Source organism: Mixophyes fleayi, chromosome 2, assembly GCF_038048845.1.
Source record: "Mixophyes fleayi isolate aMixFle1 chromosome 2, aMixFle1.hap1, whole genome shotgun sequence".
Lineage (NCBI taxonomy): Eukaryota > Metazoa > Chordata > Amphibia > Anura > Limnodynastidae > Mixophyes > Mixophyes fleayi.
The window spans coordinates 177,404,075-177,548,253 of NC_134403.1; the positions used below are offsets into that span (position 1 = coordinate 177,404,075).

Genomic DNA, 144,179 nt, shown 5'->3' on the forward strand with positions numbered 1-144,179 from the left:
TCCATACTACAGGCTGTGGAAACAATTTAGGCTAGTAATATAGAGTGATATACTGTATATAGGTGATTAACCTCCCTCCACTAACATATAGTAATATATGGAGTTGTGAAGCACTAGTTATAAAAGATATGCATTAGTATGTGTCAATATGGGAACGAAAAAGCACTGCATTTAGAATTCAGTAAAATATTCTGACACATGCTCAACTCAGTAGGTGACAGCAGTAATTGTACGTGCAGGCTGTAGAAGGATGACAATTAACATACTAAAAGAGAGCGATATAATAAAATGCAATCAAATCTAAAAAACAAAATTACACCATTCAGGTTTTATTAAGTTTTTATTAAGAAATTATATTTTGATCATTCTTGTTCCCTGTCAAGCATATAAAGTTATCTAGGAAAGTTGACATACAGTTCAAAAAGCATTTCATTTGAAAGTGCATTAAAACAACCAAAATACTCCTGCATCCATAAACATAGGGGCAGGGCTTGGGGCTGGTTTCCCCCAGCAAAGTACAGTGACTGTACATAATACATGTTGGACATTACATTTTGTCAATTCAAGGCACATTTCTCTTTTTTTTTTTTTTTTGGATATATAAAAAAAGTGCATTCAATTTTTGAACTGTATAGCCTGTAAACTTGCGAGAAAGGCCATTCTGCCTCCATCTGTTTGTCAACACTCAAGTCTTGTATTATTATGGTGTTTGTTCTCAATTGTAAAGTGCTGCAAAGTATATTGATGCTACGTAACTACAGGACCAGTATTACACTGTACTCTAGCTGAAGTAAGCTTATACTGTGTCTTCAGCCACAGAGCTTAGGCAGCCCACAATAAAGTCTTTGGCAGGCTCTGTGTAAAACACTTATTGTATGCACATTTTCAGAGGAACCAGTTTAATACCAAGTAGCAGGTTTGTACAAGTACCCTGTATCATTGGCCAGCTTCCAGTATCTGTCCCGTAGAAGGAAAGCCGCTGTCTTGGGCTGTCGCTGGCGGGTGAAGATTCCTTTCTTATTCCCCACAACTCTAGTAACCGCTGCATAAGAATAATACAATGAAGAATTAATACAGAGCAACAACAATAAAAATGTTAAATAGTAAAAAATAGTAAATTGTAAAGGACAAGCAAGCTGTCATATATTTCAGTAAAAAAAAAAAAAAAGTGACTCTCACTTAGGTTAACATTGAATTTGAAATGGTTCTATATATAAATTTCCAAAATGTTTCCCAGTCTTTTGTTTTAATCCATTCCAAATGCCCTTCACATACACAACAACGTAGAGTGAATTTACTCACTCTTTCTTGGGCAGCAGAGTAGTAAGTTCTTTAGTACCATCTACCTATACAGTAATAGGACTTACATTGTGCAGTCATAAAGTCTGCAAAATTCCAGATGAGCTCCCCAATGACAAATGTCTTTCTCTTCTCATCAAACACAGAATGGTAGTTTTTTAACACTACCCCTTGATATTCTTCTGTGAACATTAATGGTGGGTCCTGCAAGCACAAAATGGAAGAGGCTTCTGTATGAACGTAGATTGAAGTTTGTTAAAAGATCAGGTTCAATAGATCTGTGAGCAAGGAGAAGTGTCCTGGGTCTATATCTACCAGACTGTCCAGCAGTTCTGGCATTATAATGTGCTATCCCATAAAGCATATGTAATAACGGCACAAACAGTCATGCAACACCCTGAACATAGTATCCAGATCTGTAAATAGTTAAACAGTGCAGAATCAGGATTCCTGCATGCTCCAATGCTATAGTCTACTGCAGCACACATCAGATAATACAAATGGGCAAGTATGTGGACAGACTAAATATTAGATATCTATCTCTATAGGGTGGAAGGGAGAGAGAAAAACTATTTTAGAGGGTTCCAGAAAGGATTTAAAAAAAAAAAAAAAAAAAAAAAAAAAAGTCTGACAGTTGGGCATTGGTCCAGTCATTTGCACCAAAAGGCTGGCTTTACACATGCGTGGCCAGTATAATAACTGATCTACATCCCTTAATAACCAAGTCACTAATAAGCCCAGTTTCAAGTTCTTCCCAAAAGCCAGGAGAAAGTAGATACAAACTGGGTTTGTGGATATGAGGGGAGAACACACCTATGATGAAGACAACTCCGGGGAGAGGAGACCCAAAAGAAAAAAAAAAAAAGATACAGCAGAAAGACAGTCAGTGGAGATATCTGTATATGACAGAGTCTACAGTAACTGTCTGATTTTTGACAAGTACCAATTCAGTTGTTGCGTTTTGGATTACAGCCTTATATATTACCGGTTGTAATTTTTTTTTCTGCTTGTGCTGCTGTGTTTTAATGAAATTGTATGTGGGTTCAGCTAAGGCAGCGCTTCACAACCACTGTGTCAGGACACATTTATGTGCCACGATAATTTGGGGGTCATAAAAAAAAGAAATAAATTTTACAATATAATTATAATTTATAATGAATATATGCAATCTATATTATATAAAACTGTATTTCCATAATAAATGACAAATTAGCTCTGTTTTATTTATTTAAATATGTTACCACTGGTGCAAAATGAAAGAAAGATTCATGTGGCAACTGTGTTGGCAGATAGGTCACAACACTTTAAAGGTTGGAGGCCACTGAGTCAAACTCATTAGGGATTTGTTACAGAGGAAGTCCATGTTCTACTCACACTGTGGAAGCCAGGTATGGTATCCGCTCCATATTCACTCTGTATGATTGGCTTCTGATACTTCTCATGCCACTTGTCAAACTGGCTATTAAGCTGGAGCTGGATCAGCTCCAGGTGACCAGGATCGTGGTACCAGGAGAAGTAGCTATTGACACAGATCACATCCACATACGGAGCCTGTAAATAAAAATGAATTCACTGCTCTATCATTTTATAATACCTTCATACAGCATATAGGTACTTAATATCATAAAGGTTGGCTTCTTATGGGAAATGTGACCGACCAAATTTGTCCCTTTGATGCAGAGAGCATTAAAATTATATAGATTACAATGGAGAAAGTTATGAAAGGAAACACAGAATCACATGACTGCATGATGTGCATACCCAATAACCTGGCTCATCACATATAGAACGGCGTGAAGAACCGGTCTCTGACACTGGGATCCGATTGCAAAAAAATATAAAAATTACATAAAATTATTTACATCCAAATCAGGTGAATGGTGTAGGAATTACAATGGGTTCTATATGTGCCTCCCACTTTTTAAGGGACCCAAAGTAATGGGACAATCGACTCAAAAGCTATTTCATGGACATGTGTGGGCTATTGCCTCGATATTTCATCATCAATTAAGCAGGTAAAAGGTCTGGAGTTGATTCTAGGTGTGACATTTGCATTTGGAATCTGTTGCTGTCGACTCTCTCAATATGAGATCCAAAGAGCTGTCACTATCAGTGAAGCAAGCCATCATTAGGCTGAAAAATCAAAACAAACCCATCAGAGAGAGATAGCAAAAACATTAGGTGTGGCCAAATCAACTGTTTGAAACATTCTTAAAAAGAAAGAACGCACCGGAGAGCTCAGCAACACCAAAAGACCCGGAAGACCACGGAAAACAACTGTGGTGATGACAGAAGAATTTTTCCCCTGGTGAAAAAAACCCTTCACAACAGTTGGCCAAATCAAGAACACTCTCCAGGAGGTAGGTGTATATCTGTCAAAGTCATCAATCAAGAGAAGACTTCACAAGAGTGAATATAGAGGGTTCACCACAAGATGTAAACCATTTGTGAGCCACAAAAACAGGAAGACCAGATTAGAGTTTGGCAAACAACATCTAAAAAAGCCATTACAGTTCTGGAACAACATCCTATGGACAGATGAGACAAAGATCAACTTGTACCAGAGTGATGGTAAGAGAAGAGCATGAAGAAGGAAAGGCGTGGGCACGTATGGCTGCAAATGGAACTGGTTCCCTTGTATTTATTGATGATGTGACTGCTGACAAAAGCAGCAGGATGAATTCTGAAGTGTTTTTCGGGAAATATTATCTGCTCATATTCAGTCAAATGCTTCAAAACTCATTGGACGGCGCTTCACAGTGCAGATGGAAAATGCATACTGCAAAAGCAATCAAAGAGGGTTTTTTAAGGCTAATAAGTGGAATGTTATGCAATGGCCAAGTCAATCACCTGACCTGAATCCGATTGAACATGCATTTCACTTGATGAAGACAAAACTGAAGGGAAAATGCCCCAAGAACAAGCAGGAACTGAAGACATTTGCAGGGATGAAACCCATCGTCTGGTGATGTCTATGTGTTCCAGACATCAGGCTGTAATTGACTGCAAAGGATTTGCAACAAAGTATTAAAAAGTGAAAGTTTGATGTAGGATTGTTTAGTTTGTCCCATTACTTGTGGTCCCTTAAAAAGTGGGAGGCACATATAGAAACCGTTGTAATTCCTACACCGTTCACCTGATTTGGATGTAAATTCCCTCAAATTAAACCTGAAAGTCTGCAGTTAAAGAAAATCTTGTTTGTTTCATTTCAAATCCATTGTGGTGGTGTATAGAGCCCAAAATATGAGACTTGTGTCGATGTCCCAATATTTATGGACTTGACTGATATATATATATATATCCCAATTTCAAGCAGCTTTTTTATATAAGTAAAACTTACATTTTAGGTTTACTGGCCCTTAAAGCATGTTGCTCTGATTTAGTATGTTTTCTAGTAAGGTGTGACTCAAAACTACCCTCCCTTATTTTAATATGAGTCAGGCTAGATATTATTTTTCAGTAGCTTCCAGGTTACAAAGGTAAGGGTAGCAAGGGACAACCAGCATACTGCAATGTCCTCCTTAGCAATTAATAATGTGTAAAGAATGAAATGCATCGAGATTTTTTTAATTTTATTGAAGCAAGTTCAAATACATAAAACAAACGAGAAACAATGTGGAACAGACGTACAGTTTACAGCAAAACTGATATAATTTTACTTTACTGGCTCAATGTTACTACTGTTTGCTACATATAAGTGCCATGTCATATTTCAATGAAGAGGAAACACATGTAGAATGAAATATATAATATACATTGTACATGGAAGCCACCCCAGAGATTTGGAGCACAAGCAAAATTAAAAATCAGGAGAAGGTGATTGGTGGATAATTTATACACATTCTGGTCTGGAACCAAATAATATCCTTAAATCAATGTGTGATGCGGTGCTTGAGTGGGTCTAATAAAGTGTCAATAAATGTCTCTCACACCTACAAAAAGGCCTGAATACTCTTTTCCCTTGTCATAGAGGTCTCTACCCAATCCAAGCGGAAAATATGGTATAACTTTTCCCAAAATAATGCTGGAGCAGGAGGCGTACTAATGGCCCACTAAAAACAGATTGCAGCGCTAGAAACCTAACCGGCTATAAATTGAAATATGATATATTATATAAAACAAAACTGTGTGATCACGGATCATCATATAAAAATGGAAGATTTATTAAGGACATGTACAAAAATAAACACATCTAACCAGCTATATAATCAAATAGTAATTGCACAAATGAGTGTAAAATATATCTATCCGCATGTGACATAACATACATAAAAAACTATCGTTTGCAGACCAACTCTTAGCGCTACTTAATTCAATAGATAAATGACAGCTGTCCAATGTGTAGCAGAAGAGAATGGCCAATAAAAATGTATATAAAAACCTTAATGCCGCTATCAAACTCGATAGATAGGAGTCAGCTCCCTCCCTTATCAGTGCGAGATTCTTCTTATATTCCGGCCTCTTGATGTCTCGATCTCTCGCTAGTATGACACTCTTCAGCACACAAGCAGTGTAAGACACGTAATGGTATCACTAGTCGTAGCCCACAGCAGTGTGTGAATCCAGACTGGCATGCTGTCAATCAACTTCTGGGCCACATACTGACTGATAGCCGCCCATTCTTGCCTAATCAATGATTGGAGTTTGTCAGAATTTGTGAGTTCTTGTTGTTCACCCGCCTCTTGAGGATTGATCACATGTTCTCAATGGGATTAAGGTCTGGGGAGTTTCCTGGCCATGGACCCAAAATTTTTATGTTTTGATCTCAGAGACACTTAGTTATCGCTTTTGCCCTATGGCAAGGTGCTCCATCATGCTGGAAAAGGCATTGTTCGTCACCAAACTGTTCTTAGATGTTTGGGTAAAGTTGCTCTTGGAGGATGTTTTGGTACCATTCTTTATTCATGGCTGTGTTCTTAGGCAAAATTGTTAGTGAGCCCACTCCCTTGGCTGAGAAGCAACCCCACACATAAATGGTCTCAGGATGCTTTACTGTTGGCATGACACAGGACTGAAAGTAGAGCTCACCTTTCCTTCTCCATACAAGTGTTTTTCCAGATGCCCCAAACACTCTAAAAGGGGATCATCAGAGAAAATGACATTACCCCAATCCTCAGCAGTCCAACCCTGTACCTTCTGCAGATTATCAGTCTGTCTCTGATGTTTTTCCTGGAGAGAAGTGGCTTCTTTGTTGGCCTTCTTGACACCAGGCCATCCTCCAAAAGTCTTTGCCTCACGGTACATGCAGATGCACGCACACCTGCCTGCTGCAATTCCTGAGAAAGCTCTGCACTGGTGGTGCCCCGATCCCACAGCTGAATCAACTTTAGGAGACGGTCCTGGCACTTGCTGGACTTTCTTTGGCACCCTAAAGCCTTCTTCACAACTACTGAACTTCCCCTTTTTGAATTCTCGATGATCCGATAAATGGTTGATTTAGGTGCAATATTACTAGCAGCAATATCCTTGCATGTGAAGCTCTTTTTGTGCAAAGCAATCAATACTGCACGTGTTTCCTTGCAGATAACCATGGTTAACAAAGGAAGAACAATGATTTTAAGCACCACCCTCCTTTTAATGCTTCCAGTCTGTCATACTAACTCAAATCAGCATGAGAGTGATCTCCAGCCTTGTTCTCGGCAACACTCTCACCTGTGTTAATGAGAGAATCACTGACCTGATGTCAGCTGAGCCTCTTGTGGCAGGGTTGAATGCAGTGGAAATGTTGTTTTTGGGATAAAGTTCATTGTCATGGCAAAGAGGGACTTTGAAATGAATTGCAATTCATCTGATCACTCTTCATGACATTTTGGAGTATATACAAATTGCCATCATAAAAACTGAGGCAGCAGACTTTGTGAAAAATAATATTTGTGTCATTCTCAAAACTTTTGGCAATGACTGTAAGCAATTATCGGGACCATGGAAGCCGACTGCTGAGTCTGCCAGAGAAATCAAAAAGACATTTGTGTATAAAAGCAGTACAGCATATGGTACATATGTCTAAGCACTCAGTTAGTAGGCTGACCAGTACAATCTGGAATAGAGGGTAATGCGCAAGTGTAAGCGCTAGAGATACCATAGGTCCCAAAGAGACACCTCCAAGTAGTGGTCTTTCCAGTCATCTGTGACTGAGCTGTACAGCAATGACACTCAAGGACATGGATATTCACACTTAAGGTCCAACAGAAGTTCCTCAGCAAGATCCCCTAGGTTAGATGGCATCCAGTAGCACCTTGTCTCTCTACGGCGAGGGACAGTGCCAGCTGGTCTAGAGTCAGGCAGCGTGAGGGTTGGTGGTTGTTCAGATAGAACCTTTGGAGCACAATGCAGTCACTGCTCCCAATGTAGCGCTCAAAATACTGTGTTGCAGCAAACATGCATGGCCTGTATACCCACAGGGAAGTAGGAAAGATGTAGGGAGTCCCGACTTTATCTGTGAAGATAGGGTAAAAGCTGTGTCATATAATGTGGCACAGGAGAGTCTTTCAGTTGTCTGGCCGTAGTTTGCCTGCGCTTCGCAGATACATACAAACTGAGGTTACAAATAACGAGGCAGCAAGCAGTGGTAGTTTCACTACAGTGGTCTTTTCCTCATTATCAACGTCCGGCAAAGAGGCCAGCACGGGTCGCAGATGAAGTCTAAGGTTTGCATAAGGGAGAAATTGCTAGCAGAGTCCAGGCAGTACGGGTTCACAGCTGGGCTGTCAAGTGCAGTGAAAGCCTAGGTGGCCGAGTCTCTGCAGATATATTCAGGAAGACACAACTTCACACACTGGTATTTGGTTAAACACTGCAGCTGCAGCAGCCTCCAACGTGTAGTAGGTTCAGCGAGTAAGTTGTCTGGAGAGAGACGTGGAAGACCGCCCTGTTGCTGAAGTATGTACGTAGCCACACAGGGGTAATAGTCAGACCCGAGTTATAGCGGTCAGACCCGAGTTATAGCGGTCAGACCCGAGTTAAAGCGGTCAGACCCGAGTTAAAGCGGTCAGACCCGAGTTAAAGCGGTCAGACCAGAGTTATAGCGGTCAGACCAGAGTTATAGCGGTCAGACCAGAGTTATAGCGGTCAGACCAGAGTTATAGCGGTCAGACCAGAGTTATAGCGGTCAGACCAGAGTTATAGCGGTCAGACCAGAGTTATAGCGGTCAGACTAGTTCCGCTGGACAGTACATGTGCCGTGATGTATTATGCACAAATCCCAATCACCTCTAGGTACCTGGGACTCAATTGTGCGCTGTGTAAGCGCCTGCCCGGCATTGAAAAGTCAGGGTCTTCCCCTACAGTATCCGGCAGCTGGTCAGATGGGACCATGTAACAGTCCGACACGAAGGCAGTCACAGATTCAGGGTCTATGCATCTCTGCGTGGTGAGGGTCGTCCTAGTAGCAGCTACATGCCACGTCTCATAGCACCCAAGGATCCTAGTAGCCGTCTATTAGTAGCGTAAGCTGCTCATTCCACTTGAAAATAATCTGGGTGGGATAACAGAAAAAAAGTCTAGGCAGGCCACTATCAGAGTGGCCGGATTCCGGGGATAAGAATGCCCCGCCCACCAGAAGTTTTATATTCAAATATATTCACACATTTATATTCAAAATATAAACCAATACCTCATGTTTTCATTTTGCTTTATACACAAAGATACGCCTTGTTAAGGATAAGCGCTGACAATTATCTTTTTGTTTTGTATATAAACGGCGTTTATATTGCCACGCAGCTTGTACCATATAGAATATGGGATTAACCGAGCGCAAGAGCTTATTTCTTCTGTGAAATTTAGACGTGGCAGTACTGAACATGTAAGTGAATGGAATTTGATAGTTTAACAATGAAGGTGGTAGCCAACTTCAACCATTTACACCAACCCTAAGGTAAAACTGGTACAATCTGCAATAGATCTAGTGCTCAATAAACAGTTCGAAACCTGTATTTTCTTTGACACCTGAACATCTGCACTTTTTACAGTACTCACTCCATTCTCCTTTACTTACACACTTCATAAGAAACCCATAGACACGTGAGGCACAGTTCACTTACCCAATCTACCCAGAGAAGGAGACATGTCTTTGTGGCTGTGGCAATTTAAGTTTTAGTTACTTTAAAAGACTGTTTGTAAGGAAATAGAATAAAAAAAAGTAGAAACTCAACTCACACCTTGGTCTTTGTCATAGTTAGCGTTGCTAACGTAGGTGACTGGTCTAGTGTAGTCCAGTTGTTTAGTGTGAGCGATCACAGTCCTGTGGAAGGGAAACAGCTGTCACACACAAAATATGTATTTGCTAAATAGTATTGGATCAGTTGAGCTTACTGGCTTGAATGGAAATCCTGTAGTCAAAAAAGGAAATAGAAAAAAAATAAATCATAATATATAATACAGTAAAGTGAAAAAGAAAAGTACACAGTTTTTCAAATCTGTATTTTTACTAATTGGGACATAATCGACAATCATTTAGTCCTCACCAATTCATAAAATTTGCCATTATTAAACAAAATAAAAAAAAACAGTCAATGATATGTGTTATTACCTGCTGTTATAAATAAAAAGTTTAAAAACAAAAAGAAAAAAAAGAAAACAAAGTAAACATGAAGATTTCTCCCAGCATCATACAATGTGATCTCTGCATAAAGATGGTCATCTGCCTTCACTGTTCTCCTTTTGTAAATGATCTTTCTCACTGTAGAATTATGGACTGCAAATTGTTTGGAAATTGCCTTCTTATCCTTTCCATATTGATGAGCATAGCATGGTGATAACACAAACCTGAATGCTCCAGCCAAAACTTCCAAATGTTTTGCCTTTATGCATAGCTGGTAGTATGTCATGATGATTAAATAATGACGTGCACGTGATTAGCTCCACTGGTCTCAAATGACCGCCTTTACGGATATGGAAGCAGTGAGGGTAGACTTATTCTTATTTTATGTTGACTAAGTAAAGACAAACATCTGTTATTTGTCACATGGGATTAGAGTGATGACATTTTAGGACTACATGATTGTTAAGTATGCCCCGATATCTAACGGCACAGATTTGATAAAGGGTAAACTTTTTCACATGACTGTACTTAAATAACAAACATACACAGTAAAACTAGAATTAATTTACTTTACAAGGTGGAGTTAGGCAAGCTGTGCATCACATTTGGTTATAAAATGGCAACAAAATACAAATAATGCAAACCAAGACTATGAGGTATATTTAATAAACTGCAGGTTTGAAAATGTGGAGATGTTGGCTACAGCAACCAATAAATTCTAGATATCATTTTGTAGAATGTACTAAATAAATGATAACTAGAATCTGATTGGTTGCTACAACATCTCTACTTTTTAAAATCTGCAGTTTAGTAAATATACCCCTAGATATGCTAACCTATGGGATTTCAGCTCTTGAGGATCTCTCATTATTGAGCCACAGCTTCTCTATGCATTATTTGTTTCTACTGGAAAATGTGACCTTTGTGTTTCAGTTAGCAGACCAGGGACTTGCTAGGACTTTTTTGCTTTCTGAAACTGGGAACCTGTCCAGTGTTGATTTCACAGAAAAAAAAATCAAATAAATGCTATCAGGCTTGTATCACTTTCACTACACATCCCCTGTGCAGTATGTCAGAATATATAGGTGCCATCCAAATTAATTTATAATAAACAATCTTTGCTCTCCTCCTTCCTCATCAGACAGGGGCTAATACACTGAACAAGACTGTATGCATGACGCACAAGTGAGCATTGGCTTTTGAGCTCTGGCTGCTGAAATGGTAAGAACAATTATACAGAGATATTGAATCAATGCTGTCCACAGCTATATCGCTTGCATTCATTGTTCAGCTGCCGAAGTGTGCAGAAATGCAATCTGAAACTAAAAAAAAAAAGAAAAGAAAAGAAAAGAAAAGAAAAGGAGAAAAAAAAACAACAAACAAAAACAAACGCAAAGCTGTCTCTTAAGTAACTGATCTGCATCTCTGTCCTAAGCTCCTGCTGCTAGATGCTTAGGCTCCCTTTAAAATTCTTACAAACTAAAACAAAATTTCACAAGATTTATAACTACTTCTCTCATTCTCTCACGTAAGTTTGCAGGTAAAGAAGGATGTTTGAATTACTTCTACATCTGCAAAAGGAAAAAAAAAAAAAAAAATAAACTTAATATATCTTTTGCCTTGTAAAAATGAACAAAATTCAGAAGTAAATAGTATATCCATAAATGTAGTAAATATTCACAGTATTTTGCCACAATGACAACATATTTTTTTTAACTGCAATTCCATCAATTCAGCTATTTAAGACGTTTTCTCAAAATGCCAATTCATATCTGGTGAAGGTAATTTGTACATTTTTAATACCGATTGCTTTATTCAGGAACGGGCTGGGAGAGGGAAGCCCGGGGGGCACACAGGCACACATCATTGATGACGCGGCCGCATCGCCTGTCACGTGATGCGGCCGCCTGTGCGCTGACGCGGCCGCATCTCATGTCATTAGATGTGGCCGCCCGCGGGTAAAAATGTGGTATGTTGCATCCGGGGGGCGGCCGGCCGGCCTACCCCCCGGCCCTAATAGCGGTCTGACTGAGTGGCCCGGTGCCCCCCTGCCCCCATGCCCAGCCCGCCCCTGGCTTTATTCCACTGTTGAAGATATGGCTCTACATTTAAGTCAACCTCATAACATGCTGAAGACATATATGAAGATGTTCTTCTACTTACTTAAAATAGTACCCTGCAGGACTGAGCTGTGAGGCAGGTTCATTGGCCACTGACCACATCACCACCGAGGGCCTGTTTTTATCCCTGCGCACCAGCTCCTCCATCACAATTAAATGATGTTGCAGAGACTTGTTTCCAAAGCTCTCACTATCAGAGAACAGACAAGATACAAGAGCAGATTACAAAGCATATAAAGCATGTTAAAACAATTCTGCATTAAACAAGCTTGAATAAACAAATAAAAATCTGTTCAAATCATGGTGACAGTTGTAGGTTTTATTCTATATCGAACTTCATACATATCTGCACGATAGAAGTCATTTTTTCTGGCAAGTATAAAAAGTCTATAAGTATTACTATGTCACATATAGGCAGGAGTATGCTCACTGTACTAATAGGAAGTTTTATATGAAATCAGATGGTAAGAAGTGTTGAGACATAAACTCCCAAATCACACATGAATTTACACAGTCCACAGGACAGCCACCATCAGCAGCAGGTTTATATTTCACCAAAGGCTAATAACACTTGGGTGCTTTGATCGAGTGTTTTAGCCTCAGGAACCTAGCATTTACACTCCAAATTTGACTGCACATAGCAGGTAGCTTAAATACCCATATCTTGCCACACTATGGACATGATTCACAGAGAATATAATAACAATAATAATAAAAAAAAAACCTGCGCACAGCGATACCCTTATAACTTACAGGAGTGAACTAATAATGTGAATGTACCTGCTCACAATCTCTTGACAATTCTCATTTTTATTCATCCAAGGAGCAGAGTGCTACCCCAAGAGAAATGCATAAAACTGCGCTTATGGAAAAGTAAAAAAAAAAAAAGAAGAAAAAAAAAAGAAAAAAAAAAAAAAAAAAAGGTTCTCTTGTCTAAGGGGCACTGATTCCCAGAGAGTATCAGCACTCTATGGGGCATATTCAATTTGCTTTCCGGTTCGCGGGATCGCGCCGGAACGGGCCGCGAAGTCAATCCACGGTACCGCAATACCGTGGATTTTCGTTCGCAGCCCATAGGATTGCATACGAAAATCCGCATTATTACGGTACCGTATTACCGGCAATACTGCGCAGGTTTCGCGCGTTACCGCGAACCGGAAAGCTAATTGAATATGCCCCTATGAATGCTGGGACCAGCTGATCTGCTGACATCTTAAAGACTTGGCGCACTGTGGAAAGAAGAGTATCCAGATATACTGAAATGTATTGGGGCCTGATTTTGGCTTACATCGCTAGTTTAACTGCAAAGTTGTTTTTGCACATTAATACTGAACTATGAAAGGAATTATAATTTTTAGGAAATAAAAATGTTGATATTTTACATCCTGAGCGCTAGTTATTTACCTATAATCACAGTTTTGTCATTTAACACTGCTTGCACATGTGAAAATGGACATAACACACTTCTGCACTGGAACCGCTAATGAATCTGGGACTCTCCCGCTTTCCATCAAGGGCTGGAAAAAGAAATGGAGACACCCCCGGTGAGCCGCATACCCCCCTCACCCCTTGATCCGCAAGCCGCCCCCGCCCCAAGGCTTACCTCTTTCTGTCTCCTGTCACTGTTTTCCTTCCGCGACGCACTGTAAGCTCCTTACTGAGGAGATCTCGCGAGAGCGAGACTCACGAGATCTCGGTAAGGAGACTACTGAGCACCGCAGAAAGGCTACAGTGACGCCGCACTGATCAATAATGCCGCTGAGCACTGTCAAGGGCCGCCTGGATGCCTGAGGCCCCTGGTCTGTAGCCCAGTTAGACCTCAGGTTAATTCGGCCCTGTTCCCATCAGACAGATTTATTTTCTTTTTGGTGATTAATAGTCGCTTTTATTTTTTACTGGTGTTAAACTCAGCTACTTTAAATGTCCACAAACTTTGGATCAACTTATGCATTTAAATGGCTTGTTATAAACATCTACGATACCCTATCACATTCATAACACTGTTGTTCACAAATAGTTTTAGGAACTATTTTGGGTTTATATATTTAGCGCAGGTCTTAGTTCATTTTGTGGAAAAACTAAATATCAGTAAGACCAGAATAGAACATTTTAACCCAGTGACAAACTATGTAGAAACTATTAGTAATACAATTTGAATCTAGAATCTCAGAGTATTTTTTGTTTTATAGAGAAAGAAAAAAAATAAAATAAAAAATAAAATCACAAAACAGTGGATATTAAAATAAAAATAGTAAAATAGTATAATTGCATTTTAACAGACAAATTCTGTCAATAATAATAATAATAAGGGTTCCTTACAGATCTCTTATGCCCACTCCAGGACATTCATCAATGACCACAATGCCATATTTATCACACAGGTCCATGATTTCTTCAGCATAAGGGTAGTGGCTAGTGCGAAAGGAGTTTGCACCCAGCCACTTTAGCAGGTTAAAATCCTTCACGATTATAGACCAGTCCAATCCTTTGCCTCTGATCTGTGGCGAATGATAAGTATAACAGAATTTTAATTCTACACATAAATTAAAGTAATGTATTGTCCTATAATTAAAATAACTATATAGGGTTCATAGAAATTATTTTCATGTTTTTAACAGATTTTGCATGCTACGATAATAGTAATTCTATATAGTCTATAAAAGAGGATTTATGTACTTACGTTAAATCCGTTTCTCTGATTCCGTCTGGGGGACACTGCTTACCATAGGGTTGTGGAGGGGAGCACGGGAGTTGGCACCTAGCTAGTTAAGTTTAGCACTGCTGACAGACCCCCAAATATATTTAGATACGCCGACGTTACCCCCTTGATTTGAAAGTAAGGAAATCATATATTATTAATTATTGGAATTCAAAATTTCTTTGAAAGCTTCAACTTCAAAACTTCAGGTTTTGGAGAAATGATGTTGCTTCATTTTTGATACGAGAGCATCAATATTGTGGCATTTTGATGTCAGAGCAATTTGGATACAGTCTTCAGCGTCCAATCGATTTCTCTGCTTTGTTTTTATGTTCGTTAGAGTGGAAAATCCTTGTTCGCAAAGATAGGTTGTTGCAAAAGGCAGCAACTTTTTGACTGCCTCCTTATGTGCAATTTTGATGCCTTTGCAGCTGTTGACATCCAATAATATGACAGATCGGCTTTGTTTTCAAATGCAATACGTGCTTCATTATTGCATCAAAGCTCAAGAAGTGCCTCTGCCAACCCTTGAGGCTCTTCTGATACAACAGCAATTTCACATTTAAAGGGGTCTACAATCCAACTGACAGCATGTGAATCGGCAGCATTACCCCCAGGAATTTCATTTTTACCCCATTTGGGGTAATTTACCCCTGTTCCCTGACCACTGTTCTAATATATGCTCGCCAAATACGATGATAGATGCGAGCCGAAACCGGTTTTCGAGCCTGCAGCATAGTGTTCACTACACTGGGGGAAAAACCCCTAGCTCTTCAGAGGCTGGCTGCAACAGCCATGCCGTTAAACTGAGCGGAGGTAAATTCTGGTGACGAAAGGGGCCTTGTAGAAGAAGGTCGTCTCGAGATGGAAGACGATATCCTTGTCCTACCGCCATGGAGATTATGTCCGCGTACCACACTCGATGCGGCCATGAGGGAGCTATTAGAATCACCGGCCGACCGCCTTGTCTCACTCGTCTGAGTACTCGAGGAAGCATGGGAATCGGGGGAAACAGATATCCCAACCTGAATTCCCATGACAAGGACATCACGTCCACCGCTACCGCTAAGGGGTCTCTTGCCTTTGCGTAATACCTGTGAACTTTTTTGTTGTGTCTGGAGGCCATGAGATCTATATCCGGAAGACCCCACCTCTGAACTAGAGACTGAAATACTTCCGGGTGGAGGGACCACTCCCCAGGCATCATCGCATTGCGACTGAGGTAATCGACCTCCCAATTTTTTATTCCTGGAATGAACACCGCCGAGATTGCTGGAACGTACTGTTCTGCCCAAAGGAATATCTGAGCTGCCACTCGCATAGCAGTTGCACTCCTGGTTCCTCCCTGTCTGTTGACATATGCCACAGCCGTGGCATTGTCGGACTGAACTCTAACTGGGTGACCCTGAAGAAAAGTCTGGGCCCCCCGGAGAGCTAAAAGGATTGCTTTCAATTCTAACGTGTTAATTGATAAGGCTGATTCCTGGACTGACCAGAGGCCCTGGAGCCTGAGGTGCAGGACTACCGCCCCCCAACCTCTTAGGCTGGTGTCTGTTGTGGCTATGATCCATGACCATGGAGCAAAGGACCTGCCCACCGCCATGTGATCCTGATTTAGCCACCACTGAAGTGATTCTCTCGCCCTCAGAGACAGCGAGATCCTCTGGAGATCCAAGCGTAGGTGGGATCCTGACCATTTTGTCAACAGATCCCACTGGAAGCACCGAGAATGAGCCCGACCGAAGGGGATGGTCTCGAAGGAGGCCACCAGCTTTCCCAGCAGCCACATGCACAAGTGAATTGAGGGGCTGGGAGAAGACAAGACCTGAGATGTTATACTCCGAATTGAAATGATCTTCTCGGCAGCCAGGAACACCTTTTGCTGACTGGTGTCCATGATGAGCCCTAGGAAAACCATGCGTTGACACGGAACCACCTGGGATTTCTTTAGGTTTATCAGCCACCCATGGTTCTCAAGAACCGCCAAGGTGAGGGATAAGTGCTGACGTAAGCAAATCTCTGAGGAGGATTTGATTAGCAGATCGTCCAAATAAGGCACTACCTGAACTCCCCTTAAGTGAAGACACGCTGCCATTACTGACATGATCTTCGTGAAGACCCTCGGAGCTGTGGAGAGGCCGAAGGGAAGGGCCTGAAACTGATAGTGTGAGGACCCCACTGTGAATCTTAAGAGAGACTGATGGTCGCTCCAAATGGGAACGTGGAGGTATGCGTCTTTTATGTCTATGGAAGCCATAAACTGATCCTTCTCTAAGCCGTTTATTACCGACCTCCGAAATCTGTCCACCCGTAAGTGCACATTGAGGTTCTTTAGGTTTAAGATGGGCCGAAAGGACCCGTCCGGCTTCCTGACCAGAAACAGATTTGAATAAAATCCCTGTCCCTTCTGGTCGTCTGGGACCCTGCAGATGACTCTTTGCAAGAGAAGAGAGGCGACACAGGCCTGTATTGCCTGTCTTCTTGTTGGATCTCGGGGTAGCGGGGTTATGAAGAAACGATGCGTTACTGGACCCAGCAGATCTATCATGTACCTCCTTGATATAATGCCCCGAATCCAAGGGTCTTGGGAGGACACTGCCCACTGTTCCTGAAACAAAGACAGACAGGACGCAGGCTTCTCCTGGGTCTTGGAGGCCTGGCGCCTAGCTGCAAACGAGGATCTACCCCTGGTAGAGGAGCCTCGCGCATTTGGTTGTCTGTAAATGACTGTCCCCTAGGCAAGGAGTTCCCCCTAAAGGGCCGACGAAATGAGCTAACCCGAGGGGTCCGGCCCCTATTAGAGAATACCGGCAAGGAAGTGTTTTTGCCCCCTGTTGCCTGGGAGATCATAGTATCCAATTCTGGGCCGAACAAACCTGCTGCTGAAAAAGGAATGGTTTCAACTGACTTTTTTGATTCCGAATCTCCTTCCCAGGATTTTGGCCATAACGTTCTTCTTGCTGAAATAGATGCAGCCTGAATGGAGGAGGACACAGACGCTGAGTTCTGGGCCGCCTGATAAAGGTACCCCGATGCCTCTTTCAAATGTAAAGCCAGGGGAAGTAAATCAGACTCCTGTAAGGCCTCTGCCAGTTGGTCTGCCCATGCTTCCATGGCTCTAGCAACCCAAGCTGAAGCAAATGTGGGCCTAAAGGAAGAACCCGCTGCCACAAATATAGATTTCAGCTGTGATTCCACTCTGCAATCAGTGGCATCTTGCAGCGTTGCTGAACCTGGGACTGGTAGTAAAGTGTGTCTGGCCAAACGGGCTACTGGAATATCTACCTTAGGAATACTCTCCCAGCGAGCCACGTCTTCCTCCTGCAATGGATACAGGGAAGAGAATCTCCTGGGAACAGAGAACCTTTTATCAGGCTGTTTCCAGGCTCCCTCTGCAATATCTCTGAGTTCTACAGAAGGGGGAAAACGGATAGCCTTCCTCAAGAGACTTCTGTCTCTAGGAATAGGATCCTCCGGTTCTGGGAGGTCCAACACCTGTCTCACCGCTAAAACCAAATCATTTATAAAATTGTTTTTTAGTGTTTTCTTCCTGTTCCAAAGGTTGAACCTGGTCAGGATCAGAATTTATTTCCCCCTCCTCCTCTGAAAACCCCTCAGAGTCTGAAAGGACCATAAGGGGATTAGTGGATCTAGGCCGCTTCCTTTTAGCAGGCAGGGTGTTTGGGGATTCAAGTAACTGGTTTAGTTTGTCCAAACCCTTTATAAATACTGCGGACCATGCCGGTACTGTGGGAACAGGGGCCTGGTCCGTAAGCAATGAGGAAGGTCCTGGTATAGACGTTCCAATAGAACCTGTGGTAGCAGGGAGGTCCAATGAACTAGCATTATTAGCCGCCGAGGCTGCCACACTACATAGCAACTGAGTAGATTGTGATATCATCTGTGCTAAAGAGGAAACCCACTGTGTCAGGAAGGCCACCCAGGCCGGTTCCTTCGTCAGTGGGGCTGGAATATGCTGGGTTTGCGCAGGGGGGACCCCTGCTTCGCAGACAGAGCAGAGCGCCAACGGGTCTCTCTGCCCACATGGTAATTTTACATTACATCTTGAACATGTAAAATACTTTGCCATAGGGCCCTTTCCTTTATCTGTCATTTTATATAAAGGAAGGCACACCAAACACACAGCCTTAAATAGTTAATTTAGCTGAGAGAGACAGAGAGCAGCTGAGAGAACAGTGGAGAAAAACAAGTAATCAACTAATCTAACATAAAAGTTGTACTTGTAATTTGTTAAACCAGAAAATAATATATTGGCAAGTAGAAGAACTACAATATAACCCCTACTAGCCCACTTTGCAATCAGCAATTACAATAATATGAGATTAAATAAATCAGATACTCAGCCCACAGGGGAGAAGTCCAACAGCAGTGTCCTGGTGCCTGCTCCCTCTGATCGGTGTCCTTTCCTGGGCTTCTCTTTGGCACCAGAAGGCCGGGCTAGTCCAATATTTCTTGGAGAGTAGGGGAGCTCTATGTTCTAGCTCCCCCCCCTCCTCTGATAATGCGGTCTTTCTGAATTTTTTTAGAAGCCACCTTTGGAAAAAACGGGTGGTGTACGGCAGAGTAGTGGAGACCTCAATTGCACCCCGATTTGCACCCCGATGCCCCCTCCTATGTATGAGGGGGGATCTTGGTATGGCCCCCTTCTGCTGTCTCTTTTCCTCTCCTCCGCGGAATCCAAGATGGTCGCCGGCATTTATATTCTTCCGATAACCGGCACTCGATGCCCGCAGTGGCAGCGCCGGTTATCGGGGAGGCTCCAAGAGTGACAGGCACCCTATTTACTCTGCAAGTGAGAGCCTCTGGCTCTCATCTTACAGAGCTGTGCCTGCGCTGCTGTTCTGGGAGTGTGTTCTCTTTAGTAGAACACACTCCCAGGTCTGCCACCAAAAGAAGAGCTTCCTATTAAAAAGGAATCTAATAAAATAAATTTAAGTGAAAATAAAATAAAATAAAAAAAAACACTAGCAGTACGCAGTACTAAAACACAGCCCAACTCCATGGGCACCTAAAAAAAACTGGAAGGAAGGGGCAGGGGGATTGTAGAGGGGAGGGGTCTGTCAGCAGTGCTAAACTTAACTAGCTAAGTGCCAACTCCCGTGCTTTTTCTGGAATGGAATATTTCAAGTGTTCTATTCCAGAGAAAGCTTAGTTGCTATTGTTTGGCTTTTACATTTCATACAATATTTTAAAAAGGTACTAGAGAAAAGAGAAAAAAAGCAGCAGATCCTTCTAATAATAATAATAAGAATAATAATAAGAATGAACAATTAAAATGTGGACTACTCCTCTCACTGATCAGCTCTTTCACTTACATCATAGTCTTCATGCTTGTTGACTCCATGGAAGTAGAACGGTTTTCCATTGATGAGGAACTGTAGTCCTGTTACTTGAACTGTCCTTATTCCAACAGGTAAAGTGTAAACATCCTCCAATGAGCCACTCTCTGCGTTAGCGCTCACCTTCACCTGGAAATCACAAGGATTCCTATAAGCTCACATTGTGTGGTTTGGTAGAAAGAAAGAAATAAGAGACCCTTAAAGTGGACCAGTCACCTACAGATTACAAGTCTGTATGAATTTCAGAGAAAAGTGCAGCTTCTAGACAGTTATTAACAGCCATGAGATGTATGGGGAGTGAGAACATCTCAGGTACTGGCTGAAGCAGGCATCTCCGGAGCAAACTATAGAGTTAAGTTCTTAACCTTTCTAGTGGCCGGCATCCCTTTCATTATCAAAATATGTTCTCGTACCCCATATGTTCAGAATTTTAGATGATGAAAGCTTTAAAAAAAAAATTATTGCAAAATACTTCTGTTCTTTGATTTTATATGCAAAAATGATGGACTATCCCATCTCACATCTAACTGAGCAAACCAGAATTGTTCCGGTTCAAGTCCAATTTTTCAAACTCGAATGTGCACATTAAAAATTATTTTCTATTAAAAATCTAGAGTGCAAACTCGCACCCCCCCCTGATATGTTGTCTTACACCCCTATTTAAGAATAATATCTCCTGAATGATCACATGAGATTACATCAGTCCACAAGACTGACAGTTTGCCTTATGTCTAGGACAGCGTTTCCCAACCCTAGTCCTCAAGTACCCCTAACAGTGCAGGTTTTCCAGGTGACCAGTGATATAAATTATACCACCTGAGGATCTTTCAAAATGTGTCAGTCAGTGATTATTACACCTGTGCTCCAGCAAAGACATATGGAAAACCTGCACTGTTAGGGGTACTTGAGGACTAGGGTTGGGAAACACTGGTCTAGGACAAAGTAAGATGGAAGTAGGATAAATGTGACTTATTAAATTTAATTTTATATTCCATTACTACTACCGACTGACAGTTTTGTAAGAGTCAATAGCAGAGCTCTTGCCAGCTTACCTCAAAGGAGTACAGATATCCGGGGTTTACATTCATCAGATAAGGCCACCACAGATTTGCATTGGGAACTTTGAGCTGTCCTATACCTCCTTTACCTGTAGCTACCTCTTGTCCGTCTTGGTCACGCAAGGTTACAGTTACCGAATAGTATTCTGAACCAACCACTGCCACTTCATAGTTCACTAACCCTAGTCACAGAAAATAAAGACACATCAAGGTCACCTTCACCAGTCGACCATGCATTGGTCAGTTAACCAAAACTTCTCAAGATTGTACAAACTGCCATCTTTTTGTACAGTACAATTCTGTGGCAGGGTGTAAACTTATATAAATAACCAACGGGTATGTGCCCATTAACCACACATCAGGCAGAACTATGGTTTAAATATGTAGATATTTACAACATTTTAGCAGCACAAAATAAATACATTTTTACCTGAACTAAAGACATGTTTACACATAAACGTTAAACAGTTTTATAGGAGATCTTCAGGTCCCTCTTCCTCCAATACATAAATAGCACAGGGTTCCCATGTATGGGACTTCCACAGTTTGGGAAAAACACGCACCAGCACCTCAGCTCCTGAGAGCCTACAAGCTTACAGCTGGAAGAATTCAAACACCTCCGTGTAGGGTTGTCTTTTTTGTTAAAAGATTAAAGTTGTATGTGCTTAAAAGTTGTAACTTAATCAGTAATAGTAGTAGAAAGTCACACAATCTAGTTATATTTTTAATATTTTAATGATCTGTGTATGAACTTTGCTACATATAGAAGTGCATTTGAAAGCATAGGGGGGAATTTAATTCCCCCCCCGAAGTAGCGCGGGGTTAAAACTATTACCGTTATTACGGTAGTTTTAACCCGGCTTTATGCTCGCAGCACAGGGAGCTGCGAGCAAAAAGCCGGCATTAGAACTACCGTAATAATGGTAATTACGCGCACTATTACCATAATAACGGTAATGCACATGCCGCATTATTTTTAACAGTGACGCGACCAATTGAATATGCCCCATAGTCTTCCTGCATCAGTGTGACAGGAGCCGCACATCACTACGGTGTGGGATTGGGGACCCTGCTCCAACTACTATCTAACACTCAGTTTGTGGCTTCCTGCTTGCCTCTGTTCCCTTCCTCACATCATGATACTCTCACATGCAGCTTTGTTCTCATTAACAGTCTCAAGTCTCAAGGCCACTGCCTCTCACAAGATCTGCACACTCATCTCCAGATATTCTCTGTGCTATCGTGAGCATTCTGATAAGATGACTTGCTACTGGGAACATACTAAAAGATCAGGGGGTAAATGTATGATCCTCCAGTTTCTGCAAGTTGCCAGAAATCGGCGACTTTGCAGTGAAAATTTAAAGGCAAGTTTGCCTTTACAAGCCATTGCCGCTTTAAATTTTCACTACAAAGTCGTCGATTTCCGGTGACTTGCAGAAACTGGAGGATTATACATTTACCCCCTGGAGATGAAGACTGAATACAATATAGTGTGCCAAGTCAAGCACACCTTAAAAAGAAAGCACTTCAACAAGAGACCATGATAAGGTCCTTGTTAAGGTTCAAGAAAATTGTGCATTTAAACCACTGGTGCTATAACCCATCAGTCTGGCTACATGAGGCTACAAATTTATGTTTGCTAATTAGGCCAAGTACACACTTCAGTGTTTTCATCCGATTATCGGGTCAATCGGACGATAAACGGACGATTGGCCAGATATCACAGTAGTGTGTACCCTGGAATGATAAATGATTATCGTTCCAAAGCACATGAAATCATTGATCGAGATTTTCAACCCGACTTGAAAATCTCATTCAGCTATGGAAGGACATCTTTCCAATCCTGCACGATCAGGATCTCCATAGAGGTTACAGAATCATGATCTTTTCAGCCAATAGTTGTGACAGATGAAGTGCACAGATCTGAAGGTAAATCTTGTAAAACGTGTATAGTGCGTACACATGAATCGGCACTTTTTTTTTTATTAGTTTGCTGTTAAAATTGTTATAGATACCATATCGGTGAGAACATTTCTGTAGTGTGTACCTATCCTTACTCTAAAAGGTAGCAGATAATTCAACAATAATGGATTATAAAATACTTGCATCATTATAATAAATGTTTTAGATCAAACTTATGTAACAGTGTTCATACGGGTGTAGTACCTATTAACGGTACTGACAACCCCTACACAGAACAGAACGACATGAGGATTCCGAATGAAGACTACACCGACCTTTGAAAAAAACCTACTTACCGGAATGCTGATGAATTCACATCACAACTGCCTGTCTTGCGGGCTACAGAAAATGACATAATGAGCAAAGGCGACTTGGCTTAAAGCGATGATGGACAGACCCGCCTGTCATTTAGGTTTTTTTACAGGTCGGTGTAGTCTTCATTCGGAATCCTCATGTCGTTCTGTTCTGTGTCGGGGTAGTCAGTATCGTGAAACGGACTACCACCGGTTCATACTTATGTGGCTATTTCAGACAATGAGTTTGACCTACCGGTGTTTTCACTGATGTCTGTAATTATGGTGAGGTCATCAATGTACACCGATGGCGTTGTATAAAGAACCACAGGACGATGAATGCCAGCATAGTTAAAGAAGTCAAAGTTTATATTTTGGACAAAATAGCCTTTGGGGTATCTAGATTTTGAAACAAGATCAGTCATTATAAATATTCACTCTTTAAGAAAAAAAAAAAAAAAGGAGCAGGTAAATAAAAACATAAATTCACAAGGCTTTCCACCAATCGTTCTGGAAAAAGCAATTATTCGCTATGCAAATGAATGGATAGGTCTACAAACCTAAGATCTGGTACAGTGTGTGTCACTGGAAGAGAATATTAGATTCTATAAAAGGTCTTTTTGAGATATAAAGCATAAGTCGCGAGTAGTCCACAAATACCACTCAGTTTAATGAATGGAGTCACTTATTTTATAGCAAGAACATCCAAAATATATGCAAATAATATACCTATAATTATGCATTTAAGGATGGTACATTTATTTAATGACAACTTTGTACTCATTTTCAAAAGCAGCTCGGGCAGCACGGTGGCTTAGTGGTTAGCACTTCTGCCTCACAACACTGGGGTCATGAGTTCAATTCCCGACCATGGCTTTATCTGTGAGGAGTTTGTATGTTCTCCCCGTGTTTGCGTGGGTTTCCTCTGGGTGCTCCGGTTTCCTCCCACACTCCAAAAACATACTGGTAGGTTAATTGGCTGCTATCAAATTGTCCCTAGTGTGTGTGTGTGTGTGTGTGTGTGTGTGTGTGTGTGTGTGTGTGTGTGAATGTTAGGGAATTTAGACTAAGCCCCAATGGGGCAGGGACTGATGTGAGTGAGTTCTCTGTACAGCGCTGCGGAATCAGTGGTGATTATGATAAATATTTTTGTCATCTAGTAAAACAAATTGTATTGGCAGACAGGGGCAGACTTTCATCCGTTTATCCATTTGGCAAAGACATCTGTGCTTAATTCATGGCTCAACAAATAAATTAGAATCTACGAGACAGCTTTAAAATGTTGGACGCAGGCAAATTTGAAAACATTTTTACATGGTATCTGCTAATAAATAGCGGGTCACAAAACCCCCAGCCCCTTACACACTTTTCCCATCATAATCCTTCTCTATCCTCTTCATGTCACTCTTGTATCCGCCTCTCAAGTCTATTCTCTACTTACTCTCTCGCTCTTAAAACCACTCTTCTTGGCATCCCCACTGACCTCTTCATCTACTTCTCTATCCCATTAGCCCTCTCAACATCATGTCCTTATCAACCTGTCTCCTTTATCACTATTAGCATCTCATCATAATAACCAACACCCTAATCCACAAACCTCATCCTCATTATTCCACCCAATCCTCGTTAATTATTAAACCCTCCTTCCTGCATTATCATTAACCCTAATCCTCCATTATTAAACTTGGGGGTAAATGTATAAAGCTGAGAGTTTTTCGGCGGGTTTGAAAAACCAATCAGATTCTAGCTGTCATTTATTTAGTACATTCTACAAAATGACAGCTAGAATAGGATTGGTTGCTATAGGCAACCTCTCCACTCTTGAAACCCGCCGGAAAACTCTCAGCTTGATACATTTACCCCTTGGTGTCAATTAATTAACCCCTCCATATTTCATCATTATTAACCCTCCCTTATTAACCCTCCATCCGATCATAACCCTTCCATCAATAATCAGTGAACAATTACCCTCTGAGCAAGTTGAAATTTGTGTTTGTTTGCTGGGCCATGCACACAGCATTCTGGGGATTCAATTAGATGCCGGCAGCTGGAGCAGAGGGCTCATTACAGAGATCTCTGCTACCTGGTACACTAAGCCTTTTCGGCCAAGTGCCACGTCACACAGAGAGGATTTACAGAGTGCATGGCTCCACTGGCATCCAGGTTTTCTAGAGTCCTGGCTTCATTCATAACGTAGTTGTTTGTGCACGATTGTGCTGGAGCCCATTGCAAGCAGATGTAGGCTTACATTATCTAAATTGCTCTACAAAAATGACAATTACTATCGGACTGTCAACTATGGGTTATAGCCTATTTGTGCATGCCCCACCATATGACCGAAACAAAACTGACTGACCTCTTCCAATAACTCAGTCTCAACTCCAGTCCTCAGGACCCACTAACAGTGCAGGATTGCCATGTGACCAGTGAAATAATTATACCACCTGTTACACTGTGTCAGTCAGTAATGAATACACCTGTGCTCCAGCAAGGAGATATGGAAAACATGTACTGCTAGGGGGTCTTGAGGACTGGATTTGAGAAATACTGTTATAACTCATTTGGGTAATTACGATATAGGATAATGCACTACCTACTCAGGGGCGCACGCAGGGGGGGTTTCTGGGTCTTCGCTAAAGAAGTGCCCCACATAGCGGCACTGTACTATATAGCAGCCGCTGTGCTGTCAAAGAAGCGTATACAGCACTGCCGCGGACACTTCTTTGCCGTGGCTGCTGTATAGTACAGTGCCGCCGAAACCGAGCTGCTGAGCATGCACAGCAGCGATCACTTTTTTTTTTTTCCGGGTGGGGGGGGGGGGCTTGGGGGGTGGCGGGGAAAACCCCCCCTTAAGCTTTGTTATTAAACAAAACAGCAAGGCTCTGGGCCGAATGCACAGAAATCCAAGGAGATGTCTAATATCTGTAATTTGCAAAGGTGGTAATACACTTATTTTCCTAATGAACACTGAAGTGGTGACACTCATAAGCAATGACATCAGCACTAACCATTTATACAGATGTTCATTTCAGTTATGTATTTTATATACAAAGAAACAATATACGATTACGCACAATATACTTACAGTGTGTTGTCATACATGAACTGGATGGACCCTGGAGGCAAGGTGTTTAGGGTCAGAGTGTTATTTACGGCAATAGTGATGCGACAGGAATTTACCACATTACCCTTTAGAACACTAGTTATGTTGGCTTCAAATGGCAGATGCCCTCCTTCATGTTGGGTCACTTGAACACCATTAATCCACTGCAATTAAATCACATTAACACTTAAGGAGCAATAGAACCAATAATTCTGCTTACTCCATACACAACAATAACGACAAAGCCTTCTAAGCAAGGTCTACAAAATACACTTACTCAGAGGTGTTCAAGCCCAGTCCTCAAGAGCTACCAACAGGTCGGGAATTCTGTCTGTAGAAACAAGTGGGATATTAAAGAAATCCTGAGAACATGAACTGTTGGCAGCTCTTGAGTATGGAGTTTGGGCACCTCTGACCTAAAAGATTATATGGGAGTGAAACATGACTGGTGTCAACCAAACAAGACACATTACTCAGGTGGCACATGAAGGAATAGAGTCCCTCTTTTTATCAGTGTGATGTATGGGATAGACTAATGTTGTAAATACAAAATCAGGCTCTCAATATAAAAAATATTAATAGTAATAGATGTCTCTATGTACTAATAACAGCGATAATAAGCAATCTTTGAAAGAACACATCTAAGTATTAAAATAAAACATTATTAATAATTTGAATATATTCATAATAAGGCTATTTCTTATGAATTAAGTGTGAGTTTGAAATAAAATTATACTAATTGTAGAATTGCTATGATCCCTTTGTCTTTAATAGATGAACATAATCTGTAAATGGATTGTTTTGTGTGCACAGAAACCCCCGAATCAATAAATAATAAATATGAAGACATTTTATTAATACATTTCTTCTTTCTACTAACACAATCTAGATTTAGAACTTATTTTGTTTTTTTTGTTTTTCCAGATAAGTAACTTGTAGCAATATATATATTATTCATTTTTTTAATAAATAATAAAGATAATGCATTTTAATATGATTATATCTGTATGTGCACCACAACAAGACAACTGCTCTCTTCCTTATTTGGCGAGTTCCTGTAAGAAGTTGCTTGCTGGAACGGAGTTCATTTAATAACAGCACTCTTTCATTTAGTAATTAAATGATATAGTATCATTTTGTAGAAGGTACTAAATAAATGAAAGCTAGAATCTGATTGGTTGCTATAGGCAACATCCCTACTTTTTCAAACCCGCAGCTTAGTAAATCTAGCCCTCGCTCTTTCAGTAATAATTCTTAAGTTCCAGAAATTTGCAACATAAAATGCTAAATCTATACTAGAAAACAGGTTTATTCTGCAAAAGGTTTATTTAGTCAGATATTCACCATGGATTACGTTACTTATTTTTATGTTAATTGAATCTTTGCCAGCATATAAATGTTTACATTTTTTCCCCCCACACATTTCTTGTTATCATAATTCTAATATTAGACTTTATGCAAGAGATCCAACCACTAGAGGTCACATCTATCCAGATTCCAACAACTGCTACAAAAATATTGATTCACTATTGGTGAACACATCCAACATAAAAAGTACAATATTAAAAATAGTGCTAAAATGAGTAAAATCCTTGTTTATCTCTTATTCTGTTATCTTTATTCATGTTTACTATTACATATACCCAGGGCCGGTTCTAGGGTCCATGGTGCCCTAGGCACTTTGTCAAAAATCCGCCCCCCCCCACAAAAATCGTCGCCCCCGCAAAAATTGGCTCCCTCCTCTCCCTCCCCACGTCTTTCCTTACCTTGCCTCAACACCGCCGCCTCTCTGCTCCGTCTGCTCCCCTCACTGACACTGTCGGGCCGTGATGATGATGTCACGGCCCGACAGTCAGTGAGTGGAGGGGAGGAGACGGAGCAGAGAGACGGCGGTGGTGAGCAATAGCCTCTTCCCCCCCTCCCCGTGAATGTATCTGAATGCTGTGCGGCGGGCGTGAAACGTATGGTCAGCGGTCGCCGCACAGTTTTAAAGTAATTTTCATTCTGTGGCGCCCTCCAGTGCCTAACCTTGCCTAATGGGAGCGCCGGGCCTGCATATACCCATGACATCTCTATGATCTCCATTCTCGTCACCTTTCTATACATTTATCTCTCACACATACCTCCCAATGGTGCAGATTTGGAGGGACACCCCAATTCGTGGCCTTTAAAAGGGGTGGGGCTTAACAGGCAAGTGGGTGGTGTTGTGCCCAAATTTGTGGGCAGAACAGGAACTGGGCTTGTTTTGCCCCACTTTCTGTATTCTATATGTTGGTAGGTATCCTCACATAAGCAGTGTTTATATGAATACACCAGCGCCCAGTGATCACAATCCCATACATGCTTACTGCAATTCCTTATGACCCAATTTTTACATTGTGACAGTTACTTTTACAGTCAGCTTCTATGCAAGTGCACTCACTAGGCGCTAGCTGCAGTGATCTAATTCTGCTGTAGCATTTCTTCACGCTTTTACTCCTCTGGGACTTCACATAATTGAGATAGTATAGAGACAAGCTCACTACTCTGCAGTCTTATATAGGCTGGTGTGATGACAGAGATTACAATAAAGGATTGATAACATGATTAAAGAAAATGCATTTTGAAGTAAACTTTTTTTAAACAATTACTTTTCCAATTAGTAAAACAAAAACCATTATGAAAATGGAAAATACATTCATTTAAAATCTGTTTTTCACAGACCAAGGCCTTATGAGATGTTTAGCTGTCTTGTACTCACAACAATGGAGAAATAGTGGGCACTGCCAACACGCAGAACAATTCTGGAAGAGGCCTGGTCTTCCATCCACCGGCTGGGCAGCCAGATTTCCTTCTCATACCAGACCCATCCAATGTAATCTCTCAAAGTGATGTCCTGAGTGATATCATTATAGCTGGCGGGTACTGGCATGTCTATAACAGGACCTGTCTGCAGGATGAAACACACATTGGTTGGGCTACTTTCAATACACAGAAACACAATACTTATTGAGAGAATATAGAAGTAGGTCATCAGCTGTGTAACCCAACTACATCCAGTGACTTAAGTGTTTTAGAAGTATCTAGAGACATTGAGTTAGATCTGAACAGCAAAACTGCAACAATCAGGGTCTGGCATTCATAACAAATTATTAAACATAGCAATTGCAGTGTTTGGTCTCTCATGCTAAATATCACCAAGGACTCACACAGTAGACATCTAAAATACACCACACATTGGACATCTAACACCTCTTAGCGATTTGTGCTTTTCATGAAATTCATTGATCCCAGAACATCTGTATTTGTCTGTATCGTCCCCCCCCTAACAACCCCACCAACATATTTGGCTTTTGTTTATGATGTATGCCCTTTCTGGTGGTGTAATCGAATTGTTGTACATACTGTAATCACTTAATCATTTACTGCAACAAGCCCTCACTACCTAGATGGACAGGAGAATGTTTGCGTTTTGGGGATAAATTATGGATCATGATCAGATAACAATTATGACCGGATCCCAGGAAAATATCAGTGTGATAAAACAGCAAGGCAAATCCCAAAATGAAAATTTGTGATGTGGGTAGATACATTAAGAGTTCTTGCAAATGAGCAATATATCTAAATATGATATAACATCTTAACTGTCATCTGCCAGAAGAAGGGATTTGTGTCTAAGAAGCCTGTAATGATTTCTTACAGAGTTAGCTATTACAATTAGAGATGCCCAAACTCAAAGGATCAGAGTAGGCTTGCGAGCCGGGTTGGCACTTTTGCGGGTCCTCGGAACTGAAACGAGGCAAAACGTCATTGTTGCGTTGCGGATCTTGCAGGTTTTGGGTTCCATAAGTACCTCCCTCCCCAGGAGATCCAGCACCATTGCTCACACAGAAACAAGGGTAGCAGTGTGGTTGTCACTTGACAAAAATTGACTGGAAATTAATGTTATGGAGGTTAATAATAATAATGTAGGAACATAAAAAAGAGCCAAATTGTGATTTTAGAAAAAAAATAGGGATCCAAAAACAAAACACAAACTTAATCCAGATCCAAAACCAAAACACAGGGGTTAGTAAACATCTCTAATTACAATCTTTAGCATTTTATCCCCCTTTCACCTATGCACACATAAAAGACCGATATATCAGATGTCTTTGAAAATACCGTGGTGGCATTTAGCTGTGAAACCTGTTTGACAGTGTCACTATTATGTTCTTAGGTGCAGGGAAACTCAGCTGTCATGCAAGAAGCATCAGATGTTTTTCTGCAAATACTACTGGAGACCAGTTTCCTCTGCACTTATGTGTCATGGAACATCCAACCCTCATACCCAGTCTAGCTGGGAAAATAGTGTTCTAAAACATCCACATGACACCAACCTGTTTAACAACTTCTCAATTTACTGATCTCAATAGCCAATTTACACTTTATTAAGAGATACAAAACAGTGTCACATGGCATTAAATACCACTTTTGTCAAGCAGCAGCTAATAGGCAATCATAGGTAGTGTTTTTAGAAATATTTTTTTCTACAGCTCTTCTCACTGATTAGTCTTAAGATAGGGCAGCGTTTCCCAGCTCCAAAATCCAGTGTGCCCAGGGAGCATTTATATGAAATCTGGAAAATAATACACAATCTCAAGGCAATATTTTGGGCAGACAAGCATTGGACCAGTGCTAGCTCTTACCTCCCTCAGTGGGCTTTTGTACCACTGCTTCTGAAAACCTTCGTCCCTCCCAGGGGATTTATCAGCCCGGAAACTCCAGATACCATTCAGCTCCTTCAGTTCCCTGGTGGGGGTCTCTCTGGGATATAACATCCCCCCACTCAGAGCATGTGCGAGACCATTGCTGAGAACTATTAATGTCCAATAGCTCCATGGTATAGACATCGGCTCAGAGGACGACAACAACTGTGATGTCTCTTACACAGGGAACTTTGGTATCTCTCACACAGCTTATGTGAGTCTGTGCCAGGCTAGTCCGGGAGTCACATGACCTGCACTATCACATGACCCGCGCCGTCACATGACGTGCTGGAAATGTCTGCACCACTTCTACATGTGTCAGTGTTGTGTGGATTACTGTAAAATAGGACTTACAATATCTGAAACATAATTCCATAGCTGTTAAAGGCTTTGTCACTCACACCTTAATGGACTGCTAAACTTAATATACCAATATCAAGTACTACTTTTAACATTTAGAAATATATAAAAGCACCCAAAGACTAAGTTGAGGGCAAGCAATCGTTCTCTGTTGTCAGACATTTTCTGCTAAAGGTGTCCATACAATTTAAAAATTGGTCATACAATTTTCAATATGCGCCCAGTGTTCTCGGAAATTAGGACAGTCCCCCCCAAAAGGGCTATGGGGAGTATGTGTGCCAATTAAATATATATGATCAGATCAGACATAATTCAAATTGAAAGAGTTGAAAAATGTTTGACCCCTTCCACCCAGTACAATCTGATCTGTTTCTGAACTACAGATTTTACTATTACAGTTTCCTGGACTGAAGTAATTAACTGATGAGATGGGTGCTTTTAAAACATCAATTAATTCAGCCAAGGTAACTGCAAAATTGGGAAATTTGTGTGCAGAGCATTTTGTATCTGGTTGAAAGGGTCATGTGGGAGAGTGTATAATCAAATTGTGTACGTACTATGTAATTGCACCGTTCTTCACTGTAGTAAGCAGGTACTGCCAAGGTGAACAGCAGGGGAGGACTTACAAACTTTAGCCCAGGGGGCAAGACTTGACTCAGCAGCCTATTTTATACGAACAAAAATGCATTTGGCCCAGTGACACAGCCAAAGGTAGCCCACTATAGGACCGGCCCGGGGAGCAGATGCGCCCTGCCCCCTAACCGAACCTGCCCCTGGTGAACAGGAAAATTTTGTATTTGTGGATAAACTTTGGTTTAAGTTGGATAAATAAAATGTATTTAAGACCAGATCTAAAAAAAAGTCAATGTACAGTGTGTGGCAAAACAGGAAGGCAATTGAGAAAATCTAAGCTAAGTGGTTAGCACTTCTGCCTCACAGCGCTGGGGTCATGAGTTCAATTACCGACCATGGCCTTATCTGTGTGGAGTTTGTATCTTCTCCTCGTGTTTGCGTGGGTTTCCTCCGGGTGCTCCGGTTTCCTCCCACACTCCAAAAACATACTAGCAGGCTAATTGGCTGCTATCAAAATTGACCCTAGTCTCTCTCTCTGTCTGTCTGTGTGTGTGTGTGTGTGTGTTAGGGAATTTAGACTGTAAGCTCCAATTGGGCAGTGACTGTTGTGAATGAGTTCTCTGTACAGCGCTGCGGAATCAGTGGCGCTACATAAATAAATGATGATGATGATGATAATTAAATATTCAGAAAGGTGTGTGAGTATTTTACAGGTTCCTGCAAATTAACACAATTTTAATCCATTATTGATCACATGCTTTAAATCTATTTTGCAACATGTAATGGATAATGAACGCAAGTTGCTTGAAGGAAAACTGCACAGACATGTCCATTTTAATGCAATTTAACTCAGCAATTCATTAATGTAGAAAAATTCTGCTAACGTGCATGAGCCTAAAATAGGCTGGAGGCTATTTACAAAGCTCAAAGCAGCAGCTCCACAAAGCTCCACAAAGCAAATGGAGCTTTGGATGTACCGTGCATCACAGTTTGCGCACAAATGTCTAGATTTCCTCTGGGTGCATAGGTTTGCAAAGCAAGATACATTTGAGAAGGAGCAGCAACTTGCACAGGCAGAAATCAGTAGTTGGGCAGGATTCAGGCATTTATTGCAAAGTATGGAGTAGGTGCACTGCAGTTCTTCCATTTGTGAAGCACTGCAGAAATAAGATTCCAGTTTATGGAACAAGGTTGTTGAAATTAGATAAAAGATTGGAGAAGCAACACTTTTGGTTATACATGGCCATTCCCACTTTGCAAAAAGACGAGTTCTGTACTAGCACAAAACTGATTGAGGTTGGGTCTTGTATACTTTTAATGGAAGCCATTTTGTCCTAGTACTTTGGCCAGTGGTGTATTTTCACTCCACTCCAAGTGCTGTTTTAAGACACATCACACACAAAATTGCCACCTGTAATAAAGCTCACAAAAAATGAAAGAGGCAGCATACCTTTCTCCCCACATTTTAAACATTCTAGACATTCTCAGTTACAGGGAGACCACAAGCATGAGGTGATATCCATCGCAGGGCTGCTGGTTCTATGAGGGGAGGTGCAAAAAAGCATTGTGCTCCCTTTTCAGGGGTTACCAATCTTCCTGACTCCCCTGGTTAGCACTTCTGCCTCACAGCGCTGGGGTCATGAGTTCAATTCCTGACCATGGCCTTATCTGTGAGGAGTTTGTATGTTCTCCCTGTGTATGCGTGAGTTTCCTCCCACACTCCAAGAAAAACATACTAGTAGGTTAATTGGCTGCTATTAAAATTGACCCTAGTCTCTCTCTCTCTCTCTCTCTTTCTCTCTCTCTCTCTTTCTCTCTCTGTCTGTGTGTATATGTTAGGAAATTTAGACTGTAAGCTCCAATGGGGCAGGGACTAATGTGAATGAGTTCTCTGTACCACGCTGCGGAATCAGTGGCGCTATATAAATAGATGATGATGAGGCACGCACGTATCCAAGACTTCTCCCGCGCCGCTCCCCTCCATTGGAACAAGCTCCCCCGCTCCATCAGAACTTCCCCTAATCTGTCCTCTTTCAAACGAACATTAAAAACCCACCTTTTCCTTAAAGCCTTCTCATGCCTAAACTCCCACTGGTCGGCTACCTCTCTTTCTCATCCCTTCTTCCCTTCTCCCCCTTCCTCGACCCCGTCTCCGTTTCTCCCGTCTCTCCGTCTCATCCATGTGTCTGTCTGTCTTCCCCTCCCTTTAGATTGTTCGCTCCTTTGAGCAGGGCTCTCCTACCTCCTGTTTCCATCACTTTTAACTGCGCTCTCCATCTACTCTGCTCACCTCCTCTCGGTCCCTCTGCCCTCTGTCTCCTCTCGCTTCTCTCCGCTCCCCTCAGTGACTCTCAACCTGTCATCTGTGCCCACCCTCTTGGGCCATAGTTACCTGCCTATACACACTTTTCCCCTCCCTCCCTTTTTTTCATGCTGTGCCTGAGCCCCTAGAGTTATAGTGCTTACTGTTACTTGTACTGTGCTGTTTCACCTTGTACTGTGCCATTGTTTGTCCCTGTACGGCGCTACGGATACTTTGTGGCGCCCTATAAATAAAAATTAATAATAATAATAATAATAATGATGATGAGGTACAAGCAAAACTGAGCTAATGCCATTGAATTAGAAGACTTGTAATTAAATTACTCTTGGCACATTCCACAATGAAAAATAAAGTGTGAGGCAACTCCCATCTAACTGAATCGCCCCCTGTTTGTTGTTAAAATGTGTTCATACTGCAGAAGACAGTCTTTGGGCGGTGCTTGCTCCATTTCTCTGTGTTCAAAGCATGTAATCACACTTTAATTTGGATTGTGTACTAAACTACTAAGGGTTAACATGAGCAGTTTAATCAGCGTTGTGCTGCATTTTTACCCATTAATGCCAATGGACCATTTATTTCAATGGCAGTTTAATTTCAATGGAGTTGTGTGCTAAATTTCGAAACTCCACTGAACTGAAAAGGACACTGGAATGAATGGGCCATTTCCATGTATGTTCCCCAGCATTGTTAGTTTGTTTTTCCCCCCACAATTCAATGTATCTATAGTTAGTTACATGGCTAAGGCTGGGTACACACTACAGAAAATTTATCCAGATGCAATATCATTAACGGTTTTACAGATGACAAAGTCCAAATCAGCATGCCGATTCATGTGTACACACTAATGTGATATTGGGACGAATGGTCGTTTATCGTGTTATTGGCCTGATAATTGGGTGAAAAACCTGTAGTATGTAAACAGCCTAATAGCAGCTCCTTTTCCAGCAGTATGGTTCAGTGCAGGACAAGAAACTGATTGCTATCAGCCGACTCCACTATTGTCTGAAATCAGTTCTAAAACTCAGTGGAAGCAGGGAGGTGATTACAGACTAGATGCCAGGGCATGGGATCTATATTGTACAATTGACTCCAGGGAATCAGCTCTATACTGCTCACCAGGGATTCGTACAATGTCCACCAGGGACTGCACTCTGTAGTGTACATTGGCCACCATGAGATAGGCTCTGTATTGTATGCTGGACACCAGGTAATAGACTCTGCAGTATATATTAGCCACCAGCAAATGGGATCCATATTGTATATTAGTCAGCAGAGGATAGGATCTATATTGTACACCGATCACAAGAATGGGCTCTACACAGGGTCATTGTGCTTGTATTTGTGTTGGGCAATATACTGATCTGGTATATTATTTAGGGGTCACTGTTCAGGTATAAAATGTGGAGTTATTGCTATCAGAATAGTGAATAAGGTTTGCTTGCACTTGGGGGTCAGGGCCGTAACTAGGGCTGTGCGACATGGGCGACCGCCCAGGGCGCAACACTGAAGGTGGGCGCAATTTAGTAATATTTTAGGTTAATTTGGTTAAAATTGAGGGCTGGGGGGGGCGGCATTTGTCTTTCTCACCCCAGGCGCTAGAATTCTAAGTTACGGCTCTATTGGGGGTGCACTGTCTCAATGTTGCTTGGGTGCTATTGCACCACTGCATCACATGATCTCCATGACATGGTCTCCAATACATTCTCCTTCCCAAAAAGCCATTTTCCATTTCAATGTATACTAGTGACATGGAGGCAGTACCACTTTGCATTTGCCTAATTTAGTACCGTTGTCATTGCTGTTGTCATCTCAGTTCCTCCTCTGGTGATCCCCGCTGCTTCTTTGGTGGCAGCAGTGGCTGATGAACATGGGAAACAACTGACCTGACTCTGCTTCCAGCAGCTAGCCTGACACTAAAGCACTAAGGAAATAAAGCGGGCACACGTCTATTCTACAAGAGTGTCCACGCAGCACAAAAGCAAATGAGAAGAGAAAGGAGGTAGAGTTAAGATTGATAGTAAGAACAGTTATGGTGGACAGCAGATGACTGCTTTAATGTTTCTACAGTTACTTGTACATGTTTCATGTCTCCACCTTCCACTGTCTCTCTGTCACCTCATATTATTGTATGGAATTTGTTTCTGTCATGTTCCCCTCACTGTAAAGTATTGAGTAATATGTCAGCGCTTTATAAATAAAAGATAACCACAGCAATAGACTACAGGGACACTGCTGGCAGTTCCTTACATGTCACTGTGTGATATTTTACCAAATGTAATAACAGAGAACACAGGAACTGAAACAAAATTATAATCAATGTCACTCAGTGAGCAAAGTGTTGTGAATACTAACACATTAATAACATTGTATCAATAATGCCACACTAGTTCAACTACAATCAGTATAAATATAATGTAGACACTTGATGTGCTGTCCATATGTACAGTCCATTTAGAAAATAATTCCTACGTAATTTAAATCAAACATTAACCCTCAGGGTTGTGTCCCATTAGAGGGTATTTTCTGCTGCATTTTTTTCTTCAGGAAAAAAAGTTGCCCATATTTTTTTTAAAACTGAATTCCTATTGAAATGAATGTGTTTTCCTTAGTTGGTATTGCGAAAACAGATTTCCTCTCTGGCTGCTTTTAAAATTCTAGATAAAGCATAAATGGACAACAATAAAAAGCTGAAGCAAACAAGTATATGAAGACAATGTTATTTTTTCCTGTATCTTCACATGCCATCAAACTGCTCCTTGGAGATTAAACGGATATAGAGGTAGATTCATTTAGTCGCGTTGTTCTTTAGAACAATGTGACATGCGCATTATTATCGTTACTATGGTAATGGCTGAGCATTCTTACCGTTACTATAGCAATGGCTGGGCATTCATACCGTTACTACGGTAATGACTGTGCATTATTACTGTTACTACGGTAATTTCACCACTGATTTTTGCTCGCAGCTCTATGAGCCGCAAGCAAAAATCTGCAGCAAAATTACCATAGTAATGGTAATAATGCGTGGTCCGCGTTATTCTAAAGAACAATGCGGCTAACTGAATCTACCCCATAATGTAGTGTTTTTCAGGCAGAATTTTTCTTCAGCAGGATTTTTTTTTTATAAAATATTAATGTTTGACTGTTTTCCTGCTGTGTGAAAACAGATGTGACATCTGTCATAGTAACAATAACAAAATTGGTTTACTAGAAATATTTTATCTTCACAACTCCCATTCTATTTATTTTTGAGCATCAGTTTGTTCTCAAGATCCAGCCTGTGAATGTAATTTATGAGGTATAATCATTGAACTGCATAAATTGCCTTTGTTTAGTTCCTAAATGCTCCCCAGTGTACATCAACGTACACACCACTTTTGCTAATGGAAGACGCCTCTGCATATGAGAAATAAGCCTATGGGCATAAGTCGCTTGACAAATGTTCATTTTAATATACCTACTAAGTCTTTATATTTTCTAATTTATATATCTACTATATAAATGCCTAGTGGCATGTGTGGAAAAAAACAAAAACCAAGCTGCAGCGCCACCTGCTGGGCAGAGTTATACACTGACCTATATATTTCTTGAAGAAGAAGTGACAGTTGGGAGTGTTTGGTGGTTGCCGGGGGTGACAGTGGGGAGTTTTTAACACCTTAAGTAGCTTGATGAAGGATGTGGCGATGAAGATGAAGGATGAGGTGATGGAGAAAAATGATGAGGTGGTGACATGTGGACAAAACCACGTTAAAAAAGGGCACTTGCGTCGGGAAGTAACGCTCTTCCCCTGAGGAGGTCTGGGCTAGGCCCAAATGCATGACAAGAACCTTTTTAACACCTTAACTAGCTTGATTTGACTAGAATGCGTGAGTATCATGCACGGGTTAACTTATATATATATATATATATATATATATATATAGTTATGTGCAATGCAAGTATTTCTATCTCTAGCAGACAGTTGACCAAAAACTCTTTAAATAAGAGAAAAATTTACAGTAATTCTTAGAGAATGTTCAATAATTAAGTTTTCCTCATTTCATTTTGAGTCGAAACTTAAAAGAATGTTCAGCTCACCCTGCGGTGAACTGGTATGAACACTGGTTCTCGTCGGCCATAATCACAAGTAACTTGTGATTCACAAGCAATAGGCGGTAACTGCATGCACTTGCGGCGACTGCCTGCTATGGATTATCGCGCTGACCACTCGGGATGCAGCTACAGTCGACCGTCTCCACAATGATACCCGATTGGAAGGGATGCGTCCTCTTCAGGGCTGCGATTCCTTTCTCCGCAGTCCAACAGGAGATTTCGGTGACAGGCTTATCATTCCCTACCAGACATCAGGCTAGTGAGCTGGCTCCGGTTTCATACAGAACTTCGGCAAAAGGCTTTCTCACCTCCCCAGGCCCAGCTGCCGTCATGTCTGGCTGTCTATTATTTAGCCGACTTCTGCAAAATGTTTTAGGGCTCATCAAGAAATTAAATTTTTAAAAATATAAATTTCCTTGTTGTTTTGAGGGCTTTTTTGGCTTTTACTCTTTCTTCTTGAGGCCCCCCAACTGGCCGAAGCCCTGGGCTGCAGGCACCAAAGACAATGCCTTAATCCCACCCTGACTGTAGACCTTGAGAAATTAATTTTGCTAAGCTGACGCTATCTTGTTGCCTTATAGCCATTTTGTTCTGTTATAGCTTAAAGACAGATTAGATGCAGCTAGTTTGTAGGAGTAATTCATTGTTTGCAGGAGACTGTGCTTATAACCTTGGACATAGCAGACAGGAGATAAGCCAACCCCCCCATGGGGAATATTCCTGTGTGATGAGAGAATATAGTAACATATGTGTAAAGGGAGCATGAGTGGTTAAAACCTTTTGGGGCGTAGTTTTCTGTAATACGTGATTTTTGCTATATAAATATGGACTTGTAACTAATAAAGCAGAGCAAATTGTACCATAAAACCATGCAGTGTGTTTAATTCTCTCCAGCTGATGAGCTCATAACTGACACTTACAGGTGAACAATCTTAATTAGATTTGACACCCTGCTAGTTACTTTGCAAGGAACACTTTCACACTAACTCCTCCCATTGGCTGCTGCACACTTCTGCGAACACCACCATCTTGCCCGTAAACACATGTTTTTAGGAGGAAATCTGGACACAAATCAAGGAGCACAGCAACACCAAAGAGTATCTCACTGTGCATCTCATCTGTTTTTTTTGCTTTGTAGAATACCTCCTCTGTAGGAGTCTCACTTTATTGATGGTCTGCTAGCAAAACTAGGTTATTAAAGGTGTTAGATTGACTAAAGCATTTATCCAAGTATATTACAATGTCTGCTAACTTCACAATGTTTTTTGCTATCACTGTACCAATTTTTGTTCAAATTTCTTATCATATCACAATGACAGTTTCAGCAGGTTTAACAAGATAAGTGAAGTAAAGGAAACACAATTACATAATGGACCTAACAACATCTTAAAAAGAAAAGAAGTTAAGCGCCCCATTTGCATACATTATTAGGTCGAGACTGGGGTCACGGAGCAGACTTCCTCTCTTTCTTGGGTCACGGAACAGACTTCCTCTTTATGGTCAGAACAGTGGCTAACTGCCATACAGGCTGCTTCAAAGAGTTTTCATACTTATGGTTCTCCTACCCAAGATACCTATGATAATTATTAGTGTTTTAAAATGGTGTGCCTGAATCGTCCACCCAACACACATCCACTCAGTGCTCTGGAGAGTCACTCTCTGGAAAAATATGTTTGCTATTCCTCCAATGCCTTACATTGGGTACATCTATCTTGCTCCAAAAACATCATTAACAAAAAGGGAGTTCTAGACTTCCTTGGACCCCTTTATGCCATGTATTCAATGGTAAGTATTAAGGAATCTAGACAAGAGTTCCAGAGCTAAATTAAAATGTAAGATACAGTAACCAGCTGCCAGGTACGTTTCTTCAGGCTGTTGATGAAGAAGGCCATGTGTACACTCCCAAGCTGCTGGGGAGGTATATATAGGGTTTAATTGTCTCATAAGGGATCCACCCAAAGCCAGATCCAGCCACGACCACCTTACATGGCGAAAGCCCTTCTCCATATTAATTGTGAGAACTGATGCTGCCTTTATTATTTACCTGGAAGCTTGTACCTTCTTCAAGGCAGTTACTACATTACGGACATTCCCCGTCACAGTGCATTACCACCTTTTAAAAAGGACGTTATCCCAACCAATTCCTCTTTCATATCTGGTGCAGTCATGATATTGGTGTATTAGTTGAGTCCAATGGCTGGTCAAACCAAACAGTCACTATACCGAAAAAACTTAGTGTCCCAAATATAAAACTAGTTCTTATGTAGGAGTGCCAGATATTGACATATAAGCCTGGTTAGCACACAAAAAGTTTAGTCAATATTAAGCTGGGTCAGTACACCTGGCTACCTGCAATGTACGTAACAACTATCTGCAGGTAGTCATTACGTAAGCAGAGTCATTACGTAAGCCATTAGTAATCCAACTGAAAAAGGTCTAGGGAACAGAAGAGAAGCAAACAAAATACTCAAGAAAAGGCTACACAACAAGGGAGTGCCTAACCAGGAAACTGTTCATCTTGGAAAAGGGCAAATTTAAGGGAAAAGTTAGCAAAATTAGTAAATGTAGGTACAATAGTGACCTCTGGTGGCTGGAAGTGGAATTGGTGCATTTAGCCTCTAGTTGTGCATCATTTGGCGAGGGCAGATCTATATAGTGTAGGAAGCTTTTACACTCTACTACACGAATGGGCAAACCTTCAACTCTGCATCAGGCCCAGAGTCCCAGTTTTTGTTTCTTTGAATGCCATATGCACTCTCCATTGGGGTCAACCCCTATTTCAAATGGTTCCGATGCTGCATTCAATATGTGGCTAAACGTGTCACTTGCAACATTAAAGTTGAGTGATCTGTTTTTTAATGAATTGTCATTATTTATGGCCATTCTGTCTAGTAACATCTTGGATGGTGTGTTTCTGTTGGTAGCCATTGTTTTTTTAATTGCTAAAAATTCTGTCAATGTGATGCAGTATTTCCTTGGCAGGTGTAATATCTAGTTATTAATACAGATAATATTGTTATACTTTGTTCATATTTAACTCATCTGATTACTTAAATGAAATTGATAAGGGTGTTAATTTGAGTGTAAAAGCAGTAGGTTATATTTACATGCAGCACATATTGGGCCTGATTCATTAAGGAAAGTAAAAAAAACTAATTAGTAACTTTGCACCTTGGCAAAACCATATTGCAATGCAAGTGGTGCAAATTAGTTTATTATTTTGCACTATTTAAATACTGGCTGTTTGTTCATGTAGCACAAATACTTGATCGTTTTATTTTTACACTGAAATGTAAAGTTGATCTAGGACATGCCTTACCCTAACTTTAAACTTATCCCCTCACTTTAAATGTACCTTCCCATCGAATGCAACATGGTTTTGCCTAGGTGCAAAGTTACTCATTTTTTTCCTTAATGAATCAGGCCCATTATCTTTGTGTAGTTGTATGTTAGCTTTGCTTTGTTTTCTTGCTTCATTTAGAAAATCTGATTTTAGAGGCATCACCCTCCAGGCACAAATCCAATGTCTTGCAGGGAATATTGAGGGTTATTCTATAAAAGTGGAGTAGGGACAACATGATAAACTGTTTTTAAAATGGTGTTAAATTAACTTAATCCTATAAAACCAAGCTCACATAATTGCTCAAGTAAGGAACAAATATCTCATTTGGATTTGTTTACAACAATACTTTATAGCAGCCACATCTGAATACCCTCTACTGCCGGAAGTCTTTTCAGCATTTTATTTGTAATGAAGTTATTTGAAAGGTTTCCCCCACTTCAACTAACTTTAATAGTTTCTCAATTTCATATGATTTGGAGGATTTACACTGCACTGATAACATTGTTTCATGGAACAACTTAGGGTCCACATACTGAAACAAAGTCACAGCTAAGTTTACAGTACATAATGTTGGGATTAAAAGGTTAAAGTTTGAATATTATTGTGCTTTCTATGCCCATTTCACAAAAGAACAAGTTCCTAACCTTTAGACCAGGTATTAAAAAAGACTAACTGGAAGATATAAATCTCCTTTAACCAAACCAAATAGTGTATGTTTATGGACTCTTAAACCCAGGCTAGCATGTATAAATGCATGCTAAATACATATGATGTAATGTACAACTAAAACATAATTTTAAAGTGCTAAATTCCACATTAAAAAAAGCTTTCATCTTTTAAATCGCAACTGGTCACAAAGTAACCGATCAAAGGAAATGTAAAATGTTACTATGTTTTAAGGATGTAACAGTCAGCATTAAATCACACATGAAATCAATGATGAACGCTATTCAGCATTAATGAGATAAATGTATTTTTTTTATTCACAATTATTTCCATATATTTCTCCAATTACCATAATCACAGATTACAATCTATATTTTCAGAGGAGATTGATACCATCATGTCTGATGACCATATCCATTGTGATTGGCCTTGAGCAGCGGGGTGTACCTGTCAGAAGATATCATGAGTGTATGTAAGCCAATCACGTGATGCTCACATCCAATCATGTGACACAGGCCAGGCACGCCAAACAGCTGTCAAATCTCCTGATCAATATTGGGGGGGGAACAAAAAAACAGCTGGGGTTATCCATATCCCTTTTAAATACATGAATTACAAGAGATCTTAGGTTACAAAGCAGCTTCTTTTCCCATCTACAGATTCAGTTTAGGTATTTCAGGATGTCACTGGTCCTTGTGATTTTTCATCCAGGCTCTCAGTTGTTCGACCTGTGCGACCACACAGCTCTTTGCTGTCCCCCCTGCTGCAGTGTACTGCTCCACACTGTTGGTGTAGTTCCACACTTTGGACACATCGTTGCTGAAAAGGGGACTGCAACAGTACAGAGGGAAGAGTCAACTAGTCATTTACTAACAATTGGGACAATGTCATGTAGACTGATACCACAGTAGGAAACGCCTGTACTTTTTATTCAGTTACATTTTGCAACAATATATTGCAGCCTCGCTAAAATCCCCTGCACACTCATGTATACAAGTCACAACATTGTTATCATCTTCAGCAGCTTCCAGCAATACACAGTTCTTCTCCATGTCTACTCCCTGTCTAAGTGTGTGAAGCAGATGTTTAATTCCCATAGGGACAAGCATTTTTTTTTTAATCCTCAGTGCTGCCCAATTGGAATTGATGGGGAGCGGCTACTACTGTAACTGGCCAGAAAGATTCCAACATACTGCTGGAATTCAATCGCGCTGCTCCTGAAAACCTGAGGCCCCATGCGTCACGACCATCTTGTCATGTGACCAGCAGGCCATGCAGCGTTGCCATTTCTCAAGTGAAATCACTGCACCACCCAACCACATATATACTGTTCTATATAATATAGTTCCTATAAGTGTTTTTTGCAGTACAGTAAAAGTTACAGTACCATCTAAAGTCTATAGCTGATCTTCTGACCCGCAGTAACAAGGAATACCCAGTTCAATGCTGACCACCCACCTGTTAGACCACCACCATAGTAAAACAGGTGTAGTGATTAACTATAAAAGTTCTCTCTCTGCCCACAGTAATTTTAAAGTGACCGGGATGGGAGGAGGAAGAGCCAGGGGAGCACATTTAATCTACAATCAGAGAGTCTGGTGAACAGAGAGAAGAGGACTCTGAATCCTTCATATGAATAATCTATGATCCAATTCTACTAATGACACATTGGTTGAAGTTTTGGAAGTAAACTAACTAATCTCTCAAGTAGAGGTAGGTTCAAGATCAAAATTTGTCTGGCCTGGTGAGGGAATCAAGTGCTTCCTGTGAGCATGAGGAGCACCACATGTTCTCCATCCCCACAGGACGTTTGTCTACATAAAAAAGGCTACACTGCAGACACGTGTATGGTAGTTGGGATCTAGTTAAGAACAAATTGTTATGTTGTGAGGTCTGAAGATTAAAACAGGTTGAAAGCCCTACAGAAAAACGGTGTTGGTGTTCATCTCTATAAAAGCAGGGGCAAGGAACCATATAAGCTACATCATTTCTTACATATGACCCCAATCACACACCTGATGCTCTTTAAGTCCTCCAAGGAGAGTTTACTGACAGAGACGCCCTTGGTCTCTGCTAGCTGAACGGCTTTACCAGAGAGTCCGTGTGCTTGTCTGAAAGGCATCTGACACAAGAGAAATGTTCAGTTATAAACGTTAGCATTTCAGTTTAGTTGTTTATACACTGGCTGTATCTTGTTATTTTCTTAAAAATAAATGCATAACTGTGGCTTTAAATATAACTAACTACATAACGAAAAAAAAGTAGGCCATTTGGGAAGTGCAAAAATTCTACTATTTGCGCAAGTTCACCTAAATTAGCACCAGTGCACATAGGTTTGAGAAGCAAAAGGGGAGTATTTGCGGAGAAACAGCAATTTGCACAAGCAAAGGGGAGGTGGTGGGCAGAGCAAGATGTTCCTAACGTAGTACAAAGTAGGCCAGCTTTGTGTTGCTTTGCAGAGCAGTACAGAAAATGACATTTCAGTTTATTAAGCAAAATTATTGAAATGAAAAGAAAAGAAAAAAAAAAAAAAAAAAAAAGGAAAAAAGAAAGGGTGCTATTTCAGGTTTGTTCTTTGCATAAAATATGCTTAAACTTAAATACACAAATTGATGACAGTGACCGTGTGCCTCTAAAATGTGGCTGTGAATACATAATGTACACATCTCATTAAGCACAATCACTATATACTAGGTACCACATACCCCTTTCCGGACCAAGTAATACGCAATGTCTGTTGCCAACATATCTGGGCTCAATGCTTTCTCCATAGCTTCCTTGTTTATCTAGAAAACAGAATGAAAAAAAAATATCAAACATTGTATATCTTTCCAATCATAATGCATTTCCTGTAGAGAGCTATACATATAGAACTATAATAATAGTCAATTATTTATAAAGCATCAATATACAGAAAAGTGATATACAAGTACACTCACACACAAATAGTGGTGAGGCCTTAGAACCTCTATACAATAAAATTTTTTTTTACATTTTGCAGTCCCAAATAAGGACAGGGCAACTAACCAATAGAGATCGACTTCTCCAAGATTAGTAAGAGAGCAGCTCTGATTAATTTGTTGCAGCCAGATCTCATATTTACAGAATATGCGGATGCATAAAAGGTTATCAAAACACACTTCTTCAAATTGCTCAAGCATCGATTTTTAAATAGAAGGTATTTAAAAATCTGACTCCATATGAGAGACTACCAGTCATATATGTGAATGTGAAAAAATGCGTTCGTTCACCCTCAGCAGCTTACTTGGAATGTTGAAAGAGTTAGTTGTTAGCACTGTCCTATACACACCCACTTTATATAGAGGCTTACTGAGAGCACAGCATGCAACAATAAATCCATAATAACCACCAGATCATGGATTTAACAATAGAGCACAATAGAAAATTACATATAGTCACATTTATCATTAGCAATGGTATGAATATGGGAAATGTACCTGTAATGTGGATATCACTCCAGAGGCTACCTGAAGCACAGCACATACAGTATCATAAACGTCAAACATGGCCTCCTTGTCCTCCTGTATGCAAACATATACATGTGTATTTAATAATCTGCAGCACCTGTGGTTACCTATTATGATTACTTGAATATAAGTTTTCATTCTTCCCACTTGCACTGCTCCTTGACAGCATTTTGAGACTCGCTACCTTGTCTGTGATCACACTTTCTAAAGCCAGGCCTTACTTCAAGTGATTTCCTGTACTTCATATATTGATGTTGTCTTTACTGGGCGATCTGCATGCTGCCCCTTTAAGGTAACACATCACATCCTAGGGATCCTCATCCATTATACTGGGATCTATATCTGGGTTCCAATCTTATTAATTACCCATGCCCCCGCAGCCCAGGGGATTCAGGAAGAGTCAGTGTGCTTTCACTATAGTAATGGGACATCACAGGTCTCCCTGTTGTAGTGAAAACCAACCCAGAGTATATATTTTTTCTAAATTACGGACTGCAGCATCTGTGGTCTGAGCAGAAGTAACCGTCTATCACTTACAGTCCTCCAGTATACAACCGCATGTGTTTTTGCGGCAAGTTATAGTTGAATCCGCTCAGACCACAGATGCTGCAGGTTAATTAATTCAAAAGTAAATAAAAGTTCTTAAAAAGATCGCTTATGGCTCATTCAGTGTAAACTGATAGTCTCACTGTGACCTCAGTGATCCAACAGCAAACAATGATGTTAGCCATTGGTTTTTGCAACAGTACGCATGGAGAAATTGCACTTTATGGCTTTATGGGCTACATGATGGTAGCAGGCTCGCCAACATACGACAACTGTAGGCATGTTACATCTGTATATGGCTTATTTGTAAATTGTCCATGGAACATTGGTGATGATCACAACAAGAGAAATTAGAGAATAATCCTTTCCAGCTGGGAAAAGGTGATATTTGTATGATAATAGATAGAAAGAAAACTGAATACAAAATATTAAGTATACTTGAATATAAGAATACACATATAACATACAATAATACATATACAGAAATATGGGAGATGATGTGTTGAAAAGGATTGAAGACCTACAGAAGACAATTGAGAGGTGGATAGAAAGTAAGAGAACTATATGTTAAACTACAGCTGTGAGGAAGGAAATGATGAACAAAAGAAGGAAATGGACCAGCATAAATGAAACGACAGCTTCCTTCTACTGAAAACTCTGGACATTTGTATTAATTGATTTATTGACAGTTATTTATATTACACAGCACTTTACAGAGAACATGTAATCATTTACATCAGTTCCTTCCCCTGTGGAAATTAAGATATCTAAAATGGCAAATATGTTCCTGTTTAATGTTCTAACTAAACCTATTCCCCAGCATCTCAAACATAAAACATCACATGAATTAAGAAGCTGCTATAGGGGTGAAGCTGATCAACTGCTTTGTTTCATGGATTTAGATTAATAGCGAGCAAAAAAACAACTCTGCTTGGGTTTAAGTCTTATATAGGTATATTATAGGCCAGGCTTAGTTAACAAGTGACCCTCAGACGAACGAAAAGTCCTAGCTTTTGTGTGCACAAGTTTGCATATATCAGTATAACTTGAGCCATTGGTGTTCAGACGAACAAGCAGCAGATAATCCTTACCTGTAGGTCCTTGTTGTACGTGCTAGGAAGTCCTTTCAATGTCATAAGAAAACCAGAGCACTGCAAAATTAAATTATTGTGACATACTTGAAACAATTCAAAATGGAGTGTCAAGAAATTATAAAGTGCATCTGGAAACAATCTTTATATCTATATCTCTCTATAATAAAAGGTTGCTCTTCTTTATGGGGTTTTTAAAAAGCGCCATATGCAAAAGTTGCTATAGGCCTTTTTATAGAGCACATTGGAAAAGTGATCTATATCCCACAGGTACAAACAGATAAGAGCTTTGTTAGCCCAATGAGATCCAATGTACTATTTGTTTCTGTGTAGTTCAGTACATCTGTGCTATTTACACCATGTTATTGAATAAGACAGTTGTGTTTTTTATTTACTGGTTGTACCGTATGGCACTAAACTTTAGGTTAGAAAAGGTCACTGTATACTTGATACTTTCATAATAATTTCAAAAAGTGACACAGCTTTGATGTGGAACAGTCAATCTTCTAAGGGAGCATTTGGAGCCCAGTTATGGAGGGTATATTTACTAAACTGCAGGTTTGAAAAAGTGGAGATGTTGCCTATAGCAACCAATCAGATTCTAGCTGTCATTTTGTAGAATGTACTAAATAAATGACAGCGAGAATCTGATTGGTTGTTATAGGCAACATCTCCACTTTTTCAAGCCCGCAGTTTAGTAAATATACCCCATGGGATCTTTTACCATGAAACCGTTAATCAGAGATTTTCGAAAACCAGAAAGGAAAAAAAGTAAATTGCTGCTGTTTGGTGGTTTTGTCATGCACATATATTGGTGATGTATTATTTCCCTGCACTTACACCACTGCCTTATTATTGTAAGTGCCCAATCATGATGCGGTTTCTGTGCTGTGGGCATTCCATCTTCCATTAATTACACTGTGTTAAGTTTCTCCCTTTGTATATGATTATTTGTGTTACCATATAGTATTTACTACTGTTTATAAAAGTATTTATTTCACAAAAGTAATCACCACAGATATGTGCAGTATTCAGAAAATTTTTCATACAACATACAAATAGAACTCTTTGTAAAAAGTGCAAGCCCATAGATCACAAAACATTGAGAAAAATGAACTTACATACATGTTATACATTTCTACTGTAAGTTCAAACAGAAATATCATACTACTTTAATTTCACATACTCGGCCAAAGACACGTCCAGCTTTGCTGCGGATAAGCTCTAAGCTGTCAGGATTCTTCTTCTGAGGCATCAAACTGCTCCCGGTACTGAGGAAAAAAAATTAAAGATTCCTCAAAAATTATTTACCGTGTCAGTATTTACAGTAAAATTTCCCTTCTTGGTTGCTCTCAATGGCAACAGAATTCCCACTTCCACACCACCCATCCTCAGGTAATTCCGGATCTCTAAGAACAAAGAAAAAGGAGGCAGGGACGTTGGTGTCTGATAATGGCAGAGGTGGAATACCCAGATATATTCTGTCATGAAGGGGCACCAGGGAATGAAAAATAATAGTAAGCATTGATAACAATGTCCCATTTTTGCTGGTATAACTAACTGTTCCACCTACACTTGTGAGGAGAAAGAATAAAGCGTGAACGGGGCACAGGGGATCTGATTAAACAAAGGAGTCATGGAAGTTCTTCAAATGGCTGAGAAGCTACCTCATATCACTAATAATGTTAAAAGTATAAAGCTTGTAATACAATATTATGTATCTATTGCTAAATAACTTCTCTTGGAAAAATATAAAAAACTGGGTTAAAAAGAGCATCTAGCAGGTGGGGAGTTTGACTGGGGCGGTACACCTGTCAAACCGTAACGCAGGTGTCCTAAGGCGAGCTCAGGGAGGACAGAAACCTCCCGTGGAGCAGAAGGGCAGAGCAAATAATGTCATATCATACTCCTATTAATAAATTGAAGTTTGCAACTACATTGGAGATTTAAAACACTTCTGAAATAACGTATAACCTAAAAATAGCAAAATATAAAAGGCATATATAATTGAATATTTTAAGTGTTTAATGTAGTACAATATTGTAGAATTACTAACCTGTAGGAGTCAGACAGGGTAACAAAGCTGAACTCCTTGGTACTGTAAATAATAAGATCTTCAGACACCTTACTAAGGTGGGTCATGCACAAAGAAGCCCAAAACAGAAACTCGGCTGAAACCAAATTAAACGTTTTTCATAAATAGCAACACAGTATTAACAAAATACAATCCAAATACACTATAAGTAACGGCAGATAGAGCATATTTTCATACCTGTTTTAACAATGGTTTGTATCTGCAGGCTGAAAGTCTGCAATTAGGAGTCTGGGAGGAGTAACGTGATTATAAAAGAGCCTTTTATTGTGTATAAGCACTAATGTGTAAGTTTTGAAATTGAACGAGTGTTATTTATCTTCAGTGCTGTAATGAAATCCAGAAGAAAATCCAGGGGAGTATATTTGCTAAACTGCAGGTTTGAAAAAGTGAAGATGTTGCCTATAGCAGTTTAGTGCATATACCCCCTTAGAATTGAAGAGTCGAGAGGGGACCCTGCATTTGGCCGCTTCAGTGTTTTTTGGCCAACAAGGCTAAACTTACCAGGAGCCAAGTGCAGTCAGCGGAGTCTGTACAGGAGTCCGCTGTCCAGAGAGGTAAAAAGATGTGAATATAAAGTTTTAAACCAACCAAGTTGGTTTGGAAATTCTAGTCTATTGAGATGGTAAACCAACAGTTCAATACAGGAAACAGAGATCCTACAAAGTCTTCTGGCTACATAACATTAAGTCAAGATAGTATGTACACCAAGTTATGTTATGCATCTGTAATTGGGAATTTTAATCAGTCTGTTACATAGGTAAATATGAAAAAGCTTAAACTAAATTTTGGTAGTGGCTACATGTCAGATAAAAAAAGCCATGTGCCATACAGTCAGCTCATTTAAACATCTTGCCCTGTTAGCAAAATCTTATTTTTGCAGCTCTCCCATATTTTTTGCATAGCCTGTACTATTAAAAAGTGACACCTATCCTCCACATTGTTCTATCCATTAACAGCTGCAAGAGTAAAGCTGGGTACACACTAATGTGGAAGTGTGTCTGCACTCATGACCAGCAGTGTAGGCAAATCTCTAGAGAGTGTGCAGAGTGACGGTCTTTTCAGCAGATGGTTATGAGAGATGAAGAGCACAGATCTGCAGGTAAATAGCGTAGGTGTGTACACATAAATCTTCATGATCATCGGGATTTTCAGTCATTGGTACAATCGTTACAGAAATCACATCTGCAGTAATTGTCTGTAGTGTGTACCCAGCTTTACTCATTCCGTAACTGGAGCAATTTTCTTCTGTAAATAGATGTACTGGTCCATATTTTGAAGTGCACAGCTTGTAAAAGACGGAGTCACATTGATATGTGTGTGTCCAATGAGCTGCGGGTCTGCTTTGAAAGTCACCTTTACTGTGAGATTCAAAGAAACAAACAAAAGGCTAGGAATAGAAAGGTGGAGCAGTTCATTGTACTTTATGACTGACTCTAGATCTTGCCAACCAGAATAATATTATACAACTATATAAATTATCCTTTGTTAGGATGAAGAAATGTAAGTTTTCACTGTGCATTCTCTTGTAAGTAAAATATTTTTACAGATGTCATTTTATATTTAGAAAAGGGGGTATCATACAAATAAAGATTTATCCAAGACTGGCAAAATATAAATCTAAATTGTTTGGCAAATCAGATATATTTTTAGAGAAATGCAGAAAGCGTTTAGTTTACCTATAAAGTCTCGCTCACTGGTTGCATCCATACTGTTGAGGCTGACAGAGTCAAAGCTGAGTTCTAAAGAAAAATAAAAGGGTGAACGTTATATTAGCATGGTAGAGGTCCCTTGTAATATGCTGTTAGGCAAAATATCATCATACCATTTTTACTTAGCATAGGTATCACTTTAGTTTCTATAGTGAAGCAAGATGCACATTTTTCTGCTTGGAAGCTATTTTTGAATTTGTGAAAGTAGATTCCACAGACTGTACCTAGAGGGCACTATTGAGAAAGTTGCTCTACTAGTATCTAAAATTCAACACACACAGACACACTAGTAAGACTACAGAAGGCATTACACAACTTGTTGCTCAAGCAGGTATGTTATTATGTTCAGTAAAGTAGTGTTAGAAGCAGCAAAAATCTAGACCATTTATAAGACATTTTATAGGTGTCATATTTTGGTATTCTGCAGCAACCTACTATGAAAGCGAGCAAAGAAACCTAATCTAGAAGTGGACATATACAGATAAAATAGATAAGACATTTTGGGCCTGATTTGGAGTACATTTGTGTGATGAACAGATGTATCTTGGTGCACTGTGCAGGTGCAGAACTTGCGGTCATATGTATAGTTGCACATATCTTGCAGCGATGACCGATCCTTTGTGAAGCAGATCAAATGTGTTGAAGTGCAGAACAGTAAGGGCGTGCAGTGCAGATGCAAGCTAAACAAGCCCCTTTGAGAGGCATTTTACATAAACCAGGTGCAAGTTTTGGATCTAATGATGATTGCTGCAACTTTGCTCTGTACCCATCTGGAAACGCAAGTGTGCAGATACATCTCTTTACATTCAGCTTCAAAATCAGGCCTTGCTTTTATATTAAGGTGTCAAATAAGGCAATACATTTTACATCTAAACAAAAGGGCAACTTCAATAAATGTAAAAGGCTTTGCACCACTGTTCTTGCTAGCTTAGTTGCTTCAAAATGTGAGAACATGCATTGATTAGTTACTGACAAGATGCCTTTACCTTTAAAAATAATAGTTGAATTCAACAATGGGATGCACGTTTCCTGCTGCCAGGCAGTTTCAGCTGACTGAGTGACACAGCGTCTTGTCTTGCTTAGTACTCACTTTTTTTTGGTGGAGCCACAAATCAGTCTCTCTGCTTTTCAGGAGACCCTGCTACTTCCTTTATCTATTTCTAATTCTCTGGTTTACCCAATTGTCTCCATTCCCATCATCACATCATAATACTGACCCCATCGTGGCCAGCCCTTCCCTCACTAACAATCACAAGAGTGGACAGGTCACTGCATTATAAGAGATCTTAATATATAATCTGCGCACCACCTACATGTTGTTATAACCCCGTCCACTTCAAATCTGGACAACAACGAGATGAATATTGATAACAAAAAAGTGCTGAGATTCTACTTGAACATAAAGGGCCTGCTTCATCTGTAGACACAAGTCCCTTTACGTAGCGGTACCTTGCGTGAAATGGCTCTGTGTATGCTCAGAAATGGGCAATTCATGTCCGAATGCAAAAACATTTACTACCTTCTACGACTTGAAGGGTTGAATGGAGGGGGGGGGGGGGGGGGGGGGAGGAAGAGGCAGATGAATGTAGGCAAAGTACAGAAAGTGCATTCAAGGGCATGCCAATGCAGATGCAGCAGATACGTGAAGTTTAGCTGCATCATTTGCTCCAGGGTAAGTGCCGACTGATAGTGATGCAAGTAAGAGAAACTATAAAAAATATGGATTGTATGTCTAGTACGCATTAAGAACATTCTGATTTATGTATGAAAAAAAATAAAAAAAATATAAATTTTCAAGTTGGTCATTTATTTTATAATTTCTTTTTGCATGTGTTCCGATAGGGCTTGATATTGCACATACACATGTGCGTAACCTGCAGTCTGTTTCATCTGTTAACATATGGCAAACAACATTTAGGCAGAGCGTACTGATATACCCAGACTCAAATGGAAACGTATCTCGAGATCAGCAGGCGCACGTACACTCAAGTTCCACGCTCGTTTTAAAAACGCGACCTGCATGCAGGCTGCATTGGAAGATGAATCAGACCCAAAGAGTAAATACAAAAGAAAAAAAATCTATTTGGATATTTTTTTAACTCTTACCTTCCCGCAGGAGTTCTCTGTCAACACCTAAAGGGTTTCCAGCTATTGCACCACTATTAAAAACAAAGAAACAAACAGATTGGGTTAATATGCTTCTTGGCATGCAATTCCAGATTTCAAGCAAGGCATGTGTCAATATAGTGCTTTGGTAACATTCACTGTACAAAATGCAATATATTCCAGATCATTTATTTGGATTGGGAGCTTGCATTAGGGAAACAGTTGTTACATGCCATCACACTCCCTTTTCTCGTTTCCTTCTCCCATGCTGCCTAGATTTCAACTATGTGATCTTTAGGCACTTTTGTATTTCCCCTTTTTCTTTTTGGAAACTGAACATCAGTCTGTGATTTTATGTTTTGGTGAAAATTGATATATGGAATACTGATGGGATAATGTTTAATTAGTCCACTTCTCTATTTATTTATTTTTTGCCTATTACATGTTAGAAAAAAAAAAAAAAAAAAAAGTGTATAAAAAAAAAAAAAAAAACCAAACAAAAATACAAAACAAAAACACAGAGCAGCAAAATGTATTGTTACATAGATAGATTCCTTACCTTCCCAGAGGCAAAACATTGACCCTCTTCTTTATTTGTTCCAGTCTCTCAGCATCCCTGCACAGTGCAACTGCATGGCTGTGACACAGAAACATGAACAGTTCTAAATGGTCAATTATACTTAGTTGTGTATATGCAGAGGGTGAGATGCGCTGCCTAAATTAATGAGGTCAATACTGCAGTGAGATTTTTTTTTCCCAGCATGCTATTCAAAGCTTGTGCTTAACAGAGGTGACAGGTTCTCTTTAAAGGGAACATTTTAAAATGTGCAAAATTACTTTATTCATTTTTTTTTGTAACAGAGTACATGAAGGATTTATATATACTGCATAGTAAATATACTTGTCACATTGAGATCTGTACATTCCATTCAAAAAATATATAAAAGAGTTGGACTGGATTACATGTGAACCAACGAGTAACATTGTGCATATATGCAGTTTAACCAACAGTAAAAATAACATGCAGGTCCTCCAATTTTCTTTTCAGCTTGCAGTTACATTATATTTGCAGACTGAATGCAAAAACTAGTACTTTGTTAGTAGGTAAGCACTGTAAAAGTGTAAACATGACATCAAAGTCCATCCACCTACCCCTGTACCACTCCTTTCAATTGAGTTTTTTTTTTTTCAGAAGAGTGGGGGTCCGAGAACTGCAGGGATTTGGACGGCCAGGATAGTTAACAAGCTTCGGACTCCATGGGGAAGATTCAATTGTCCGCAATGTTCCCAAGAACATTGCGGATGTACTTTTTTTACCGTTACTACGGCAAAAAGTAACGCCGAGTTTTGCTAGCACGAAAAAACCCCCCAAAAAAAAAACAGCGTTTGTTCTGTCAAAAAATACCCAGGGGCACCTCTCGCAGATATTTAGGGAATTGAATATGCCCCCAGGAGTGGAAAAATCGCTATCCCAGTATAAAATTGACAGTGGGTCTGAAGAACCCTGTTAATTTTTCCAAAAAGGAACACAATTTTCTATTAAAAAAAATTACTTCAAATACTCATTATCAGAGTATAATAATAATCTCTGTTAAAAAACAAAAAAAAAACAAAACTGGTTTCTGCACTAAGGAGCACTGGTGCACTTACATCATACTTTGCTAAGAACACCTTCATTGTACCTGACTTCTCCCCTCCTTCTGTGCAAACGTATGATCCTCCACAAATGTGGCCATCTTGCGCTGAAAACCTACGAGCTTCAACGTAAATCTAGGTGCACTTGTGCAAATCAAGGAGCACAGTAAGGCCAAAAGAGATGTTTTTACTTCCTCCATTATCACTAGTATGTTTAAATAATAAAATGAAACCACAGCTGGATTTTAGGACATTTTCCTCAGTGAAGAGTTGATTACCTCAGTATCCAGTGACTCCAGCGAATAGGCTGAGCTCTCTGCATGTGAGTATATCCTGGAAATAGTATATCAACCTCTCTGCATAACATAAAAAAAAAAAAGTCAGATGTGTGCAGTGAAAATTACCCAGCAATTGCTGTTAGGGTTGTCATTTCCCACGGGCATTTATAAAAGGGTCACATTCCCAATTCTATTAAATGGAGCAGAAATAAAAAAGCCTGTATGTTGCTCTAGAGATGGCGATAACATTATATTTGTTTAAGAATATTCTCAGTATAAAATGTATCTGTCTCTGCAGTGGGATTACTGTATGTCCTTCATCTCAAAAGAAAAAATGTTCCAATATCAAAAGTTAAATATGATGGGTTACTGGTGAACAATAATTAATCATTTTTCTTATAACAATTACTCTTAACATTTTGACATAAAGGCATATTCAATTAGCTGCAAATTTCTTGCGGTAATACAATACTGCAACATCACAGATTTATCTTCACAAACCTATGGACACTGTCCAAATTCAGGTTCTTTACGCTTTATTCTGCAAAAACTTGAAATATTTGATGCAATCTTTAGTTACTTTCTCTTTTGGAAATGTAGGTATAGGGAGATTTGGTAATTTACCAACTCACAATTGACATCAATACCAATTGTGCAGGTTTTAATAAAGTACTACACTTCAAATGCAACATAGAAATCTGAACACATTTCATTTGGATGTTAACACAGTGGCAGATTCGCACAAATGTGCATCTAAACATCAAGTCCCACTTGTATAACTACTTGTGTTCTGGGTTGGGGGAAGGAAGGGGTTTACAATTAAATAAAAGTCTTCAAGCTGTTTTTAGTTTTTCTTTGAAAAAAACCCAAAAAAAACCTATTACAGCCATTAGACAATTCACACTTTGGCACACCAGGACTGAATACAATCAGTTTGCGTTGTCCAATTATACATTTGACATTGAAAGAACATTAGTCTGATAAAGGATTAATATTTTACAATACTGTCAATATCCAGCTATGCATTATGTTGAAAGCAGCAGGTCATTACCCTAGGAACGGAGGCAGTGTTCTTCATTTCACAATCTTGCCAGGTGTTGGCTGGGATTTTGTTCAGCATGGGATGTTACTGCAATATCTTATTTGCCCACGTTAAAGGGGAGATTGATTTTTTCTTATTAAATGTTGCACTCCCAGTTTATTGTTATTATAATATGTTCAAGGTTGTGCACAAATCTACATTCAGCTTTTTGGAATGGGATATGCTAAATGGTCTTTCTAATCCCTAGCAGCTGTGATACTTAAAAAAAAAAAAAAAAAAAAAAAAAGTGAATTATCTGCCTCTCCGATTCCAAGTAAGGGCTAAGGTCGTCCTCTATACCACTATGAATAATTATAAATTAGTAGGTCAGTGCAGTAAAGCTCTGATAATTGGCCTATTTCCCGCACTTCTGGCTAAAATGGCAGCAAAAACAGAGAAAAGTGAAAATAAAATGAACAAACCACTTATAATGCGCTCTCAGTGCAGCCCTGCAGAAAATATAACTATTTACTTTTTTTGTAAACACTGTTGTAGATCAAGGAAAGCTTGTTCCTGGCGCAGGGTGTAATATAAATGTGGTGGGACAGAAGGGGTGTACAGATAACAGAGTCTGGTGCGGGTGATGCTTTTATGTGGTTTTTGAGACAATTTCAAATCGTTTACAGCACAAAATACACAGTGACAATCAAAGAAGAATGAAGAAACAGTATACAAAGCTGTGTTAATGCGTTCCTTGTGACATATATAATGGATGATAAGAGGATCATATGAGTACAAATAGTATCATGCTCGCTAAAAAAAGTGTTACAATGCAATGGAAAAGAGAACTGGCAGATGTAATACAATTATCCAGTTTCCAATAAAATATATTGAATTAGAGGATATTTTCTCCTAAAAGTAAACCTACCAAAACACAGTGTTAGGTCTGTAATAAGGCAACAAAATGAAGGGAATTCATGTAGAAATGGATACTCTTCTTAATGAGACGCATGAATTAGTGGATTACCATTTTTTGTAGAATAATCTAATACCACCTAAATTCCAATCATTGTATTTTATTTTTGTTTAAAAGAACACAACACAGAATATATAGGCACACCCCGGGTAAAACGCATTCTAAAATGAGACATGATCCCAAAGCATGTACTGACACATTGATTATTACTAGCACCAATTTTGTCAGCATCATGCATTACCCATACACAAAAGCACATTAACTAAACAGGTATGTTCATATACTAACTATCCATTTCACTTGGGCAATTGAGGAATACATTTTTATTTATTTTACTTTGTAGATCTTGATATGAACTTTCTACAAAAAGTAAAAAGTTCTTTTTGATTGATCAACACGTCTCCAATAAAGCCAAAGAACGAATATACTATATGTTGTCATAAAAGGTACACCACAGATATTCCTAAAACTGTCACCTTTGGCATGGACTTGGCATATATAACTCAGCGGTAGATTGATCAAACCTTCTAAAAAGAAAAAAAATAAATAAAGTGTAGGCTGTGCACATAACCAATTAGATTATAGCTATTATTTTCTAGAATATACTAAATAAATAGCTAGAATTTGATTGGCTGCTATGTACAAAACCTACACTTTTCTTTTTATAAGGTTTACTTAATCTACCCCTCAGTCTCTTTTAATCCAAAGGCATATCATCTTGCAGCGGTCAGAAACACATTCAGCATGACAGCACAAACCTCTCCCCCTCCACTTACACAGCTGCCCGGTCTACCATAGTCCTGATAAGGCGAGTCAAATGCAGATACAGAACAGAGCAGGAATCCCGCAGCCATAACCTCATGTCTGTCACAACCTATGAGACATAAAATCACTGTTGCGTGCAAATGGCAGTGTAAGCATTTATGTGGTTGTACCTAGCTGTCACTCTCAAGGTGTTTAAAACAGGTTTCCATATCGTGTATGCGCACAAACAGTACAAATATTGTGTGAAACATTACAAAACATAGCAAAATCCTGCTGTGTATACTAATGTCCATTTACTTTATTGGGTAAAATAAATTGTATTTTACTGCAGATGTTTTCATGTTTCTGGTTGGTGCAATGGGAAATAACTGGTCTGTGATTGGACTAACCATGTGTGATAAGGAACACATTTTCTCGTTTAAAGATATTTTAACACTGATATTTTAAATCATGTAGTGAAACCAGAAACACTAAACTTTCACTTAATCAGGTTAAGTGAGAGACTTTACTATTTTCATTCCCTGGAAGCTTAAGATGCCTGGCTACTGTTCACTTCTTTCTCTACTAGTAAATGATGTTCACATGATTGGCAGATGAAAGCTGTTATTGCCTTCATGTAGTAAATAATATGCTTTAAAATCGAACAGGAGCGAGGAGAGTCCAGAGATGTCTTCCGTACTCTCCTAGCTCCAACCAACCTGGCCTTTCAGATAGGCAGTGCCCTGTACACACCTACAGGCAAAAGAATTCTTTAACTAGAGTCTCATTTCATTACAGAGTAGTGTTTGTCTGGAAATATACAAAATAAGATACACAGTAAAATATAAATGTAATGTTTGATATATAGCTTTGTATTTTTTTTTTTTTATATAAAAATTGCATATACAACCTTAACAATTGTAAAGAGATATGGCTCTCTGCATGAGAACAGTTCATTATATAACCCTCTGTTCTACACCTTGCTCCCTTTAGATTCTAATCTTACATGAGCAGGGTCCTAATTACCTCGTTTCAGTTTCTATATGTGCATAATGTCTTGGCAGTCACCTTTACATGTTGTACAGCACTTGTCGGCATTCTAAAAATACTAATAATACATATTTATTTAGTAATGAAGTTACAGAATATTCCACAGTACTTCACAATTGGGAACAAAACACGACTAGGTATTAACAAACAAAGCGGTAAGAGGACCCTGCTCACAAACTTGTCATCTCATTACAAATGCATTGTGCATTTCATTCTTTGTGCGTAAGTATTATGTCACAGAACAAGCAATACCTGATCATTTCTACTGCGTCCAGTATGCAGCTTCCCTGCAGGCTCTCCTATCAACTCCTAGACACAAGAGACATAATATGTTCTCATGTAAAAAAATAAAGATACAAAATCACACTTTTTAATTCAATTTGTTTGGATGTGAAAAAATATACATTGTGCATCTTCTTGATTGTCTTTTGAAAAAAAAAGAAAGTTTAAACAAAAAATACACAGACAATTACTTAAACAGTGCTTACAAAATTATATTTTTGCTGCAATAATATAAATATTTCCTTTTCTATATTTGTTATTAAATATTTTGGACAGTTTATTATATTAATCATGTATGTATATCCAGGGCTGCCAAGAAGAATTCAGGGCCCGGGTACAACAAATTCATGGGGCCCCCCTCATATTCAAGCCCCAAAATTTTTTTGCGCCGCCTTACGGCGGCGCAAAACAATTTAGGTGTATGGTCATACATTCAGGGGCGTGGCTAGCCAAACGGCGGTGCAAAAATTTTGGGAGGTGTGGTCATGCATTTGGGGGCGTGGCAAACGTGCCATTGGGGCGTGGCTAACATAAAAACCACTAGGCTCTCAATTCGCCGGAGCGTGACATATGTTCAAGCACTCCTGACTTTCAGGACATCTACCACCACAGTGTAGTATACAAACAATGCAGTGTGTACACAAACAGTTCAGTCTTGGCCTACACCTTACATTGGGCACAACATTCACCAAAAATTGGTATTGTCCCTACTAGAATCACAACATTTCACACACTGTGCTGCTCTCTCCTACCTGTTCTTCTCACTTTCTCCACCTGTGGCTGCTGGTTTCTTTAGTTGTGGCTTGTCCGGATCCAGGAATGTTGAAGGACCTATTTTGAAAAAAAAATGGCTACATTTAGAAAATTACAGCCAGCCCCGGCGTTAAATCAATAGCACCCACAATTAATAATTAGGCCTTCCTCCAGCCCCAACATTAAAATAATACTATTCACATTTAATAAATAAACTTCCTGCAAACAGCCCCAGCAGTACCTATTTCTTGCAACCATCACTGCCATTAAATAATTCAGTCACATTTAATAAATAGACCTCATTCTCCCTAAACTCACCCCAACATTCAATAGCCCCCAAAACTTTTTTTCTCCTCTGTTCCTCTCTCCTTTTTTTCCTCCACTGTTCCTCTTTCCCACTTTTTTTCCTCCTCTGTTCCTCTTTCCCACTATTTTTTCCTCCACTCTTCCTCTTTCCTACTTTTTTTTCTCATCTGTTCCTCTCTCCTTTTTTTCCTCCACTGTTCCTCTTTCCCACATTTTTTTCTCCTCTGTTCCTCTCTCCTTTTTTTTCTCCTCTGTTCCTCTTTCCCACTTTTTTTCCTCATCTGTTCCTCTTTCCCACTTTTTTTTCTCCTCTGTTCCTCTTTCCCACTATTTTTTCCTCCACTCTTCCTCTTTCCTACTTTTTTTTCTCATCTGTTCCTCTCTCCTTTTTTTCCTCCACTGTTCCTCTTTCCCACATTTTTTTCTCCTCTGTTCCTCTCTCCTTTTTTTTCTCCTCTGTTCCTCTTTCCCACTTTTTTTCCTCATCTGTTCCTCTTTCCCACTTTTTTTCCTCCTTTGTTCCTCTCTCCCACTTTTTTTTCCTCCTCTGTTCCTCTTTCCCACTTTTTTTTCTCCTCTGTTCCTCTCTCCTTTTTTTTCTCCTCTGTTCCTCTTTCCCACTTTTTTTTTAATTCCTCTGTGGCTCTCTGCTTTTTTTCCCTCCTCTGTTTTTCTCTCCCCTTTCTTTATAGTACTGTCCATCTCTGTTTTCCTCCCCTTGCCTCTCCGTTTCTTTACTTACCTTTTGTCAACTTCTTTCCTTTCTTTTCTTCTCTTCTGTCAACTTCTTTCCTTTCTTTTATCTCCTCTTCTGTCTTCTTTCTTCATGCTGGCTGCAGCGTTCCTCACTGACTGACGGGCGTGACTTGATGACGTCACGCCCGGCAGTCAGTGTGAATGGAGAAGAGGAGAGGAGGGACACGGCGCCGCGCGATCACGTGAGTATCGTTTTTTTTCTTTTTCTTTTTTTCCTTCCAGCTCCCCCCACCAACGAATAACCCCCCCCCCGCGGGAAAAAAAATAAAAATAAATAAAAATCGCAAAAAAGAAAATTATAAAAAAAAAAAAAAATTTAATTAGCGGAGAGGGCCCGGCCCGGGCCCCCTGGCATGGCCGGGCCCGGGTAAAATGTACCCGCTCCCCCCCCCTCTCGGCGGCCCTGTGTATATCTATGTATATGCAAATATTTGGAGAATTTATCAGAGCTGGTGATTGTAGCTATGGCTGTGATCATAGGGCTTTAAGCATTTATTCTATATACACAAGTGTGAGGATACCACCCTTAGTAATTGAACATGGTCTTCTGTGTTGCTATTTCACATAAGATTTTTGGTTTATTTAAAAGCACTACACTGCTTTTATTTGGCTTAAGCACGCCTTTTTATTGCATTGCCCAGTCAAATATGTTAAGGGTTTTATTGAGGTACAGATGGAAAGCATTCTACAGCGGAAGAGACGTATTATAACATAATGACATACACTAAAACTGGAGGGTAGCAGGTTTAGGAGAAATGTGAGGCAGAATTACCTAAAGAGTTGTAAATAGTTGGAATAGACTTCCAACGAAGGTGGTAGAGGCCAACACAGTAGGGGAATTTAAATACGATTACGATAGGCAATTTGATATCCTACATTTTTTTTTTTAAAAAAAGCTAAAAACGCAGCAAATTGGTTCTTGTTTTTTTAAGGAAAAAAATGTGAACACTAGAAGGACGATGTGGTTCTTGTCTGCCTCATATGTTATGTTTCTAATTTCTTGAAAGTCAATTGAATGATAAAGAAGCAGTCAGCAACACTATGGGTATATATAATGTACATACCTTGTGTTTAAGATATTACTTTTACACACATTTTTATAGGACAAAATGAATAAACCATCTGATTTTTCGCTTGTTGCAAATACAAAAGTGGTTAGGTGAGCTGCTTGGGTGAGGAAACAGGCATACTACAGTATATTCAGGAGTGTAACACAATCATAAAGAAGATCAAAGTAGCTGAGAATGACAAGTATGTGTACACAAACAGGAAGCTTTGATCAAACACACAGAACTGGAAGGCAATTTCCATGCTAAAGTTGTATTCATATTCTTCAAAGATATATTCAGACTCAATGGAGACAGAAAATAGTCCTCCAATGTTACCAGAGAGGATGATCATTGTGAAGTGTTGTCCTCCTAATTATTGGTAGGACACAGTCTCCAACTGAGTGTATCAAGAGCTCAGCTTTACTCTGTCCACTTACATAAAAACACATTACTGCTGTGGGGTAAAGAGAAATACTGTCTCCAGCTGCATCATTATTCTGACCTCACTGGGGGATTCCAACACCCAGACTCTATAATTTTCTGCTCTGGGCGTTTGAATGTCCAGTGCAGAATGCAGAAGGACATACCATTCTCCCAGCCATACTATTTCCCCAACAGTTTAAATAAACTTTTGTAAACAGAGATAATAGGACTGTTCCATAACTCTTCTAGAGAGTGCAATGTGTTAGGCTAGTGGAGCTTACTATGCTTCACAGAATATACCCACTCACTTCCCAGCAGTAGTGTGCCTGGAATGTGTTTACAATTATTGTCACGCTCAAGAACCACAAGTCAGGAATTTCTCAATCTTAATGGTTGAAATATCTTTATAGGGGTTTCACACATGCACCGACTAGAATGATTACCTTGAGCCGGCGTTCATTAGCTGTATGTATATCCTCATCTGCTTTTGTCAGAACAAAAGTATCTTTAGACCATTCCTCGTGGATCTGCAAGGAATAAACAAACATTTGGTTTCATGTACACAGGGAGACATCAGCTTGTGACCTTTTTTAGGTATTTTTTGATACATACAATTTTCCTAACACCATCTATAGAAAAGCTATAAGTTTCATGCACAAACAGGTTTCTTTTTTCAATAATTTTTATCACACAGTCACTAGATCACTTTCTCTGGTAATCAATTTGTGCAGCAAAAAGTAGACTCAATTGCGTGAAAAAAAAAAAAAAAAAAAAAAGTGCTGTAGAATTATTTAACAAAAATCGTAAATGTCCTGTAAACTATAGAACCAAGTTAAATTTGAGCTGTCACTTTTAGGTACAAAGCCCCATTTTGTTAAATTAGTATTTTCTAGCAAGAATGCAATACATTATAAAATCACTATAAGATTAACAAATCAACTGTAGAAAGACATAAGAATATACCAGATATTTCTCAGTTCCCAAATATAATCTAAATGTATTTAAAACTGTTCACCTAGTACAGGCAAAATTTCTATTTTTTTATTTTTTATTTCTGCAACGTACATTACAGGACAATAAACTATATAACAAAAACATAGTTCTGTTACAATGCAAAATGTCGTCATTGCCAACCCTGGATCATGCATTATTAGTTATGATGAAGATGTGGTCCACTTTATTGCAGTTTGCCCTGGGTACCCAGGAAACTGGATGACTGAAAATATTCAGCTACAGTCCATGTAAAACTGTTACTCCAGTTTTAGAATCAGGAAGATGATCGCAATACCATATATGAATGCAATACCTGATCAAGGCCAGTGATAATTTGTTCCATCTCAGATGTGCTCACTAGTCCTGCTTTTTCCAAGGCCTTTACATATGCCTGACTTCCTCTGATGTCAGCTGACCACATCCTCTTATCGTAGGACACTGAAGAATTGAACATTTCCATGATGGGGTCTATGCTGCCAACAAATCTGCCACCCCATAGCTTAGCTCCCTGAAATAAAGACAAACACCGCTTGTACTATGGAAAACAACAATATGATAGTATTGAAAATTAATTTATTCATAATTCATTCTCAAAATACACAATAATTCACCTAGGTTGCTAACCTACTTGTTTGAAAAACCCAAGGAAAATTTAGTGTGGGTGCTATAGGCCTGCTGAAGAGCGGGAAAAAAGGGTCCTGGGGTTATGGATGGAGAGTGAGGGTGGGCTCCATCCATTAGGCCTATAAACCAGGTCTTCCATGTTATCAGTTATTCTGCTGGTAATCAGGAGTTGCACCTGAGTGGTGCTGGTAGAAGGCAGCTCAGTCAGTCATTCTGTCACTGCCAGGGGACAGGGGCTGCAGAGTCTCTGAGAGAGAGCCCGATATCTGCCTGGAAGTTAACTATGCTGAAACTTTTTTTTTTTTTTTTTTTTGCTTTGTTTTAGTTTGTTTGTCAGGAGTGACTGGTGTTTAGTTAGAGCTGGACAGCAAGGTGTTTATTTTGGAGTTTTCTTTTGTGCTCTTACTGAACAAAACTTGCTAAGGCCAGTTGTTGTTAATAGGAGAAATGGATGAAATGCCCTGAAAATACAGCTATAAGCTCTGTGAAGTATTACATTAGCAGTCTATTAGCACAACCTGACTGTAAATGTTATAGCCAATGAATAGGATCCTCATGCCAATAGGGGAAACGGAAGGAGTTTCACTTATACATAGCTATTCTGTCCAGTGAATTATCACAGCATTAGACTGATAGAAGAATTTGGTTGCTAATATAATAGCTGTGATAACAGCCTTAGAAAGTGTCTTAAATATAACAAACTAGTGTCAAATTGCAGCCATACAGAAAGTACAATATGGCTAAAATGATAATTATATGCTGCAATTATGAACACTTATACAGATATAGGTTAATAATCAATGTAAGACACCTTTATATAGAGAACACATAGGATCATTAGGGGACAACAACTTGTACTCCCTATGAGATTCTGGTTTTAATTCACTGTTTTCCTACTTAATTATTTTAATCAATATTTTGCCTTGTGACAGAGATATTACCACATTGATTAAGTCTTAATTTTGTACAAAATTTTTTTTTAAAAAATTCTCAATTCTCAGTCCATATACTGGTTCATATAGGAGTGCCTCCGAGCTCAGATTTTTCTGTTCTCCCAATTGTTGATGTAGTATAAGGCCAGTTGCATGAAACCTTTGGACTTGCGTGAAATCTCTTGGCTGCTATAAACATCATCTACCCCAGGAGATGACACCTGGCCCCCTTACTCGGTCACAGTATATCAGTCACAGCAGTGTTGCACCTTTAATATGGTTAGAAATTTGGGTGAATTGTGTATATTTTGAAGGCTGTGTGCCTTCTTTTTGGCCCAGCACCCCACTCATCTATCCTAGTTATCAGAGCAGTCTGGTTTCTACCAATACATCATTCAGTGCTTCTAAATGTATGTAGTAAGTCCCATATTACAAGATTATAAAACGGTTAGTGTAGGTATCCATCTGAAAGAGGTCACCTTGGCGTGGTAGATGGCCATCTACAGTTTGATCAAAATGTGCACGAAAAACCTCATGTTTATTCTAGAAGTCATATTATAGAGATTATATTACTGCAGAATTTAACATATTTATGCATAATTAGAGACAGCTATAAGTTCCTAGTCTTTAAATTGTGCACCTGCATCTGTATTTTGGATTGTACAACAAATTTCATATGGATGCTTCTTTTACAAAATAAAATAAAAATACAACCCGTAATTCTTGCTACTGATTATTTCTCATTTCTTTCATGAAATAAAGACAATATTCTGTACTGGAATTTGAGAGATCTGGTACACAGCCAGAACATCATGTGCTATTGCAAAATTTCAGTGACATCTCTGGGTAAGTTCAATGAAAACCAGACTTCACTGAATGAATTTAGGACATCAAAGAAACATTACAGATCAAGTGACCACCACCTATTGTGTAAGACTAGTCACAGGGCATACTGGGCACTGATGCAGATATGAGTATTAAAAACTGACCAGGATTCAAGTCATGTAGAATAGAGAGAAAAATATAAAAAAAAGTGTTAGCACCCTGATGAATGTGGCCAATTATGGGATTGTAATTGGCAATAGTAAAGTTTTTGTGTTAGTGCACACTGCTACATGTGCTTTCTGACTTGCAGAAGTCGGCACTTAATACATTTTCCCCCTGGAATGTTAATAGACTTCAAGGACGCTATTGTTTTTTAGAGAAAGTGTTTTATGGTAAAAAAATATTTTGATTTGTCAACAGGCCTAAATTTGTGGGAAAAACAACAACATAGGTTTAGGCGGCTAGGTTGCAGAGGTGACACTGAACTCCCTTTACAGACGATTTATTTATTTTGCATTGTAATCTATAATACACAGGTGATGCTACTGTAAATATAAACTTGTGTAACTTATGTCCAAATAAATTGAGATTTTTGATGTTATAACTTCAAACTTCATTAGAAAAAACTTGTGTAAAATGTTAAACGATATTAGAAGTTACATTTGATGACTTATATGATTACAAAACTCATAAGGGAAGTGCAATCTCCATTTATTTATTCTATACAGATGGGATGAAGTGATGTTTGGGACAAAGGAAAGCTAGGATAGTACAGTGTGTGCATGATTGCGAACAGATGCAGATCAGCAGAGAGAGGGATATATACACCTGATAACACAGGTACATGGATGACCCTAGGTATTAACTCTAGCCTAGTAGAAGTTTATATGCAGTACTGTAGCGCTGAGATAGGAGGCAGTAACCAGAAACAGAGGATGAAGTCAGGATCAGTCCAAGGGTCAGGGGCCCATAGGAAGCAGTATAAATGGGGGCAGGCCAGAGGTCAGGGTTGATAGCAAGCAGGGAGAATCCAATAAACAAAGCCAAGGTCAGGGGCAATCAAAATTCAAGCAGGGTCCAGAAACAAGTCAGGGGTCACAACAGGAATCAGGCAGTGTATCCAAAGGACTGGAGATGGTCAGCAATGTGAGGCACAAAACGCTATAACCAGCAGGGAGGCCAAGCCCTCCCTGACTTAAATAGTGAAAGCAGCCAATCAGAACATAGAGCATCAGCCCTCCAAATCAGGCACAGCAGGCTGCAAGATTAACCTGGGTGCTCTGCGCACATGTCATGACTGTCAGATCTTTTGCATGGGACTTGGTGGTGAACATCAGAGCATCCCGACTCTTGCTCTGGCAACAGCTGGGACGTGGGGGTGGAAGGGATGTCCCAGCTGTCAGGGCAACAGCGGTCCTCAGTGAAAAGAGATGAGCCGTGGTGGCAGTTCGTAACACTCCAGTAGGTATATAGTATGACTTCTTCCCTAGGCGTCTGAGTAACTTCTGTGTGGAGCTTGTATGTTCTCCCCGTGTTTTTGTGGGTTTCCTCCGGGTGCTCCGGTTTCCTCCCACACTCCAAAATCATACTAGTAGGTTAATTGGCTGCTATCAAAAATGAACCCTAGTCTCTCTCTCTGTCTGTGTGTATGTTAGGTAATTTAGACTGTAAGCTCCAATGGGGCAGGGACTGATGTGAATGAGTTCTCTGTACAGCGCTGCGGAATTAGTGGCGCTATATAAATAAATGATGAAGTTCTCCCTGAAAAATATAAACCGACAAAAATGTGGGAATATTGGGGCTGCCATCGAGTCTTCAAGGAAACAAAATTAGTAGTAAACATTCATAATATTTTCTTATTTCCCCTTCAGATGCCATGGCAGCACTTACATGGAGATGTACCCTAGTAATACCAACATGAGGTGGACTTATAAGTAACCAAACACCAATCTTTAATGCAAATACAAAAATTTTATTGATCCACTGCCTGAAGGATTCTCCTTCCGAACTGGGCATCAGCCAAGGAGACCACATCCAGACCATAATGTCTATTGAAGGTATGAACACACAGTGCTCTCCAGAAACTGTCCACTTATGCCTGAGCCCTGTGTGCTCAAGAGGTCGCTATGACCCTTGTGGAGTGTGCCCTAAGGATTCCAGACAACGGACATCCATTTCCTCTTCACCGTTCTGTCTTGCACGATGTAGTTTAATTTCCCTGTCACCCCAATGTAGTCTAGGTAGGACTAGTAATTTGGTAAAGGTCCTTGGGGATGTAGGCATGCCAAATGGTATAGAAGTAAACTGGAAATGACACCATAGAAAAATATGATGCTGCAACTCTATACAGAAATGCTTTGTTCACACAAACAGATTGAGTCTTCTTCAGTTGAGCACAGCTCAAACATCTCCTTATTCTGTAGTAGAATTTGGAGTAAAAACTGGCATGTCTAACTGATGTGAACTAAAGTAACAACCTGCTGAGCAATGCTTTCAGCTGCACTGGGGAAGACGGACTGTCATTTTAAATAAAAATATTCCTCCTGGGTATTTCTTGAAATTCTGTTTTGTATCCCTTGTTAATAATGTCCCATACCCAGCGATCCGGAGTGGCAAGTTTCCATACCTCCACATAGTTTTAGATCCTGCCAACCCACCAGACTGGCTGGAGGTTGCACCAACCCCAAGTCATAGGGAATTTTTTAGCTGCCTTTCTTCCTTACCCTTGAAGGGACAAAACGTGAGCCAAAAGATAAAGTGCATTCAAAAGGAAGGGTTGTCAGAGGAGTCCTGGGTTTGCCTCCCAGGAATGCACTGTTGAAGCCACACTCCTGGCACAAAGTGTAATTGAATCCTAAGATGACTCGCAATGGAAAATAAATCAACCCTTTTGTTCATGTCCTCAATATTTCTGAGTAAATAATCTGTATTAATTATATTATAGACCTCCTTCCACAAAGTATCTGTCCACATTCTAAGTGTCCAGGAGACTGAGGCTATCACCACTCTGGTCTTAATTACCATTCCTGAAGCAAAATGAAGTTTCTTAAAACATTTCTTCATTTTCCTGTCCATTGAATCTTTCAATCTCTTCCATCATCCAGTGGAACAGTAGCCTTAGCTGAAATATTAACTACAGCAGCATCAATTTTAGGCACTGAAACCCACTTCACAGCTTCACTATCCTAGATAGGGTACATACGATTGTCTCCTTCGATTGGATGTGTATCCAAGTGTTCCAATTTCTTTATCAATCATATCTTTAATTAAACAATGTACCAAGAAGGCTCTGTGCTTCTGCTGTTGATCCTCAAAAAAAAGCGCATTGTAACGAAGTTAGGACTGAAACGTCCTGCATCCCCATTGCCTTGTTAATGTGTTTAATATAGAAGTAGTGGAAGTACTATTTAAATTATCCGAGATCTTTCTTGAGCTCACCTTCTTTTCTATCATATGAGTACCCCTATTCCACTAGTGAATCTAAAGATCATGAAGTCGAGGGTCCTGATATATCATCCAGCTCCCCATATATTTTTGACCTTCATCTTATTAACCCTTGAAGGGCATACAAATCTTCTTCTGTCACAGAAGATTTTCTCATCCAATACACCAATTCTTAAAACTGTTCAGGAGGTTGCACAGGATTTACATCAGGTTGAGGAATACAGTCATCACACAGAGCCTCTTTATGATCCCTAGCTATTTCCTTATCACATGCTCCTCAAATACACATGTAAATGTTATCCCTCTTCTTTCCACTGACAGGCTCAGAAGCGGTACTAAAAAGAGAAAAACACTAACTGACTCTCACATAGCAAAATAGAACCCCTGACGAGGGACTTACCCAAGATCGTGCTCTTCGACTACTCTGGGTCAGGTTCAGACTCCATACTCAATGTAGCTGTGTTGCATTATCTACTGCTATAAACAAAGCAGGACTCCACTGTTGCTTGCTGTCCACTTTCCCCGCCAATTCATACACCGCCTGACCTGGACAACACTGCTGACGACATGGAACTGTCAGCATATTGACCATAATGCTCTGTCTACTGACAGATGTTTTAAAATCCCGCGTACGCTGCCTATGGCAGCAAGCTAGCACGACTTCCTCGGCTGAAGAGACCCCTAGGGAAGGAGGAGTCACACCATACACTTTTTGGAGGAGTTTCCTTTTCCAGACAGCATGGCGTTTCCATATTTTCTGAATTCCTTACGCATATTACCACTAGATTGGCATGTGCAATCCATTCTTTAATAATGAATGATCTTTATTGCATTTGGGGCGCATTGTGAGGCAATTGACTGCGAATAGGATACATTCAGCAAGCAATGCCGTGAAACCACACTTCTCCAGCCATTGAACCAATGTCATTTTGATCCAACAAGCCTCACTGTAACCCATACAAAGAAAAGCAATTTCATTTACATCATAAAAAAAAATAAAGTGTATTTGTGCTGCACATGGCAGTCTTACAGGTTTGTTAATGACCCTTAGTGACATTGTGATAGCATGGTGAAATGTTTACTTACTTCTAATATGTTACATGAAGCAACCAATGAGTGGCTTTTGTACGTATAATAACTGAAGTGATTAGCTTGGAGAAAAACATTACAATTTTCCATGGTACGTGACCCTCTTTTCAGGCTATAGCTTCACAGCCACAAAACTTTTTACTGTTTGTAAAAAAGCCCTCTCCCCTAGTCTGGTGGCAATAATGGGTGGTGAATAAAGCAGAAGATAACTTACAACCATTTGCACCAAGTAAAACTCACTCTTTTCTGTTGACATATTGTATGCATTGTTCATTGTTTGATACGTATAAAAATAGTCAGGTTCTGGGCGCTTGTAAAGGAAAGATATATCAATTTAATATGGATAGGTCCACAATACGCTCCGGCCGGAACGAGACAGCTTAGATGTGTTAAACAATTAACATGCATCAATTGACACTGCCGAAAACAATGATAATGGTAAAAAACACTACAAACTCAGTGTGATTGCAAATATGGTTAGAGTGCACTTGCAAGCTACTAAAATATGAAATGACAATTGATATGAACCGCAAAAAGAAAATGTAAGGAAATATAATGTCCAGAGTTGTAAAATAAAAATGTTGGTGATGATGAAAAATGCAAGCAAAAATGAAATTGGTAGCCGTTACTCACATGAAGCAGGGATGTCTGGCTGTCTATAATGCAGACAGGCACTTAGTAGCGGTCCCAGAGTCTGTGCTGATGAGGTTAGATATAACGTTGATTTCAATGATAAAAAGCACCCAGCAGAATGCCAATTATTAAAACAAGAATGAGGAAGAAAGTTCTTCTAGTTCCTAAAAGGAAATCCTCTCCTTCTTGTTGAAAGAAAAAATGATCCCGCTCAAATAGCGTGTGCACGCTGCGGGATATCTCCGTGTTGAGATTAAATGTATGGATATCAAAAATGCCTCCAATAATGGACAGGTACCCAGCATTGTTCATTGTTTTCCCAAAACATACTCACCAATATCAATATACTAATCAATATTTTGGTATTATCATTGCACCACTCAACAGCATTTTTAACATGAACAAATAATGTAGATAGGCTACTACGTATATGGAGTCAATGCATCCAAAGTCACATAGAACCCAGTTTAAAATAAAGGATATTGTACATCTTTATCAAACTATACTAAGCCAACATTTTCCAGTTTTCATGTAATTAAAACATACCTCTGCTGTCATTTTGTTGATTTTAGGATATCTTCAATTGTACAAATGGAAGTCTGAAAAAAAAATAAAAAAAATTAAGCAGGTTTATTTTAAATGTGAAACATGAAGTCACTACTGTAGGGCCCTTTTTATGCTTCATCACACACTGAAGCACTTTTTTTAATAAAAAAATTATTAGCACACAGAGCAAAACCCTTAACTAAGACAGGAATTCAATTAGCCCTGAGGAGCTGCTGAACATCCTCTCCATGTCCAGCTGCACACATTGTCAGCTAATACAATACAGAAATCTCTGCTGAGATTTTAGTAAAGACTCTGATGCGATGTTTCTCTGTAGAGACAAATCACATCAATGGACAATTCGTGGCCAATTGGATTCTCACTTAAGTGTATTAATGTAACAGCTAGCCATGTACTTTGTTCCAAAGAAATTGGTGTGATGTTGCTTTTTATTCCAATCAGCAAGTCTGTCACCTAGGCTCCCTTTTTCTCTTGTGCTCATACTTTCACTACTAAATTTGAAGAAGTTCTGAAATCTCTCTTTAACCTTATCAGCTACTGACTGGAGGAGGTGCATTTAAAATCCAAAACTATTGCGAAAACACAGATGATTTATTCTAATACAGGAACAAATCATTAAATATAGGAATACAAAGATCTGACAAATTATATGGATAATGGTGAAAAAAACATGGAAAACATTCCAAATGTACACAAACTTATATATATATATATATATATATATATATATATCATATTTTAATTTCACAGATATGCACACACATAAAAGGTACATGTTTGAATACTAAAGGCAATTTAAGAAAACGTTACAGAAATGTCATTTTGTGATGTCTAGTCTATTTTTGCGCAATTCCACTCATTTTTATATGCAAGCACTGCAGGCCAAGATTGGGGCATCTGGGAGCATACAACACTTTGCATCTTCTGATGAGATGAGCAGATTGGAGTTTCTTGCAAAATAAATGAATGTCCATAAAAAGGTGTTTTTATCTCCATTATAAGATTATTTAAAGGAGATAACTGGTGGGAGAAGGTGCATTTAGGGCAGTGATGGGCAACAAGTATGCCTGCTGATATGTTATTACAGATGTGTCTGTCTTAAAATGTATTGTTTTCATTTATTACTGATATTATGGGTAATGTGAAGTCCTTCTGAAGATCAAATGCCCACACAATGTTTCAGGACGTCCATCACTGATTTAGGGGGTGCTCTCTGTTTTACAATTACTCAATATTTTCCACACTGAAAAAGAATTTGAATTCTAAGGGTGCTCAGGAGGTGACACTAATCCATTGTTGCTCTAAATTTACAATGGGACATCCTCTGCACCTTCTAGGTGCACATTACAGGTAAAGTGCATTTCTACAAGCATTTTGAGTAATGTAATAAAAACCATGCAAACACACCACAGAGACACCTGATAAACACTACACGTGCAATAAGTGAATGGGTAGCTGGACAATTAGGTGTATTTAAGGAAACAGAATTGCTCTGTACACCTGCATATTTTCAAAATGACTTTTATAGAGAAATAATTGGACAATCACTATATACTCAGTCTCAGAAGATTGTCTGTCAACAGCAGGCTAATGTGACTGAAATTGACAATATACAGTTCATTTGGCACTTTGCTGACAGACAGTATTTCCAAAGCATTCCTATTACAAAATGATAAACAGCCTGAAACTGTATGAAAGTGTGGTTCACATATACAAAGATACTGATTTGCACTAACAGTGACACAGACATAGTTTCTCACCTGGTCTGTGATGTCTTCCTCCAACCTGAACAGCATCTAGTGAAGCTCAGCCCAGACGCTTATTATACCACACCTCTAAATCGTCATGTTACGTGTAGCCAGCCTCCTCCGATTCATATCACCAATCACAGCCAGCAGGGTGGCTGGATCAGTCTGTCGTGTATGTGTCCTACATGCTTTGATTATGTGGGACTCGTAGTATGTGGTACTGCAGCTACTTGTGTTAAAATATATTATTATCCTAATAATAAACCTAATGTGGTGTTACAGTGCTCAGCGTTCTATTATAGATCTCTAGTTTCTTGTGCGGCTCTGTGCACATCGGGAGGACTCTCACCTGTCAGCTGTCAGACATGGATTAGATCCCAGCCAAATCCATCAGTAGTTCATTAGCGGTTTATATTTTCCAGTGTACTCCGACAATACATTACTCCTTTAACTAACCGATGTATTTAAGCAATCAAGTGAGTTTTAGTTAGGAGCTGAATCATCCGTGAGATAGAAATACATATTAATGGTTCATTTCTTTCGAGTTTCAAAGTAGTATGATACTTAATGGAGGAAATAATATAATATTTTAAAGAAATCGTCTTTTATTAAGTGGAGCTAGAACGTTATTCGGAACCTTTGTACCCGTCTTAATTTCCGGGGGACTGAATAGCGTGTAGGACCGCCAGGAGACCCAGTGCCATGGAAGTGTAAGATCATTATGTGAAGCATAGTGCAAACTTAATCTAGGGATATATATGATACAGCATATGTGTAACTGTATTACAGCACGTACAAACTAACAATCTTATAATTATCTAGTAATGATAGGCTCATAGTTTACACTCTAAGGGCTAGATTTACTAAACTGCGGGTTTGAAAATGTGGAGGTGTTACCAATCAGCTTCTATCTGTCATTTTGTAAAATGTACTAAATAAATGATAACTAGAATCTGATTGGTTGCTATAGGCAACATCTCCACTTTTTCAAACCCGCAGTTTAGTAAATATATCCCTAAGTCCTATTCTGATGGTGAACCTTATGTATTGTGATATTTTGAAACCTATAGTGTAACAGTGATTCATTTAAAATGTGCCTTAATTTGTAATTTACTGTAATATTTCTTAATCGTTTTTCAGGCAGGATGCAAACGCAGCACTGCTAAGTAATTATGAGGTATGTATACATGTATATACGTAGGATATGGTTGTTTCCCAGATTGCTCTTTGAGAATAGAGTTTACAAGCAGGAAACAAAGTGTGGACCTGCTATTATACTAAAGTTATATCAGATAAATTGTAATGCTTTTTTGTGACATGGTGTGTTTAACTTTCTGCCGGGTTAGGTTGTGTGTGTATTGCTTAACCAGGTTATAACCTTGTTATTGGGAGTGGTGACACATATTATAAAGATAATGTCAGTCTCCCTAAAAAACAAAGAGACATCATGTTTGTATACCTACAGTATTGTGTAATATTTGTATTCCCTAAAAAACAACGAGACATCATGTTTGTATACCTGCAGTAATGTGTAATATTTGTAGAAGGAAAAATAGGGATATATTTTATATATACACACACACACACACCACATTAAATTAAAACTAGTTGTCACAAACTCTATATTTAAACTGCTACAAAGATGTAACCATGTTACATTTATATTAAGCACTTATTTATTGGAATCTCTGTAACCATTCAGTGAGAGTACTTTTATCTTGTGCTAATAGTATGGCAGGAATAGCTGGCATTACAAATATCCTAGTATTAGGAGCTGATAATTTAATGCTCCCCTGACAACGATATCAGTTGAGAGCTAGTCCAAAGTACGGTCTTGTTTTTTGGAGGTATGCTGAGTAGGAGCTGTTAATAGGTGCCAATAGCTTGGAGTTTTACTATAACTGGTTATTATTTGTTATATTTTTTTTTTTACACATCTGTGAATTGCAGACAACATAGAATTTCATATTAACACGTGTTGCTATTAACAAATAGCTAGTAGTGTCATGGCTCAGTGTTCACATATCTGTCTGCAGTTAAAACATTATTATTCACTCTTTGTATTTATTGTCCTAATAAATGTTATGTGTTTAGACTGAATAGCATGTGTATTGGTAGGATGGATAAGATCATTCATTTTCGATTATTGAAAACAATTTGAATGAACATCTCTTTGATCTATGAATCTTCTTTGTTAAAGGTATTTAAGCTACTTACTGACTTGAAAGATCAGCAGAGGGAGGGGAGAAAAAATAAGAACAATGTTGGCCAGCAGAATCTTAATACCATCATGTATGAGGTGAGTTTGAATCCTTGTAATAGTGCTTCGTATAAATGTAACACCCTTATCTCTGGGTCAGCAGAGCCCACCTAATATGTGAACGCCCACAGAGCTACTGTATAAGATCTATTTCTCAGTTTTTGGCTTTCTGATTTTTATACTGTAAGGGCTTCAGCAAAATTGGGGAAATGCACATTATGAAATTGCATAAATGATTATGCACCGTTAGTGTTGCCAGCTGGTTGGTATGTTATCAGCAAAAATGGGACTACTTTGTACTTCATTATTATGACAGAAACATAACCGGTTTAGGAGGGTGGTATTATTCCAGAAAAGGTGGCAACCCTATGCACAATACCAATATATTAACACACCACTGCTAAATCGAAAATATATTACCAGCGGAACACAAACAGACAAAACTTTCTTTACTTCATTCACGGCCGGAGAACATAAGCACACACACAGGTAGGTTGTAGTATATGCTCTGAGTATATCTAGACAAATCATCCACTATATATAACGTTTCAGTCACGTAGACATTTTAGCACTGCGCAAGTGTGAATTAAAAAATGCAGTATCAACAGATATTATATGTCCTGGGAAACTGGACATAACTGTTACAAATCATAGTTGCAGTTCTTGCATGTCATTGAAACTTGCTAATAAAACTAAAGCCTATTGTTTTTCAGCACATAAAAATATTTCTTTGGTTAAGCTATAATTCAAATGTCAAGCACTCTTAAAGGTAAAATACACATTATCAGATGACTTTTATATTATATTTGAAGCAATCATACAGGCGCAAAACACATTATTAGATGACTTCTATATTCTAATTTCTCACCACACATAGGGACACAGAATCATACACACTTAAAGCATACTTATATACTATGTACACTATAAAGAAACACCCAAGAAACAAACCGACGCTTGTGTAATCATGAGGTGCAGTCTTGTACACAGATGTCTGGGTGAGCTGTATATGCATCACTTGTGACACCCTCTGATATACTACTGCGTTATTGTAGAATGTTTTTCATTTATTTTATATGTATTTTATTGAAAAATATTCTAAGATTAACATATTTTTGGTGGGAAAGGATACAGAATAAAGAAAAGGGAGGGTAGACTTTACTGACCAGTGACAACATATAAATTACGGCTAAATACCATTATAAACAAGTTGTAGCTTTAACCTATGGTCAGGTATGACTTAGTTCAGCACTGGCCAATTACCAGTTGCTAAGTGTTGCATGAAAAGAAGTACAGGGGAGGATGGTTTGGGTGAAGGGATGTTAGTATGGGGATACGGGATAGGAGGGATCCAGGTCGTCTCTTCCAAAAATCTCACTCATTTGGCCTTTAGTTAAGAGAAATTAGAAGTTAAATCAGAGGCATCATAGTAGATAAGATAGAAGACTATGTAATATGAAATTTGATAGGTCAATCGTGTAAAATACTTGATATATATTCAAAGTTATTATATCTGCTACATTCTATTGATTCCAGCTGTTATAAAGGGGGGTTACTTTTTCCCAGTAACGGACTACTGGGTATTTTGCTGCATTGAGAATATGTCCTATTAGCCGTTGTGTGGTTGGTGGTATCCAGGGGGTGCTGTGTGATAATATATAAGGGACAGTGTTGAAATATTGATCCAGTTATTTTCTGTATTAGTTCATGAAAATATTGCCAATAACCTCATAAGTTTGGGCAGCTCCGCCAGATGTGAATGAAAGTGTCTTCTTGACAGTAGTTCCATCAGCATGCTTAGGAGGATTTGGGATAGACTGCATGAAGTTGGGATGGGACCAGGTACCAACTGTAAATAAGGTTGTAAGCATTTTCTTATTACACAGCTCGAACTCTTACTAATCATTTTAAATTTTACATGCAAAGTCGCCGATCTCCCGCGAGATGAAAAAACCGGAGCATAATACATTTCCCTCTAAATCTTATATGAAACAACAAGAGTAACCCCATAATAACTGATTTGCTGCCATTTTAACAACAAAGCTTTAGTTTTCCTCAGCATATTTGTATTTATTGACATGAGTGCTTGCATTTCTAAACCAGTAAGACAGACTGTGTCCATAGTTTAACAGTCAAAAGGACTGATTGACACAAGTCTGTAATATTAGCCGGATAATTCTTGTTTGACTCTACCAAGCACAGAAATGTCAGTAAAGCATTTCTGTTTCATGCTGCAAAACATGTATTATGTTAAAAAAACGAATTCATTTGTCTGTGTAACATACTGTACCTTGTGAACATTTAAGCACATCTATGCTGTACTGGCTAGGGTGGCCTTGGTCTCTAACAACCCTGTGATGAAACTAGTTTGAAATCATCTTAACCAGCCTGTCCCTTGTTTCTCACAGAATATGAAGCATAACAACATGTACTTTTTATAGCCCTGTTAGTGTTCCCCAACTCACCAGTGTGCAAATGCAGTGTCTAATTGCATGTGGATAAGGGGATAAGCCAAGTCTATATAGGTGACTTTTTTTATTAATTTAATCCTCTTGTCTTTGTCCCTTAATTAACCTGAGTACGTCCCTGTTGTCTCAAGTTATATTCTATCAGGCTCCTTGGAGTCATCCCAGCAGAGAACAAAGGGGGGTATTGTGATTAGAAGGCACAGCCCTGTAACAGCCACTTTTAAACAGACAGCCACTATATAAGGCCACACCTGACCCAGTCCCTGGATCAGGGGAAATCTTCAGGGTATAGAGCGGCGGTTCCCAAACTGTGCGCTGCGGCTCCCTGGGGTGCCGCGGCGCTGTCACAGGATTGCCGCGATCGCCTAGAAAAAAAAAAGAAAATAGAAAAAAAAAAAACAACTTACCCATCATCCAGCGCCGGATCCTCCTCTTCACTGACTGCCGGGGGCGTGACCTCATCATGTCCGGCAGCCTCAGTGAGCAGCAGCAGAGAAGACGTCAGGGAAGAAGGTAAGTAAAGGAGAGTGAAGGGGGGCACTGAGAGACACGCTGAAGGGGACAGAGAGACAAGCTGAAGGGGACAGAGAGAGGCTGAAGGGGACAGATAGACGCTGAAGGGGGCAGAGAGACGCTGAAGGGGGCAGAGAGACGCTGAGGGGGGCAGAGAGACGCTGAAGGGGACAGACAGACGCTGAAGGGGGCAGACAGACGCTGAAGGGGGCAGACAGACGCTGAAGGGGGCAGACAGACGCTGAAGGGGACAGAGAGAGGCTGAAGGGGACAGAGAGAGGCTGAAGGGGACAGAGAGAGGCTGAAGGGGACAGAGAGAGGCTGAAGGGGACAGAGAGAGGCTGAAGGGGAAAGAGAGACGCTGAGGGGGACAGATAGACGCTGAGGGGGACAGATAGACGCTGAGGGGGACAGATAGACGCTGAGGGGGACAGAGACGCTGAGGGGGACAGAGACGCTGAGGGGGACAGAGAGACGCTGAGGGGGGCAGAGAGACGCTGAAGGGAACAGACAGACGCTGAAGGGGGCAGAGAGACGCTGAAGGGGGCAGAGAGACGCTGAAGGGGGCAGAGAAAGACGCTGAAGGGGACAGAGAGAGACGCTGAAGGAGGAGGGCAGAGAGACGCTGAAGGAGGAGGGCAGAGAGAGACGCTGAAGGAGGAGGGCAGAGAGAGACGCTGAAGGAGGGGGACAGAGAGACGCTGAAGGAGGGGGACAGAGAGAGACGCTGAAGGAGGGGGACAGAGAGAGACGCTGAAGGAGGGGGACAGAGAGAGACGCTGAAGGAGGGGGACAGAGAGAGACGCTGAAGGAGGAGGGACAGAGAGACACTGAAGGAGGAGGGACAGAGAGACACTGAAGGAGGAGGGACAGAGAGACACTGAAGGAGGAGGGACAGAGAGACACTAAAGGAGGGGGATAGAGAGAGACGCTGAAGGAGGGGGACCGAGAGAGACGCTGAAGGGGGTCAGAGTGAGATGGCGAAGAGGGGGACACAGGGTGTGAGATGGCGAAGAGTGGGGCACAATGTGATGGTGAAGGGATCTAAATACATCTTACGTCATTTTGACCCAACTACTTAAAAAACGGGACTACCCGGTAATTATTTTTGCTTAGGGGTGCCTTGGAAAAATTATGGTGACCCTAAGGGTGCCTCGAGCTGAGAAAGTTTGGGAACCACTGGTATAGAGGAAAGAGTGAGAGCCAGGGATGCTAGGTTGTCTTTCTTTTTTATTTGATCCTGGGAAGAATTCCAGCTTTCAGAACATGTGTAAAACTGTTGGATTGAGCATCCTGCGGGTATATCTGCAGCTCAGAAGAACTCCATGGGTCTTGGATTCTGCAAGTCAGGACCTACACATGATTGTAGTTCTATAAGCTAGTGGGGTAAGGGAGAGATAATTGGTAAACCTGCCTGTCATTTTTTTACTGTCTGTACATAGTAGTCTAGTGGTTATTTTTATTACAATAAATGTACTGTTCTTTTGTAACTGCATTTGCCTGAGTGACTGTAAGAACCCTAGAAGGTACTGGGTAGGCTTCCCTGGCATAGTAAACTACCCCTGCTGTGGCCAGCCAGAGTATAATGAGTATAATTGGGCCAGATAAACTCAGTATCTGCACAAACACCATAATCCGATTTTTATTTTTGCCTGCCAACTCTCATTAATAATAGCTAGCAACAAACATGGTAGAATAGAAAAGCAGAATCACCTGGCAGACTTACCTTGCTCAAAGAATTTTTACGTATTAACAGATTGAAGAAATGTGTAGTGGTTTTTTAAAAAAATAAAACAAAGTTTTTTCTTAGCTGAGGTGAATGCATACATCTGCCACACACCATCTACTCTGCAAGACAGCTATAACTTACTAAGAGAATGAAGACTGTGACGTTTTCAGTTAATTGCTGTGGTTTACTCTAAAACAATGCTAACACTTGTCCAGAGGAGGTACCAGATTACATTTTCTATTTTTATAATGTAATTTGTGAAGGTTGAGTACTAGTTTCTTGCAATAATTTCCATTTCTGTTTGGTAGTCTCATGTTATCTCTCTATTTTTCCAATAGAGGGCACCACAATTGCCAGCATGTGTACACCGTTCTTTATCTGTTTTAATGATTTCCACGTGTGCTGCAGGAACATGCTGGAATACATTTATATTTATGTTAAACATGTCATAGCTTTGTAGTCATTACATATGTATGTAATCTAGAAACTAACATTATCATTGATCGAACTAGCTAGGTTGTTCCCAAAGACATAACTGTTTCATGGTAACTTTTACCAGACCAGATTACAGCTGTTACATGAAATTATAGCTTTGAAATGTAATAGATCTCTTCAATTGCCCATTAACTTCTTTTGGAGATGGAAGGCAATCATATCTTTACATCATTATAGAATGCAGATGTGCTTTTAGCCACTAGATGTTAGGTTACATACTTGAAAGTATGTTATTGTTTAGTATAAACAGGTCACATCTGTTTATCTCCCCATGATAATATATGTATGTGTATGTGTGTGGATAATACCTCCACGTCCCTTAAACTGCAGTGGGAGAAATATGTTTTGATAGAGTGTGTGTGTGTATGTATGTATATATATATATATATATATATATATATATATATATATATATTAGAGGTGCTCCCTGACCCCTGTGTTTTGGTTTTCGTTTTGCCAAATCGCCATTGCATGTTTTGGTTTTGGTTTTGGTTTTGTTTCGCTATTTGTTAAAAAAATTACATTTTTTTTTGGCCTAAAATAACATAATTTAGGTATTATTTTGTACCTACATTATTATTAACCTCACTAACAATAATTTCCAGTCATTTCCATTCAATTTTGCCCACCTCCTAAGTCACAATATGATTTTCATACACTTTCAAAGAAAAATTGCTGCAGTTCTTGCCAGTAATAAGAAAAAGGCCATTGTCATGCCTGGGCATAAGACCAAAAATCCACCCCTTAAAGTGTGGAATTATTTTTACAGAAATCCTGACAACAGTTGTCTAGCCATTTGTAGCGTTTAGAGGTAGGGACCTTAACCATCTGGGATCCTCATCCATGTTACGTCATTTTCCAGCGAGTTCTTGGAAAGCTGTTGGGGAAATCAGAAACTTAGGTTAAAAAAAAATTACAACAAGCAGTCCAGTATCATCTGCCTCCCTTCTCTCATCTACATCCCAGCACCTGCAATCTATCCCCCCCAACACCTTCATCATCAATAGCCCCATAACCAATAATTTACAGTTAAACAATCCTTTGCAAGAGAAAGCAAGTATGAAATCTGTCACCCAGTCACAAAGTGGATCGCAGACGCCATAAGGACTATGCTAGTATTAGATCTGCGTCCAATGTCCATTATTAATGCAGCTGGTTTTAGACAGTTACTTGAGGTGTTCTGTCCCTATTACCAAATTCCATGACGACCCCATTTTACTCGAAAAGCTATTCCTCACCTCTACTAGAAAGTTCTTAAAAATGTAATCATTGGGCTACAAAATGACATTCTACCCACTGTACACTTAACCACAGATATGTGGGCAAGCGGAACTGGGCAAGGTATAGATTATATGACTCTGACAGGCCACTGGGTTGGTCATTCGCCTTCACCAGCAGGAACAGCAGCAGCATGTACCCAAGTACGTCACATTTTTCAGAAGTAGGCTACTTTGTGTATCAGCAGCTTCACTAAGAGGCATACAGCTGACAATCTGTTCCAAAAACTAAGGGATGTCATTTAAAGATCCTGCTTGGAATCTCCTGAGGATATGTCATTTCTGATGACGACCCCAATATTGGTCAAGCATTACAGCGGGGTTGAATTCCATCACATTTCCTGTTTTGCACACACAATCAACTTGGTGTTACAGAACCTTTAAAAAATGACATGCAGGGGATGCTGTTTGTGTCCGGAAAAATTTAGGGGCAATTTCAGTTTTCTGCAACAGCATGTAGGAGAATGCAGCAGCTGCAAAAAGACTAGCATTTGAGGGGAATGTACTTTAGTCCAGCGAAGTAGTCACCTGTGAAGAGAGTGCAGACAAGGTTAGCTTGAGTCAACTGATTGCCTTAATAATACATTTTCACAAGGAGCTACAGAAATTTAACGTGTGACATGAAACAAAGTAAAAGTGCTAACTATATTTTAATTGTGGACGAAATACTTAATTTGCTTTGCAAGGATCCAAGACCTATCGACATCTTGTTGAGACGTCTTCTCCTTCAGTTTCTCAGGCACCTGCTTGTTGTACAAAAAATTGCTTTCCCAAGACACCCAGTGGTGATGCAGATGATTTGGCACAACATTTAGATATTTGCTCTGCTGTAAAAGAATTGGCCAAAAATCGGAACAGCTGTGCCCTAAAATGAACTACTAATTCCATTTTGAAGGACATTATCGGCAATTATATCTTAGTACACAGACTTCTATGATGGTGGGATGAATTAGTATTGTTTGAGGAAGATTAGCACTGAACCTTGCCACCTCTCCTGTTTCTGAGTGACCTATGGTACAATAAAATATAACTGCAGATTTACACAAAGAGTGTCAGCCCTATTATTTCTATTTCAGCAATTACAATTAGCAATGGAGCTCTTCTCTTTGGGTGTTACCTATATAACGTAGTAGAATTTGCCTGCAAATTTTACAGACAAGCCTGCTTGTCTTCCTCTTCATCAATGACTCTTAGCAATTGAGCACTCGACTTTGGGTGTATATTACACCCAAACCGTATTAGTGCAAATTAGGAAAAATACAGTTTAATCCCTGCTAGGCCCTCCACCATCCTTTGCATGTTAATAGTAGGATTGGTTGCAGTTATGGGCAAGGTCACGCATTTTTTTTGTCAAATCCTTCAAACCAGCCCAGATGTCAAACTGTTGTGGTCTGCCACCTGCGTCATCGCTGCTTGTGTTTGGAAAGAGCAAATTGGTGCCAGAACCTCACGTGCCAGAACCTCACGTGCCAGAACTGCTGCAATGGTGCCACCCTGCTGCCACTGGCGCAGGACTTACACAATCAACCGCATCCTCATCAGCTCCCTCGTCGGCTACCCAAATATCCCCCTCATCCTCTTCTAATTCCAAAGTGTCATCCTCACTTGGTGTATCACCGGCTACACTAGGGCTGTTCAGGCACACATCAGCAGAACTGCTGAAAGGGCCCTTCTTTATGGGTACATTATTAGAAAGCTCACGATTAGACATACCACTGGTGGATGGACTCTCCACAGGGATTGGTGTCATTTCTGATTCAGAGCAAACATTATCCTCTAATGCCTTGATGTTAGCTTGCAGCTCGGCTTTCACACGTAACAGTAGTTGTGCACCACTTGTAGGCTCGGTAACATTTTTGGATCTGCCACTAATAGAGAAAGGTGAAGGCCTCATTCTCTCTTTGCCACTGCGTGTGTAGAATGGCATGTTGGCAAAAAAAAAATTATCGGCAGTTAACTTTTCCTCAGTTACACTTCTTTTTCGCTTCAACACTGTAAATTTTTTTTTGGTGTGTGTTTTTTGGACTGATTTCAAAAGACTGTGTAGTTTGACATCGCCTTTCCCAGATGACGTACTGGGAACACTACCATCAGGACTGGTGACAGAACCTGGTTGCTGATTCTGCTCGTATGTGGACTGCTTTGAATCCATTATGAGGCCAAAGCACTTGTAGTGCTACAAATTGTTTTAGATACTGCTGACAAATATGACTTTTGACAGCCAGAAAAATTAATGCAAAAGAATGGGGGACACCCCAAAAGCACTTGGAGTGCTAAATATTATTTTTTTAGACTGCTGACAAACAGGACTTTTGACAGCCAGAAAAATGAATGCAAAAGAATGGGGGACACCCCAAAAGCACTTGGAGTGGCAGAAACTGCACAAAAACCCTCCTCTATCCTCCTCTTACTGCTGTAACAACTGGTATTAAGATTAGAATGGTATTGAATAGAAACAATAATGTGTCCAATTACTGCTCTGTCCCTGCACTGATATAGAAAGTGTGACCTAACCCTGCTTTCTCCCTCTGTCAAATGGCGATGGATTGCTGTGGAGGCTGGTATTTATGCTTTTCAAATCTCGCGAGAACTGAGCTCAGAAATACGAATACGTCACAATGACGTTTTGCCTCGATTTCGAATCCGAACGGGCGGGAGAGTACAGAGCGTGCTCCGCTCGGTACTCGGATAGGCTAGATTCGGATGAATTTGGATCTCAGGGAACCGAGTCTGCCCATCTCATATATATATATATATATATATATATATATATATATATATATATATATATATATTATAATGTATATTTATAATAGTGTTATTTTTTTTTAAATATAGTAAGCTGGTGTAAGAAAGAGGTTATGTAAGAGACCTTATAAAAATATGCATTGGTGTTCAGGGTATATTCATGTGATAGAAACTGCTCCATTAAAGTGGAGATAAGCAGGGACCGCTGACAATGGTGAAAAACCGAGTGCCTGCACGTATCTTCCCTCACGGATCCCTATGGGACCGGAGTGAGGCTCCTCCATTTACAGCCAATGAAAAGAGAGCTTGAGCTCAGTGTAAGCAGCTGTGAGGAACTGTGGGTAGGTAGAAAGCAGTCATATGAGCTAAATGTGAAGAAGAGAGGAGTTGTTTGAAGGGGAGAAAGGGATAACAGAGAAACATGTGGACATAAGGGTAAATAATGAGAGAAAATTAGACATGAGAGCAAGAGTATTAAGAGGAAAGCAAAGGCATTAACAAGAAGATGTTTAAAGACACATTAATGTTGTGGATGTTTGTGTGTTTTATTTATATATATATATATATATATATATATATATATATATATATATATATATATATATATATATATATATATATATATATATATGTTTGAGACAAGATCATATTGGGGACGCAGTCCTCTGGGGTGGACAGTTGCACAGAACATCACACAAATCCAGTGTTTCAGGTTCTATAGCCTCAGCTAGTTTTATTCACCAGCTTGCAAACAGAGCAAAAACATAAACAAAATCCTAGCAGTCCGGCTACTAGCTAATACAAATGTATTCCCTCACTAGAGTGAGGGGCCTAGTGTCCCTCACTTAAACCAAATGAATGGAACTCTCAAGACAAAGTTGCAATTTCTCTCAGGAGCCATCTGACTTGCTCCCCAGTCAGTGAGAGACTGATTGCACATTCTAGCTGCATTTTAACAGGCACCACACAGGTGCAACTCCTGATCTGCTTAGAGACTGGCAGACCAGAAGACCCTGACTGGGCCTTATGTATGGAGTTGACCCTTCTCTTTCTTCATACATAACACGGGGACTCTTACCATGTTTTGTTACAGCACGGAAGCACCCTCTGGGAAGCTTTTCCGACACACCTACACATTCTCCCTGGTGTTTTGACATACATAAGTCAGAAAGCCTGGGACACATACCTCTGCCATCTAGCCTCATTCCAGTGACTTAGTGTGTGTTTCTTCCATTTTACCAGAGTATGTTGTAGTTCACTCTGCTAGTAATCATCATCATCATTTATATAGCGTCACTGATTCCGCAGCGCTGTACAGAGAACTCATTCACATCAGTCCCTGCCCCATTGGAGCTTACAGTCTAAATTCTCTAACACACACACACAGAGACAGACAGAGAGACAGACAGACTAGGGTCAATTTTGATAGCAGGTAATTAACAGTGACTTAGTGTGTGTGTATCTTACATTTTACCAGAGTATGTTGTAGTTCACTCTGCTAGTAATCTAGAGTTGCACCTGCTTGGGGCTGTTAAAAGGCTGCAAGGCACCTCAATCAGTCTTTAATTACCCGGGGAGAAGGTCAGATGCTTCCCGAGAGACTCTGCAATGTATGAGTAAGTGCAGTTTTTGTGTGTGTAAGACAATGGACTGGTGTAATTTTATGTGGCTGAAGTGTGAAGTGCAGTTGTCTAACACCAGGGGGTAAATGTATCAAAGTGTGATTTTGCAACTCCAGCGATTTTCTCGGGAGAGTTAAAACTCGCAGATGTATAAAGCTGAGATTTCATGCAAAATCGCCAGAGTTTTGCTTCTGTCAAAATGGCTATTTGCAAAATCGCCAGAGATCAAACTCCCGACTGTTTGCCACTGCAGCTATACAAGTCTCAAATGTATGAAGCTGGGAGTAAGTAAACTCAGGAGAGTTTGCTTCAAAACACGCCAGATACAACACTCTGCTTGATAGCAGCGTGTTGTACAAACACATCACTGTTACACTGCCCTGGCAGTGTTAAAATGTTAAAGAATAGATAAAAATAGAAAAAAAAAAGCGTGAGGTCACCCCTTATTCCTGCTGCCTGACTAGTGCTGGTCCCGTGAAAATCGGGGAAAAAATTTGCGTTGGGTTCCCCCAATTTTCACTTTACCAGCATTAGGCAAACCAGCCAGGGTTGGCGGCACTATAGTAGAGGGACACACGGCAGGGGTCCCCCTGCCATAATGACTAACCAACCCTAGACTGTTCAGCGCTGGGCTGGATTCCCTAGGGAGTGTGGTCCACCGAAAAAAACGAGCGCCCCCCCCCCCCCCCCCTAGAAAGAATCAGCCCAGTGCTGATAGCACTAGGGCTCTTCCTACTACCCCTGGGCTGTGGGTAGTAGGGTAATACGGCGATAAAGAGTAAAAATAATAAACGGACGCCATTTTGTTTTGTGGAACTACAAGTCCCAGCCAGCCAGGTTGCCAAAAACAGTGTGGCCATGCTGCTGCTTGTATAACTACAAGCACCAGCATACCCATGGCAGCCAGGGCATGTTGGCACTTGTAGAACCACAAGTGCCAACATGCCCTGACATCCCTGGCTTGCTGGGACCTGTAGTTCCACAAAAAAAATTGTTAAATAAATAACAACACCCTAGTAAACACCACACATATTTATTAAAAATAAAAAACCCACAATAAACACACTAACCACCCTCATTTTCACCACATCTATTTAATAAAAATAAAAACACCCCAAATACTCACCAAAGATGTCTTCTTTCTTCTCCAAAGTCTGCTTGCTTGCCCCAGTCCCTTAATAATTATATCTTCCAATAGTCCGTGCTTGCCCAAGTCCCAGCAAAAATGATACCTTCCAAAAGTGATGGCTTGTCCAATCTCTTTGCTTCGCCCAGAATGGACCCCTTGTTGATTGAAGTCTTCGTTGCTTCGGCCAGGAAGGCCCCATATTTGTAATATCCACGACACTTTCATCTTGATTGTAGAAAAATAAAAAAACTGTGGAGCCGCCGCTAACACATCCAACCTAGTAGGACGTTCATTGCGCAAGCTCTAACTACTGTATTATGTGATTTTCCCACGCTAGTGGGGGAATCACCTAATACTGTAAATAGAGCTTACGCAAGTAACGTAGCTCATTGCGCATGCGCTACGCTACTTGCGTAAGCTGTAATACAGAAAGGACATATGTAATGATCTCAAAGAAGCAATTGTCGCTGCTCAGCAGTCTGGAAAGGTTAATAGCACCATTTATAAACAATTGTAAGTCTACAAGAGGGAGATTATTTACAAATGGAGAACATTGAAATTATTTTCAAATCTTACCATGGGTGAGGATCCCAACAAATTTATCCAAAGATCAGACTCTATGATGCACCGAAAAATCACAAAAAACCCAATAACTACAATTAGGGAACTATGGACCTCTTTCAACAATCAGAAAGCTAGTCAGGAAAAAGCCCATTCTCTCCAAAAATCGTTGAAGTACATTGCTTAGTTGCAATTGAATGAGGGACAAGACTTTGGGTTACAATGTCACCCGAACAGGCAAGACCAGTGGAGATGCACAAGCCTATTGAGAGGCTGTGGCAGGATCTTAAAATTGCTATGCTTAATCCTGATGCCCTCTAATATCAATGCGGCACTGTGCTAAGGAGGTGTGAGCTAAAATTCTTCAAATATGATAAAAGGGACTGATGAACTTATACTCAACGATTACTTCAAGTTATTCCTACTAAAGGTGGCTCTATACAAAATCATGGGTGCAGCTTTTCACACATGGTGCTTCATGTTGTCTTAGGTCTTGTTGTAACGAATGACAAGTAAATATGTCTTTTGTTTTAGGTCAGAATTCTTAAAGATTTCCTAAATCTAAAATCCCAGTGTTTGTGAAATAAGAGGGTTTGTAGGAATAGGTGCTTTGTAATATTATGCTGTACTTGGCATTCAGACAGAATCAAGAGGTTAAGTGTTAGAAAATGTATTTGTGTCGTCTGGTTTTCTTTGTTGTAGCTCTAATGGCATGCCGAAATATGACACAGGCAAGTATGTTCTTAGCAATATTATCCTTTATTTATATAATGCTGTAAAAGTCTTTATAAGCCCTGGGACTGGCGTTTGACGATCTCCCTGGCTCCACTACCTCTAGGGAATGCTGTGCTCTCTAGATATTACTGGGACAAGGAAAGAAAAGGAGAGCACATGAGGAAGGAAGGAGAAAGTAAGACACACAAGCAGGTAAACAAGGAATAGATAACCTGGGAATGAGGGACGCAAGAAAAGAGGACTCAGACTTGACAAGCATTCGAAAAATCAGTCAAAATAGCAGTAATTGGGTAAAACAATAACTAAGGAAGGAAGCAAAGAAGAGTAATAACTTTACTAAGAGCAATAGCAGCTAGAGCAAGAAGAGCTTAAACAGAAAGTGGTAACATAAAGAGAAATCTATTTGCAAGTGGTTCCTTCGTATGGTATCATCATATTGAAATGTGTCGTGTACTGTGTGTAAGACTTTATATGCATTATGTTATTGTTTATATAATTGTATAGCAAGTTTGCACATTGTGCACAGTTAGTAATAATTATGATTATTCAAAATCATAATATCCATTATGATTATTAAATAGTCCTTGACTATTTGTGTTGTCAGACGTACATTCTTTGCAATTACAACTTATGTGTTTATAGTTCCTTGTTTTGTAAACTATCATGCTTTTTAGTAGCAGAAATGTACTGTAACCTGCAATAGAATGATTAAAGCTAATATCTGCTTGCAATTATTTTAATTTGCTTATTGATTATAATAAAAATGATTATTTATATGGCACCACACATTTCTGCACTGCCGCACACTGTGACCAAATAGAGCATTATCTGTAGAAAATCTACAGACAAAATACAGGACATTCAAGCAAAACACTGTACATAAATTGTAATAAGTAAGGTATATAATAAACAAGCAAACTTGCAAGAGGCATGGTACGGGAAGGCACAGGTGGACTGCATGGGAATGGACAAGAAGACAGGAGGAGAGAGGTCCCTCCCTGCTTATGAGTGTTTATAATCTAAAGGACAACTAGGCAACACAGTGGCCTAGTGGTTAGCACTTCCGCCTCACAGCACTGGGGTCATGAGTTCGATTCCCGACCATGGCCTTATCTGTGTGGAGTTTGTATGTTCTCCATGTGTTTGCGTGGGTTTCCTCCGGGTGCTCCAGTTTCCTCCCACACTCCAAAAACATACTGGTAGGTTAATTGGCTGCTATCAAAATTGACCGTAGTCTCTGTCTGTCTGTCTCCCTCTGAGTGTGAGTGTGTTTCTATATTAGGGAATTTAGACTGTAAGCTCCAATGGGGCAGGGACTGATGTGAATGAGTTCTCTGTACAGCGCTATGGAATTAGTGGCGCTATATAAATAAATGATGATGATGAAGGGGAGGCCTGAGGCTCAGATAAGCACATTCTTCAGTTGTTCATTACAGTTTGGTGACTGTGATGCCACTAGGGTATTTCTGGTCATAAATAATAATTCAATTTTCCTCCGTTGATACAACGTGGCTGCTCCAACTTATTGTGAGTACAGTAGCGAGTCCCATTTCTTTTTAAAGGGTAAGCTCTGGCTACACAAAATATTAAAGGGTAATTTGATGTTTAAATTAGAGAAAAGGACAGTCTGTATTAACATCACAACTATGTGTGCAATGATTGTAGCAATAAGCTGTTATTCCCACCAGACAATGCATGCATGCATCCAATAATTGCACTAAACACTGCCTCCCCCTTTCACTAAACTCTGGCAACATGTTTGGAGCAGCCAGTATTTACATTACACAGAGTTGTAGTGAAGCTAACACACTTAAGCTGGGTACACACTGAAGAATTGTTCAGACCGATATGCTATCTCAAACGATTATACCTACGACTGAAGGTCCGATCAGTGTGACGATTCATGCATACACACTGACCCGATTTACCTTCAGATCTGTGCTCCTCAACTGGTCCTTTATCTGGTCCTCTAGTCCGGAGAATGACAGCACAATATTCATTCATTCACTACTGTCACATTGTCATACTGATTAATACCGCCTTGTTATAGCTATCCACATGTCCTAATGAATTTCGTTAGCTTCTGTGACTCTGAAACGAAATATTCTGTCTCAAAAAAACAAGTGTAATCACTAATTAACATTTCCAATTATACTGATCGCTGCTAATGTAAATAACATGAATTTGTATTTTTTTTCTATAGACCATGAAATACTTGTCCAACAGTCCTTGCCAACATCAAAGTCCTGAAATAGTACAGGACTTCCTAATTGCCATGAAAGGGCATAAATTGACCAAGTAAGTAGTAGTTTGCTAAATAGAGGCTTTATTTATATTGTAATGTGCATAATGTTCAGAAAATGAACAGTAAATACCAAGATGAAGTAGCTCTGAATGTATGCAAACCACATGCATGACTTCCATTGGTGCAGACTGCATTGAACTGCAGCAATAGCAGCGATATGGGGATGTTCTAAGAACAAATGGTTTGTTTCCAGTTATGTACAAAGTAGAAAATCGTCTGTATGTTTGCATTTCTATTGCATTGTATTACATTCATCAGCATTCAATAATATTCCCTTTAATGTACGATAATTACAAATTAATGTCTAATACTGAGCCTTATTGCATTTGTTGGCAACCCATTGTTGACAAAGGTTCTAATATAGACCCAGGGTCTCCATCAGAAATCTTATGGGCCCTAAAACCTGACAAAACTCCCTACCTGGCTCTCCCTTAATTATTGTGGCTTTAAGTCCTAATCCCTCTCTGCATGCTACCTATGATGTCCATTCCTGATAGTTTCTGCTCATAGATTCCCTAACCCCTCTATTACCAGACAGCAGTCCCCATCTAATTGTTACAGTGCCTTCCCATTTTAATATACAAAGCGGAGCCCATTCTGGTAGTAATGGTTCAATTCAAACTCCAGATATGATGACACTTATCCATAGCACTGCCCAATTGGGTGACTAGTGTAACAGCAGAACTCCAGTCTTGTGGGTAGTATGCAAATTCACCCCTAGTACCCCTATTGTACAAATCAGACCTTTAATTTAACTGCGAATGTATAAAGCAGACCTCCAATCTGGTGGCTAAAGTATCACCCCCCTCCCCGCAATTAGAGTCTCTTTATATTTTACTTCTCCTGATAGGTCTTGTTGGAAATTAGTAGCACATGAACTGCTTTGCATTGGCAGACATGCCTGACCTGCTGGTCATTATTTGCTCTTAGCCTGGCAACTCAGTTGAGAATATTCTTTCAGTTATTTACTGCATAATTTATATATGCTAATTCTAATTAGTGTTTTCTTTATTTTTTTACAAATGTTCAGTAAAACATAGGTATTCAGCAAGCAGTTCATTCAGTTTTCTACGTTTCTGCATTTATCAGCAGGGCTAGCAGTGGTATAATCAAAAGAATCTGTCATACACTCCAAATGATACATGCCACTATGAGCATCGGCTATGCTAGCATTTCTGTATTTTATGACAGAGCTTGCTATTCTCTTTTGTGAAATATGTTATTGCTGCACATTCTTTGGCTAATTTTTACATGGACAGTAAAAGAGGGGGCTAGTGGGCCATATGTTGTTTTGTGCTTCATACTTGCACATGTTTAAGGCTTTTGGCATGTCATGCAGTGTACTGTGATTTGGAGACTATACACAATCCACACACTTTTTTTTTTCTCTTTTTAAAGCTGCCTGGCATGCAGCATAAACATTAACAAATGACAGCAATATTGGATATTCATATTAGCTTTAATTCTTTGATCATATTTTATATAACACTTTTATTGAACAGAGCACAACAAACTGTCTCATCACATTACTACCCTACACATTTACTCTGTGGCACTATGCCCAGCAACAGCACAATGGATTTTTATATCTTTCTTTATTTACTGAGTTTCTGCTCCCATTTTTTATTGTGTAATACAGCAAAAGGTTTTGTAGCAGTCTTATCTTGCAATGAAAATGACTACTGTTTGTCCTAACTGCAATCCTACAAATGTAGTCATCAAAATGTTTAATTTCTACTCATCATGTCTCCGAAGAGATAGCTGTTCTACTAAAGCTGGCAGGATACTGACTGCATAATGTACATTAAATCAGCATTGGTAATGATTACAGCAGGAAGAGGAGAACAACATCATTAAACAGTCAACATGTTCTCTTTCTTCTTTGCAAGGGTAAATATAGGGCTGCCTTTCATTTTAGTCAATTTAGCATTTTTATTACTAACATTTATAGTTACTTTAACGTTATGTGTCTTCATGTTTTTGTTTTAGGTTTGTGTTTTAGGTCGTTAGCCAGGTTCACTGGCTAACAACCTAAAATATCCTTTAGCTTTGTATCTTTCGTTTTTGTGGCTTTTTTTTAACAAGTAAGTAACAATACAGAATAAACTTAATAGATTGTATATGAAGTAGCAGAGAAATATGTGCTCATTTACTTTGATTATCTTCAATCAGATCAGTTAATGTAAAAAATAAAGTTACTAGGGACATACTGATTTTTTTTTTGGCTATACATAAGCGAGTGGGTAAGATGAACACTAGCAGAAGAAGTCTAGGGTGGTCTAGATACGAGATAAGGGATGGGTAAGAACCAGGAAGATTGAAGAGAAGTGTCTTCCAGTGTTTAGTTTTTGTCATTCATGTCTAGTTCAAAAGTGGATGAGCATAAGGGTTAAGATCAGGGTCAAGAAAATGGAAAGTGGATTTTGAAGGTTGACATCCAAGGTTCCCATAACTTGATGAATGATTTTGAGGCATTATGAAGAAGAAATTATAATACTGTCCTTATTTAGTTTTTGATATCTTAATAAGAACAGTTTTTGAATGTTGAGAGCTTGGGACACTGTCGCCAATTGTGAAGAAAAGATCCTGCTGCGGAGCAACCTCTCCGACATCTAGAATTATATTGGGACAACATTTACTTAGTCTTGTTGGTAATTAATATCAGTGGTATAATCATTTTTATTAATTCTCTTTTATCCTAACACATATGGAGCTGGAGGCTGTGTTGCCAACTTTCTTCCAAATCCTCGATATCCAATGTCTCCCTAGTCTGTTTCCCATGCTAACTTGTGAGGATGAACCTACAGGCTTGAGCTTAGCATATAGCATTGACACAAGGCCTTCTGTTAAGGTTTGTCTAAGACTAGGTACACACTGGAAATTTTTCAGCCAATTATCGGGCCAATCACAGGATAAAACAACCGCTCGAACACAAATCGCGTTAGTGTGTATAATCACACGATGAACAACAATAGTTTCAAAGTGCCGATTGTTGTTCCATTTGATTGGTCATACCGTTTAATAATCTTGTTCCAATCACCTTCCGATCATTTTGTGTGTATGCACTCGCGATCATGATTTACATAGAGTTTTATAGAGTGATTGTCTTTTCAGCCGAACATGTCCTGGTGACTAAATGTAGATAGTGCTGCAGATGGAATAGATTGTTTGTTCTGAGACTGAAAGTTTTTTGTTCCAGAGTCGCAGACGCTAACGGAATTCATAAGGACATGTGGATAGCTAGGTAGTTTTAGTCACTGTGACAAGAATGAATGAATGAATAGAGCACCAGATGAAGAGCACAGATCTGAAGGTAAATCGTGTCCGTGTGTATGCATGAATCACCCGAGTGTTCGGACCTTCAGTCGTTGGTAAAATCGTTGTAGATAACACGTCGGTCAGAAAATTCTTCAGTGTGTACCTAGCCTAAGGCAGAGGGATTCCAAAGTAGTAAGAGGTCTACAATTTAAACAGTCTTTAACAATATTATGCTAATAACTTATTTGAAGAAATTGACAGAAATTTTTGTTAGGAATGTTAAATTTTGTTTGAATATCAGAAAAGTTGGAAATGAGTGCCCACTTGTGAGCCACAGTTCAAAAGTGCTTGGGGTTATGGCCTGGTAGAAACCAATGGTTCTATAATAAGGATATGATGTGGCCCAAATTCAGGTTGTGAAAGAATGAGAGATCACACGGCGGATTAAGACCAACTTCAGATAAATTGGCCGCGGAAGCCTTAGGAGGGTGGAAACAGATGATATTCTCAACTTTCTGCCTCTATCAAGGTCCAGACCAAGCAGTTTTAATAGATTGCATTGAGCAAACTGCGTGTCAAGCAGTAATGTTTAAAATTTGATATGCACAAGTTGCCACCCCTTGCTGGTCTCTTTAAATCCTGGAGTTGGACCCTTTGGTCATTCAAATGCATGGATAGCAGTTTTAGGTTCATTGTGAAAACATTTGGAGAGTTGATAACAACATGATAACAAAAAGGAGCACTGTAGAAAAAACGAGACCCAGCTGGATCTACAGAGGGGAGGAGGGCAAGAATGTAGGGGGGGGGGGTCTACGTTGGTTCAAAACCCTGTTGGGAAGGAACCAAGTGTTGGTTCATTAGAAAAACTATAGCAGAAATTTGCTATTGTAAAGCTAAAGGTGGCTGTGCGAAGTTAGTGGTGTCAACCAGGACCAAGAGCCCTGTATTAGACAGAAACTCTGGTAAGGCTAATTTAGTAGGTTAGTGCAGGGGGAGGGGAGATAACAGTAAAAACCCATGTGAAAAGGGGAAGGAGAGCGAAAAGATTGATCTGGGTAATAAGATGTTTGTGAGAAAAACATCCTAAAGTGGAAAAATAAAACACGAGTACAAAAAGGACAATATCCATAAAACATTCAAACACTAAAAAGGGAAAAACAGTCGATCGAACATCAACTATTTGGACTATTGATGACTTTGGGAGTGTTGAATTAATTGAAATGGAGAACTTGAAGCCACCATTGGAGAAAATTAAGTCAATTTCATTACTAGTAATACTATGAAATAGCGGAGTAACTGGAAATTGAAAAATATCCAGAATCATTGTCCAGAAATATCCTCTTAGTTCAACTGCAATGAAACAGGTTTGTTGTGTCAGAGTGGGGTTGATCTCATGATCAATTCATTGTCCTGCTCTTGTCCACTCAGGTGCTGAGGCTTAGTCCTTAGGGGTTTGGGAGAGTTTCATTTGGTTGAGTGAGAGCAGAGGTACGGAGAGTATATCCAATTTGGAAAGAACCTTTTGGCCTTGTCTCAGTGTTTTGGACGTTAAAGTGGGAAACCCAATCTGTATTTAAAATTATGTTGCTGAAAAATTGTGAAGACCGTCTGGAAATCTCTTTGCCTTTGGATGGTGGAATGGGTAACGTCTTGAAAAACTTGGATGTGCATGTCTCTGAATTTAGTGGTAGAGCGATCTCTGGTAGCGGCATGTATTCGGCCTTTTGTCCAAAAGTAATGTAGGCAGGCAATGTCTCTAGGATTCTGCTTGACTCTGAGAGCCTCAGGGGACCTGACAGAATGTGTACAAAGAGATCCTTAAGGAAAGTCTATAAAGAGGCGTTGGACACAGATTTCCAAACATCGAATATCCTTAGGTTGTCTCTTCGAGACCAATTTTCAAGGTCCTCGTGCTTCAATTTCAGAATGTGGTGAGGCCAGTTCTCTATCTAACAACAGTGTTCAACTGTCTTAGCCTCAAATGAGTCCATTCTATTGCCAAAAGAAGCAATTTCTCATTTGAATTCCTAAACTGCCTTTCTTAGTCACAGGTGAAATGTTGCTTTAATACCATCAAGCAAATGAGCAAAAACAGCTTGAGTATTGGGGTCAAGCTCCACTACTGACAGAGAGCTGGGGTAGAAGATTAAGATAGATCAGAGGTTGTCCAGCGTAGGCTTGGATTTCTCTGAAAAAACAGGGCCTGTGTTGCCCTGAGCAGTTTTTTTGCTCTTTTGATACATTTTGGTATACAAGATGCTTGATGATTGCACTGCAGAGATGAGGGGTTAAGAGGATATTCTGGTAAGTGATCACAAAACCTTTTAAATAACCATTTGTTTCTGGGCTAGAATAACAGCTTCACATTTTTGCAAAAGTGTCAGTGATATTTTACTCAAAGAGGACCTTTCTCTTTTTAGTAAGATATGAGTCTACAGCACAAAAGTTAGTATATGTTTTGTAAGAAAACTTGAGCTCACCAAAGTTTGAACGATTAGAGGATGAAATGTAGATTGTGGAGGCTAGGGTAAAATGGCCACTGGGCATCAGGTGGGATCTTAAGTTTTAATCAACAGAATCTCCTAATGAATCTGAAGTCTGATTTGTGTTGTCTTAGAAAAGTGGTATACAAAACAAACCAGTATTTCCTGTAACTATGACATGAAATATGTGAAAATAAAGACATAATAAATAGAGATCAACAAAACTCATAAGTATCTTTGTAAGGTCCACAATCTTCTTTAGCTTGTTCAATTAATTCATATATCTTATAACCGTAAACAAAGGAATTTAAAATTGGGTGGTAAATGATTTCTCCTTGATTAAAGTAACCTTGCTAGAGATGAATTGTATAATCCAACCAACATCCTTCATATATATTTGTTTATTTATGTTGATCTATTAAAACAACAGTGCTCTCTTTTGTAGCGCCATCTTAAGACAAGCTGGTATTGTTGCAAGTGTGGTGTTTTAAGGAAGGTGACATGGAAGTTGGAATAAAGTATCTATCCTTTGTGAACCACACATAACTGTTATCATCTACTGTTTCATTTAACCCCCAGAAAGCACAGTTTATCTAAAAATAACATTGTTCCATTTTCACAGAGCAGAAAAGTTGCAGCTACTTAACCACCGCCCTATGACAGCAGTGGAAATCCAGTTGGTATGTACAGATCTCTTTATAAGAAAGCACTTTGCTATCCTGATGCTTCTCTCCATCGAAGGGTGTTTTTTTTTTTTTTTTAAAACATCCCTATATTTGTCAATAATATTTGTTACGTTCTTATGAATGAATGTAATGAATTTATACTTGCCTCTAAGAATCAGTGATACATAATACTACTTTCTTGCCATTGGACACTATTTTATTCCTGTTCTGTAACATAAATGTGCTTTTTCTTTTTTTAATTGTTGTTCAATTTCAATGAATTTGTTTGAAGTGCTGACTATATCCTCTCTATGCCGCTCCTACAAGCCAGTTTACAATTTGTGCTCAAGGAGTTGGACAAGCATTGAGCTTCTCCAAGAGATTTAACTTTTTTTTTTTTCCCACCATTTGTTCATTTTTAGAGAAGCTCAAGCTTGAGGGCAGACAGGTTTGTTCTGCCTCTTACCTTCATCTGCACCGAGGGAACCGCTGGGAGGACCCGGTCCATCTCGCATATAGATTGAGACACGGGATCCCAGCAAATGAGACCACCCTGTCTCTAGGAATCACACCGCAGGTCTTAAAAGAGCTTGCGTCTGGTTACCGCTGCTAAACCCCGCAACTTGGCAAAAGTCAGGCAGCATGTACTGTATAGGCGATTCTTCCACTAGTGAGAGGATCGATATTATGAAGTTGGGGCAGGCTGCGGTTCACAGGTGTAAGCCAGAAGTGGGTGGAGCATGTTGCTGGCGGCTGTAGAGATAAAAATCCCTTTCTAGCATGCAAGCTCTGGAAGAGGTCTCATGCTGTATTCTCTTCTCAGCACAAACCGTTCTGCCGGGATCACTCTCAGAGCCCTTGAACAGTTGGGATAGAGCAGTGAGTTAGCAGTAAAACTGTGAGTATGGTGTAACAGTATAAGGCCCAGTGCGTCTCATACGCTGCATGTATATACCCAGTGTGTACTTGGTATATACATATTAGAGTTGATATCCTCTCTATCTGCTTCTCCATTCACTGTATCTTCCTGTTGTACGTTGTATGATAAAAAGCATGGCAGGGAAAGGGACAGCTAAGATTTCTGAAAAATCTGTACTCTGCAGAACTAAGTTCATTTCGGGGCAGGGTGATCTTGTACAATATTGCGAAGCCCCTCCTCAAATCGAGTCGACCCTGGTTCTGATGGGGAGAGAATTCCTCTGATGGAAGAAGGAGAATCTCTTCAAGATTCAGACACAGACCTGATCCAGGATGGGTCAGAGTCGGTGTCGCAAGGTTTAGAGGCTTTGATAATGGCGGTATGCCAGGTCCTTAAGGTCAGTGAGCCTGAACCAGGACCATCTCGGCCAATATTTTCTACCAAGGGATATAAGCCAGCTGTAACGTTTCCAGTGTCTATTGAACTAGATGAGCATTTTGCAAAGGCCTGGGAAAAGCCAGAAAAGAGATTCTCGGTGCCTTGAAATTGTTTGGCATCCTATCCCTTTCCAAAGGATAATAGGAAGGACTGGGAGTCGCCCCCTTTAGTAGACTCTTCTGTATCTAGGTTGAAAAGAAAATGACCTTACCAGTACCGGGAGTAACTTCGTTAATGGATGGTTCAGTCAGGAACCTAGAACCATTCTTAAAAATATGTATGTGGCAGCTGGAATACAATTGCGGCCCATCATGGCTAGTGTGTGGGTCAACAAGGCTGTAGAGGAATGGCCTATTCAGCTCAAGACTGGTATAACTGAGGGGGCTGTTGTAGAGGATTTGGTAAGATTAACAGACCATATAAGAGAGGCTGCATCCTATTTAGGTGAAGCAGCTAGAGAAGTGGGTATGGTCGGATCCCTCGTATCTGCTATGGCGGTTGCTAGTCGCAAGAATCTCTGGCTTAGACAATGGCAGACTGATGGAGGTTCTAGGAGGGGAGTAGGAGCTCTATCTTAAAATGGGAAAATGTTGCTTGGGGAAGGACTAGATAAATGGATTTCTCAGACAATGGGGGAAGATTTCCTTTCTGCCATCAGCTACTCCAACTCCACGTATAAGCTATGCTGCACAATCGTTTGGGTCCTTTCGGACTTCCGCCAGATATAGGGGAAGAACCAGCAGAGCTGCCATGTCTTCTAGATGATTCAGGGGCACAGGTCGTACTGCCGCTGCATCCTCCTCGCAAGAGAGTAGATCCAGTACTAAGCCCTGTGCATGACTGTCTCCAGTCCTACCTGGGGGATTCCAAACTAGGAGTCCGTCTTTGGGATTTTGCTCAGATTTGGAGGGAGACCGTTCAGATTTATGGTTGACAAGTCTAGTCACTCATGTATACATAATAGAATTCCGAGAAATACTCAGGGGGTTATGATAACTCCATACCTGGAAAATTTCCTAATAAAGGCACCCAGAGATGCTCAGAAACATCTCGTTGACTCATCAGTTGATATTAAAACAAGGATGGATGGTTAATTTCGGAAAATCAAAATTGATACCTTCCCAGAGACTAAAATTTCTAGGGATGATATTGGATACTGTCCAGAAGAAAATATTCCTTCCTCAGGACAAGGCGGTAGCTATCCAAAATATGATAGGGGAGATGCTAAAACACCACAGGGTGTCTGTCGACACATGTACACGCCTTCTAGGGAGGGTGGTGGCTACGTTCGAACCCATACCTTATGGAAGGTTCCATTTCCGGACCTTGCAGCTAGACGTATTTAGTCAGTGGACAGGATCTCATCTGTTTCTGCAAAAGTTAGTTACCTTGGCTTCGAAAACAAGATTGTCCCTCGTGGTGGCTAAAGTTAAGCCATCTTCTGAGCGGCAGAATTTTCAGGGTATCCGACTGGACACTCCTTACCACAGATGCGAGTCAGAGAGATTGGGGAGCAGTGACTCTGGGTCACACTTTCCAAGTTTGCTGGTCGCGGCAGGAAATAAATCTACCAATTAAATTGTCTGGAGCTCAGAGCAATATTTTATGCTCTTCTGAAAGCACAGTCCCTTCTTCAAAGAAGGACTATTCAAGTGCAGTAAGACAATGCGACTGCTGTCGCATATATAAATCGCCAAGGCAGAACCCGGAGCAGAAGTACAATGAACGAAGTAAGTCACATTCTGCGCTGGGCAGAGAATCATGCACAGGTGATATCGTCAGTTTTCATACCAGGGATAGAAAACTGGGAGGCAGACTTTTTAAGTCGCCAGGACATTCTTCAAGGAGAATGGGAATTGAACACAGAGTTGTTTCAATCCCTAGTAAGCCGGTGGGGTCTGCCGCAAATAGACTTGATGGCATCAAGACACAATTTCAAGCTTCCACTTTATTGTGCTCGGACAAGGTATCCAAAGGCAGTGACAGTAGATGCGTTGACAGCTCCATGGAACTTCCAGGACGGATATGTGTTCCCTCCCTTCCCCATGCTTCCTCGACTTCTCAAGAGGATCAGGAGGTCGGGGGTAAAAAAAACTCCTGATAGCACTTGATTGGGCCCGCAGAGCGTGGTACTCAGTCATTCAGTACCTGCTTCTGGACGACCCATGGCCTCTGCCGCTAAGAAGACACCTTCTTCTACCAGGTCCGCTAGTTCATCCACATTTACAGCGGTTGTGTTTGACGGCATGGCTATTGAGAGGACAATCCTAAGGCACAGAGGTTTTCCATCAGCAGTCATTACAACAATGGTGGCTGCAAGGAAAGAAGTCACATGAAAACACTACCATCGAATCTGGAAATCATATATCACATGGTGCAAAGGTCAAAAAGTATCTACCTCAGCCTTTAAAACATCCTTGTTTCTTTTGTTTTGTTTCTTTTGGATTTGAGGCAGGATTGAGACTGGGATCTTTGAAAGTACAGGTCTCAGCCTTATCTATTTTTTCAATAGAAACTGGCAATTTTCCCGTAGGTACAGACCTACTTACAGGGAGTTTTGAGATTACAACCTCCTGTTTGTTGCACCAACTATGCCATGGGATCTGGAGTTGGTATTATCCTTCCTCCAGTCCTCCCTGTTCAAGCCTTTGGATTTAACGGAAATTAAATATCTTTCATGGAAGTGGTCATGTAATTGGCCTTAGTTTTATAGCAAGGCGAGTATCGGATTTCAGTGCCCTGTCATGTAAGTCACCATATCTAGTGGTTTTCAATAACAGGGCTGAATTAAGAACAAAGTTGGGGGTTCCTTCCAAAAGTTGTACCAGCTTTCCTCATTAACCAACCGATAGTGGTACCTATCCAGGAGGATAATTCTCCATCAGTCTGTTCTCTGGGTGTGGTCAGAGCTCTAAGAATATTGTTGAAAGAATGACAACAGTTCGCAAGACGGATGCGCTGTTTATATTATATGACGCAGTACGTCCAGGGTGGCCTGCTTCTAAGCAGACCTTAGCACGGTGGATACGTCTTACTATCCAACAGGCTTATGTGGCTTCATCAAGAACGCCTCCGCCATCTATTGCTGCTCATTCCACTTGATCCATGGGCCCTTCTTGGGCAGCTGCAAGAGGGGTTTCTATTAAGAAACTGTGCAGAGCAGCCACTTGGTCGGGTCGACATACCTTCCTGCGTTTCTACAAATTTGATACGCTGTTGGCTTCTGACTCTCAAATTGGCCGTTCAGTGTGGCAGGGGTCCTAGGCCTCTCCCTCCCGTTAGGGTTGCTCTTGGATGTTCCCATTGTCAGAACTTTTCAGTGTCCCCTATGGAATCAGAGAAAGACATTTACCGGTAAGTACTTTCCGTTTTCTCTTTCATCCACAGTGGTCACTGGCCACCCTCCCAGTGCTGGTCCTTTTTCCTGCCTTGTATCAATTATGTGTTGACTAATTCTGTCTGTATCTTTTCAGTTACTGTATCTTTGGTTATGTTTATTAATCTCTGTCCGAAAAATCAGTTAAGTGTCTCTCCTCGGGCACAGTACTAAACTGGCTTGTAGGAGGGCCATATAGAGGATATAGTCAGCACGTCAAACAAAATTTTATTGTGCCAACTCCAAGCAAACACCACTCTGTACCCCATTGTAAAGACTTTTCAGTGTCCCCTATGGAATCAGAGAAAAACATGTACCGGTAAGTAAATTCCGTTTTCCATTCCATGGTAAGACGATCCACTAACTACATAGCTGAGGAATGATGGTAGGGAATAGTAAAAATACCTTGTGGTGACAGGCTGAGGGGGAAATGGGTTTAGTGCTTTGCAATACAAGGTCATCGCTTGTTTACAGGCATGTACCAATAGAGCAGGAGGCTTGCATGGCCAGTGAGACATCCTCTCCACCGTGTCCAAAAGAGCATCAGTGGTTTATGTTTTGGTAGAGATTCTGTGATAAATTAAATGAGCAGATAGGTCTTCCAAGCCTGAAGACCATTGGCATGTAAGTGAAACAGACTAGGACAGAAGTGACTGTATGGTATTTTGCCCACAAATATTTTTAGTTTTTTATTTAAAATGACAAACTGTTTTGAATGACAACTTTAATAGCACTGTTACATATATAAACCTGCAATCATAACAGTCATATAACCATAGCATCTAAATATCCCGAACGTTAAGTTCATATGATTCCTAGATTTTTTTTTTGAATGGGTGCGAGATGCTACATAATTTTGTCCACTACTGCAGAAAGTTATATAATGTGCGTATTCTTTGAGATTTTTTTGTTTTCCATAGATGGTGGAGGAGAGTGAGGAAAGGCTGACAGAGGAGCAAATTGAGCAACTCATTCAGACAGTGACAAATATTCTTCCCGGAGACCCTGAGACAGAGACACAGGAACAGACAGAAATGGAAGAAGATGTCTAAAAAATAATAAAATAAAGCTATTTTCTTGATGCGTCATTATACACCTATACAATGGAGTCATTTTATGGAGTTTTTTTTGTTAAATTAAACTTTTGTTGTGTTTTGGCTACTTGTTTTATAGCACACTCAACAACTTTAAAGATGACTTCTTATATTTCAGCTGAATGACTATTTACATAGTGCTGTGGACTCTGCGTATGTCTTTAAAATATCTCTGCTCTTGTGTGATTTTGTCTTAAAAGGTCTCATGCACTTGTGAGTTACGGAAGCTTTGGTGAAGAAGGGGACCACATGGACTTGAGCATCTCTAACAAATTATTCATTGTACATAGAACACTGATATTTAGTGTATTTGTCTAGGTGGAGGAACAGCAGTAGGATTCTATTCTTTTTGGGGCGCTACATTAAACATCATTTAGCTGAAATATTACATGTCATCTGTAAAGAGTAATGGGTTCCTTTGTTTCATGTCAATATATATCAAAGGCTAAGTATAAGTAAGCTGAATAATATACATAAAATAAAAAAATATATCCATCGTGCTCTTTCACCCTTCTGTTTTCAGTCTCAATGTTAAGGGGTGCATTATCTGAGTAGCCATAATGTGGTGGAAATGCTTATAGAGCTACCCACTGTGGGTTCATACACAGGGCAGTGTCAGTGATGTCACTGCAGCTCATTTAATTATTATTTTTATCTCTACTAGACCTCATTACAGCTATTTAAAGGTCCCCTTCTCTTTAACAGAACTGCAGTGCATTTATTACGATTAATGAGAATTAAAAAAAAAAAAGTTGTTGTTTTGGAGTTGGCCTTGGTTTATTTACCAACATTTGTAAAAATGAAACGCTACAGTATTGGACCTCAAAAAAGTGGTCTAATGCTGGCTACAACCATTATTTTTTGTCTGTCCAGTGTTAGTACAGACTTTAATCTGACACTGTGATGCATATAGTGATCATAAAGTCATTTTAAGGTCTTCTACTGTATTGCTGAACTGCATGAAGCGCAATGAAAATACCGTAGATGGCTCTATAAAACCCATAAATACATATCCTAAGGAGGGCATAGTTATCTACATTGTGTGCAGCTCTTATTGTAGCATTTCTGCATCCATTTCAATGGCATATCAATTTTTGTGAAACAATGGGTCACTCTGTTGTCACTAATTAACCAATAGATTTGCACAGCTGTATGCCAAAATGTGGACACGCTTATTCAATGTGTTCAATTCATATAGTAATTGTACATTTGAATGTGAAGAAATATGTCATGTTTAAAGTTGTGTCCTGCGGAGGTTGTGTTAGCTTCTTTTCACTTAGAGATTGTGAATCGTGCAGTTTGATGCAGGGGTGCCCAAATGTACGCATACAACTTTATATAACATAAAGAGGCCCATATGTCTTGCCATTTTATACATATTTGAGCACAAAATGACTGATGCATTGAGCACTAGTTGTGCTCCATGCTAACTGGTTGGACCAAGCAGAACAGCTGGATCTTTCCAATGTGGGTAAATTTCAGATGTATAGGTCGAGCAGTTGTATAAATCGATTATGGACACTTCTAGGTGGTGTAAGCTAAGCTTTTTTTGCCAATGTCATTGCTCTGTGCACATTATGAATGACTGCTAAATTATTCAAGCCAGTATTCACCATCCAATCACAAGTGGCTTCTAACAGTGACTGCTTGTGATTGGCTGTTAGTGAATGGAGGCTTTGGTTACTCCTGGACATAATCATTTCAAATCTGTTGTTCTGAGTGGGGAGATAATTTTTATGGGGATTTTTTTCTAATTATTTTCTCACCCTCACAATTATATTTATATTTAAAACCGTTGTGAACAATCATTTTGGTGGGTTGTTCAATAACTCAAAGTATTTGAAAATTATGTATTTGTTTACTTATCCTTTTTGTATAATGGCCACTCCAGGGAGTAAATGTATCAACTGCCGATTTTTTTCAACCTGCCTCTATTCGGCGAGTTTGCAGTGAAAATTTAAAGCGCCAATTAATACCCCATTCATACTGCACCAAAATCCCGGGTTTTTGCCGGGGCGAGCTCAAACGTCTTCAACCCGGGATTTATCGAGGGGTAATTCCCGGGTCGGACCCGGGTTGCCTGCACTATGAATGGTGCAACCCGGGTTTTTCAACCCGGGTTGCACAGAAAACAAGCTGATTGGCTGTCTGCCTGTCTCTGGAGGATGATGTCATCGGTGGGAGCCCGTGGAAGAAAAAAAAAACAGTCACCTTTCAATGACATCACCATTTTTCAGCCAATGAAAACTACTCTGGTGATGACTCCCACAAATTGCCAGGGCACAGACTTGTGCAGTATGAATGGGGTCAACCCGGGAAATTCCCGGGTCCGAGGTGCAGTATGAATGGTGTTTCTGAGCTGGGACGCTCCGAGCCCCGGCAAAAACCCGTCTTGAAAAACCCGGGATATTGCCGGGGCGGCAGTATGAAAGCGGTATTAATGTTCACTGCAAACTCGCTTTTTGATTCTTTTATTTGGCTCTGTGGCCGTTATACAAGAAGAATGTTCCAAGGTTGGTAAAAAAAAAAGCGTGACAATCATATTGATCATTACTAAATAAATATTCATGAATAATGCAAAGGAATTATGGTTGTGCAAAACAGTAGCGGGCTGGCCCGGGGGGCAGGGGGGCATCGGCCCCCTGGCTGCTCGGTCAGGCCGCTATTAGGGCAGGGGGTAGGCGGACCGGCTGCAAAATACAATTCTTTCCCCCGCGGCCGCATCTGATGACATCAGATGCGGCCGCGTCAGCATCCCTTTTCATGAGATGCGGCCGCCTGTGTGCCCCACGGCCACGCCTCTCCCAGCCCGCGTCTGGTGCAAAATGACTTCCTGGTAAATAACCCTGCTTATATATTTTTTCATCTTTTTTTTATATTGTATTAAGGGAGTCTACAGTTGTGACCCCCTTTCTGTCCTATACGAGATCCACATTCCTATTATTTTTTGTAATACTTTCAGGTATGTTGTGTAATCCAAAGTACAAATGCAGTGGTGGTGGATATAAGCTTTGAATTTAAGCCAAATTTATTTTTTGTTAGTTTGGACAGTTTTCTCTTTGTTTTATGTGCCCTTTAAGTGTTAATAGAGAAAAAAAAATCAATATGTTGTATAGGATGGTATTGTCTTACCTGTCAAAGCAACACTAGTTAATCAGTAAATGATTTGCTTATGTGACACAGCAATATTTCTGGGAAAGTCCATCCCACATCCTATGTATCTGATTTTAATCCGTAAATAAACTGCCCTGTTAGCAGCAATAGATACCACCATAGATCTTTAATATGATTTGCCTTTAGTACGTGTCAGGTTTTTTCATCACTAAATGAACTTATCTTTGGAAATAATTTTCCTGATAACATACCATTGTGTACATTTACAGCCTGCATTGAGAGAAATCATCATGGAAGCTGCTAGTCAGCAAAAGCTGACACTGGAATTTATGTAAATGATATTTTTTCTTTTACCTTAACTTGTATGAAAAGATTCCACTTACATAGGGCTTAAAACTTAAGTGATTTCATGGTTTTGGTTTAAGGGTTGTAAAAATGTTTCACAGTATGATTTTAGCAAGTTAGCAAATTAATACCATGTACATGTCCTTGTAACTTTTCCCTCTAATAGAGTTAATATCTCAAATTACATATAGTTATTTCTGTTTATAATCAAGCAATAGGGATGAAGTCCAGCTTTACTTGATTTGGCCATATGCTTGTTATTATGTGCGAGTTTGTCTTTTCATTACTAAATCTACATTTGCAGATCTAAAAATCTGCTTATCCAGATGTACATTCTCAGTGACAGCTGCTCTCTAAATTTTTACTGTGTTATTGCAATAGACAGTGTTAGTTTCAAAAGCGACCTGCCATGTGCACGCATTACTATTTCTTGCTTGTCTGATCCCTTGTTTGTATTGAGTCCTTGTAATACACTGACGCTCATTCCCACAGCTGCAAAGCAAAGTGAGTAAGACTTTATATAAGCTGAAAGAATAGAGGTTGCAAAAGCATATCTCCCTGTTCCGATCAGGAGGGCCTGTATGTATTGCTGCACACAATGTTGTGGACTTGGCTTTGACACATTAGGGGCATACACCTCGCCCCTGGTTGCCTACACCAGTGGCAGCGGTGTGCAACACCCGCTTACTGCAGTGAGCGAAACGCACTTCCTGAAAGTCCTGGCAATTTGGTCAAAGGTGGTAACTGTCAGAACAGCACTAACTCTGGATAGTTGAGAAGTATGGTTAAGTAATAAACATATCTATAATAATAATGGTACAAACACCAGTAAAGTGAATAAGCAATACACATTTGTATGCAGTGGCTTAGCTAGAGCCCTTTGGGTACAGCTGCAATATCTGAGCTGGAGCTCCATTAATCTGTCTGAACTTCTATGCCCAGTGTATAATAAAGCCTTACCCTGAGATGATGATATAAAGTAGCTATGAAAAGTTTTCAACCCCTTAGCATTTTCCAAATTTTCTTACACTATGGAATCAAAATACAGTACAAGTATCAGGGAGTTCTTACCACTGCTCAACACAAAAAATTCTGTAATGCCAAGTTTAAATTGCAGAAACATCGCTTCCTTAAGATACCACTCTCCATTCGTCAAATACCTGTATCCAGTGATGCATTTATTTCTGCTTGAATACAGGTTTATACAAAGCTGTAAACATATCTGTCATCAGAAAATAGCACTATGAGCCTCTTACAGTACATTCACAAACGTAGTAGAAATAGCTTGTGATCTTCATATGGCTGTGAAGGGAGGCTGGACTTGCGCAGTTTGAGGCTGCATTGCTGTGTTTGAAGTTAGGGGGTATGCTAACAGTGGATATTGTGCAGACACACATGATACAGTCCAGGTTATACCAACAGTTGCAAAGAATGCAGGGTGCATTTTGGGAAGGAGAAAATCCCCCTTATCTAAGTTTCAAGTAGCTACAAATGACTGTCAGTGTATCACTTTTATGCCCAGGGGCGCACGCAGGGGGGGTTTCTGGTTCTCCAGAAAAAACTATCCCCTCCGCGAAGATCTGGGGCTAAACAGTGCCCCTACATAGCGGCACTGTACTGTACAGCAGCTGCGGCGCTGTATTGTAGTACAATACAGCACCGCCGAGGACGCTTCTTTGACAGCGCAGCGGATTCTGTACAATACAGTGCATGCGCAGCAGCTTTCTATTTTTTTTTCTGGGGGGGGGAAACCCCCCTCCCTTAAAAATCCTGCGTGCACCCCTGATGCCCCAATCCTATTATCCACAATCCTAATCCATGATTTAAAGAAACATACCTTGTCATCACCTCCCTGCAAACTTATGATCATACTTTCTCCAGGTGCTCCTATTTCCTTCCATGGTCTAAAAACTAACTGCCAGGTTAATTGGCTTCTGACAGAATGGACCTATACTGTACTATATTTGTTTGCTAGGAAATTTAGGTTGTAAGATCCAATAGGAATTGCTACATATTTTTTGCACAGCGCTGCATATTGTGATCAGAGTTTTATGAATAGACATAATAATAACCACAGTTAAAATAAACTTAATACTATTTTTATTATACATATTTGCAAAAAAAGAATGATGCGAGGAACTTCACAATATTTAATGGAACGAATTAAGCCTAAAAAATTGGGAGCATTTCATTTGTGCTGATGTCATTAAAGGACCGCTAAACCTAAAATACAAGTTGCCCTATACAAATATGTATGTAAAATATATATTATCTTTTATTTATAATTATAAAACAAACATGAATGTAAAGCAAGCCCTGCCCAAATGACCTTACAATGATGGGCAAAATGTGTGTCTAGGGCCACATGTGGCCCTCCGAGCCTTCACCTGCAGCCCCTTTTTGCTTTATTGTCAGATTTGTTTGTTATAGCTTGTAACACTTATTTAAAATTCCTGCTGATATGTTATTACATATAGGTGTCTCTTTAATTAAATATATTATTTTAACTTATTGAGAATAAAGGTAATTTGCCACCCTTTTGAAGGTTGGAGGGCCACATCATGCGGCCCCCCGAAGAGCACTTGATACATATGCACAGAAAAAACAATTGTAGCTTCTGGTGGGTTAAATGCATGTGGTTATTATAAGGCAGCAGCTTTACCAACCGCCAATAAACAAGCCGTTATTTGTGATTGGCATCTGTGTGCGGTCATCAGTGGTGTGGCATGGTTGGTACTAGGATAGACAGTGGAAGCTGGAGACACGAAACCTGAACCAGTTACTCTTGAAACATCTGCTGTTAACCAATTCTGCCCCAGACTTCTGGTTGTGGATTTCACTGCCAAGTGCCCTGATATAGGTACAGGGGCTACTTGCAGCTGAAGCAAATCTCAGGAGTGAGAATCTTTGGTAGTTGCGTCTGTTGCCAGCCACAGGGAAATGTTAAGGGCCTGTCAGGGCCTAGGGCGGGTCACACTGCATGGAGGAAGTGCAGGCTGTTGGTGTGATGACTTCTCAGGCCTGTCAGGAAACTGGTGGTGGTGCGGACAAGTGAACTATAGCAATTTTATAGTGATAGAATAAGCCAATTACCCAATGTGGACTGATTTTGATGCCATTGGAACAGCTCACTCTGTTTTTGTCAGCTTAGGCATTCAAACCATGTCCCAACTTCATTCACTTTCTTATTGTGATGCAATTTATGAGTTACCCCTTGGGTTTTTCAAATGGGAATCAAGGCCCACTACACCAATAGTGTTTGCCCTATACCAACTAATGTCTTAAATCGGCCCTTTTGGGAGGACATAAATCTAGAATTAATTTTGCTCTTTCAAAATAAACTATTTCTATCTACAATTAATTTTAGTGGAAGGGTTGTTGCCTTGAGGCTTACAGAAGGAATTTAAATAGTGGTGTCTAATTTGACAGAGCAAGTAGATACACATGGAGAACTATTTGGCCAAAAGTTAATAGGCTCTCGATTTGCACCAACCACCTCTAACTGACCCACACCCACATATTGACACTGTGTTCTGTGCCATCTGTATCTTTTACTTCCAACATATTGGACATAGCTATTTCTCAGATAGTAATATAAATAGCTATTCTGGAAAGAAAAGAAAATGCAATAAATACTTTATAACAATATTTGTACCTTAAAAGTAGGGATGTGCACCGGCGACTTTTGAGGTCTCGTGTTTTGTGTTTTGGATCCGGATTTTCGTTATTTTTGGGGTTCGGATTTGTCTCGCAAAACACTTGACGAAAGGTCTCGGTTCGGATTTAAGGTTTTGGATTCGGATTTTTTTTGAAAAAAACATAAAAAGTTTAAAAATCAAGTTTTTGGGCTTATTTTCACTCCTAGGCTATTATTAACCTCAATAACATTCAATAACAAGCATTTCCACTAATTTACAGTGTATTCTGAACACCTCACAATATAGTTATTAGTCCAAAACGTTGCAACAAGGTATCTTTCTGGACTGCGTAGAGGAGTGGGTCACCACAATATATATTAAAAACCCTGAACTTTTATGATTCGCACCAATAAATGTACCTGGACTGCGTAGAGGAGTGGGTCACCACAATATATATTAAAAACCCTGAACTTTTATGATTCGCACCAATAAATGTACCTGGACTGCCTAGAGGAGTGGGTCACCACAATATATATTAAAAACCCTGAACTTTTATGAATCGCACCAATAAATGTACCTGGACTGCGTAGAGGAGTGGGTCACCACAATATATATAATAAGAAAACCATCAACTTGTTTGATTCGCACCAATAAATGTACCTGGACTGCGTAGAGGAGTGGGTCACCACAATATATTAAAAACCCTGAACTTTTATGAATCGCACCAATAAATGTACCTGGCCTGCGTAGAGGAGTGGGTCACCACAATATATTAAAAACCCTGAACTTTTATGAATCGCACCAATAAATGTACCTGGACTGCGTAGAGGAGTGGGTCACCACAATATATTAAAAACCCTGAACTTTTATGAATCGCACCAATAAATGTACCTGGACTGCGTAGAGGAGTGGGTCACCACAATATATATAATAAGAAAACCATCAACTTGTTTGATTCGCACCAATAAATGTACCTGGACTGCGTAGAGGAGTGGGTCACCACAATATATTAAAAACCCTGAACTTTTATGAATCGCACCAATAAATGTACCTGGACTGCGTAGAGGAGTGGGTCACCACAATATATATAATAAGAAAACCATCAACTTGTTTGATTCGCACCAATAAATGTACCTGGCCTGCGTAGAGGAGTGGGTCACCACAATATATTAAAAACCCTGAACTTTTATGAATCGCACCAATAAATGTACCTGGACTGCGTAGAGGAGTGGGTCACCACAATATATATAATAAAACCATCAACTTGTTTGATTCGCACCAATAAATGTACCTGGACTGCGTAGAGGAGTGGGTCACCACAATATATTAAAAACCCTGAACTTTTATGAATCGCACCAATAAATGTACCTGGACTGCGTAGAGGAGTGGGTCACCACAATATATATAATAAGAAAACCATCAACTTGTTTGATTCGCACCAATAAATGTACCTGGACTGCGTAGAGGAGTGGGTCACCACAATATATTAAAAACCCTGAACTTTTATGAATCGCACCAATAAATGTACCTGGACTGCGTAGAGGAGTGGGTCACCACAATATATTAAAAACCCTGAACTTTTATGAATCGCACCAATAAATGTACCTGGACTGCGTAGAGGAGTGGGTCACCACAATATATATAATAAGAAAACCATCAACTTGTTTGATTCGCACCAATAAATGTACCTGGACTGCGTAGAGGAGTGGGTCACCACAATATATTAAAAACCCTGAACTTTTATGAATCGCACCAATAAATGTACCTGGACTGCGTAGAGGAGTGGGTCACCACAATATATATAATAAGAAAACCATCAACTTGTTTGATTCGCACCAATAAATGTACCTGGCCTGCGTAGAGGAGTGGGTCACCACAATATATTAAAAACCCTGAACTTTTATGAATTGCACCAATAAATGTACCTGGACTGCGTAGAGGAGTGGGTCACCACAATATATTAAAAACCCTGAACTTTTATGAATCGCACCAATAAATGTACCTGGACTGCGTAGAGGAGTGGGTCACCACAATATATATAATAAGAAAACCATCAACTTGTTTGATTCGCACCAATAAATGTACCTGGACTGCGTAGAGGAGTGGGTCACCACAATATATTAAAAACCCTGAACTTTTATGAATCGCACCAATAAATGTACCTGGACTGCGTAGAGGAGTGGGTCACCACAATATATATAATAAGAAAACCATCAACTTGTTTGATTCGCACCAATAAATGTACCTGGCCTGCGTAGAGGAGTGGGTCACCACAATATATTAAAAACCCTGAACTTTTATGAATCGCACCAATAAATGTACCTGGACTGCGTAGAGGAGTGGGTCACCACAATATATATAATAAGAAAACCATCAACTTGTTTGATTCGCACCAATAAATGTACCTGGCCTGCGTAGAGGAGTGGGTCACCACAATATATTAAAAACCCTGAACTTTTATGAATCGCACCAATAAATGTACCTGGACTGCGTAGAGGAGTGGGTCACCACAATATATATAATAAGAAAACCATCAACTTGTTTGATTCGCACCAATAAATGTACCTGGCCTGCGTAGAGGAGTGGGTCACCACAATATATTAAAAACCCTGAACTTTTATGAATCGCACCAATAAATGTACCTGGACTGCGTAGAGGAGTGGGTCACCACAATATATATAATAAGAAAACCATCAACTTGTTTGATTCGCACCAATAAATGTACCTGGACTGCGTAGAGGAGTGGGTCACCACAATATATTAAAAACCCTGAACTTTTATGAATCGCACCAATAAATGTACCTGGACTGCGTAGAGGAGTGGGTCACCACAATATATTAAAAACCCTGAACTTTTATGAATCGCACCAATAAATGTACCTGGACTGCGTAGAGGAGTGGGTCACCACAATATATTAAAAACCCTGAACTTTTATGAATCGCACCAATAAATGTACCTGGACTGCCTAGAGGAGTGGGCACTGGGCACCACAATAAAATATATAAAAAACCTTCAACAGGTCTGCATTACACTACACATACGGCTGCTCCTCCATCCTCTCCATCATATACATGTTGGAGTTTTAGCGTGTGACAACCTCTTGTTTTTGATAATGTCAGTGCATTTTGAATATTTTTCAATTTGCCCCACACCACTGAATGTACTTTATCTATGATACGCATCTATCTATCTTGACTGCGTAGTGTGGTGGCCCCGGTACACAATTTGGTACCGAGGCCACAATATAATTAAAAAACCCTCCACGTGTCAGAATTCCACCAAACAAGTATCTGGACTGCGTAGTGGGGTGGCCCCGGTACCCAATTTGATACCGGGGCCACAATAAAATAAATACACCCTCCACGTGTCAGAATTCCACCAAACAAGTATCTGGACTGCGTAGTGGGGTGGCCCCGGTACCCAATTTGATACCGGGGCCACAATACCTCCTCCAAACATGGTACAGACAATTCGTCATTGAGATCCCATCAAGTATGTTAAAGACAGACAGGGTCGAAGTGTTATTGGTTGACTTTGTAAACCAAAAAACTGTCCCTGTTGCACATAGTCGTGCAATGAAGACTGACTTTTTCATTTAAAGGCACCATCTTTCAAGTGTAGTGTTTGTAAGTCTAAGTCATATTATACTTTTGGTAAAATTGGTTTATTTTGTTCCTCTTTATGGTAACTACTAATAGAATTAAAGTATTAAATAGAAGCGGCAGTTCCTCTTTATGGTAATTAGTAATAGAATTAAAGTATTAAATAGAATTAAAGTATGAAATAGAATTAAAGTATTAAATAGAATTAAAGTATGAAATAGAATTAAAGTATGAAATAGAATTAAAGTATTAAATATAATTAAAGTATTAAATAGAGTGGTATAGAGTTGTAGTGTGGTATAGATAGAGTGGTCCCCACAATATAATAATAAAACCCTCAACTGGTCTGAATTCCACCAAACAAGTATCTGGACTGCGTAGTGTGGTGGCCCCGGTACACAATTTGGTACCGAGGCCACAATATAATTAAAAAATTGGGCATCAACTGTCACCGTTGTTTAATATCTGATACACCTAAATATGGACTGCACAGTGGAGTGGCCCCGGTAGTAAATTTGGTGCCGGGGCCACAATACCTCCTCCAACTTCCAAGTGTAGTGTTTATAAAGACAGACAGCGTCGAAGTGTTATTAGTTGACTTTCTTAACCCTAAAATTGTCCCTGTTGCAAATATTCGTGCAATGGACAGTTACTTTTTTATTGAAAGACTCAAGCTTTCAAGTGTAGTGTTTATAAAATATAAACAACAATACAGTAGTTTTAGAGCACGTCAATACCTCTTGTTTTAAATTATGACAGGGCATTTTACTTTTGGTTTAATTTCTTGATTTTTTTTAAATTTGGTTTTACTTTTTGAACATGGCAAACGACTGTTGATTGGTCATATAATGCAAAAAAAAAAGGTCCAAGATGGAATTGTCCTTGGGCCCTCACACCCACCCTTATGTTGTTGAAATAGGACATGCACACTTTAACAAACCAATCATTTCAGCGACAGGGCCTACCAAACAACTTTGGCTGAAATGATTGGTTTGTTTGGGCCCCCACACCAAAAAAGCTATTCATCTCTCCCTGTACAGACTAAACAGGCTCTACTGAGGCAAGATGTCGTCCTCATCCTCAACCTCTGATTCCTCTCCCCCTACAGTGTGTACTTCCTCCTCATCACACATTATCAATTCGTCCCCGCTGGACTCCACAACCACAGGTCCCTCTGTAGTATCTGGAGGGCAGTGCTGTACTTCATTGAGGAATTGATTATTCATTTTTATAAACATCATTTTTTCAACGTTCTGAGGAAGCAACCTCCTTCGCCGCTCACTGACCAGGTTCCCCGCTGCACTAAAAACTCTTTCCGAGTACACACTGGAGGGGGGACAACTCAGGTAAAATAGAGCCAGTTTGTACAGGGGCTTCCAAACTGCCTTTTTTTCCTGCCAGTAACAATATGGACTGTCTGACATGTCTACTTGGATGGTGTCAGCAAAGTAATCATCCACAATTTTTTCTATTGTGACAGCATCCAATGCAGCGAGAGTAGACATGTCTGCAATGGTTGGCAGGTCCTTCAGTCCGGACCAGATGTTATCAGCATCCCCGCCAGTGCCTCTTTTGGGAAAACTGAGCTTTTTCCTCGCAGCCATAGATGTGGAAGAAAATGAGGGTGGAGCTGTTGGCATGTCACGGTCCTCTTCAGAGGACAATCTCCTGACCAGCAGGTCTTTGCACCGCTGTAGACTTGTGTCCGCCGGAAACAGAGACACAACATACGCTTTAAACCGAGGATCGAGCACGGTGGCCAGAATGTATTCCTCTGACTTTAAAAGAGTGACCACCCTCGGATCCTGGCAAAGCGTATGAAGGGCTACATCCACAAGAGCTACATGCTTGGTGTAATCGCAATGGCTTACCAGCTCCTCCCTCACTTTCTCCAGCTGCTTCTGCAACAGCCTGATCAGGGGAATGACCTGACTCAAGCTGGCAGTGTCGGAACTGACTTCTCGTGTGGCAAGTTCAAATGGCTGCAGAACTTTGCACAACACGGAAATCAGTCTCCACTGCGCTTGACTGAGGCGCATCCCCACTCCTTTGCCTATGTCGTAGGTGGCTGTGTAGGCCTGAATGGCCTTTTGCTGCTCCTCCATCCTCTGCAGCATATAGAGGGTGGAGTTCCAGCGCGTCACAACCTCTTGTTTGAGGTGATGGCAGGGCAGGTTCATGCTTTTTTGATGTGCCTCTAGTCTGCGGTAGGCACTGGCTGAATGCCGAAAGTGTCCAGCAATTTTGCGCGCCACCGCAAGCATCTCCTGCACACCCCTGTCACTCTTGAGGTAATGCTGCACCACCAAATTAATGGTGTGGGCAAAACATGGGACGTGCTGGAAATTGCCCATATTTAATGCCCGCACAATGTTACTGGCATTGTCTGACACCACAAATCCCCATGAGAGTCTAAGTGGGGTAAGCCACTGGGAGATAATTTCCCTCATTTTCTCTAATATGTTGTCAGCGTTGTGCCTCTTATTAAAGCCTGTAATACACAATGTTGCCTGCCTTTGCACGAGCCGCCATTTTGTAGTTGCTGCTACTGATGCAGCTGTTGCTGTTGCTGCGGAAGGGGATGCATCTACCCAGTGGGCTGTCACAGTCATATAGTCCTTCGTTTGCACAGAACCACTTGTCCACATGTCCGTGGTTAAGTGGACAGTGGGTACAACCGCATTTTTTAGAGCACTGAGGACACTTGATCGTACTTCTCTGTACATTTTTGGTATCGCCTGCCTAGTGAAGTGGAATCTCGACGGGATTTGGTACCGGGGACGCAATACCTCCATCAACCCTCTAAATCCCACTCCACTGATGGCGGACACCGGGCGCACGTCTAACACCAACATTGCAGTTACAGCCGCAGTTATACGCTTTGCAATAGGGTGACTACTATCGTATTTTGTGGTCATGGCAAACGACTGTTGGACGGTCAATTGTTTTGTGAAAGACTTAGCGGTCTTACGACTTCCCCTCTGGGAAGATGACCGACTAACAGCAGCAACAGCAGCAGTGGCAGTAGTAGGCGTACCGCTGCAGGATTCCTCGGATGAATCCCGTATTGACGGGATTTAGGTGTCCCTGTACCGATGAGGGTCCTAGCCCCAGTTCCTGAACTAACCACTGAACTATGAAGGTTATTCAGGTGACGTATAAGGGAGGATGTTCCTAGGTGGGCAAGATCCTTACCCCTGCTTATTTGAGCTTTACATAAGCTACATATGGCCATACATTGGTTGTCTGGATTTGGATAAAAATAACTCCAGACCGAAGAGGTGCATTTTTTGGTCTTCTGACCAGGCATGACGATGGGCTTTTTCATCCCATGGACATCAGCTGTTTCCCCCCCTGGTGCCTCATTTACAATAACCACATCACCATCCTCATCATCAAGTTCCTCCACAGCGCCAGCTACATCATCAATAGCCTCCTCCCGAGCCACCTCTTCCCGTACAGTGATGGGAAGGTCAGGCTTGACAACCACCAACATCCTTGGACTCGCCTTGTGGATTTGTGATAATTTCTCTTTAGAAGGCAGAGTTGTTTGCTGTTTTGTTGCTGACAGCATAACTCTCTTCAATTTTTTGTAGGGGGGGGGGAGGAGGAGGAGGGCTAAGATCCGTGGGTGAAGCTGAACCACTAGTCATGAACACGGGCCAGGGCCTAAGCCGTTCCTTGCCACTCCGTGTCGTAAATGGCATATTGGCAACTTTACGTTTCTCCTCAGATGATTTTAAGTTTCTCTTTTTGCTACTTTTTCTTAACTTGGGCTTTTTGGATTTTACATGCCCGGTACTACGAGATTGGGCATCGGGCTTGGAAGACGACTTTGATGGCATTTCATCGTCTATGTCATGACTAGTGGCAGCAGCTTCAGCATTAGGAGGAAGTGGGTCTTGATCTTTCCCTACTTTATCCTCCAAATTTTTGGTCTCCATTATATGTAGCACAAGATACTGCAGAATGTGTGAACTTGGTAATATTGCAGTACCAATGGACTTATACTGCTGGATTGGTTTTGCAAATTTGGTTATAATTATATATATTTTTTTTTTAATTTTTAATTGTAATTTTTTTTTTACTTTTTTTTTATTTTTTAAAAACTTGGGAATAATGGGGAAATAACTATGCCCTTAGAAGCACAGAGCACAGGACACAGCACCACTGGACTGAACAGGACACGGCACAGGACCCAGCAGCACTACGGAACTCAGCAGGACAGAGCACAGGACACAGCACCACTGGACTGATACTGCAGAATGTGTAAACTTTGTAATATTGCAGTACCACTGGACTTTTACTGCTGAATGTGTGAACTTGGTAATATTGCAGTACCAATGGGCTTATACTGCAGGATTGGTTGTGCAAATTTTGTGGTAATTAAAAAAAATTAAAGTAGTTTTTGGTATTTTTTTAAAAAACTTTTTTTTATTTTTTTAAACACAGGGGAATATTGGGGAAATAACTATGCCCTTAGAAGCACAGAGCACAGGACACAGCACCACTGGACTGAACAGGACACAGCACAGGACCCAGCAGCACCACTGACCTCAGAAGGACAGAGCACAGCACACAGCACCACTGGACTGATACTGCAGAACACAGCACAGCACAGCACAGCACAGAACTAAACAGCACAGCACAGAACTAAACAGCACAGCACGAGATCTACCAGGACAGAGGACCACCTAACACACCCTCCCTCTACCCTGATCAATGCCCGAGTGAAGATGGCGGCGACTAGCGGGGAATTTATAGGATCCGAGTATCGCGAGATCCGACAACGGGATTATGAGTCAGAGCCTCAGTTTCAGATTTGAATTTGGCGCCAATACCCGGATCTGTCTCGGATCCGACTCGGATCCGCAACGTTCGGGTGGGCTCGGATTTCATAAATCCGAGTGCGCTCATCCCTACTTAAAAGTGATGTTAGCAACTATGCCTATAATCATAATGACGGGTATGTTCTCTTAAGTCTGTAAGCATAAAAAGATTCCAAATGCCATCAACTGGCAGTTATAATTAGAGATGGTCACTGACCCCCGTGTTTTGGTTTTGGATTCGGTTTTGGATCTGGATTACCGTCGTGTTTTGGTTTTGGTTTTGGTTTTGCAAAACCGCCATTGCGTGTTTTGGTTTTGGTTTTGGTTTTGTTTGGTTTTGTTTTGCTATTTTTTGGGAAAATCCATGTTTTTGGGCCTAAATTAACCCAATTTAGTGCTCCAACTGTTTTAGAGACAAGTAATCTAATTGTTGAGGTAATAAATCATCCAAAAAAACTGTTTAATTCTTCGTTGGTAGGCCTATTCTACACACAAAACAGATTGTCTTCCTCTCCATCTATGCATATTGGCAATGCAGCCATCGTCTTTGAATGTATATTACACCCTACACTTATAGTTAAATATGTAAAGAAATGGAAAAAGCCAGTTTGGTTTCTGTCTCTCAAGGCCCCCCTCCACTTGTATAAAATACCAAAATATTCAGCCATTATAGACTGTACAATATTAATTGACATGGAGAAAGCCAGTTTGGTTTCTGTCTCTCTAGGCCCCCCTCCACTTGTATAAAATACTAAAAAATTCAGCCATTATAGACTGTACAATATTAATTGACATGGAGAAAGACAGTTTGGGGTCACTCTGTCTCTCTAGGCCCCCCTCCACTTGTATAAAATACCAAAAAATTCAGCCATTATAGACTGTACAATATTAATTGACATGGAGAAAGCCAGTTTGGTTTCTGTCTCTCTAGGCCCCCCTCCACTTGTATAAAATACTAAAAAATTCAGCCATTATAGACTGTACAATATTAATTGACATGGAGAAAGACAGTTTGGGGTCACTCTGTCTCTCTAGGCCCCCCTCCACTTGTATAAAATACCAAAAAATTCAGCCATTATAGACTGTACAATATTAATTGACATGGAGAAAGCCAGTTTGGTTTCTGTCTCTCTAGGCCCCCCTCCACTTGTATAAAATACTAAAAAATTCAGCCATTATAGACTGTACAATATTATGAAAAATGGACAAAGCCAGTTTAGGGTCACTCTGTCTATGACACCCTACCCTTAAGGATAAATTGCCCTAACAGCAGCCTTTCAAGATGGTATGTGATATGGAAATGCCACAAGTCCCTTTCCTCTTTGGGGGTAGATTGCACCCTACACTTACATAGAAAGTTTTAAAAAGATGTTATCGGCATCATCTTCAGCTTCATCCTCACCCTCATCAGTGTGTACGTCATCATCACAGACTATCAATTCATCGCCGCTTGAATCCGCCATTAGAGAACAGTCAGTGCTTGGATGTCTTGGATGGTGAAGGCCTTCCTCGTGGAAGATGTAGTTCATTTTTATAAACATCATTTTCTCCACATTTTTGGGAAGTAACCTTCTACGGCGATCACTGACTAAGTTCCCTGCTGTGCTGAACACTCGTTCAGAGTACACACTGGAGGGTGGGCAGCTTAGGTATTGCAAAGCAAGTTTGTACATGGGTTTCCAAATGGCCTGCTTTTCTTCCCAGTAAGGAAAGGGACTGTCTGACATTTCCATATCAACTACCTCTTGAAAGTAATCCTCCACCATCCTTTGCATGTTTATACTCATATTGGATGGAGTTATGGGCAAAGTGACACATTTTTTTGAAAAATCCTTCAAACCAGCCCAGATGTTAAATTGTTCTCGTCTGCCCCCTGTGTCTTCCCTGCTTCCTTTTTGGAAATTTAATTTTTTACGAGCAACAGCTTGAGAAAGTGAAGGAGGACACGTCGTCAAGCCGAGGCCCAGTTCAGCGGCCAACTTGCTGAGCAATAGCTCCTTGCAAAAGTTCACATCTCGCTCATTTACAAGTAAAGACTCAATGTAGGTTTTAAACCTTGGATCAAGCACAGTGGCCAAAACGTACTGATCCGAGTTCAAGATCTTAATAACTCGAGGATCATTGTGAAGCGAATTAAGTACTTGATCGACAAGGCCAACATACTTTGCTGAATTGCTTGCTTTCAGCTCCTCCTTCATTTTCTCAAGCTGCTTTTCCAATAGTCTAATTAAAGGAATGACTTGGCTCAAACTAGCAGAGTCTGCACTGACCTCACATGTCACAACTTCAAATGGTTTCAGCACCTTGCACAGCACTGAAAGGATTCCCCACTGTGCAAGAGTGAAATACATCCCCCCTCCTTTCCCAATGTCATGACTTGTGCAATATGCTTGGATGGCTTTGCGCTGTTCCTCCATCCTCTGAAGCATGTACAGGGTGGAATTCCACCGAGTTACCACCTCTTGCTTAAGTTGGTGGCAGGGCAAGTTAAACTGCTCTTGGAGCTGCTGTAATCTCCTACATGCTGTGGCTGAATGCCTGAAATGGCCTGAAATTTTACGGGCCACCGAAAGCATCTCCTGCACCTCACGGTTATTTCGTAGGAAGCTCTGCACCACCAAGTTGATGGTGTGAGCAAAACAGGGAATATGTTGGAAATCACCCAGCTGTAATGCTCGCACTATATTGTTGGCGTTATCTGAAATGACATACCCTGGGGAGAGTCCGAGTGGTATAAGCCATGCATCAATCACATCTCTCAGTTTGCGTAACAAATTGTCAGCCGTATGCCTGTTAGTGAAGCCGGTGATACAAAGAGTGGCCTGCCTGTGACAAATGTTACGTAGTGGTGTACATGCTGCTGCTGTTCCTGCTGGTGAAGGTGAATGACCAACCCAGTGGGCTGTCACAGTCATATAGTCTTTGGTTTGGCCACTTCCACTTGTCCACATATCTGTGGTTAAGTGAACAGTGGGCAGAATGGCATTTTTCAGCGCAATCTCTACATTTTTACACACTTTTTGGTATAGTTGTGGAATAGCTTTACGGGAGAAATGGTGTCGCGATGGAATTCTGTAACGCGGACACAAAACCTCAATTAACTGTGAAAAACCAGCTGCGTTTATTGTGGAGATTGGACGCAGATCTAACACTAACATTGCAGCCATGGCGTCTGTGATTCGCTTGGCGACTGGGTGACTGCTGTCATATTTGCTTCCCCTCGCAAATGATTGTTTCACAGTTAATTGCTGAAATGTAGGACTGCTCATTTTATTCACCTGCCTCTGGGATGACGATTCACCCCCAGCAGCAGCAACAGCAGCAGCAGGACTAACGCTTTCTTCAGAGGAATCAATAATAGTGCCGGAGTCATCCAGCCTTAAGTGGGATGCCGGGCTAACTCCGAGCGCTACTGAGGATATTGATGAGGATGGTGTGGTGGGTGTATTTTGTAGCCGTCGGTATGTCGGTGAGCGGAGGGTCTTAGCTGATGAGGGAGTGCTTGTATTCTTTTGGGAAGAACTTTCAGCTTTTCCCAACACTTTGCCATGAACTCTCGTTAAATGGCGTAACATAGACGAGGTTCCAAGATGGTTAAGGTCCCTCCCTCGACTGACTGTGGCTTCACATACACTACAAATGGCTATACAATTGTTGTCTGGATTTGGGTAGAAATAATTCCACACATAAGAAGTGGATTTTTTTGTTTTATGCCCAGGCATGACAATGGCCTTTTTCTTGTCACGTGCCAGAACTGCTGCCACTGGTGCAGGACTTACACAAACAACCTCATCCTCATCAACATCCTCATTAGCGCCCTCGTCGCCTACACAAATCTCCCCCTCATCCTCTTCTAATTCCAAAGTGGCATCCTCAATTTGGGTATCACCGGCTACACTCGGGCTATTAAGGCACACATCAGCAGAATGCTCACGATTAGACATCCCACTGTTGGATGGACTCTCCACAGGGATTGTTGTCATTTGTGAATCAGAGCAAATATTCTCCTGTAATGCCTCACTGGTATCTTGCAGCTCAGCTTTGACGCGTAACAGTAGTTGTGCACCAATTGTAGCCTGGGTAACTTTTTGGGATCTGCCACTAATAGCCAAAGGTGAAGGCCTCATTCTCTCTTTGCCACTGCGTGTGTAGAATGGCATGCTTGCAATTTTTTTTTTATCGTCACTTAACTTTTGCTCAGTTACACTTCTTTTTCGCTTCAATACAGTAAATTTTTTTTTGGTTTTTGTTTTTTGCACTAATTTGAAAACACTCTGTTGTTTGACATCGCCTTGGCCAGATGACGTACTGGGAACACTAACATCAGGACTGGTGACAGAACCTGGTTGCTCATTTAGATCATATGTGGACTGCTTTGAATCCATTCTGAGCGCAAACCACTGGGGAGTGCTAAAAATTATTGAGTAGATACTGCTGACAGATATGACTTTTGACAGCCAGAAATATTAATGCACAATTAGGGAGGACACCCCAAAAACACTGAGGAGTGCTAAAAATTATTGAGTAGATACTGCTGACAGATATGACTTTTGACAGCCAGAAATATTAATGCACAATTAGGGAGGACACCCCAAAAACACTGAGGAGTGCTAAAAATTATTGAGTAGATACTGCTGACAGATATGACTTTTGACAGCCAGAAATATTAATGCACAATTAGGGAGGACACCCCAAAAACACTGAGGAGTGCTAAAAATTATTGAGTAGATACTGCTGACAGATATGACTTTTGACAGCCAGAAATATTAATGCACAATTAGGGAGGACACCCCAAAAACACTGAGGAGTGCTAAAAATTATTGAGTAGATACTGCTGACAGATATGACTTTTGACAGCCAGAAATATTAATGCACAATTAGGGAGGACACCCCAAAAACACTGAGGTGTGCTACAAATTATTTAGTAGATACTGCTGACAGATATGACTTTTGACAGCCAGAAATATTAATGCACAATTAGGGAGGACACCCCAAAAACACTGAGGAGTGCTAAAAATTATTGAGTAGATACTGCTGACAGATATGACTTTTGACAGCCAGAAATATTAATGCACAATTAGGGAGGACACCCCAAAAACACTGAGGAGTGCTAAAAATTATTGAGTAGATACTGCTGACAGATATGACTTTTGACAGCCAGAAATATTAATGCACAATTAGGGAGGACACCCCAAAAGCACTGAGGAGTGCTAAAAATTATTGAGTAGATACTGCTGACAGATATGACTTTTGACAGCCAGAAATATTAATGCACAATTAGGGAGGACACCCCAAAAACACTGAGGAGTGCTAAAAATTATTGAGTAGATACTGCTGACAGATATGACTTTTGACAGCCAGAAATATTAATGCACAATTAGGGAGGACACCCCAAAAACACTGAGGTGTGCTACAAATTATTTAGTAGATACTGCTGACAGATATGACTTTTGACAGCCAGAAATATTAATGCACAATTAGGGAGGACACCCCAAAAACACTGAGGAGTGCTAAAAATTATTGAGTAGATACTGCTGACAGATATGACTTTTGACAGCCAGAAATATTAATGCACAATTAGGGAGGACACCCCAAAAACACTGAGGAGTGCTAAAAATTATTGAGTAGATACTGCTGACAGATATGACTTTTGACAGCCAGAAATATTAATGCACAATTAGGGAGGACACCCCAAAAACACTGAGGTGTGCTACAAATTATTTAGTAGATACTGCTGACAGATATGACTTTTGACAGCCAGAAATATTAATGCACAATTATGGGGGACACCCCAAAAGCGCTGGGGAGTGCCAAATATGAAGAAAAAATAATAAACCTCTATCCTCCTCTCTGCACTAGCGATTTTGGTTAGAGCAATTGCAAGAACAATATGGTATTCTCTGTCCCTGCTCTAATTAGCCTATGACTACACCCTGCTCTCTCCCTCTGTCAAATGGCGATGGATTGCTGTGGAGGCGTGTATTTATAAAGTTGAAGTATCGCGAGAACCGAGTCCCGAGATCCGACGACGTCACAATGACGTTCGGCTTCGATTTGGATTCGGAATGGGCGGGAGAGTACCGAGCTGCTCAGCTCGGTACTCGGATACCCAAAGTTCGGGTGGGTTCGGTTCTCGGAGAACCGGACCCGCCCATCTCTAGTTATAATGATGACATGTTGCTTGCATGTCATGATACCATTGACCTGATTTGAATGTAACTATATCTTAATAACATTTATTTAAAAAAAATCTCAATTTCAAATATAACAGTACAGAAATTGAAGATAAATGTGTTGATCCAGGCTCACAACCCTAATTGCCCATTCATGGACACTTGGGGCCTGATTCATCTTCGAACACAATGTGAACGCAACTTGTGTTTAAAAAAAAAAAAAAAAAAAAAAAACAGCATGTGACTTGCACACACGTATGTCCATATTCAAGTACAAGCGGCTCTTAAGAAACGTTTCCATTTGAATATGAGTACATGTACACTCCGGTCATACATTACTTGCCGTATGTAGACAGACAGAACAGGCTGCAGGATACGCACATGCATATGTGCAACATTAAGTCAATTTTATAAAATTCATTTACAACTATTAATGCTATAATAATAAAAATATATTTTTTAAAGGTTTTTTTATTTTTTTTTACATGAAATACATAAATCAGGATGTGTACTATACATAAAATGCATTTTTATGGTTTATCTTACTTGCAAACACATGTTCTGGCATACATATGTGTCATCACTATCAGTCAGCACTTATAACTGCCCTATAGCTGGTGCAAATGATACAGCTAAACAACACATACCGAAGAGATGCCCTGAACTTGAATCGGATGAATGTGTGTGGTCTCTACCTTGGCATGCCCTTACAGTATATTGCCTACGTGCGCCCGTCCTTTCCCAATCCTGTTCCGCCTTTGAAGCTGTTGGAATTGTCGTTTGTGTGCAGACATGAATTGGATACAATTGTGTTCACGGGCGTAAAGTCCGTTTCTGATCGTGTGCAGAGGAATTGCAGGCTAGATATGGCATGAAACAGCACTTATGTCCGAAGTTTAATCAGGTCCCATGTTAACAACCATTGAAATATGGACATTTCTATTTCCCCTTCGCTACTTGCCTCCACATTAGTCTGCACCCATGAACTGTTTTGTTCCCTGCACTCAACGGTCTCAACAAACAGAAATAAACCTTACACCTACAAATCATCCTTGTGTGTCCTCTTTCTCACCCTGCTTCTTCTCATGGCTGTTCAACTAATCCCCACTACAATCTGGTTACGCTCCTACAATCTGTTTACGCTCCTTGCTCCACCTCATTTCCAATCCCACCAACCTTACGCACAATGTGGTGGAGTAGGCATTCTGCTTTTTCCAAGCTACACCTTTCAAGTCATACCCTTTGAACCCTCCCTCTCATTCACACTATCCTTCTATTTTATATTCTCCATCTTCAAATTGCTGTCATTTATCGTTCCCCATGTCCAGTTTATCAATTCCTTGACAACTGTGTGGCCTAGTTCACATTTTTCTCATTCTTTGACTTTCTCATACTAGGTGATTTCAACATTTTCATTGATAATCCCATTGTCTCTTCTGCCTCTAAACTTCTTGCACTTACTTCCTCCTTTGATCTCTCCCAGTGGACCTCATCTTCCACCTACTGTAATAGACACACCCTTGACTCTGTCTTTTCCCGCTACTGCTCCATCTCTAGTTTCTCCAACATAGCCTTCTCACTCATTAACCACAACCTCCTTACCTCACCTTACACCATACACAGTGACAGCTAAGTACTAAGTATTAAGATTTATTGAGTGTTTTAGTACAAAGCTGAACTTCAGCAGTTGGTTAATAATTTGTTGTATTTTGGTTCCAGATGTTAAATATTCTAGGCTGATTCTTTAAGGAACGTAAGTCTTGTTGCATGCCGTTTTGTGTTAAATTGCTCTTTTCATGCTTAGAATCGGACTATACACCCACACCGCATTTCTAACACAATACCAATTACTCTTAACCCAATCCACTGCTTATTTTCACTAAAACAACAACTTTCTTATAAGACTGCACTGTCTTTCCCTAATCAGGCTGCCTATTTCTACAGCAAAACACTCATATGATCCAAACTCCAACCGTGGCACATCAAACAGATCCGCTAGCTGAAAAAGGGCTCCTGCACTGCAAAGGTCCACTGGATGAAATCTAGTTTCTATCTTGATTTGCACCCTGATTTCCTCCATTATAAATTCATTCTTTCATCTTACAGCACTGCCCTTTCAATTGCCAAACAAGAAACTTAAAATATTAAATATCCACCCAGTCTTCTAACCCACATCGTCTCTATGCCCCCTTTACCTCGCTTCTTTGCTCAGCTGCACCTCCTCCCCTTCCTTCCTCACAACCCATGATTTCCACCTACTCCAAAGACAAAATCGACACCATTCAACGAGAGTTTTTTCATGGTAAATTACACCCTTAATTAATTTTTCCAGTAACTGTCGACAAAGTCTCTGTACTCATCTCACCCTACATCCTGCCCTCTTGATCCTCTTCCCTCTGAACTTCTCTGCTCCATCCCCACTGCATGCCCACCTCTAACTCACCTGTTTAAACTGTCTCCACTGGAACATTTCCATCCTCCTTTAAACATGCACTCACCTCACCAATTCTAAAAAATAATCTCTCCATCTATCCTCACTCTCCAATTTCTGCCCTATTTTTCGCCACCCCTTTGACTCCAATCTGCTTGAGAGAGTGATGTACTTCCACCTATCTCACTTTCTCTCCTCTAACTCCGTTCTCGACTCTCTGCAATCAGGCTTCTGCCCCCAAGATTCTGAAACTGCTCTCTATAAAGTGATGGTCAATGGTCATTTCTCTCATCCTCTTGGACCACTTTGCTATTTTTGACACTGTTGATCACCCCCTTCTCCTACACACCCTTCATTCCATTGACCTTCGTGACCCAGTTCTTTCCTGGATCACTTCCATTCTCCTCTTCTTGGGAAACTAATTTGCTCATTCGGCCTCCAGTGCCACCTCTACACTGACTACACCAAAATTTATATCTCTCCCCCGACCTCTTCTCATCTGTACTAATTTGTGTAATGAACTGACTTTTGGTTATATCCACATGGATGTCCCAAAGCTACCTAAAGCTCAACTTTTTCAAAACAGATCTTATCATATTCTCTCCTCCCACTTTATGCTAATGTAAATGCTACTGCAAGATTGATCTTCCTCTCTTACTGCTCCACATCTGCTGCGCCACTTTGCAAATCGCTACTCTAGCTCCGTGTGTCCTCCAGAATACACTTCAAATTGCTCACCCTTACCCACAAAGCCCCCAACAACACCACCCCTTCATACATTTCAAATCTCATATCAAAATACTCTCCTTCTCACCCTCTTACATCAAACTCTGACCTGCGCCTTGCCTCATCCCTGGTAACCACATCTTACTCATGTAAACCCCAACATATTAAAGAATTTTGGGGGATACAAATGATTGAGACATCATGGAAAAACAGGGACCTAGCAGGGAGTTTAGCAAAAGCAGAAATGCAATGGATATATGCCTTACAATCATTACTCCCCAAGGGTCTAAATTCAGAGTTTGAGATTAAATGGTTTTTGTGATATCATTTCATATTTAGTTTGATCATCCGATGGGTTTATGTGTTATAAAGATTATTTTGTTTAGAGGTTCAAGATAGGATACCTGATATATCATGAATTGGTCTGTATTCTTTTCATTATATATCGCCTTTCATGAATAATTATCTTGTAGGTAGGAACATGATATACTTTGTGGTGCAAGGGCACACATATCAGTTAGTTTCAATATGCCAGTATATAGGAATGGTCAATTGATCTATTTGGATAGAATGATCTTTTACATGCGAGATATTTATTTATCGGTACGATTTTAGATCTAGGTTGGTGGGGAAATACCGATGTGATTTTTGTAGTGTTAATAATATGTGAGTCACTTACCTGTATGATTTTAGATCTAAGTTGTTAGGATAATACCGATGCTAATTTTATGGTGTTTCACCATAATATTCATACTGATGATGTTTTTTACATTTTTTTCTTTGTTACATTTATGTCGGTTTGTTCAACTATATGTATGGGGAGTTATCGTTAAGAACAGAAAGGACACTTCCTGTTTATTTTGCAAGGAACAATAAAGTTGAGAAAATCCATGCCTCACTTTGAAATTGAGAGGAAAGAGGAAGAGGCGGGTCGTATAGAAAGGACCAATGAGGATCGTTGAAAATCAGCACTGATTAAGGCTATGGACTATTTAAGGACAACATGTGTGTTAGGATGTATGCCTTGATAAAGACCCTCGTTTTAAGGGTTGAAACGCGTTGGATAAGCAGGCAATTACCGGAGGATCATCCCAGGTGACATATGGCATTGATTACTTGTGTTTAAACATCTCACAAAGATCTTGCTATGTGCACGTTAAAGATGTATCTCTGGTACGAGTTTAATTTGTAAGCACAGCTCCGGTTTTGGAGATCAGTGCTTTTTTATATTGTTGCAATAAATTTTTAATGTAATACACGAGGATTTTCTTCCTTGATTTTACTTTACCACATGTGCTGAGATGCATATTGGGGATGTCTGACACCTAAGGGAAGGAAACCTACTGGATGAAAAGATCTTGATAAGGCGCATGATACATCGTTTTTCTGTAAGCTTATACCCATAAGGGGTTGTACTTCCCTGAAGAAACATCACGATTGGGGATCCCTCTAAAGACATCAATTTCACTATCTATGAATTTAGTGGTGGTGGAAGTTTTTCCAGTGATGTTAACTTATTACACTATGCTGTGTTATATGTTTTTTTTTTTTATGACATGTGAATAATATTGAAGATTGAACATATTGGATCAGAAGGTCCACCATTATACAAGGGGCCATTCAAGAGTACCTTTTGAGTTGGAAAAGAGAGCGCCAGTGTATGTAACATTTTGTTTATTTCTGTATACATCTTACTCCTGCCTACAAGACTTCTCCCATGCTGCTAACCACAGATGGAATTCACTGCCACGCCCAATCAGGCTTTTCCGCAGTCTTCAAATATTTAGATGCTCCTTGAAAACTCAGCTGCTTACCTTAAAGCCAAAACATTTTGAAAATTCAATAATAAAGCACAAACCGGCACTTATATGTAATACTTTATAACATTTGGTTAAGATAACAGCTGCTCTCACATCAAAATAGGGGGTGCAAGTCTCAACTAAATTATATCATCAGCCAATAAAGTAAGGCTGTGATATATCTAAATTTCTGTGCATAAAACAATTATCATGTATATACATATATGAATATAAAAAACTATTGTACCCAATGAGATCACTTTTAAAATGAAACGTATTTATGTAACTGTATAATCACATTATGACAAACTAAAAATATTAAAACAGCTTAAGTAGCATACAGTTACCAATATCAATACTTTGCTGCATTTTATAAGCTCTCACCTGTCTTGCATTCATTACCAGTGATAGTGTTACATGGTATCCTCCTGGTCCATGAATCTGTGTTTTGTGTGCATCTGACCTTGCTGCTGTAGTTTCTGGCTCTGCTTTCACTTGTCTTCTTGCTCCTGATATCTGGCTTTTCATCTGCATATCATATTCATATAGCTCTACACAGTATCCCCAGGCACGGACTTTGGGAATTATAATTTTCTTGCCCTGTGGAGCTTGACAGTGATCGCTGGACTTTGTGTTATATTCTTGCATTGCCTCAGAGACTGTTATATTTCTACATTTGCTAAAACATTGTCCTGCGTTGTCTTTTGACTGTGACTGGTTCCTGCATGAACTCAGAATCTGTGTCTACAGCTATGTCCATCAATTATATGTGGTGTACTGCAATAAACTCCATATTGTTTAACTACAACATCACCTTGTATTTCCTGTGATTTCCTACCAGAATATCATCATCATCAATTTATATAGCACCACTAATTTTGCAGCGCTGTACAGAGAACTCGCTCACATCAGTCTCTGCCCCAGTGGAGCTTAACTTAAATTCCCTAACGTACATGCACACAGAACGATAGAGACTAAGGTTAGTTTAATAGCAGCCAATTAACCTACCAGTATGGTTTTGGAGTGTAAGGGAAACTAGAGCACCCGGAGGAAACCCACGCAAACACGGGGAGAACATAGAAACTTTACACAGATAAGTCGGGTCAGGAATCAATCTCCTGACCACAGTGCTGTGAGGCAGAAGTACTAACTACTAAGCTGGGGCACATTCAATCTCAGGTCTGCGGCCCACATGGACAAAAACAAAATAAGACTAACAAATATGGCTAATTGGGAAGGAAATGGGAATCCCATTATAACCATCAATTAATCTGTAAAAGAAATTAAACAATGCAAACTCATGACCCCAGTGTTGTGAGGCAGAAGTACTAACCACTAAGCACCGTGCTGCCCATATACAGCATATACAGCATATACAGATACACAGTATAACCACACACATGCATTGAAAATATAACTTACTTTACAATATCAAGCTAAAACAAAACAAAATGTTCATTAACTTGTGTGGCAATTTTTGAATCAGTGGGACTTTCAACAATCTTTTTAAAATCTGGATTCTATTAGGTTGAGGCCACTCAAAGTTATTCTCTCACGTGTGAGAAAGAATAACTTGAGCTGACTTGAACAGGTCAATATTTCGATTTCACATATTTCAGTGTTGAAAAAATGGCTCGCAAAGATTTTTTGACCCAAACATTGATTGTAGTCTGAGTGTAGCCCATTTGATATTGAGATATTTATATATTGATACAGTTCTGCAGAACTCAAGTTTGTTCCATGAGGATAGACTTAAGTCTTACGTTCTTCTGAAAGTTCAATCATCTCAATCTATGAAGTTGTTTCATTTGTGACTAAATGTGCTGTTAATCCGTCCGCATCATCACTAAAAGTTTTGACCAGGAATGTAATGTGAGGTGTTTTCAGCTGTAGATCATGGGATCTTTCCAGGAAGCCAAATTGAAGTACTTCAAACAATACAACATACCAAGTTGTGCTACTTTTCAAGTCTTCGGGTGCTTGTTGACTTGCAATTAATAGTGAGAGAAAATGTGTTAGTTCCCTCTTTGAAGTTGTGTCTTGAACAGCTTGAATTTACACTTTGCACCAGGTCAGGAAAAACTTCCCATGAAGGTCCAAGTTGAGTCTGTCCAGATGCCACATCATGTCTACCAGAAATGCCAGATCTAAACTTAATGTGGATTTCAGATGTCAGGTTATTCCTTTTGCTTCACTTGCAAGAAAAGCTTCATAGCATCCAAAAGATCCAAAATACATTATAGCACTTTACATTTTGAAAGCTGCCTTATAGTACAGTGAAGTGGCAGCAAGGCCGGATTAACCCTAGGGCTAACTGGGCTACAGCCCAGGGGCCTCAGGCATCCAGCGGGCCCTTGAAAGTGCTCAGCAGCATTATTGATCAGTCGGGGGCGCCCCCGGCGAGCTCAATGCTGCTGAGCACTTTCACTGCGGTCCTTTCCCGGCACGCTGTAGTCTCCTTACTGAGGAGATCTCATGAGTCTCACTCTCACAAGATCTCCTCAGTAAAGAGCATACAGCGCGCCGGGGAAGGACTGCAATGCCAGGAGAAGTAGGTAAGTGCCTTGGGGGCGGCTCGGATCACGGGGGAGGGGGCCCTCACGGGGGAATGGAGGCCCCCTTAGCACAGGGGCCTCCATTCCCTTAATCTGGCCCTGAGTGGCAGAGCACCGAGAAGTCCTTGGTTGAGGTCAGCAATGAGATTCTTTATTTGTCTGTGGTTGAGAGCATCTGTGCGAGTATGAATTACTTTTTCCAGGTTTAATTACATGATCCAAATGCAGTTTTTTAGAAATACGTTCTTCCAGATGGGTAATGCAGTGAAACATTCAGAAATCAGGAAACCTTTTGTCAGCTCTGCATCGCACCACAAGTCCATTCACAGTTCCAACCATAGATAGTGCCATGTCTGTTGCTAATGTTTTGGTGAAGGCAGATTTTCTGTTTATTGCACAATCATTTGACACAGTCAGTGCTATTATTGGTAACTGATGTTTGACCTATACATCACAATACTCGTCCAGTACGACACTGAGGTACTCAAGTTTCTGTAGATCAGAATATAAAACTGTGAGTCATTTATTTCAGATATTTTATGTTCAAAGTTTTTAGTTTTTGTGTGATTGGAATTTAGTACCTTTTGGAAATTCCTGATCGAAGTTAACATGACGCTGGGGATCTAAATACTTGAAATGTGCCAATGAAGTCTGTAATATCAGAATTGAAAAAAGAAACATTTACTGCTAAGAATGTTCTGTGTTCTTTCTCATATTTGCACTTATTTCTACATTTTCATTTCACGTTTAAATGCCAGATGCTGCAAGCAAAAACATTTTTTGGAATGTTGCCAAAATGTTCACAGTAATCTTCAAATCAGTACATTTGAAAAAAAAATGTCAGAAATTGACAAAATGTTCACAATAACCATCAAAGGGCTGTAAATATTCTTTCTTTTCACAGTAGCTCACACTGCTACCTCATCCACAATCGCTGCGGAGGGAACTGTTGAAGTGGGAAAAAATGTCACATATGGGGGTAAATGTATGAAAGTCGGATTTCTGCAAGTCGCCGGAAATCAGTGACTTTGCAGCTAAAATTTAAAGCGGCGATGGCTCGTAAAGGCAAACTTGCCTTTACAAGCCATCGCCGCTTTAAATTTTAGCTGCAAAGTCGCCGATTTCCGGTGACTTGCAGAAATCGGACTTTCATACATTTACCCCATGGTCTTTATCGATGATATATGCAGCAATTACTCAAAAAAGGGGGTTTATTCATTTTTTGTATCCCCTCTGTTGCCCTGTACTGCTCTTTTGTTTAACTGCACTGCTTAGCAACAAAAGGATTGCAGAACAATAGAGAGATGGGTGCAGAGCTACATATAGTGGTGCAGAGAGGACAAGGGAGAAGGGTGTATTGCAGAGCAAGAGAAAGGGGTACAGAGCAAATCTTTCTCACATACACACAGGACCGCGGAGTACTACTGTAAGGGACCTGGACTCACCAGGGGTCTGCCACCGCTGATTCCTTCGACAGCAAGCTGCTTAGTGTTCTCTCCAAATAATCAGCCCCACAGGGAGCACTGATGGGCATTTAAGGAGCATGTGGGGAGGTCTGAGTTTCATGTAAGAGGTGTGGTTAGATCTGTGGGACATATGTAGTGGTCTAATGGCATGTAAGGGACGTGTGGAGCCCTGGGTGGCAGGGGGCAGGTCTAATGGGCATATAAAGGACATGCAGGGATGTCTGAAGGCATATGTGGAAGTATTATGGGCATATAAGGGGCATGTGGGAAGGTCCCGGGAGCATGTAAAGGGCATGTGGTGAGGTTTGTAGGGCATGTAAGGGGTACATGGGAGGTCTGATGGCATGTAAGGGACACAGGGAGGACTGGGTGACATGTGGAGAGGTCTTATGGGCATGTAAAGTGCGTATAGGGAGGTCTGATGTGCATTTAAGGAGCATGTGGGAAGGTCTGAGAGACATGTAAAGGGCATGTGGGGAGGTCTAATGGGCATGTAAGGAGCATGTGTAGAGGTCTGTAAGACATATGGGAAGGTCTGATGGCATGTGGTGAGGTATGAATCATACCGTATGATGGCATGTTGGGAGGTTTGAGGGGCATGTGAAGATATATGGGGTGTGGGATCTGAGGGGTTGTGAGAGACAGTACATAAGGGTGCATTTTGTGGCAGTCTGGGGGCATGAGGTGCTATTTTGGGGCATGTGGGAGATCTGTGTGGCATGTATTAGAATTTTGGAGAAAATGAGTGGCATATGCAGGCATTTTGGGATGAGTGGCATGGATATGATGTGATTGTTTTATTGCTGTTTTTCCATTTTCAAAATTAAGGGTAATGTGCAGTCCTTTTATAGTTTGGATATATGTATACTATACTGTGTAATCTGTCTATTATGTACTGTGTTCACGTATTGCTGGGCTTTACATATTTCATGTACCTATATAATTTCCAGCAGACCCCAACATTCCAGGATCCAGACAAGAAGCCAAGCAGCTGGTTGTTAAAACTGTAACAACATGTAGGGGAGAAAAACACAGTCCACCAGCTGTCTAGTCCTTTAGTCCTCCTAATTTTGTTTCCTATTCTCGCTTTCCCGCTCTCTTTCTCTTTTTCTCTCTCTTTCTCCCTTGCTGTTCTCTATATCTCACCTATTCTGCCCATCCATCTTACTCACCTGCTCTCTATTACCTTCATTCCTTTTGATCCTCTCCAACCTTATCCTCTCTTTATTGGTTTTATTTCCATGACCAGGGCCTGATGGGAGGCCAGGCTCCCCGGCAAGGGCCCTGGCAGCCTTGAAGTCTTCCTGGGTCATCTACTTGCTCCTTCAGTACAAAAACTATAAGGCAGCTTTCATAATATTTGAGTATTAATAAGCCAAATCGGAAGAACACCTGTATCGTCTTGACACTGCAACACAACAGATAGGATTAAGCACACACAGACATATTGACTGTATTCATGTGTGACACAGACGACTAGGACACAGACACCCAGACCGCATTAAAGAACTGCAAAAGAGAGACCTAACAAAGGATCTCATAGTATCAGACTGTTCAACAACCATGAGGTGTAAAGCAAAAGCCACAAGAATAACAATCCCAAAACAAGGTGAGAGCAGAGCATTAAGACCACTTGATCTAATACACAGCAATGTGTGTGGCCCAATGAAAGTGCACACACCAGAAAGTAACAGATTTATAGTGACATTCACTGATGACTTCTCCAGATACACAGTCACTTACCAGATATAAAGCAAAGATGAATTTCTGGGCAAGTTACATTATTATTTACAAAGAAATCCACTTGCATTCCGTAGTGACAATGGTGGTGAATTCACAGGGCACAAAATAGAACACTTCCTAAGACAACTCGACATAGAGCACCACAAGACAGTACTATAGACACGAGAACAAAAAGGGAGAGCTGAAAGGAAGAACAGAACGCTGACTGAAATGATCAGATGCATGTTAACAGATTCAAGATTATCTGAAACATATTGGGGTGAAGCCACAATGACAGCCACTTATTAACAGAACAGACTTGTAACGCTCCGGTCCCACAGATAGTACCTGTCTCGTTACCTGCAGTCCATTCATCTGGAAACTGCCATGTCCCAGCATCAGACATTCTCCAATTCATTCATTAAGCTATATTCAGATGTGTGCAGGTGCAAGCCTATTGCACTTCAGGGCCTCCTCCCACTTTTTCATTGGCTAAGGACTTCTGGAGCACTATTTAAACCTCCTGGATTCACCTGTCTGATGCCTGTTTTTCAAGCTCACTTCCTGCAGCCTGTGGTTCTGGTTCCTGTTCTCCTTGTGGTTTGCCTGTGTTCCAGTCTGCTCTCAGTTCGTGGTCTGTGCTATACCATCGCTGTTCCAGTACCTCTCTTACCATCTCCAGTGTCCTTCATCGTGACAGCTCCGGTTCTCTCATTGCTACCACTCTGAGCCGCTATTACACCTGTGACTCCTCAGCTGTTACCACGGGTTACCTCCGCTACTCCAGCCTGCTCTTAGTCTCTGGCCGTGTGGAAATATTGTTGCTCCAGTACCTCTATTATTTCCAGTGTACATCATCGTGACAGCTTCAGTTCTCTCATCACTACCACTCAGAGCCGCTACTACATCTGTGACTCATCAGCTGTTACCATGGGTTACTCCAGTCTGTTCTCAGTCTCTGGCCGTGTTGAACTATCGCTGCTTCAGTACCGCTATTACCATCTCCAGTGTACTTCATCGTGACAGCTTCAGTTCTCTCATCGCTACCGCTCAGAGCCGCTACTCTCTCTGTGACTCATCAGCTGTTCCTACGAGTTACCTCCACAACTCCAGTTTGCTCTCAGCCTACAGCTGTGTACTATCGCTGTTCCAGTACCTCTATTACCATCTGCAGTGTACTCTATTGGGACAGCTCCAGTTCTCTCATCGCTACCATTCAGAGCTGCTATTTCATCTGGGACTCATCAGCTGTTACTACGAGTTACCTCCACCACTCCAGTCAGCCTTCAGCCTCTGGCTGTGTTGAACTATTTATATTCCAGTACTTCCATTACCATCTCCAGAGTACTTCATAGTGACAGCCTCTGTCCTCTCATTGTATACCACAGAGCACCTATTCTCCTAGTGACTTATTGGCTACTGACCATCAGCCTATATTATTGTTGTGCCTGTATTTATACCACTCGCCTGTGGACTCCATTGTCTCCATCCACTTCACCTGGCTCCTCCACATCGTTCTGCTGTACACGCACTCACGGGACCGCGGCCTACAGACTTGGTGCAGCTAAGACCATACCTCCTTGTGGGGGTGCCTGGTGAAAACCACCTGTCTGTTAGACTCCGCGCCCGTGGGTGGGCTTAGCCATGTTCAGCAGAGCCTAGGGATCAATTTCCTGTAAGCCAACCGTGACAAGACTATTCTCCAGAACAGTGGAGAAAACTCCAAATGAACTAAGGCATGGCAAGAAACCAAGGATAAAACATATTACAGTTCTCCTGTGTAAAGCATTTGTCTACCTTCCTGCAGAAAGATGCAGTAAACTGCAGAACCGGGCAGTGGAAGAAATTCTTGTTGGGTACAGCGAATGTTCCAAAAAATACAAAATCTTAAATCCAAAAACAGAAAAAAGTAATTATAAGCAATAGTGTGACATTTGTTGAGGAACTGAGAAATCAAGTAATGATCCCAGCAGATCCAGATAAAGAAGAGAGCACTATCCCAAAGAGACAAGCAATGCAGCTACTGAACAAGAGATTGAAATCAACTGTAAAGCCACTCCACCAGCGAAAAGAAAAGTAAACACCTCTAATATAAAGGTACCTCAGTCAATATACATGGAGCCACATACAGGGAAGGAATATCTTACTTACTAATAAGGGAAGCTGACTAGTGGACACGGAAGCAGCCGCTGGGTGAAGGGGTACAATTTACGCCCAGACAGATTTAAAGCTCCTGGAGAAGAGTGGTGGAATGTGGGGAGCAAAAGGGCAGAGAGACAAATGCACTGAGCTGAAGAAAGACATCACAGACGATCTAGAAAGCTGGGTCTAATGGATTAAGCTTCATCTGTTGAGAAGGCGTGTTGAGATACTACATATTCAGACTTAATCTTGCGTGAGTGATTACATTGAAGGGACTGCAGGTGGAGCTGTTCCTAAATGTGTTATTGTAGTTTCACTATGTATTATAGTCAATAATACTGCATGAAATATTGTAGTTTCTTCTCATGTTCATGTTATATGTGTAACCCCCCCTAGTGGTGTTTTAGTAAACCACGCACCCTAGTCACAACAGGCCGGGATCATCTGGACAGCGAATTAGGTGTTTGTGGTGAGGCTGGTTGTGATGGTAACAACCAGGGGCAGGCTGGGCAGGGGGGCGTCTGCACTCTGGGCCGGTCCAATAGTCAGGGGCGGGCTGGACCGGGAGCAGCGGGCCCCCGGGCCGCTCAGTCTAACATTTATTCCCAATGTTGCCCCCATTGCTGTCCCATTGACTGACCTTACCAGGAGGAAAGAAGTCACTTATGATTAATTGGAGTCCTGAGGCGGAAACGCTTTCCAGGCATTAAAGGTAACATTGTGCACCCAACCAGTTTTAATGACATCTTTTTTTAAAAGTGAATTTGCCGTAAAGACAGATGCGTCAAATGTAGGGATAGGTACAGTGTTATCCCAAAATAAAGATGGTGAGGAGCATCCTCTTATTTATTTAAGCAGAAAATTAAACGCGAATAAGCAAAATAATGCCATTATTGAAAAGAAGCCCTAGCTATTAAATGAGCGTTGGAAACTACCTTTTGGGTCGAAAATTTAGATTGATCACAGATCATGTTCCGTTAAAATGAATGGCTGAGAATAAGGAGACTAATGGTAGAATAACCAGGTGGTTTCGGGCATTGCAAAATTTTTATTTCTCCATAGAGCATAGGTCAGGAAGCTAACTGGCCAATGCAGATGCATTGCCCTGAGTTTATTATTTGTTTGGGAACTAAAAGTGTTCCGCCCCACAGGTTGCAACAAGGGGGGAGCTGAATGTGATGTAAGCACTGATAGTTATTAAAGGCAGATACAGGTCTTGTAGGTTTCTGTCATGTACGTTTTAAAACCCCAGGGAGATTGTTTTGTTTAGGAAAAGCTTCCCAGAGACTATATTCAGCTGTAGGAAACGCTGGTAAAACCTTCTTTCATTCAATCCAATTGTGGCTTTCTTTGATTTTTTTTCCTAGCGCCTATCCTCCATTTGATACTATAACATATTCAGTCGTGTGCTTCTATTAGAGACAGAGCACCTGGAATTTAGGTTTTTCTATTTGATCAAGGAAACCTTTTATTTTATTTTTTTGGACAGTATTAATCTTTATTTAATGTGGATATCATAATGAAAAAATATTTATTGGCAAACCAATACATTTTTATTAGATATGTTACTTATATAAGCTATTTTTTTGGTAATGTTTAGCGGCAGTTCTTCCAGTTTTCAATAGAATATGAATTCCACTAATTAACACTGGCATTTATTAATACTCTTAAACACAATATTTAAAAAAATATATATATTTTTTTACAACAAAACTTAGTGAGCATATTACTAGTGTTCATCTCTGTGTTGAGCTGTACCTGAAGTATAGAAAAGGTTCTCAGTACTTCTTTTAGGGGCATCTCTTGTCTTCAGCAAGTAGAATAAGCCATTTTGTACATTGAAACTATTTTGTGGGTTGGATATTGTAGACAATCAATTCACTTTGATTCAGTGATATCATAAGCTTTCCAGTGAACTAATAATGCTGCATTTTCATGACTGTTGGTTCACCACATGAAATGATTACCACCTTCCTCCTCCATTCCTCCATTCTGTATAGGTGCTGGTGAAATTTAAATGTATGCTTTATTAGGTCTATTCATAAATGGCATTTCTAGATATATGGCTGGTAGGCAGGCCCGGCGCTCCCATTAGGCAAGGTTAGGCAATTGCCTAGGGCGCCAGGCTCTGCAGGGCGCCTCGAAATTAAAAAAAAATGACTATGGTCATTTAAAACGGAAATCCACGGGGAGGAGAGGAGGGAAGGGGCTATAAATCTTACCTGCATGAAGCTGCTCCTCTCTGCTCTGTCTCCTCCCCTCCGCTCACTGACAGTGACAGGCCGTGATGATGTCATCATCACGGCCCGACAGTGTCTGTGAGTGGAGGGGGGAAGACAGAGCAGAGAGGAGCAGCTTCATGCAGGTAAGTTAAAGAAAGACATGGGGAGCTGAGGGGAGGGAAGCGCAGCGGCAATTTTGACAGGGGGGCGCCGATTTTTAAAGGGGGGCGCCAATTTTTAAAGGGGGGGCGCCGATTTTCATACTGTGCCTAGGGCGCCAAGGACCCTAGCATCGGTGCTGCTGGTAGGCGCGTTTACTGGAAGATATACCCACCAGTTAAGTGTATTAATAACATATGCATATTTGTAACATGTGGCAGGTGCATAGAGAACATTTTGAACTAACCAATATAGGCGTTTCTTTTGGAAGAAAAATATACTGCATTTAAGAAAAAAATTAGTAAAAGAAATATTAAAGGTGCAGCTGACCTTTTGTTAGGAATTTACAGGAATCTGAGATGAAGTTACAATAAAAACATAATTAAGTCTATTGCAGTTTAGTGCATGTAATGATGGTCTGAATACAAGCACACTGGATATTGCAGGGAAGCCAGGTGAAAACACAGACTCTGAGGTAGTGCAGGAATGAGTCACAGCCAAGGACAATTCATGAATATACAATCTTTGTGGTAATGCAGAATTATACAAAGGCTTTATGGAAATGCTTGTATATAACACTGACACTGTGGCAATGCTGGTATGGTGCAGTCTTTCTAGCAATGCAGAAATAAACACAGGTTGTATGGACATGCAGGTATAACAGTCTTTACTTTAAATACCCAGCAGAGTGAGCAATGATAAATACCGCAGTCCATGTCTGATAATACGGTGTAGAGCTATATGAATAGCATACAGATAAAATACCACATATCAGAAACCAGCAGACTGTAAGTTGCCAATCCAGGTATCGGGAACCAGGAGACAATAAATTGCATAGACGGGTGACAGGAACCAGGAGACTGCTGAATGCAGCACCCAGGAACTACTTGGTGTAACATCAGAATCGCACAGGATACAAAAAACAGTAACCAGGAAGCAAGTTTTCAATTCTATCACTAGTAATAAGTGCTGGACAGGTGAGCACTTCTAAAGTGAAGCCTTCCAAGTTCCAACCAGCAGTCAGAGGGAGACACATATGATGAAAACCTAACACCTTTATTGGTTGAATCATTAATTTGAATTATCTTGTATCAAATGAGAATGCGGTACAACCTTTTAGTCTGCCATGTATCTTTTCCAGTTGATTAGTTGTCTGGTGAAAACATTTGGCTGATGGCTAAATATCTTCATATACATCAATGGATTTAATGATGCCTACAGACTATAAGTTGGAAAAATATATATTACATAATTACTAATGACGTGACTTTTCAATGATCAACAATTGTAGTACACTTATTTAAATCACTTGGAATAGCTCCACAACATCTGTCTTTTTCAAAACAGCAACACAGACTCTTTAAAGTTTCCAAAATGGCTGTTCACCTTTTTGTGGGCAATAACATTTAATGTGACTTATAAAACCTACTGATTATCTTAAAATATGTCATTCTATGATCTACTTGGCAAGAGTTCTGAACCATGACTTAGCAGAGTAAAAAGTATTCTGGGAATTAGAGGCCTCTGATGTGGGGAAACTGAAATGCTGTTTTTTTGCAAGATTTAATGATGTGTAACCCTGTAGCAAGCTCAATTCACATTTTGTTTAATATGTTCCGAGTTAAACCTGAGTATAATAGGAAGATCTAGATGTCATTTAGGTGCACAATTTAATGCAAAAAACATGCTCAGCCTAGCAAATGCATGTATTGTGTGCAACTAAAAGAAGTCACTTCTGAAAGTAACATATCATGACTGAAAGCTACTGAATTTTGCTGCCTACCGCATGTGTCATTCTCTTTTTATATGGCTTTTGAAAGCTATAAAATAAGTCAAACAAATACAAATTTTTGTTATTTTTTTTACTGAAATGTCATATTCCTCTTTTTGGTGTTCTAGCGCTTCATTTTGTATTGGTAGATCCCTGCATATGATTTTATATTGAAATATTGTTTTAATTAGAGATGGGCGGGCTCGGTTCCCCGAGATCCGAATTCAACCGAATTTAGGGTATCCGAGTACAGAGCCGAGTACGCTCGGTACTCTCCCGCCCATTCAGTTTCGAAATCGAGGCAAAACGTCATTGTGACGCATTCGTTTTCTGAGCTCGGATCTCGCGAGATTTAAAAAGCATAAATACCAGCCTCCACAGCAATCCATCGCCATTTGACAGGGAGAGAGCAGGGTTAGGTCACACTGGCTATATCAGCGCAGGGACAGTGATTGATTGCATTAAACAGCATTGAAAGCTTAATACCAGATTGTTACAGCAGTAAGAGGAGAAGAGAGGAGGGTTTTTTGTTCAGTTTCTGGGACTCCAAGTGCTATTGGGGTGTCCCCCAATATTTTGCAGAAATTTATCTGGCTGTGAAAAAAGTCCTATTTTGCAGCAGTGTCAAAAACAATTTGTAGCACTACAAGTGCTTTGGGCTCAGAATGGATTCAAAGCAGTCCACATCTGAGCAAAATGAGCAACCAGGTTCTGTCACCAGTCCTGATGGTAGTGTTCCCAGTACGTCATTTGGGAAAGGCGATGTCAAACTACACCGTCTTTTGAAATCAGGCAAGAAAACACACACCCAAAAAATTTTACCCTATTGAAGCGAAAAAGAAGTGTAACTGAGGAAAAGTTAAGTGCCGATAAAAAAAAAAATGCCAACATGCCATTCAACACACGCAGTGGCAAAGAGAGAATGAGGCCTTCACCTTTCTCTATTAGTGGCAGATCCAAAAATGTTACCGAGCCTACAAGTGGTGCACAACTACTGTTACGTGTCAAAGCCGAGCTGCAAGATAACAGTAAGGCATTAGAGGATAATGTTTGCTCTGAATCAGAAATGACACCAATCCCTGTGGAGAGTCCATCCAACAGTGGGATGTCTAATCGTGAGCATTCTGTTAGTGTACCCATAAAGAGGGGCCCTTTCAGCAGTTCTGCTCATGTGTGCCTGAACACAGTGTCGGACTGGGGCATGAAGGGCCCACCGGGGAACTGCAATGCTAGGGGCCCACCAGAGGGGGTGTGGCCAGTCATCATAGAGGCGAGACTAGACGCTAGAGGGGGAGTGGTCAGCCCACGAAGGACAGCTAGCACCATAGTGTAGTATATAAAGAATGCAGTGTGTGTATAAAGAGTACACAGTCTGACCTGCCCCTTAGATTGGACAGAACAGTCACCATAAATCGGGATTGTCCCACTAGACCAGGCTTGGCTAACCTGTGGCACTCCAGGTCTTGTGAAACTACAAGCCCCAGCATGCTTTGCCAATATATAGCAGCTTATTGCTGGAAGGGTGTGCTGAGACTTGTAGTTTCACAACACCTGGAGTGCCACAGGTTAGCCAAGCCTGCACTAGACTCAGAATTTTTGACAGACTGTCCTACCTGTTGTTGTCACTTTTACCACCTGCAGCTGCTGGTTTCTTTAGTTGCTGCTTGTCTGGATCTTGGAATGTTGAGGGCCCTATTTGGAAAAAATAATGGGTACATTTAGAAGATTCCA

At 40.3% G+C, this 144,179-nt stretch overlaps 3 protein-coding genes across 6 annotated transcripts; 1 reads left to right on the top strand and 2 right to left on the bottom strand.

Annotated features, from left to right (window-relative positions):
* Window positions 1-321: 321 nt before the first annotated feature.
* Window positions 322-31,409, bottom strand: GUSB (glucuronidase beta). Its single transcript, XM_075195022.1, has 12 exons — window positions 31,100-31,409; window positions 29,173-29,361; window positions 26,415-26,596; window positions 23,586-23,728; window positions 21,069-21,256; window positions 19,993-20,145; window positions 14,278-14,456; window positions 12,002-12,148; window positions 9,454-9,538; window positions 2,674-2,850; window positions 1,368-1,503; window positions 322-1,042 (listed from the first exon to the last, which is right to left on the bottom strand). Exons 1-12 carry the CDS (start codon window positions 31,301-31,303, stop codon window positions 900-902), a joined length of 1,926 nt encoding a protein of 641 aa, XP_075051123.1. The 5' UTR covers window positions 31,304-31,409; the 3' UTR covers window positions 322-899.
* An 11,397-nt stretch (window positions 31,410-42,806) lies between these two features.
* Window positions 42,807-74,050, bottom strand: ASL (argininosuccinate lyase). 3 transcript variants are annotated; one of them, XM_075195030.1, is made up of 17 exons: window positions 74,029-74,050; window positions 71,911-71,963; window positions 64,131-64,325; window positions 63,268-63,351; window positions 59,508-59,564; window positions 58,238-58,335; window positions 55,465-55,542; window positions 54,111-54,188; window positions 53,552-53,604; window positions 51,413-51,475; window positions 49,698-49,812; window positions 48,828-48,912; window positions 47,642-47,701; window positions 45,975-46,058; window positions 45,222-45,302; window positions 44,532-44,638; window positions 42,807-43,347 (listed from the first exon to the last, which is right to left on the bottom strand). In XM_075195030.1, the coding sequence occupies exons 2-17, from the start codon at window positions 71,920-71,922 to the stop codon at window positions 43,200-43,202; spliced, it is 1,398 nt and encodes a 465-aa protein (XP_075051131.1). In that variant the 5' UTR covers window positions 71,923-71,963; window positions 74,029-74,050; the 3' UTR covers window positions 42,807-43,199. The 3 variants fall into 3 exon arrangements, with proteins under 3 accessions (XP_075051131.1, XP_075051129.1, XP_075051130.1); XM_075195028.1 differs by lacking the exon at window positions 74,029-74,050 and adding an exon at window positions 73,692-73,782; XM_075195029.1 differs by lacking the exon at window positions 74,029-74,050 and adding an exon at window positions 72,327-72,349.
* Window positions 73,850-104,262, top strand: CRCP (CGRP receptor component). Of its 2 annotated transcripts, none has more exons than XM_075195033.1 (6): window positions 73,850-73,896; window positions 74,820-74,856; window positions 75,880-75,978; window positions 91,420-91,514; window positions 97,885-97,942; window positions 103,581-104,262. In XM_075195033.1, exons 1-6 carry the CDS (start codon window positions 73,892-73,894, stop codon window positions 103,710-103,712), a joined length of 426 nt encoding a protein of 141 aa, XP_075051134.1. In that variant the 5' UTR covers window positions 73,850-73,891; the 3' UTR covers window positions 103,713-104,262. The 2 variants fall into 2 exon arrangements, with proteins under 2 accessions (XP_075051134.1, XP_075051132.1); XM_075195031.1 differs by lacking the exon at window positions 73,850-73,896 and adding an exon at window positions 74,321-74,389.
* Window positions 104,263-144,179: the final 39,917 nt, after the last annotated feature.

Coding starts and splice junctions, on each gene's coding strand:
- ASL (XM_075195030.1), bottom strand. Junction 54,189..55,464: donor TGGAGTCACTGGATACTGAG/GTAATCAACTCT, acceptor TCTGTGTCACAG/CCATGCAGTTGCACTGTGCA. Junction 49,813..51,412: donor CAGTGAGCGAGACTTTATAG/GTAAACTAAACG, acceptor ATTTGGTTTCAG/CCGAGTTTCTGTTTTGGGCT.
- CRCP (XM_075195031.1), top strand. Junction 75,979..91,419: donor TTAATACCATCATGTATGAG/GTGAGTTTGAAT, acceptor TTTTTTCTATAG/ACCATGAAATACTTGTCCAA. Junction 97,943..103,580: donor CAGCAGTGGAAATCCAGTTG/GTATGTACAGAT, acceptor TGTTTTCCATAG/ATGGTGGAGGAGAGTGAGGA.
- GUSB (XM_075195022.1), bottom strand. CDS start 31,303: ATGTCTATACCATGGAGCTATTGGACATTAATAGTTCTCAGCAATGGT. Junction 29,362..31,099: donor ACAAAAGCCCACTGAGGGAG/GTAAGAGCTAGC, acceptor TTCATCCTGCAG/ACAGGTCCTGTTATAGACAT. Junction 23,729..26,414: donor TTCATGTATGACAACACACT/GTAAGTATATTG, acceptor TTCAAAATCTAG/ATACCCCAAAGGCTATTTTG.